This window comes from Lactuca virosa, chromosome 3 (assembly GCF_052849685.1).
Source record: "Lactuca virosa cultivar CGN04683 chromosome 3, Lactuca_virosa_CGN04683_v6, whole genome shotgun sequence".
Lineage (NCBI taxonomy): Eukaryota > Viridiplantae > Streptophyta > Magnoliopsida > Asterales > Asteraceae > Lactuca > Lactuca virosa.
The window spans coordinates 36,857,877-37,002,055 of NC_136428.1; positions in this window are offsets into that span (position 1 = coordinate 36,857,877).

Sequence of the window (144,179 nt, forward strand, 5' to 3'; positions counted from 1 at the left end):
AAAGGGATTCAAGGGTTCAAGAGTTCTTATGGATAACAAGTACCTAGCAAGTGTTTTAAGGCTTTAGATTATGATTCTAACAAGGGTATCCGTCCGTAGATAGAGTGTACGACCGTACACTCTTGATGTTCTTGAGTTTGATGATGTTTCAAGGCTTTGAATCATGGATCTTAACTAGATAATGCATTGTATCAACTAATCCATGGAACGAATACTTACTTAAATGAAGATGAAGGTGAAAAGCTTGATGATAGTTGAGAGAGAATTGACTTTCTCGACTTGGAAGATGAAGAAATGAATGAAAAATGAGGGGATGAGTTATATATATAGGCATGGGTTCACGGCCACCTTGTGTGTACGGCCGTACACCCATGTGTGCGGCCGTACACTCCTCTTGGTGGAGTGTTTGGCTCGAGTGCAACATGTCGAACCCATGTTAACTCATCCCTAAACTCAAAATTGAATGTACTAGGCTTTGAGCACTCAAACAGACCCGAAACAATGCTAAAAGATAGCAGAAATGAGTCTGACACTCGATTGACTGGCTGGACTTACAAGGCAAATTTTTTTGGGTTGGCACATTATCCCCCCGTTAGATGGAATTTCATCCCGAAATTAGCATTCTTAGCAGTACTACTGGTGTTGTGCTCCTCTGATTGGCAAAATATCCACTCGTAGACCAGGGCAACTTTGCCCTAATGTCCATAATAGGATTCATACATGGTCCATCTATCATTACCTCGTGTATACAAGTCGTATATAATTTAAGATTAGTAAGACGGTCGGATGTGCGAATCTACCCCAGGTCCACAACCAGACAAGGAGCAAGAGATAGGGCGGACACACACATACTAAATCTGCATAATCATAATTATATACCACCCTCGCGTATACACTTAATAATGATAGGTGGCCTGTATTCGTCCTTAGCCTCTGTGCTTAAACTTGATCTGTTGAACGAGTGATATTTCAGGAAGGTTTGCTGAGTATACGATGTTAAGGTTTCGGAGGGCAAGGTGCTCCTCACATGAGTACTTCGGGGTTTAGAATACGAGGTAGACGATTCTGAGGTCTGGGTCGGGCTGTCGTTACGAATGACGAGAGTTTCGTTGATTTGACGGTCAAGGCGACAGAAACATATGAACTTAGTATGGTGAGGACCACGCCAATTCATAATGAAAGACGACAACAGACTCTTTACAGAAACAAATATTAGACCGATTTGAAAGAAATATTTGTTATTCGATGGTGTATCCCGAGTGTGTTCGACAATGTACTTTGTGTAAACTTTCTAATGCATTCTGTTTTCTCCTTGATATTATCACTGCCATAAATCATACCGTGATGAGCGAGTACTAATAGTCCAATTGTTTTGATAACTAGTGTCGGTACTTTATGTTTCCATCCTCCTCGGTACCACTATGATCGCCTGGCATATACAAATTATGTATAATTAAGATGAATAAGACAGTCGACTGAGTGACTCTACCCTAAATCCACAACCAGACAAGGAACAGGAATTTAAGGCGGAATCACTCACTCTAAGTCTGTAAAATCTTAGCTATGCACAACCCTGGTGTACATACTAAGCCATCATAGCTATCCTGATCGGATCTTTAGTTCTCTCATGAATGTTGTGACTTATTCATATGTGTGAGTTATTATAATTACTTTTAAATGTTTTCCCCAAGTTTTAATCTCATATAAATATAATTTATATTTTTAAAGTAATTCTATTTAGGATATGTACCAATAATTTCAAAAGCGGGGGTTCCTCGTTGTTCCCTTATGTCTTGTCGTTAGATTCCTCCTTCTCCTCTGTCACCTCCTTCTGTTGGGCAGTCTCTCTTGGCATGTCCCATTTCACCACATGCATGGCATACCTGAATTATACCAGCATCGGTGGTTGAAGTGATGTGATGAGTCGGAGTTCTGCAGAAGCGAACTCCTTCGTCATTTCTCTTCGTTGGACATTCCTACCTGAAATGTCCAAATTTGCCGCACTTGAAACAAACCTGTTTTTCTTGGGAGATTGGCTGTGCCGACGCTTTGCAGAAACGGGCAGTGTGCCCCTTTCTGTTACAATTTCTACAGTGTAACTATCTGCAGGCTCTGTTGTGGTGGTAGGTGCATTTGCCGCACTTTGGGAGTTTTCCAGCATATCGTTTGACGGAGGTTGTAGTGGCAGATGAAGTGTCAGATGTTGTGACTGCTGTTGTGACCGCAGGGGGTAACCACGGGCTCTCGTCTCTTATTAGAACCTTGAAACGACTTTTTCCCCTTTTTATCCCAGCACTTTCGTTTCTTGTTCATAGGTTTGTGGTCTGGGGTGTCCTTGTCAACCGAAACTCGATGGTTCCCTTGATTTATACTGCGGTTAGTATAACCGGCACCGCTTCCGCTTCCGCTGGTGTTATTAGCATTTAAATGTTCCATGAAGGTTGTCACAACAGCTGTGACCGCAGCCTGAAAAGTAGCGGAGTCTATCTGCAGAATTGGTGCCTCGCATGTTGGTTGGTTTCCTCTTTGTGAAGACATGATTCTGTTGCATGGCGAAGAATGATCTCGTGAGTAATGATGGTCATCAATAGATGTATCCCATCAACTTAAATGTATTAAACAATTTCACGCTTTGCTGGACTACTCTCAATGTTTCAATCAACATTTCTGAGATATGTCCATGATAGTAAGTAGAAGTGGGTTTTGTAGGAGTGATATTTGAACTAAGTTATCCTTGTTTCCCAGTGTATCTGGTTCTGAATTTCATGGGGTTCTGAAAAATGATTCATAAAAAGGGTCTATATATAAAATAAACTTTATGAATCATAAGTGGTTATCCTCGAATGAATTTCTGTGAACTGAATATTTGTTACTAGCTGTATGAAAAGTAATAATCTTAACACATAATGTTAGTAGTGTATTCACTAACTCACTAAGTCAATTAAGTTTATTATTTATTAGTGTGACGCATAGGACGTTTTGTTTCTTCGGCTGATCCTTTTCTGAAAACTTCTCATGAACCTGCTCTTGTTCCTCATTGACTCTTCTGTTGACTGCTATGAGAGAGTGGTTACATCTATCTGGGTTTGTCGTGCGAGAATGGAAGTGTCTAAAGAATTCATGAGTTTAAGTGTAACATTATGGGGTGATCCTTTACGGGTCCTCCTATAATTGCGCAATGTATACAAGTTGTATATAATTTTAGATTAAATAGACCTTCGAATAAGTGATCCTACTCCAAAACCACAACCAAACAAGGAACATGTAGTGAAGCATAGATCACAAATTCTAAGTCTATAAATTCTCAATTATATAATAACCTCGGAAGTATACACTCCGGAATCATAAACCTACCAGAAGGGTCTTTTAAGTTCTCACATAAGTTATTTATAGTGCCTAAAATACTCCTATAGTATTTTAATGTATTGAACTTGGTATGTTTTAAACTTGTTGTTGTCTTATAGTATCATAAAATACTCCCATAGTATTTTATCTTTATGTACTGATCTAGAAATCCCTTGAATAGAGTTAGGTAAGTTTTAAGACTATTGCAACACCGCATCACTCACAAACACATGTCCGTCATATCTCAAATGAATATAGTTGATCATGCTATATTGATTCCAGATATGATTACATAAATGTCCAGGTTTGACCGCAGTGTTCAAACCTTAAATACTTCTTGTTCTAGTATGTATATATGTATAAGCAGGTAGGTATACTTTTGTAAGGTATATATATTTTTAAAATATATTTTTATTCAGAGCACTTCGACCCATTGCATTTATAGTTGTATATTTTTTATAGGCTGATATACTTAGTTCACTATAAACAATTCTCTGATACCAATATGTCACACCCCCAAACCGAAACGACGGAAACGTTCGGGGCGGAGGACCTGATGTTTAATATCACGAGACATGCATCATTGTAATCAAAGTAACAAACAACCACCGTATTAATATTAAAGTGTTTACAAAGTAGTGATTCACAAAAGATTGAATCCAAAAGTAAATAACAAAACAAGACATGAGATACTATGCTCCATCTTTTGAATCCTAACACGCGTACCTGTCTACTAGTTACCTGAGAATACAAGTTATTTTAAAAGCGTAGATCAACATTTAAGCTGGTGAGTTCATAAGTATTTTAGTGATGTATTAGTAAGTTGAGAGTTCTTTTAGAAAAGTTCGCCTGTTCATTTAGAAGATCCTATATCTTCTAATATGATGAAAGATAAGTAAAAATGACTCTACAATCCTTTCTATGAATGCTAAATGAATATAAGTTATGTAGAATTCAGATCGAACAAACAATGGATTGTGTGAATCTGCCCTAAGCCCACAACCGAAAAAGGAATAGGGAATGAAGCGGAAGCCACACATCCCATTGTTTGTTAGATCTTTACTGTATATAACCCTGGTGTATTCATTTGGTACTCACGGAATTAACTGTAATAGTTCCTTTATGCTTGAAGAAAACATTCTTTAAGAATAATCCCTTATTTCCTTTAGTAAAAATGATAACCACAATAGTTCCTTCTATAATCACTTAGTTTATACAAGCTATATATAATCTAATATCGAATGGATAGTTAATTGTGTGAATCCGCCCTAAGCCCACAACCAAACAAGGAACAGGAAGTAAAGCGGAAATCACACATCCAAGTACCTATCGGATATTAATTATATATAACCCTGATGTATAAACTAATGTTTTATAGAATTAACCACTTAAGGTCCTTTAAGTTGTACTGGTTTACTAAAATGGATTAAACCTTTTACTGATAAGTTTCTAGTTTAGTTTACTCAATGTTCCATCTGAAAGTATTTTTTTGTAATAGAAAACGGTGTATTGAATTTGTATACCATGACCTGACCTATACCTGGTACTCCTTGTGATTACTTGGTGTATACGGAATATATATAGTTAAGATCAAATAGATAGTAGACTGGGTGCATCTGCTCTAAGACCAAAACCAAACAAGGAACAGGAAATGGAGCGAAAGGCACACGTCCTACTATCTGCTGGACTCGATTAATATATATATATATCCCTGATGTATCAACCGAGGAATCATAAAGTTAGCATTATAGGCCTTCTTCTAACTGAATGTTCATGTTACGAGTAAGTTATGTGGCGTTATTCTAATATTTGGACAACTACTAGAAGTAATGAAATCATGTACTCTTAACGCCTCAGTCGATACTGTTGTGAGTTTTGTATATATTTTTGTGTTTTATTCATTATTGTGGTACTTTGTTGATGTACCCTTTATAAATAACTCTGGTAAGATATATTGTTACCTCATGTTTGCTAACCCTAGTACGTTGTATTTGTACCTTTGTTAGTGCAAACCCGATATGATGTGTTATTACCTCGTGTTTGCTAACCCTGGTACGTTGTATTTGTATCTTTGTTAGTGCAAACCCGGTATGATGTGTTATTTTCTCGTGTTTGCTAACCTTGGTACGTGGTATGCGTACCTTTGTTAGTGCAAACCCGGTATGACGTGTTATTACCTCGTGTTTGCTAACCCTGCTACGTTGTATTTGTACCTTTGTTAGTGCAAACCCGATATGATGTGTTATTAGCTCGGGTTTGCTAACCTTGGTACGTTTTATTTGTACCTTCGTTAGTGCAAACCCGGTATGATGTGTTATTACCATAATTTGTTATAAACAAGGAGTTAGAGATACAATCTCTTCCTAGGATACTAGGAATATATAGTGTAAGTGTGTAATTCATGATTTGTTCTTCTGTTATAGTTATAGTATGTTCCTCCCTGTACTAGTTTATAGTATGCTCCTCCCTGTTCTAGTTATAGTATGCTCCTCCCTGTACTAGTTATAGTATACTCCTCTATGTACTAGTTATAGTATGCTCCTCCCTGTACTAGCTATAGTATGAACTCTCTGTACTAGTTATAGTATGCTCCTCCCTGTACTAGTTATAGTATACTCCTCTCTGTACTAGTTATAGTATGCTCCTCCATGTACTAGCTATAGTATGAACTCTCTGTACTAGTTATAGTATGCTCCTTCCTGTACTAGCTATAGTAAGAACTGAACCGCTAAACTATACCTATTATAGTTTACTAATATGTTTGTTTGAACTGTTACTACCTTGAAATAAAGGCTCATTAATCTACTAAGCTATAATTGTACTTTAAAAACGGAGTTTTATATACCATAAAGTAACATAAGTGTAAAAGAGTTTTTGCAATGATTTGATCACTTATAAACACATAAGCAATTCTTAAAAATTATGTTTATCACAAAACATTTACACAATTATCATTGTGTTCAACTTGTATTTCCCCCCCCCCCCTTAAAAGCATTTAAAACATTTAAAAGATTGATTATAGGGGTATGAACTCACCTTATGTGGGTGATTCAATTGCAGATTTGCGTAAGGATGAGAAGTTCCACGAATGAATTCCCGAGACACAAACGAGTCCTAAATGACATATAATGGTATATATAGGCATATAATTAGTGTTTTACACAACTAACATGCAAGAAAATAACCTTAGGGACTAGGAAACACTTGAACTAAGTGTTACAATTGTTCGATTAGGTGTCTAAGCCCATAATTATTATTGGTATGTATTCGACCCGAGAGTAGCATGGTCCATTTGGGTTGCATATCATCAGGACAATTTGTTAGGATGGACTTTTGAGAGAAGAGGTTATATATGATTTATTAATATATTATAAGTTCTAATATATTAATATGAAGTCATATGTTTTGATTAGTATTGATCATTATTTTGGAATTAATTTCGTGATCAAAAGAGACTAATTAAAACTATGGGGACTAATTATGGTAATTAGTAATATTTATATGTGTTGGGCTTATGAGCCATGTTGGACCAAGTTTATGGATACATAAAGAGTTGGGCCACATGAACCATGGATCATAAGACCCATGGATACGGGTTTGGGTTATACCCATGACTCTTAGAATTCAGCACATATAAATACATATGATATGATCTAAAAACCGCAACCACTAGTGTGTGTGCATGTTCTTGGAGTTCATGAAGGTTTTAGAGTGCATGGAGATTCTCTCTCAAGTCCTACTTTTGTCCTTGATGTGTTGTGACTTCATTTGAGGCTTCCACAATATTGGGGCTAAGTTCTTAAGGCCAAATACATCAAGACTTCCAGCCACACAAAAGGTATGTTACTCTATCTAGTATTTTATGTAGTTTGTATGACAATTGCATGCTAGCTATAGGTTCAATACCTTGGAAACCATTTGCATGTATAATTAGTGAAAACATAGGTCCAAGGTATTTAGGGTTGTATGTGCACCATAGGATGTTGTATTATACCAAAACCCAATAGTGGTATCAGAGCCAAGGCTTGTTTTCATGTTATACTTGCTGAAATGGCTGAAAATCGAAAATTTTGGCTGTCTGGGCACTGGACTCGCCGAGTCCACTGATGGACTCGCCGAGTCCATGAAGAAATTCATCCAACTCGTCGAGTTGGTTCATGCACTCGACGAGTTGGACCCCCTGACAGCATATTTTTGACTTTTAAGGCTGGAATTGGACTAGAAACATTACCCTAAGCCGTTTTTGATCTTATAAACCTGTTTTTATGTGGTAATGTTCATGCTAATCCAATTCAAAAGATAATTGTCAATAGATTCATGTTTTGTATTAGTTTAGTGGTTAGGCTAATTACATGAAAAGTGTTTGACTTGAATTATCTTGTTCTTATTAGTTAGTTTAGATTAATAGAAAAGTTATGTGATAATTTGTTTTCAATCCGAATTAATCTTAAAGTTGTTCATAAAATGTGTTTTTGTAACTTGTCCTCAAGTTATATGAAAAGTCACATTTATGATTTTTAAAACTCATAAGATTTCCATAAGTTAGGAAAAATGAAGAGTCTTATTTTCTTAAATGATTTTAAAGTCTTCCATAACTTGTCCTCAAGTTGTGAAACTTGAAGAGTTTTTCCATTAAACTACTTTTAACTCATAGGTTATGAAAATGAAGAGTCTTTTTCCTTAAATGTTTTTAAAGTCTTCCATAACTTGTCCTCAAGTTATGGAACTTGAAGAGTTTTTATTAAAACTACTTTAAATTTATAAGTTATGGAATTGAAAAAGTTTTTGAATTGTTCTAAACTTTCCCTCAAGTTTTGGAATTTGTAAAGTTTCCCCCCATGAATACTTTAATTCCAAGTTAAGCCCTTAGAGTTTTAAAAGTTAAAATTCAACCCTTATACTATTATAATATTAATAGTTAATAGTTATATATATGTATAAGAACAAAGTCAGTCTTACCGTTAATAGGCCTCATTCACGAATGTTGAATCATGAAAAGTGACCCTCTTAAACTTCAGCTACCGCAGCCACAAACATCCGCGGTCAAGCTCCCATCAGCAGCCTCATCCGAAGTCGTCTAGCCAACCACAGTCTTCTTACTTTACTTAGTTTATCTATCTTTCTGTAATACTCTCTATTGTCCAGTATGCCTTGCATGACTACTCTTAGAGAATGAATCAAATGTAATTCTTTGAGTCTCTATAAATAGAGCTCATTCTCACTTATTCAATACAACTCTGAAGCTATCTTTTCTATCTCTCTATCTAATTACGCATCTCTTCTTACTCTCAAGCTTTACTAGAATATAACTTATTACAATCTCTCTTCGGAGCAAGTCTCTTGTGACTTAATCACTAAGTTTGATCTCACTTATTAACTTGGCTTGAATGCATTCCTCGTTATGAATCAACTTATGTATATACTTGATATAACAATTGTTGTCATTTCCATTTCTTTACTTTTCCGCAACTAACTCTCTAACTATCTAACTCTAACTTATTAATATTATTGTTGTGCTTTTAGATCCTTCGAGATTAATTATTCCGCAATATACTTGTTCTAAATTTTGTTCAAGTGTGTCTCAAAGTTTTTCTCTCAACAATTGGTATCAGAGCCATAGTGGTTGCTTTTTTTGAAAAACGAAACTCTGATTTTCAAAGGGCCTTCTATACCACTGAAGCTCATTTCTTAAAACAAAAAAAAAAACAAGGAAGAATGGCACAATCGTTATCTCTGAATGTCTCCAACAGTGTTGGTGGTTCTAATCGAGCCCCAATATTGGTGGCAAATGAATATCATCATTGGTCTCAGAGAATGGAAAGATACTTAAGGAGACTTGGTAGAGATGTATGGCGATCCGTAGAAGAAGGACCACATATCCCAGTTCTTACACCAGTCCAAACTGACGGCGCTACAACCAGACTAGGAGGAGGTTAACCAGTCATGAACCGTCCCACCAAGGATGATCTAGATAAAATGGAAAATGATGTTGTTTCTTTTTATGAAATCTCTTGTGGAGTTGCTCCTAACAACTTCGATATTATGATAAATTACAAATCAGCAAAAGAGATCTGGGAAGTTCTCAAGAATTTGTATGAAGGCTCAGAACAAGCACAAGATAAGAAGATTACAACCGCACTCAATGAGTTCAACAACTTCAAAGCTCATACTGGCGAAAGTTTGGAAGACTCCTTCAAAAGGTTCAACCTGATAGTCACCAAGTTATCCAATGTGGGTACCATCCGCAGTAACCATGAAACAAATCTTCAGTTTCTTAATGGTTTGGGAAGACATTGGAATACGGCTAAGATGAAAGTCCAAGGCGATAGAAAAATTCATTCTTTGTCTCTCTACAAGCTCTACGGAGAATTGCAAGCACAAGAATCCACCGTACTCAAAGACTGTGCTGACATCGGAGGACCACTTGCTCTCATAGAACAAGCTCCATCCAATGAATCCTACTCTCCCTCGTATGACACTGCACCGCAGTCATACGAAGCTGATTCAGAGTCTGATGATGAAGAAGAATTTCAGAAGGCTATTGATCTGTTTAGCCAACAGTTCAACCGTCTACCACCTCCTTCCTTCCACAAGAATCAATAGTTCAACAAACCTCCATTCAACCGTAACTTCAACCCACAGAATAATCATTCCCGTTACCTCAAAAGTTCTCATCCACCACCGCAATCTCAAAATACTCAACCAAAGGAGGCACCGCAGTCTACTCAAACCACTGACTCCGGTACTCCCTCAGAAGACAAAACTGATGTTGTGATTTGTCACAAATGCAACAAAGAGAATCATTTTGCAAGAGATTGTAAGGCCAATGTAGTAAAAGACAGAATATTCTACCTTAGAATGGCTCAAGATTTGGAAGATAAGGAAAAGGCAAGCGCATACGTTGCTCATGTCAAAAGAGACAACCAAGTTTGGTCATCCGGAGATGAAGAAGAAACCATTAGCAGTATCAAAGGAAAGGGCAAAACTTGCATGCTGGTAACTGCGGATGACGATGGATCTTCAAAGCTGGAAAAGAATTACTGCTAGATGGCAAAGGATGGAACTCTAAGCATCTTCGAACAGGTAAAACTCATGATCCAAACTCTAAACTATAGCATGCATGACTGTCAACCTTTGATAGATGATCTTAATGACACGTTTGCTGCCGTCCTTACAGACTATAACAAAGCCTTAGATGAGAAGAACATTGCGTCCCAAGAAATGTTCCATGTAAGAGGACGACTGGATAACAAAAGACTTAAAATGGCTATGTTAGAAAAGGACTTAGAGTTAGAAAAAGATTCAAGAATGTTGAGTGAAACACAATTAGAGATAGCTTTGAACCAGAGAGATTTAGCGCAGAGTGAAATTGTACGTTTAAATCTTTTAATAGAAAAATTGTTCAATGAAAGTGAAGCTGTTGAAAAATTGGTAAATAATGGAACCGTGGACAATACATACAATTGGGGTTGGTCAAATGGATATCCTACCGCAACGGATTCCTCACCCCGGTTTAACAAAGATCGACTGTATGTCCCTCCTGACCGAGAATTTCATTTCCCAGTCAATGACAAGACTTTTCCCGAAGATATCAGAACACACTTCGGTAGACTTCATGATCTAAGTAATAATTGTGTCATTGAGGAAATTGTGCCTGAGGTTTCGGATCACACAAGTGATCTGACTCCTATCTGTGGCACAATCCATTCAAATTCTCAGACCTCATCCGTAGTTGATGAAGAAATTATCATTGAGGGCCCCGAAGTCTCGAAAGACTTCCCATCTATGCCCTCAGATCGCAGTGTTTCACACTGTAGTCAGAAGTCCCACAAAAGTCCCACTGAAGTCCCAACTCAGACTTACTCTGTGGTAGTCAAATCATCCCTACCGCAGTCCTCATTAAAAGGAACTGTGACTCTTCATCCAATTCATCATGAATTACCCATAGAGAACTTTGAAGTGGGTCAATGCTCTCAAATCCCCGAATCTTCAAGTGCGGATGACTCAAGCCCTCGTTTTCATAAATTTTCAAAGGGTTCCAGGAAACCGCAGTTGAACACCAAAGACTGCGGTTCTCCAAAAAACCTTAGCTAAAAAGGCTTTCAAAGAAGAAATTCGATCCCGAGGCACAAATAGACAAACTTTTTCGAAAAACAAGAAGCATATCAGATTTCCAAAGTCCAAGAGTCCAGACAAATTTGTTTTCTCACACTACTTTTCGAAAAACTCTCCCATCAAAAAAACATAGAAAAGGGAATGTACAGTTTCAACAGTCATTCCTAATTCATCTGACACAACCCAAAAGAGTGTAAAGTCTTTTCGAAACAATGCTTTTCAAGTCTATTCCTCAGATGATCCAAAATGGAAGGGTATCTTACCCACTCCAACACTTTTAAAGTCACATCAAAATTTTAACAAGTGGAAGGGTATTGTACCAAATCCAACAAAAAGGACTCAAAGATCTGCACGTGCTAAACCTTTTTCGAAACAAACTTTTTCAAAACCCAACAACACCAATGTCAGATCTTACCAACCTCGGACCGGTCACAAGCCTACTCCATCGTTTAGACCGCTGACCAAACAAAGAGTCAGAGCAAAAGACAAAATTTCAGCTTGTCAATGTCAGTGCAGATGTCAAAGTCGTTCATATTATGTCAAATCTAGTTCGATTCAGAAACCTCGTAACTTTTCAAAAAATCCAAAAACTCACAAACACCCAGGACTAGGATTAAAAATTGACACAAAACCAGTCCCTACAACCTCGGACCATGCATCATTCAGAAACTCATCTGTTGTCCCAGGCTCCAAACTAGTTTGGATGCCTAAACTAACCGTGTAATTCTCAGGCTTTGTGCAAGGAGGAACAAGAAGAAGAATGGTTAATCGACAATGCATGCTCCTTGCACATGACCGGAAGGTTAGAATACCTTCGGGATTTCAGGCCAATTTGCAACGGTGGAAATGTCACATTCGGCAACAATGCGAATGGGGTCATCCGAGGTTATGGTGTTCTCACTACGGGAAACTTCTCTATTCAAAAGGTTGCTTATGTAGAAAGCCTTAAACATAATCTCATCAGTGTTGGCCAACTATGTAAGGCAGGCCATCGAGTTGAATTTCATGATCAATTTTGCTATGTAATGACAAGTGATAGGAACACATGTTTGATCAAGTCTCGATCCGAAGGTACTATGTATCCTCTGGATGTCTCTCTGATCATAGGCAAACCGAAATTATGCTTCCTATCCAAAGCAGTATCCGAAGTCAGGTGGCTATGGCACCGCAAGCTAGCTCATCTCAACTTCAGATACATCAACAATTTGGTCACGGGAGAACTAGTCAGAGGACTCCCTATTCTCAAATTCAGCAATGATACTCTCTGTCCTGCATGTGAATGTGGAAGGCAATCCAAAGAAAGTCACCCCATGGTGATTGGCTCTTTAATTTCTGAACCACTGGAGCTCTTGCACATTGATCTCTGCGGTCCATCCACCGTAGCCAGTCTCCATCACAAGAAATACATACTGGTTATAGTATATGATTACACACGCTTCACATGGGCTTTCTTTCTTCGACTCAAATCAGAAACACCGCAAATTCTCATCAATTTCATCAAAGAGATAGAACTCCAGATGAAGCTGCTAGTACGACGTATCCGCAGTGATAATGGAACCGAGTTTACTAATCATCTCCTCAACAGTTTCTTGGTTTCCAAGGGCATCACTCACAACTTCTCAGCTCCCTACACACCGCAACAAAATGGGGTAGTAGAGAGAAGGAACCGCACCCTAGTAGAAGCAGCCAGATCCATGCTCAACTTCGCACACCTTCCTCTCTACTTCTGGGCTGAAGCAGTGGCCACCGCATGCTTTGTATAGAACCGAATAATTGTGTGCAAACGTCTCAACAAAAAACCATATGAGGGCCTTAACAACCGCAAGCCAAATGTCCGCTTCTTTCATATCTTTGGGTGTAGATGTTTTGTGATCAATAACATAGATCATCTTAACAAGTTTGCACCAAAGTCTGATGAAGGCATCTTCCTAGGCTATTCTAGTAACAAAGTTGCTTACAGGGTTCTCATTAGACGTACAAGGCTAATCATTGAAAGCTTCGATGTGAAATTTGATGACTATCACATCCGCAACACCCCTCCGTCCACTGAAACCACAGCAATCCTAGAAAGTGATATTCCTGCCTCTTCGGGTCCATTATATCTAGTTGAAGTAAACTATGACGATCTCTTTGACCCTGTTGAAACAACGAAACTATCCGAAGTTCTTGTGTCTCAAGAAGCTCAACAGCAGCACGCAGATGTATCTGGTCCATCACTATCCGAAGTAGCATCTCTCAATACTTCCACCTCGCCAGTTGAGGAGGAAAGATCTACTCCGGATCAAGCAACAACCATCGAGGTTCCAGTACTTGATGTAGTTCAATGTTTCTTCCGACTCGGATGATGCAAACATAGAGAACATCGACACAAGAACAGACTGAAGGATTATCACTCTCCCATCCGCAATCCAAGGGGAACCTTCTCAGGTTCCAGGGGAACTCCCATCAGCAATCCAGGGGGAACCTCTTCCAACTACTCATGAAAATTCCATTCTCCCTCCAACAACCCAAGATGATTCCGCAGGATGTTCTCAAAGACAGGGGGAACTACCATCTCCAGCCGCAGATTCTTCTGATATCGAAGACATTCCCTCTACCGCAGCTGCTGATCATCTGCAACCCCGTCACATATGGACGAAGGACCACCCACCAGGATAAATCATTGGCAACCCATCCGCAGGTATCCAGACTCGATCTTCCAAGGACTTATCTGATCATTGTCAATACGCAACATTTATGTCCTCGGTCGAGCCCCAAACGATCAAAGAAGCATTACTAGAACCTTATTGGATATCCGCAATGCAAGAAGAGCTAGAAGAATTCAAAAGAAACAAAGTGTGGAAGCTCGTCCCGAAGCCGCATGGTCACACCATTGTTGGTACTAGATAGGTATTCAAAAAAAAACTGGATGAATCTGGTGTGGTTGTCAGAAACAAGGCAAGGCTAGTTGCAAAGGGCTATAGTCAACTTGAAGGTATTGACTATGATGAAACGTATGCTCCGGTGGCACGAATGGAAGCCATCCAAATCTTCTTAGCATATGCAGCCCAGAAAAACATCAAGGTACACCAAATGGACGTAAAGAGTGCCTTTCGCAATGGGGAATTAAAAGAAGAGGTTTATCTTCAGCAACCCCCAGGCTTTAAAAGTATCGAATTCCCAGACCACTGCTACAAACTTGAAAAACCAGTCTACGGTCTGAAGCAAGCCCCAAGAGCGTGGTACGAGACTCTCTCTGAATTTCTTGTCTCGTCCGGATACAAGAGAGGAGTGATTGATCCCACTTTATTTCGAAAAGAAAATGGTAATCACCTTATGCTTGAACAAATATATGTGGATGATATCATCTTTGGATCAACTGATCAAGAAATGGTGAATGAATTTGCTAAGCTCATGACCAACAAGTTCCAAATGAGCGTGAATAGAGAGATTAACTTCTTTCTAGGACTTCAAGTGAAACAAGTTCCTCAAGGAATATTCATTCATCAAGAAAAATACACCACAGAACTGTTAAAGAAATATTCTATGGACAACTGTTCTTCGGCTAAGGTCCCCATGGCCTTCAGATATAAGATTTCTGCTGATCCCTCAGGCGAATTTGTGGATCATAAAACTTATAGAGGTATCATAGGCTCTTTGATGTAACTCACCGCAAGCCGACTAGACATTGTTTTTGCAACAGGTGTATGCGCAAGGTATCAGGCTGACCCAAAAGTATCACATATGACCGCAACCAAACAAATACCATGGTACCTGAAAGGAAGCAAGTCTCTTGGACTACGGTACCCTGCAGGCAATAACTTCAGCCTTCAAGCATTCATAGACGCAGATCATGCCGGATGGAGACTAGATCGCAAAAGTACCTCAGGAGGATGTCAATTTCTGGGTGGAAGACTCGTCAGCTGGTCATCAAGGAAACAAAGTTGTGTATCTCTGTCTACCGCAGAAGCTGAATATGTGGCCGCAGCCAGCTGTTGTTCACAAGTACTATGGATAAAGACACAACTTATGGACTACGGATACAGAATGCTGCGGATACCAATTTACTGTGACTCTGAAAGTGCTATAGCGATTTCTCACAATCCTATTCAGCACTCCAAGACCAAGCATATTGAACTACGGTATCACTTCATCAAAGACCACATCCTGAAAGGTAACATTGAACTCATCTTTGTCCATACTCATGAAGAGATTGCTGATGTGTTCACAAAGGCTCTTGACTCTACAAAGCTCAACAGTTTCTTACAAATGTTAGGAATGATGAATCCGGACCCACAATTCTTTTTGAATTAATAGGTACCGCAGACAATCCTTGGTCTCTGTTGCGGTCCTAACTGAAGTTACTTATGATAGATGGTTTTGGTATATCTTGTGTACTGCAGTCTATGTACCGCAACCATATATCATATTTATCCTTCACTGGTCCTTGTTATTTGTTGTTACTAACTTCTTGTACAAGTGTTCTCCTCAGTTCTTCTACTGCAGACATCCATCTGTCCATCCACAATGACAAAGGATCCATCCGCAATAAAGTCTCAATCCGCAAGCACCTTGATAGTTTCTCAACTGTTTCATTAATCTTTGAATCATGGTGTGCTATTTAATGATCCTTCAGTAAATAAGAAAACATTAAATAAAAACATTCTTTGAGAAACTGTCCCATCTCCTTTCTGAATAAACCTTGTGTCAGACCTATTTTAGGAATGATGACATAAAGAACGCTTTTCCATAAATAAATCCTCTTAATCTGTCTCTTCCTATTACCCTAAAACATCTAATCCGGTACAACTTCCCTTTACCCAACTGATTAATCTCACCCTCACCACACGTTCTCCAGACATGGGTCTTAAATCTGACATTTCATTAAATGCAAACCTCTTTCTAGTAAATCTCAAAGTACAGATTTAATCTTTTTTCTTAATCTGTGGCTGAGATTAACCCTCTTAATTCGAAATAAAAAAAACCAAACGTTTTTCCAAAATTCACTCAGGGTTAAATCGTTTCCCGCTCCCATAAGCCACTATAAAACCCCTTTCTTCTTCCCAAAGAAAAGTTTACGCTCTCTGAACTTCAACCTTCATCTTGCACTCTGTTTTTCTTCTCTTACAAAGCTTCGTCAAATCCTTACAATGGTGAAATCAGGTTTATCCAACAAACACTCCAAAGCATCTGGATCAGTGAACCCTACTGGTTCAGACTCTGCCTCAAGACATCCTACGCCTACGATTGCCTCAAGTAATTTCAGAGCCGTGTTCGAAGAACATTCATCCTACAATGCTCCGATCAAGCTAATGATGAAGTTCTTGACCAATCACCCTCTGTTTGGCCCCTTCGATTCATTCACATACGTTGTTCCTCTTTCAACCCTATTCAAGTGTGCCTTCTCAGCGTATCGACCACTCGAGAATCCACAAGAAGTGCATCTTAACCTTGTTAACAATTCTTTGGTCATTCTGTCTAAAGAAAAGTGTCTCACTGCCATTAACCTTCATGTTCATCCCTCAATCAAGATTTTTACGCCATCCATGGCGGACATCACTTCTGCGCTTTACCAGATGGGATATCAAAAGAAAATCAAAGGCATTGGGGAATTCAAGAAAAACCAACTGCCTGCGGTTTGGCAATTCGTTTGCCATTTTGTAATCCGCAGTCTATCTGGCAGAACCGGAGGCACGGATAACATGGGACTCAAACTCCTAGAGTTAGTATGGAGTATCTTCACTGGCCATGATGTCAACTACGGTCAGATACTATGGGACAATTTCTTGCAATACATTCCAAAGGAAAGCCCAAGAGAGAACCCTACCGAACTCACATTTGCAAGGTTCTGGTCTCTATGCATCTCAGACCTCCATGCGGATGCAGGAATTAGCATGGGCAACGACATCAACCTTTTTGTCACCAAGGATCTCAAAAGGTACAATCCCTCATCTGATCAGTCTGTTTTTGGACCCATTAGAAGACTACCAACCCACATTCTCTCCACTCTTGGTCTTGAGACTGCTGATGTCTCAGATCATATTGAGGCTACGGAAGGTATTGCCCCATACCTTCCTACCCCGCCTCTTCAAACCCCATCCGCAATCATTGCCCCTGGAAGTACCGCAGTCCCTTCTTCCACTACTCTCTCCAATCTTTCTCAAATAAGAAATAAATTAGTCTCAATCCATCAAGGCCCCCGCAACCTCTCCAAGAAACAAAGAACCCCAAAGAAAGATGCTCCCAAACCAACCGAACCCTCAAAGAAACGCAAAATCACCCAAACCGCACCCTCAAATGATAGTGATTCTGATGAGGACGCACAACCCATAGCTATTCTTAAAAAGAAGAAAACCAATCCCACTGGCCAAATGCGTAAGCGGACTGATACCTCAGCCTCTCAAAAGGCTCCGGTAGTCCTTGGGGTGGCCGCAGACCCATTCAACACCACAATCGAATACCACTCAGACTCAAAAAGTGAGTCTGTTTCACCGCATCGTGGAGACTCCCCTCCAGTTCAATCCCAAGAGGATAATACTGGTTCTCGCCCTAAGGTCTCCAGGGCTTCCCGACTGCATTTCTTTTCTCCTGAGGAGTTGAACTCCATCCTCTTGAATGTAACCCAAACACTTCAAACACCTTCCCAACCGCAGGGCACTTCTTCCGCCCTTGCCGGAACTGAGTCGAGACCAAACTTGACTACGGGTCAAGGAGACCGAGGAAGCTCAGGAAATCCTACTCTGCTTACATCAGTAACAGGTGGTTTAGGCACGGTGAGCAGCAATGTGTAAGGATCCGTGAACCCGAAGAACACTTCGGTGCGATACCAAGGAATTGAAGACATAAACATAAATGATTCGTGGAGCAAGTATCAACCTTCCAATGAATCCAAAGCCAAGAAGTATGCCGCTTTCCATAGGGCATTCCAAGCAAGAAAAGATCAGCAAATCAAGCAACAGCAGCAAAAGGAACAGGAAATCCAATCTGTGGCTAAGTATTGGGCAGACGCAATTAATAATGCCAATACCGTAGCCACCATACTGAAAGTTCAAGATTGGATGTCTGAGATGGCAGAAACTATCCACAAGGCTCAAGAAGCAACTGCTGATCAAACTCCTTCAAAGCCGCCCCCCATCTCCATCTGGCAAAGATTCTCAAGATGCAGGCACCGAAATCGAAGTCAGCTCTGCTCCCACTTTCGGTTTTGATGATGTTGATCTTCAGGAGGTGAATCAGCCCAGTCCTTCGGATGATGACCTCATGATGTTTGATGAAGAGGAATCAAGTGGTTCTCAACACTCAACCTCTAAGCCTAAGGAGAAAAAGAAAAAGAAGAAAATGGTCGTCTCAAGAAAAGATTTCCTAAGTCTACAATCCAAAGTGGATCAAATACTTGCCGCAGTCAAATTAACTCAACCGCAATCAGAAGATCATCCGGTACCGCTGTCCTTGATCGAAAGGATTGAGCGTTTGGAAACCAGGGAACGTCTGGCTGCTGAAAGAATTTCTCTCAAGGTAGAAATGGGAATTCGGTCCCTTGATAACAATCATCAAGCATATCACATGGAATTCATGGCTGCTGCGGAGCGCCTCATCTCTAAGGTGTCCGCAATCAAGAAAGACTTACAAGCAGCCATTGCGGACCAGTCTAATCAATCTCAAAAGCTGATCGTTGAGACTCACACTACATATGAGTCCACTATCTTAGTCCTTCAAGCTACAATCAACAGACTGCAACGATCTTTATCATCAAACTTCCATGGTCCTGAAATTCTCCAACTAACAAAGGAGATTCATCGGCTACTCTTTAACACCACCATTCCTGACAATCAGCAACTGGCTAATGCTCTAAAAGCCCATTTCCAGGAGGTGTGTGCCAAGGTCGATGGTCTCAAACAATGGCTTGAGGAGGCTCCGGGTCTGAACTCCTCAAGAGGGGGAAGTAAAGAAGACCATCACTCCAATCATTCCAACAACATCTCACACCATCAAAGTCCCCCCATCATTATTGAAAAAGTTCCTTTACCGCAACCATCTCATCAGACTCCACCGCAAAAGGAGATCACTCCTGAGCGACCAGAGACTCCCCCTCACTTTAAGAATCTGGTAGATCACATGTCTTCTCCAAGCTCAAATGACTCCCCTGCAACGCAACAAAAGAAAAAAGACTGGAAATCAGCTAAACTTCCTGAGCTCATATGGAGAGAATGCGGTTTCGACACTGTTATGGATGAATCCTTGATAAACTCTTGGATCAATCCCCACCGTAGACTGCTGGATGACGACTACAAACCATATCTCACCTATGCTGAACCCCCCTCTGATGGCTACTGGGATGTTCCAGTCTCCCCAAATGCTAAATACTTCACAGTATTTGAGCAGTTTGACCGTAGCCTTCCAGACCACAAAAGATTGCCAATGGAATTCGAGAGACTTAACCGATTTTATGCAAAGCATGCGTCTCCCATTGAGAAGATCTGGTCTAACGATAGACCATCAGCAGTCAAGAACTACAAGCCCCGGAAGTTCATGAAGGCTGACTTCATCCAATACACTCTCATAAGAAGGGATCACGACTATGTCCGCACCCAAGCTGACTTCCCCTGCATGAATCCTGAAGAAGTCTTTCTTATAGCAAAGGTGTTCCAGAACAAGTCGGAGAAGCATCCGAAGATGAAGATAGCTCTTGAGAAGGCTAGTACATTCTTGAAGGAAACTGTCTGTGACTTTGCTAAAATCGACGCAGACATCTACCCTACAATTGCCAAAAAGTTTGATCTACCACCACTTGATCCTACACCGATGCCTACCGAAGGTTATCAAGAAAGATCCCTAGGTGCAACCAACTTCCCTGAACTTGGAGTCATCTTCAAAAGGAAAACCGATCAAGTCAAGTACTTAATTTCCATGACCTCCATGAACCGCCTTACAAAGAAGCAACTTGAAATCTGTCGAACCGCAGTAGAAAAATCGAAACATACAACTGCCGAAGTCAAGTTCGAGATTTTAAGGAGAATCACTTGGTTGGAAAATATCAGGAAGTTTTGGTGGATTCTGATCAAGTTTCTTAAACTTGATAGCTGAAGAAAAGTTAAAGAGGTCACTTAAGGGGAAATTGTTGAATCATGAAAAGTGACCCTCTTGAACTTCAGCTACTGCAACCACAAGCATCCGCAGTCAAGCTCCCATCAACAGCCTCATCCGAAGTCGTCTAGCCAACCGCAGTCTTCTTACTTTACTTAGTTTATCTATCTTTCTGTAATACTCTCTATTGTCCAGTATGCCTTGCATGACTACTCTTAGAGAATGAATCAAATGTAATTTTTTGAGTCTATAAATAGAGCTCATTCTCACTAATTCAATACAACTCTGAAGCTATCTTTTCTATCTCTCTATCTGATTACGCATCTCTTTTACTCTCAAACTTTACTAGAATATAACTGATTACAATCTCTCTTCGGAGCAAGTCTCTTGTGACATAATCACTAAGTTTGATCTCACTTATTAACTTGGCTTGAATGCATTCCTCGTTATGAATAAACTTATGTGTATACTTGATATAACAATTGTTGTCATTTCCATTTCTTTACTTTTCCGCAACTAACTCTCTAACTATCTAACTCTAACTTATTAATATTATTGTTGAGCTTTTAGATCATTCGAGATTAACTATTCCGCAATATACTTGTTCTAAAGTTTGTTCAAGTGTGTCTCAAAGTTTTTCTCTCAAACACGAAGCCGGTCTATAATGGGGGTATAAGGTTACTGCCTATAAAATGGCAGTTTAATGGGTGTCCACTCTCACCCACCGCTTCCTTGACTGGTGGAGGGTCGTTAGCCGAACGGGTTTGACATGACTATAATTCTCCCTTCATTAAAAGTATTAATGATAAATACTAAGTAACTAAACACTTATAAATTCCCAATCTTAGTTACTTAGGAAAATGTCAATTTGGTGCTAACCCATGAAATTTACACTTTGTGCCTTACCAAGTCGTTGGTGGAGCGTGTGTGGTTAACCGGCACACTAACATGGACTAGTAAGAGTGGTGAAGGGTAACTTAATGTTTATCATAGATCGGTGGAGCGTGTGTGGTTAACCGTCACATCGATTAGGTGATAATATTAAGGGTACCAAGTGAATTTTCATGGTTATTCACACCTTGTTTTATGATCCTCGGCATCCCAGTCACGAAATTTGAGAGGGCACAATCGAGATTGAAACATGCCATTGAAAAGTTCAATGAATCTCAAAAGATCTAGGAGTTTCAAAACCAAATAAAACCTAATAAATTATTTCGTTTTTCATGGTGGAAATTGATGAATCGTCATTCACCTACCTTCAAATATTTTATAGCTTGGATTACGGCATCCCTCTTCCAAGTTGTAAAATATTGTGTTGGGTCCTAGCCTTAATATTTCATATTGGGTGTTATATTAAGGACTTAAATAAACTAACTTGAATATCTCCCATTTTAGATGTCTGGTTCAGACAACTATGATCTTCCCAAATCTGTTTCCTCCACCTCCTCCAATTATTCTCCCTAACCCACAAGTTCAATGTCACTCAAGCCCTATTGGCAAGCAAAGTCTATGTGTGCTCACATCTTGGAGATAAAGTCACATATTGACAAGTCGGGAGAGTTGGGTGTCAAGGTCTTGAGGAAGTTGATTGTTGACTCGGTTCTTCAATCACTTTCTAAGTCACATAGTGAGTTCCTTTAGAGCTGCTATATGACAGACCATGTCATGACCCTTAATGATCTTACCTATTTGCTTGGTGCTGCTGAATCAGCAATGATTTTGAGCAGTGGTAAAGCAAATTTGATTGGAAGATCGACTTCCCAAACTTCCAAGGACATTGATAATGGTAACATTGGAAATGCAGAAAAGCTTTCTCTTCCCAATGGAAAGGGATCGGCCATAGTCAACACGGTTGACCAAATGGTAAAGAGAAAGGCTAAGTCTGAGATAGTCCCGTGTACCATTCCCAAAGAGTCCATATGTTTCTGTTGCCAAAGGAAGGGGCATTGGTTGCGAAGCTGCCTGAAAGATCATAAGGTTGGTAAAGTTAAAAGTTTTGACTCTACTTCAGGTAAAGTCCACTATCTAACTCTTTTAAGTTCCTATTTGGATATTCTTATTACATGATGTGACTAGATCACATTTTGATGTTTTAAGAATCAAAGTGAAGAGGAAGCTTAAGGGAAGAATTTTGAGCTGTTACTTAAAGAGTTGTGATTGATTGCTTAGGAATACATAACAACATAGTTTTTCACATGCATTTGCATTGTAAGGATAAGTTTTTCCGCAAAGTTTTAAAATAAAAGAAAAGTTTTGATTTTATTTATATTAAAATATCCTTACAGTGGCATTTGTGAGAAATTGTTGTTTATATGTTTCCATTGATAGCAATATTGGAAATTGGATTTGATTCTTTCGACTGTGGTAGTGTCATAATTTACCAAATAAGGAAAGACTCTCATCACCCAAGTTTCAGTTGGGTAGAAACTTGGAATCATGCAATTTGTATGATGAATGAGAATTTTCATCTTTAGAAAATTAAGACTAATTCCTTGTTTACATGTATATGTGAGTCAAGTGAAAGACTAAGGGATCGAGTACACATTCTTGTGCACTTGTCAAGTCCACCACAAAGTTCGATAAGACTATTCGTCATGATTTACTAAGGTTTAGTAAATATGGTTATACTTACAAGTTTAAGTATAATTTTGAAACATTGCAAAAGTTTCAATGTATGGCAGAATGAATGAGAAGAATCAAATAAGGCAGAAAGATAAAAGTTTCTCAATCTAAAAAGATGGGAGAGTACTTTAGTATCATGTTTTGTGATCATCTTAATGATTAAGAAACCATATCACAATTGGTCCTCTAAGGACATCTTAGTGCATTCCTATGGCTAAGGAGAGGAATCATGAATTGTTGAAATGGTTAAATCAAGAAGATGAGTCATACTTCATTCCTAAACAAGTCTTAGAGTCATACTCCAAGATTGTAACTTGAGTGATACATCTTAAAGAACGTTAATTAACACTAGTCAAATGTAAGAGTAAAAGGTGTCCTACTCTTGTACATTTGAAATTGGTAAGTTGTGATGTTTTGGATAAAACAAAGACCAACTAAGGCCAATTGTGTGAAGTGTTTGTCTTGATAAGAATCCGCACTATCCCTTGAATATTTGTTTGTCAAGGAATGGTTCTTGGCAAGAGAGTCTTATATGTCAAGAGGACACTAGGAGTCTAAAAGATCCTGAAAGAGTTTCAAGATCTAATCAAGAATAAAGCCTGTAGTTTATCACTAGCACACGAATTGGGGTTTATAACCTATCGTGTTGACATATTCCTATTTCTGTGCCCATTGCAGTTAAAGTTGGTTTTGCATTGGTTGCATAACAACTTGGAAGCAATGGCAGGCCCTTGTGCTGCCAAGTGGCAAGAAATTAAGATTGCACAAGTTTGGTCCATATGAGTTTGGATATGTTACTAACCTTGTCTTGTGATTATGGTTGACAAATTCACATGGATAGGAACACATACACCATAAAATCTAAGTGTCATAAGGTTTCTCTCCGATTTATGAAAATGATGTTGAGGAAATGATTTCACTAAGTAGATTTTAAGTAGATAGCAATTGTGATATTTGCATTCTCAAAGTCGTTAGTGGAGCGCGTGTGGTTAACCGGCACACTAACATGGACTTGTGAGAAATGGAAAAGGTCTAAACAATTGAGACTATGATTACGGCATCCCTTTTCATAGTTCCGAAATTGTTTAGACACACATGTGTGATATCTAAGGAAAGGTGTATGATTTTGATAAAGTTTTATCAAAGCATCTTGTATCATAAGTCTGAACTTTGGTAAGAAAGTCAATAAAGTATTGATTTCTAGAAGTCCAACTGATTTCTGGATATATGTCAAAGCTAGTGGGAGCATGAGTGTTATGCTAATAATCATCATGTTAGTGGGAGCATGATAATTATGATAAGTGTTGCAAGTTAGCAATGTTAATTATAGAAAACAAAAGTTTCAATTCGTGAAGTTGCAGGGGTTGAAAAGGTTGTTTTGCTATAATTAAGGGAGAGGAAATTATACTTCATTTCAAATTCTAAATAGCTTAGATTGTGAGATTTTGATCGAATTTAGTCATGATTACATTATTTGCGTTCTAAAATTCGATTATGATTACGACATCCCTTTTTATAATATGAATTATGAGAACATGGCAAATATAAATAGAAATATTATAGCAAAAAGACTGGTCTAGTATCATGTCTTTCTGTGAGACATCACGAATTGTGTCTCATATTGCATGTGCTATAATATTCATCCTTTCTAAATTTTCCAAATGCTCAGGGCATTAAGAAGGGAAAAGTCTAGAATTGGATATGACTAAAATGATTAAGCAATTGTCGAGGACAATCTAAGGTTTACCAAAGATTGGTTGCTCGTGGACAGTTGGAAGTATATTGTTAATTTTGGTAGGACCATATTAACATATTCTGAAAAGAGGCAACTCTTGCTCAGAAGTGATAGTCAAAATGGGAATCTGGAAAGATTTCTATAGGTGGAAGTTGTTCTTCAAATCTGTGTAAGATTAGAAAGCTTAATGCAAGAAGGATGTTCAAAGTAATGTACTTTGAATTTGAGACTTCGTTTCCATGGAATTGCTCTCCATTGGAATACTCTGTAATGTCTGTTGGCAAGTCTTTGTGACTTTGTGCATAGTCATTACAAGAGAATCAATGCATATAAGTTTAGAATCTAACAAATTTCGGTAAGTAGCAGGAATTTGGAATTCTTACATTTACAATAAGGATTTGGGATTGTGAAATGAGCATCATTGGAATCATGTTCAATTGGTATATTTCACACAGTAAGGATCATAGACAAACATAGTGTGCATGCTTGGAGCATGACATGACTATTGTTTTGATTCAAGCATAAAGTTGATGATTTGAAACATTATACAATGAATAATGAGTAATCAATATGGTGTTTAAATAAAAGGTGTTTTATTTACTCTCAAAGGTGCTTAGGACCATAGAGTGATTAGTATTATTCTTGTGTTTCACTTTGCATGTTTTGACTTCCAGAATAGCTAGGTTATTCTTTCCGAATTACTAATTTATTCAAATTCTCCACAGTCGGTCATATGTTGGAAGTAGGTATGAATCAAGACTGTCATGAATTAGGTTTGTAGATGTCTAAGGTGTTGGACATAGCAAAAGTTGCTGCAACATTCATTGGTGCTCCTGGAATGAGATTCGAGTATTGGATTGAACCCACGTTCACTTGTATCACTTCATGGATTTTATCTCGAGTGATCGTGAGCCGATAATATCTTATATTCTTCAAACCTAGAGATAAGAGTTCTTAACTATGACTTGGTTATACATTGATTGTACGAAAACGCATTGATAACTCAATGTTATAAAACGTGCCTTTGTGTATGATTCAACAAGTAGTAGAACAAGCATATGAGTCAAAGTTTATCCATTCCTTTTACCCTTGGAGGGATAAAAGCGATATCTGTGGGCCCCTCGATGATTTAGTGATGACAAACGTAAGTGCTCGGTCGGGCCTGGACTGATTTGATTTGTTCAATTAGTCAGTCGTCATAAATCGGAAATCGGGAAACAACAGATGGACAGAGAGAATGATTATAATCCATGTCTCAGTCCATATGATATCTAGAATGGAGGAATATATGATCCCTTATCTAATGGACGCGTCATTGATTTGTTCAGAGTTCGACAACGGCTTTAAGAGCTACGATTGCTAGCCGGGTTTTGGAGTCATACGCAATAATAGTTTTAGACTTATCCAAGTGGGAGACTGTTGGACTAGGTGTCTAAGCCCATAACTATTATTGGTATGTATTCGACCCGAGAGTAGCATGGTCCATTTGGGTTGCATATCATCAGGACAATTTGTTAGGATGGACTTTTGAGAGAAGGGGTTATACATGATTTATTAATATATTATAAGTTCTAATATATTAATATAAAATCATATGTTTTGATTAGTATTGATCAAGAATTATTTTGGAATTAATTTAGTGATCAAAAGAGACTAATTAAAAGTATGGGGACTAATTATGGTAATTAGTTATATTTATATGTGTTGGGCTTATGATCCATGTTGGACCAAGTTTATGTATGGATACATAAAGAGTTGGGCCACATGAACCATGGATCATAAGACCCATGGATATGGGTTTGGGTTATACCCATGACCCTTAGAATTCAGCACATATAAATACATATGTTATGAGCTAAAAACCGCAACCACTAGTGTGTGTGCATGTTCTTGGAGTTCATGAAGGTTTTAGAGTGCATGGAGATTCTCTCTCAAGTCCTACTTTTGTCCTTGATGTGTTCTGACTTCATTTGAGGCTTCCACACTATTGGGGCTAAGTTCTTAAGGCCAAATACATCAAGACTTCCAGCCACACAAAAGGTATGTTACTCTATCTAGTATTTTATGTAGTTTGTATGACAATTGCATGCTAGCTATAGGTTTAATACCTTGGAAACCATTTGCATGTATAATTAGTGAAAACATAGGTCCAAGGTATTTAGGGTTGTATGTGCACCATAGGATGTTGTATTATACCAAAACCCAAAAACAATCACATGCGATTAACTAAAGAGGGTTTATGGTCATGCAAGGGAGTGTACGGCCAAGGGATGTATGGCCATGGAGTGTACGGTCGTACACTGATTGGAAAAAAAATGCTAAAAGGGGTGTTTGATCCATGGGGAAGCTAGTGTGACAATTGCACAACAAGTGGATGAACCAAGCTTTCATTTTGGAAGGACTTGAGGTGTGTACGACCACACCAAGTGTGTACGGTCGTACACACTAAAAAATGGTTGCATTTTTGGGTCTTAATTCAAAGGGATTCAAGGGTTCAAGAGTTCTATGGATAACAAGTACCTAGCAATTGTTTTAAGGCTTTAGATTATGATTCTAACAAGGGTGTACGGTCGTAGCTAGAGTGTACGGCCGTACACGCTTGATGTTCTTGAGTTTGATGATGTTACAAGGCTTTGAATCATGGATATTAACTAGATAATGCATTGTATCAACTAATCCATGGAAGGAATACTTTCTTAAATGAAGATCAAGGTGAAAAGCTTGATGATATTTGAGAGAGAATTGACTTTCTTGACTTGGAAGATGAAGAAATGAATGAAAAATGAGGGGACAGCTTATATATATAGGCATGGGTTCAAGGCCACCTTGTGTGTACGGTCGTACACCCATGTGTGCGGCCGTACACTCCTCTTGGTGGAGTGTTTGGCTCGAGTGCAACATGTAGAACCCAAGTTAACTCATCCCTAAAATCAAAATTTGAATGTACTAGGATTGGAGCACTCAAACAGACCCGAAACAATGCTAAAAGATAGCAGAAATGAGTCTGACTCTCGATTGATTGGCTGGACTTACAAGGCAAAAAAATTTTGGTTGTCACATCTACCACCATCTCTTACATGAAACCTTTCATGTTACCGCAATACAATTCGAAATGAATGTCCATTTAGACTATAACTCAGATTCAACCTAAAAATTCATGTTACTACAAATCTTCTTAAATATGTTCTCTACTATCTACAAGCAACCAGTCCTTGATATCTCTGAAATACCTCAGAATGTCCTTGACAGTTGTCTAGCGATTTAGTTGAGCAAATTTCTGATACAAGCATACGATGCTCAAAACATATGAGACCTCAGAATAAGAACTAGTCATAACATACATGATTGATCTTATATCTAAAGCATGTGGGACTCAACGCATCCTGTCATTTTCAATACTAGAACAAAAACTTGAAGATTCACTCAAGTCCTTGCTATGATGCAAATGAACAATCCCTGTGTTGTAATTTTCCATGTTGAAACCTTTCAACATAATATTCATGTATGTGCTTTAACCGAATGTTATTAAATATTTCGATCTATACTTTTAAATCTGAATACCAAGTATCAATGCCACTTCACCTAATTCCGTCATAGCGAAATAATTCTCAAACTTTTACACTTTGCAGCTTAGGGATATTGCTTACTATGAACATTATTGTTATCAACATGCAATAAATGGAAGATAATGACACTACCACTGGCTTTGACATGTACTCATAACTCATATGGACTTCTAGAAATACAATACTCTTTGACTCTTCTCATGGAAGTACAAATTCCATACTGCGCGATGCTTTTCTTAAATATATGAATAGACTTGACAAGCTTACACACCATGTTTGGATACTTTGTATGTAAAAATGCTTTTAGGACGTGTATGTCACACCCCCAAACCAGAATGGTGGAAACATTCGGGGGCGGATGACTTCACGTAGTATCATAACAGTTGAATATTGTAAAGAAAGTAAACACAACCATCATAAATATAATAAAAACTTACATTGTTGCGTGTAATACATGTTTCAAAAGAATATTACAAATATGATGATTTAAAATGTTTTGATAATAGACGCCTTAGCGTTCCTTCTCCAAAAGCTGATGGTTACCTGTATTACTGATTCCCTGAGAAATACAAGTAGTTTTGAAAAAGTGTCAACAATTAAGTTGGTGAGTTCACAAGAGTTTTGTACTGAAAATTTGTATGTCCTTTAGTAAAAATAACTAAATGTATTTTCCAGAAAATCCAATATTTTCTACATGTAGTCTGAAAAAGTTCCAAAGACTGTTATTGCAATAGTATCTCTCGTGCTCAAATGGTGAAAGTGTATTTAAAATCAAATAATGTATTTACTGAATGCATTTAAAAGTCTGGTAAATCAAACTTATTTTAATACTTCCGTGTGAGTCTTATAACCATGCTATTGACCCAGACTGCCTGTAACAACGTTCTTCAGGCGTTGTAGTGTTATGACGTTTGTCACCCCAGACCTGCCGGTCTAACTGTAGCTAACAGTTTAGGTGCGAGATTGTGAATCCCGTATAGATCTATACACAAGTATCACGCTCTCCCTCCAAGAGATTATGGTTTATAATACAGGACTTGAAATGCGTACTTGTGAGTACGTTGAAGTTGAATATCTCACAACACTTAGTATTAATAGATTTACGAAAAGAAAGTCTATATTTCATGTAGATGAAAATATTTCATTTTCACCATGTTTACGTAAAGATGTAATGAATAACCCGCAAACTATACCCATTATAGTTTTTCCGAAAGTGTGTTCCATTTGGTGATAAAAACTCGATGTAATACTAACTTTGCATGTAAAGTATAATGTTGATATCGAAGTTATTAAAAATGTAGATGTTGTATTTGAATCTGTATAAAGCGATATGTTTTCTCGTATTGCACTTGTATTTCCCCCCCTAAAACATGAAAAGACGTGAAAAAGTAGGGGTATGAACTCACCTGATAGATTGAAGAAAGTGAGGCGAAAACCGGGCAGAACTTTGACAGGAGAAAGCGGATTTCTCGGGATTCTCGGGAATCTCGGGGGCGTAAAGCTTCCTTCGGGGCTTGGGTATGAAAACCGGGGCTTCGGGATATTTATTGCACGCAAAACGGAGTAAAATGCAAGAGAAAGAGAGGAAATGAGCACTTATGCCCGGAACCCTCACATCCCTTTTATAGGGGCTGAAGACCCTCGGTACGCTGGGCGTACGAGGTTACGCGGGGCGTACCCGTGCGTCATGCATGACCGCATCTTCGACTGCCGGACTTCGGACGGGACGGCGTAGAGGCGTAGGGGGGCGACGTGGACGATCCGGAGCCTAGCATCCGAGTACGTTGGGCGTACGAGGCTAAGCTGGGTGTAAATCGTCTCGTTTTGTGCACCTCGAACTTGTAAAATCCGTAACTTTCGCATACGAGCGCCGATTTTGACATTCTTTATATCCACGCGAAGGTGAGAAAATACTCTATAACTTTCATTTAGACTTTGTCATCTAATTTTGAATTTATTTTTTATTATATTTTATTTAATAGGCCGGGACACGATAATTCCGTTAAAAATCCATAACTTCTTTATCCGACATCCGTTTTCGTCTGTCTTTTTACCATTGTACTACTATTGTAGAGACCTTGAACTCTTGTTTAGGTTGCGTCGGCTAAAAATCGCTCGATCTTTATTTCGAGTTTTTAGCTGTCTACCGCTGTTCCGAAACCTAGAAAAATCATAACTTCCTCATACGAAGTCAGATTTGGGCGTTCTTTTTATGTATGCTCATGGTTAACGTAATCTATGACTTTTGTTTAGATACCTAAGGCTAAAAAGCATTTTATTGGAGTTTCACTTTTTACGTTTAGCATTGTTTTACCAGATGTGTCGTGGATTTTTGATTGGTCATAACTCCTTCGTTATAACTCTAATTTGAGTGTTCTTTATGTTTTTGGAAACCTTGGCACGATATCTAATGCTTTATGCATCCCAATTAAGATTTTAGAACACTTCATTTTTTACGCCAATTTCGTTGATTCCAAATAGTTCATTACATTTGACTTTTTGAATGTTACATTGACTTAAAAATATCGGGTTGTTACATCATCCCCCTGTTAGAGGGAATTTCGTCCCAAAATTTAATCTAAGACTGATTTTTGTGGATTTGGAAAAAGATGTGGGTACTTTTGTCTCATCTGATCCTCGTGTTCCCAGGTGTATCCAGGTCCTCGATTGGCGTTCCAGCGGACCTTCACAATGGGTATGCGACTTTGTTTAGTTCTTTTAATTTCCCGATCCATGATCTCTACTGACTCTTCCACGAATTGTAGATTCTCGTTGATTTCAATTTCGTCCAGAGGGATAACGAGGGTCTCATCGGACAAGCACTTCTTTAAGTTTGATATGTGAAAGGTAGGGTGTACGTTAATGAGTTCCTGCGGTAATCAAAGTTTGTATGCAACTGGGCCGATCCTGGAAAGGATCTCGAATGGTCCGATATACCTTGGGCTTAGTTTCCCACGCTTTCCGAAACGTATTAATCCCTTCCAGGGTGAGACTTTTAGTAGTACCCGGTCTCCACTCTGGAATTACAAGGGTTTCCGTCTTTTATCCGTATAACTCTTTTGTCTGTCTCTTGAAGCTTTCAGTCGTTCTCGGATTTGAACAATCTTCTCCGTTGTTTCCCTTATGATTTCTGGTCCAGTGAGAGTGTTGTCGGGTACCTGACCTCTTGCCAGTTGCGTGTCACCCACTTCAGCCCAGCACAGAGTTGACCTGCACTTACGGCCGTAGAGGGCTTCGAATGGGGCAACCTTGATGCTAGTGTGATAGCTATTGTTGTATGAGAACTCGACCAATGGTAAATGGGTGTCCCACGCCTTACCAAAGTCGATCACACAAGCTCTTAGCATATCTTCCAAGGTTTGAATGGTTCTCTCACTTTGGCCGTCGGTCTGTGGGTGGTAGGCGGTACTCATGTCTAGCCTCGTTCCTAGAGATTTCTGTAGTGACTGCCAGAACCTTGAGGTGAATCTACTATCTCGGTCAGAGATAATGGATATTGGCACACCATGCAGTCGTACAATCTCCTTGATGTATGTTCTAGTTAGTTTCTCTAGTTTATCCGTTTCTTTGATTGGTAGGAAGTGCGCGGATTTGGTTAGCCTGTCGACGATCACCCAGATGGTGTCGAGTCCGCTGGTCGTCCTGGGTAACTTGGTTATGAAGTCCATGGTTATCCGCTCCCACTTCCACTCGGGTATTTCCGGTTGTTGCAACAATCCCGAGGGCTTTTGGTATTCCACCTTGACTTTGGCGGAAGTCAAACATTTGCCTACGTAGGTAGCAATTTCGGCTTTCATGTTCGGCCACCAGTACAATTTCTTGAGGTCAAAATACATCTTATCTGAACCGCGATGTATGGAGTATCGTGTCTTATGGGCTTCGTCCATGACAATATTTCTGAATCCGCCAAACTTCGGCATCCAGATCCGATTCATGAAGTAACGAACTCCGTCCTCCTTGACTTCAAAATTTTTATCCATTCCTCTCAAGACTTCACTTGCCACATTTTCGGATTTCAAGGCTTCTATTTGAACTTCCTTGATTTGTGTGGGCAGGTGTGAATAGATAGTCATGGTTAAGGATTTCACTCGGCGGCCCGAGTATTCCTTTCGGCTGAGTGCATCGGCTACTACATTAGCTTTCCCGGGATGATAACGAATTTCACATTCGTAATCGTTTAATAGTTCTACCCACCGTCTTTGTCTCATGTTGAGTTCCTTTTGACTGAGGATGTGTGGAAGGCTTTTGTGGTCGGTAAATATTGTACATTTCGTGCCGTAGAGATAGTGCCTCCAGATCATTAGAGCGAAGACGACCGCTCCTAGTTCGAGATCGTGCGTGGTATAGTTGACTTCGTGCGTCTTGAGTTGTCTCGAGGCGTATGCGATGACCTTCCCTCGTTGCATCAGGACACATCCAAGTCCCTGGTTTGACGCATCACAGTAGACCACGAAGTCTTCTGTTCCTTCTGGCAAAGATAATATAGGTGCACTACATAGGGCTCGTTTTAGTGTTTGGAATGCAACGTCATGTTTTTCTCCCCAGCTGAAGGTTACACCCTTCTGAGTTAGGGTGGTTAGTGGCTTAGCAATCTTTGAGAAGTTTTGTATGAACCTTCGGTAATACCCGGCGAGGCCCAAGAATTGTCGGATTTCCGTTGGAGTCCTTGGAGTTGTCCAGTTCTCAATTGCCTTGATTTTGGAAGGGTCCACGTGTATCCCCTCCTTGCTGACCACGTGACCTAGGAAATCTACTTTCCGAATCCAAAATTCGCACTTTGAGAACTTTGCGTATAGCTTCTCTATCCTTAATGTTTCCAAGACTTGTCGGAGGTGTTGACTATGATCCTCCTTGTTCCGAGAATAGATGAGTATGTCATCTATGAACACAATCACAAATTTATCTAGAAAGGGACGACATACTCGGTTCATCAAGTCCATGAATACCGCCGGTGCATTTGTCAATCCAAAGGGCATCACTACAAACTCGTAGTGACCATAGCGAGTTCGAAATGCCGTTTTGGGAATGTCTCCTTCCAGGACTCGCAGCTGCTAATACCCAGATCTTAAATCGATATTTGAGAAGTAGCTCGCTCCTTGTAGTTGGTCGAACAAATCGTCTATGCGCGGTAAGGGACATCGGTTCTTGATCGTGAGCTTGTTAAGTTCCCGGTAATCGATGCACATGCAGAAAGATCCGTCCTTCTTCTTTACGAACAAGACCGGTGCTCCCCATGGTGAGAAGCTCGGTCTAATGAATCCTTTGCTTAGAAGTTTGTTTAGTTGGCTAGATAACTCCTACATTTCAGCCGGTGCTAGACGGTATGGCGATTTTGCTACTGGGGTAGCTCCGGGAATCAAGTCGATCCTGAACTCGACTTGACGTTCTGGTGGGACTCCTGGAAGATCTTCAAGGAAAATGTCGGGGAAATTACAGACTTCTGGAATGTCTTTAATGTCCTTCACTTCTCGTTTCTTGTCTACCACGTGGGCTAGAAAGGCATGATATTCCTTGCGAAGGTATTTTTGGGCTTTGACGCATGAGATGATTTGTAAATTTGTACTGGGTTTGTCACCATAAATGACAAGAGTTTTGCTGCTTGGCAAATTGAGGCGAACGACCCTTTCGTGACAAAGTATATCGGCATGGTGAAGGCTTAACCCGTCCATACCGATGATGACATCAAAACTTCTTATAGTAATCGGCATAAGGTCGATTTGGAACGTATGTTCATTTAAATTTAACGTACAGCCTATGTACATATCGTTTGTGCTTTCCCTTTTACCGTTTGTCATTTCTAACGTGAATGTTTTATTGAGTACTTGGGGTTTTTGATTAAGTAAGTGTTTGAATTTATGACTCACGAAACTTCTCTCCGCACCACAGTCAAAGAGTATGCATGCATAAATGTCGTTGAGGAGAAACGTACCCGTAACCACCGTGGGATCGGCTATTGCTTCGTTCTGCCCTATTGCCAGCACTCTTCCTACACCGCCAGCATTCTTTGCCTTAGGGCAATCCCTCTTAAAGTGCCCAGTTTCCCCACACCCATAACATGACTGGCTTACTCCGGTACCAGGAACTTGGGTGATTGGGCGCGTTGGTGCCTTACAGAAACGGGCAGTGTGCCCTTTCCTGTCGCAGTTTTTACAGTGCATCTCCCGGCAATTACCGTGGTGATGGTAATTGCATTTGTTGCACTTAGGCAGATTCCCCGCACATTGTTTTGTCGGCGCGGGGGTAGTGGGAACAGCGGTGGGGGTAGTAGCGGCATGGACCGCCACTATTTGTTTCTTTGATGGTTCTTGCGAAGTTTGACCTTTCCTCTTGTTCCAAAACTTCTTCTTGTTGTTGTTGTTGGCATTGCTGTCATTGTTGTTGCTTCCTTTGGTTGGTTCCGGGACGACGGTCGTGATGCTTTGGCAGACACCATGATCAACGAGAGATTGTGCCAGTTCTTTGGCGCTGTCGAACGTCGTGGGTTTGGAAGCTAGCACACTTCCTCGAAGCTGGGGCGATAGCCCCCAGATATACCTTTCCACCTTTTGGCTTTCCAGAATCATCATTCCTGGGCAAAGTATCATCAAATCACTGAACCAATTTGTATAGCTTGTGATGTCCGAGCCTACCATCGTAAGGCCCCAAAGCTCCTGCTCGAGCTTCTGAATCTCGCCCCTTGGGCAATACTCTCGTAGTAGCATCCGTTTCAGGTTCTCCCAACCCATTGAGTTTGCCACCACCAGAGTTAGTGACTTGACATGGCCATTCCACCACGTTAGGGCTCGCTCGGAGAAAGTACAGGCGGCAAATTTTACTTTGCTTTCTTCGGGGCATGAGCATATCTCGAACACAGCTTCCGTTTTCTCTATCCATTGGGATAGAGCCATCACTCCCCCAGTTCCATTAAAGGGGATGGGTTTGCTGTTGGAGAAGTCCTTATAGGTACATTCCCCGGAACGACCATGGTTTTGACCATTAGTGGAGCTATTTATTCCTCATCCTGATCCATTGTTACTCATTTGCGCCATTGCTGCGGTTACGGCAGCTGTTACTGCAGCCTGAAAGGTGGCATCATCCATTGATGGAGGGGGTGGTGGAGGTGGTGCTGGTGCTCCGTTTGTATTGAAACGTCGGGGGTTTCTCCTTGGTGGCATGATTCTGCCACAAGTTAAGAGACGAATTCTTGATAAGTCATTAGAAATGATTATGGAAGGTTTTAGTATTATCAGTTTTAGTTCTGGTTTTCGCATGTAAATGGAAACTTTCAAAAAGGAGTGTATGACCCTTTTAAGAATTTAATGGAATACTCAAGGAAATAATAAATGCGTGTCAATTTCATTGATATTAGTACATGATACAACGATCAGGAAAATTTGACCTTACATAGGTCTAGGGTACATCAATGAAAATAGGAAAATTTGACCGCATTCCGACCCCCGAACTACGTTCTCACAAGTCGTCGGGTTTACATTCTTAAAGGAAAGAGTAGCACCAACACTTATTTGATAGGTATATACATAGCGCCTGAAGTACGCGCTCTACTCTGAGCGGGTGGCACGCTGCGGACCATGGTATGTGGTTGTGGAAACCTTAGCTCGGGCTACTTGACGTTCAGCCTCGATGGCGCGCCTCTCCATTGCGGCTTGGCTCCTACGGAGCTCCCTCAATTCGATTCTAGTAGCAGTGATGTCCCTCTGTAGGGAAAAGGTGTGCTCTATTGTTCGCTCATGCTCTTCGTCCAGACGACGAAGACGTACCGCGGTGACAGCAGCGGTGGCCCCAATGTCCAAGAGTTGGTTGGCATTTGCTCTTGCTTGCTCGCCTTGGTTGGCAATGCGTCGGACCATGACAGGGAGTGCCCTGTCAGCCGAACCCCCGTTGCGGAGGTTATAAAAGCCTCGCGCCATGCCGTAGGGTGGGCGTTGCCCTTGTTCCCTGCTCCAACGCTTCAGATCCACAGCCCAGCGGGGCGCCGGGCCCTGAAAGTTCCTTGGGGGATTTGCTGCTCCTCGGGGAGGATTGTAGATCTCGGGCTCCGAGTCTGTGCTCCCACCATCTCCTTCCTCTTCTGTATCTTCGTCTGGGTCTTCCTCCGGATCCTCTTCAGATTCTTCTTTGGGTTCTTCCTCGGGAATTTCCTCTTCGGAATCCTCTTCGGGGTCGTTCTCAATCCAGCCCCCATTACCCTGGTTAGGGTAGTAGGGACCCCCGGGAATGTGAAAACCTGCCATTTCGTCTGATCGAGAATAGGGGCAAGAGAATTATATATAAAACTCGGGAGTAAGAAGGGTAATTTTCGATAAGGATAAATTTTATTCGACGATTTCTATTTCTAATTAAATACCGAGATTTGCATGATTATAACAGTTCTTTTAGTTTTTACAAAATACTCCTATAGTATTTCAAATTCGTGAGTTTGATTCTAGTGTACTTATACTTTTATATAAAAAAAATGTATATCACTTTAATTTATTAAAAGTATCGTTTATGAAAACGTTCTGTCAGAGGGTTTTTGGTCCCTTTGCATTTATAGTTTGTATATCTTATGTGGTTCGATATACTTAGTTCACTATAAATAATGCTCTGATACCAATCTGTCACACCCCCAAACCAGAATGGCGGAAACATTCGGGGGCGGATGACTTCACGTAGTATCATAACAGTTGAATATTGTAAAGAAAGTAAACACAACCATCATAAATATAATAAAAACTTACATTGTTGCGTGTAATACATGTTTCAAAAGAATATTACAAATATGATGATTTAAAATATTTTGATAATAGACGCCTTAGCGTTCCTTCTCCAAAAGCTGATGGTTACCTGTATTATTGATTCCCTGAGAAATACAAGTAGTTTTGAAAAAGCGTCAACAATTAAGTTGGTGAGTTCACAAGAGTTTTGTACTGAAAATTTGTATGTCCTTTAGTAAAAATAGCTGAATGTATTTTCCAGAAAATCCAATATTTTCTACATGTAGTCTGAAAAAGTTCCAAAGACTGTTATTGCAATAGTATCTCTCGTGCTCAAATGGTGAAAGTGTATTTAAAATCAAATAATGTATTTACTGAATGCATTCAAAAGTCTCGTAAATCAAACTTATTTTAATACTTCCGTGTGAGTCTTATAACCATGCTATTGGCCCAGACTTCCTGTAACAACGTTCTTCAGGCGTTGTAGTGTTATGACTTTTGTCACCGCAGACCTGCCAGTCTAACTGTAGCTAACAGTTTAGGTGCAGGATTGTCAATCCCATATAGATCTATACACAAGTATCACGCTCTCCCTCCAAGAGATTATGGTTTATAATACAGGACTTAAAATGCGTACTTGTGAGTACGTTGAAGTTGAATATCTCACAACACTTAGTATTAATAGATTTACGAAAAGAAAGTGTATATTTCATGTAGATGAAAATATTTCATTTTCACAATGTTTATGTAAAGATGTAATGAATAACCTGCAAACTATACCCATTATAGTTTTTTCCGAAAGTGTGTTCCATTTGGTGATAAAAACTCGATGTAATACTAACTTTGCATGTAAAGTATAATGTTGATATCGAAGTTATTAAAAATGTAGATGTTGTATTTGAATCTGTATAAAACGATATGTATTGCACTTGTATTTCCCCCCCCTAAAACATGAAAAGACGTGAAAAAGTAGGGGTATGAACTCACCTGATAGATTGAACTACTATTCTAGAGACCTTGAACTCTTGTTTATGTTGCGTCGGCTAAAAATCGCTCAATTTTTATTTCGAGTTTTTAGCTGTCTACCGCTGTTCTGAAACCTAGAAAAATCTTCATAACTTCCTCATACGAAGTCAGATTTGGGCATTCTTTTTATGTATGCTCATGGTTAACGTAATCTATGACTTTCATTTAGATACCTAAGGCTAAAAAGCATTTTATTGAAGTTTCACTTTTTACGTTTAGCAGTGTTTTACTAGGTGTGTCGTGGATTTTTGATTGGTCATAACTCCTTCGTTATAACTCTAATTTGAGTGTTCTTTATGTTTTTGGAAACCTTGGCACGATATCTAATGCTTTATGCATCCCAATTAAGATTTTAGAACACTTCATTTTTGACGCCAATTTCGTTGATTCCAAATAGTTCATTACATTTGACTTTTTGAATGTTACATTGACTTAAAAATATCGGGTTGTTACAGTGTCAAACATCCTTCGGAAGTTTGATGTTAAGGAAAGTCTTTTAAACATCCACTTTACCATATCTTTAAATCAAAGAAGGGAACAATGGTAACAAATAACCAAATAGACCTTTTCTCAGCTACTGGTGAGAATGTTTCCTCATCATCAAATTCTTGAGTCCGAACGAAACCATTTTTCCACTATACTAGATTTGAATCTGTGTACGCTCCTATCCATGTTACTCTACATACTAAAGATCTAATTGCAACCCACTATCACAAGATTAGGCTTCGGATCAACCAATTTCAAACTTGATTATCTTTCATGGATTGAATTTCGCTATCCTTAAACCCTTCTCATTGCCAGCCTTAGGGCCTACCATTGCTTCCTGCTAGCTATTAGCTTGTCCAAATTTATCAGCGTTTTATCATGAATCAACGTGTCATCTTCCGTAGTTTGATGAAATTCATAAAATTCGGCAGGTTCACTAACTCTACTAGATCTGCGAAGAGGTAAAGTAATTTCATTTGATTCAACTACTATTTTAATCTCAAGTTGAGAGCTAGTGCCAACTATAGGTTCATTGTCGGTCATATCTCAAATTTCTCTAAGGTCAAGATGACACCCACTGAATTCTTGATATATATATATATATATATATATATATATATACATATATATATCTGTGTGTGTGTGTGTGTGTGTTCTTTCTCTCAAGGAACACTCCCTTTGATCTATACAAGCACCACATTCGCATGGGTCTTTAAAACAAATATCAAAAGTCTTTAGTAAATACCCGAAAATGTGTGACAACCCGAAATTTCTATTATGTACAACATTTCAATTCAATAGAAATCAGAACAGTTTCTGCTAACTTTCAAGCTTTTTGGAATAAGTTCGAGTCTTTTTAAGTTAGTACTTCAGGAGATACCAGGAGAGAGGATGCCCTAGGGTTTATTGTGCAACAATAAAGTCCCAAAGCTCCAAGAGTTTGGAGTTTACAGCCTAAACAAAGGTGTTTACGGCCGTAAACCCTAAATTGGGGGTATATATATGACACTTAGTCATTATTTACCATTTTTCACAAATTCAAGATCCAAACTCAATTCTCTCTCAAGTATCATCCAACAATTCTTCAAGATATTCAACTTGTAAGTATTTCTAGCCCTATTAAGTTGATATATTGCTTAATCTAGTGATTTAACACACTTCCATCCGTGAAATCATTCCAAAAGGTTAGATCTTCAAGTTTCACCAAGAACACCAAGAACATACTAGTGTTCTTGGACTTTTAGCACCTTTTCAAGCCTCTATCTTGTAAGTACTTCTATCCTAGAGTATAATAAGGCTTGTTACACTTCTATACATCAAGAAAACACCAAGGAAACCAAGGATCAAAGGTGTTTAAGGTCCACGAACACCTTGGACCGTAAACCCTAAAAAGGGTGCCAAAGTGTGCTCTAGTCCCTTCTAAGCCTTGGAAACTTGCATAGATCCCTTCCCTAATGAGTTAAGTACATGAAAACATCAAAAGACCATAAACCATTTGGGTTTACGGCTGTAAACCCAAAAGGCAAATGGTCCAATGACCGTAAACTCCATTTAGGAGTGAAATGGTGCCCTAATCACTTCCAAAGGCTTATACTTCAAGTGTAAATGCTTCTAAGGACTTGTAGAGCTTCAAAACAACTCATGGTCAAAGAAGCATGAGTTTACGGCCGTAAACTCAAAGAGTTATGGTCACAAAACGGTAAACTCATATAAAGGGTTCCCTTGAACCCTAAACTCAATAGCAATGTCCTACAACATTTAGATGCAATCCTTAGCACTTATAACCCTTATATAAGGTGTTTTTCATGCCCTAGGATGTATTAACTTTGTTAATTAGTTGTTTAAAGACTAATTGGATACATATATGTGTTATTATATGTTAACTAGGATCATTGTGTGTGTACAAGTCTTCACTTGACACCTAGCAATCCTATATCATCAGTTCATCCAAACCACTCACTACAGGTGAGTTCATACCCCTAATTAACCTTTTAAATGTTTAAATGCTTTTAGGGGAGGGGATACAAGTTGAATTATTATAGTTATTATATCAATCACATGTGATTAATAACTACCAAACAAGTGGATTTCTTACTTTTCAAACTGTGTTACCAAACTGTTTTACAAACTCCTTTTCATGTCAAATACTTTTACTTAAACTCTTTTAAACTTATATTCTGTTAAATGTGTATCAATATAGATATAGTTATATAAGTAGGATTGAAAGGACTTAGGACTGATAGCTCACCTTACTTCCTGTTCCTTGTTTGGTTGTGGACTTAGGGTATGAGGGTTATCTGTCCGAAGGTCGTTTGAATCCTAGTTATATATTATGTATATGTATATAGATACAAAGGTTCCTTCTTTCATTCAGCTCCATACCTTTGGGTAGCAAGGGTATACATACATGTTCATACATTACTAGTAAGCTACTATAGGAGTAGTTTAGGAAGATACTAATACTATTACTAGAACAATGAAACATACAAAGAGTCAGTTCATACATGAAACAATACCATACAGAGAAAGAGATAAGAAACAATACCATACAGAGAAAGAGATAACAAACAATACCATACAGAGAAAGAGATAACAAACAATACCATACAGAGAAAGAGATAACAAACAATACCATACAGAGAGAACATACAGGCTAGACAGAGGTAAAACATACAATACAGCTAGGACGTTCATTACATATACATTATTACAGTTATGTGAGCCACCTAACGGGGCATGGAACTACCTGCCATGACCGTTTTTGTATCCCGAATCTCCTTAAATGGGGAGCGTATGAGTTTGTGTATAGATCTATACTGGATTGACTATCCTACACCTTGCTGCTCGCTACAGTGGGACTTGCAAGTCTACGGGTGCCAAACGTCATTTCTTACGACGTCTTACATCGTCGTTTTTCTATTGAGTCGGTAGCAGGATACAGGCCGATCACATGGTACTTTAAATAACAATTGGTTTAAAGTAGTTAGTCAGCAGTAGTTACCTAATACAACACTACAGTACTATATCATTTTCCCATTACATTTACTTTGTGATATTCCCACAATAAAAAATAATGTAAAAACTATATTTTTGGTTAATGATAGTCGGATTTGGGAAAATACACACTCTCACAAGAGACACACACACATATACTAGATGCCTTGGTAGAAGGCTACCTTTAGTAGGAAACATAGGGTTTTCTAGGAGAGTTCAAACAATTACAAACTTTTACAAACATATACAATTACAACTTACAAAACACTTTCATACAACTACAGACACTAATATACTTATGATCTCACCAGCTTTAAAGCTGATAAACTCTTTCAAAATAACTTGTATTCTCAGGTCGCCAGTAGACAGGTACCGGAGCCAGGTTTTTGCGAAGATGGAGCTCGTTCAAGACTCATATTTATTTTGATGTATATTATTTTTGGTATCTATATAACTTGACAGAACACACTTGTATGAAATTATATTATTAATGCAATGGATGATGTTGTTGCTTGTTTACTACTTTGCATTGTTGTGATACTGTACATGACGTCCTCCACCCCCGAACGTTTTCGTCGTTCCGGTTTTGGGGTGTGACAGATTGGTATCAGAGCATTGTTTATAGTGAATCGAGTGTATCAACCCATAAAAGATATACGAAATATAAACACAAGCGGGATTAAAATACTCTGACAAAGAGTTTATACTTTTAAATAATAAAATATTTAACCAAGTATACATACTTGCATTCATACTAAAATCAGTGTCACTAGGACATAACAAAAGTATTACGATTGTTGGACAGCACAAATAGACTTAGAGACATATGGTCAACCCTGGGAAGATGTAGCCTGATCAACTACATTATCCGAGGAGTGATTAGCATGTGCCTAAGTGTGGTTGTGAGGTTGCAACAAGTCTAAAAACTTACCAACACTACTACAACGAGAACAGTAGAACAGAACATAAACTTAAAATACTATAGGAGTATTTTGTGTTACTATTAATTACTTACCTGAGAACTAAAGGTCTTTATTAAGTATGTCAATAGTTGCGGAGTGGATACGCTAAGGTTATATGTGTCTAGGATATCATAGACTTAGAATCTGTGATCTTTGCTTTACTTACTGTTCCTTGTTTGGTTGTGGGCTTAGAGTTAGGATCACTTATTCGAAGGTCGATCCTGTCTAGGTTACCTATGACTTGTATGCACTACGCAAATGTTGGAGTAACTGATAAAGATCATCTTATAATTATCTAGTTAGTTCGTCTATTAATTATTTCCTTATCCCTTTTCTCGCGTAGATATAATGGCTGGATTCCATTTTCCCGGAGACCCGTACTATCCTAACAACGGCAATGCTGGATGGCTTGGAGAAGAGCCAGAAGATGATCACCCAATCCCTTTGGATGATCACGAAGCTGAAGGCTTTTCTGATGGTTCTGACTCGGAGCCAGAAGTCAACAACCAACCCCCAGCTGTCCAAAGCCCAAACCCTCGTCCAGCATTTCAAGGACCCACACCTCTGTGGGCCACAAACTTGAATAGGTGGAGTCAGGAACAGGGGCATCCCATGCCCTACCATGGAGACCGAAGCTTCTACAACCTCACTGAAGGAGGTTCAGGTGACAGGGTCCTACCCATAATGGTCCGTAGGATTGCTCGGAACACTGAGCAAGGTCGAGCAGCTATTGACCGAGTAGTGGAGGTTGACGCCAACTCTGGCGTTAACACTGTCCGCATTCGCCAACTAGAGTCTGCTCATGAAAGGACTCAGGTCCGCAATGCAGTTCTATAGAGGGAACTTGCTGAAACCCAAGCTAAAGTCAGGGAACTTCGAGCTCAGCAACCAAGATCTGATAGGCGCGTGAGAGAAATAGAACGCCTTCTGTCGGATTCAAGAACTCACTCTAGTAGTTCTCGTCGCCGATAGAGTCTTATCGACTTCTCTTTTGGATATAACCTAGTTTGTGTAAAAACTCTAGTCTAATTTCCTATCTTTGTAAATCTTAGACCCGTTAGGTCTTGATTTGGTAGTAGTCTGTCAAAATTTTCCATCTTGGTTGATGTAAGACCTACTTCTAGGTCATTTTTTTCCCGAACTCATTACATCTGTAATCCCAGTATAATTGACAGATATCTAATATTATGGAAATCAATATCCAATTGCTATCATCTGTTAGTATTAGATCTTCATTCAATCATACTATTCAATCGTGCTATTCACTTGTGTTGTTGGGCTATGGAGAGTTAGTCCATGAGTCATTCTTATCTACTTCCTATTGAATTCTTATCAATATCTTCGTCTTTCTAAACTTATAGTTCAAAGATGCCCCCACGTAAATCAACAAGACGCGATCCTCCCGCACCGACACCACCTGCTCCTCAATTCGATACAGCAGCTCTAAATGCTGTTGTAGCTGCGGCTGTGGCTACAGCCATGGCTCAATATCATTCCTCAGGTTCCATTGGAGGAGGAACCCCTGTCTTATCTACTCATGGTGAAATCCCGGTGCGCTTGAGAGAGTGCTCCTATAAGGACTTCACCAACTGCAAGCCCAAGTCTTTCAGAGGGACTGGCGGAGTCATTGCCCTCTCCCAATGGTTCGAGAAAGCCGAATCGGTTTTCGAGATCTGCTCCTGCCCAGAAGGGAGCAAGGTCAAGTTCGCTGCTTGCACCTTCGAAGGCAAAGCCCTGACGTGGTGGAATAGCCATGTCAAGTCACTATCTCTAATAGTGGCTAATGCTATGGGATGGGAAACTCTGAGAGATCTAATGATTGAAGAGTACTGCCTGAGGGGCGAGATCCAGAAGCTGGAAGAAGAACTGTGGAGCCTAACCATGAAGGGCTCCGATGTAGTTTCTTATACCACCAGGTTCTGTGAACTGGTGGCCCTCTGTCCCAACATGGTTCATACTGAGGGAAAGAAAATAGAGAGATATATATGGGGGCTGATGCCACCATACCAGGGAAATGTTTTGGCATCACACCCCACTACATTTGATAGTGCCAAGCGATTGGCACATCGGCTCGTAGACCATGGGGTTCGTACCCCGGCCGCAACAACAACCCTGGCCATCTCAGAACCCGCCAGAACCGCTGATTCCAAGCGGAAGTTTTGGGATGACAAGAAAAAGAAGAAGGCTGCCAAAAAGCAGCAGATCGTGGCAGTACATGCTGCAATAGCACCTGCCGTTGCTGCTCCAGTAAGGCAATACGCCGGAAGTTTGCCCAATTGCAACAAGTGCAACTTCCACCATACAGGAGCCTGCCGGGAAATGCAGTGCTCGAACTGCAACAGGAAGGGGCACACCGCCCGTTTCTATAAAGCTCCGGCGAGACCACTCAACCAAGTCCCCGGCGCTGGTGTGGGACAGGCTTGCTACAATTGTGGCGATATGGGCCACTACAAGAGGGACTGCCCAAAGGAAGGGAATTCTGGTAGAGTTGGAAGAGTTCTGGCCATAGGCCACGAGGTAGCGGTTGCCGACCCCATAGTGGTCACTGGTACGTTTCTCATCGATAACTCATATGCATGTATACTATTTGATAGTGGAGCGGAGAGGAGCTTCGTGAACCAAGGATTTGCTCATTTACTTAAGCAAAAATCACGAGCACTCAAAGAACCGTTCACTGTAGAAATGGCTAATGGAAAGACAGAGAGCACTAACAGTATATTCATAGGGTGTACCCTAACTTTAGATAGCCATTCATTTTCGATCGATCTCATGCCGGTATTTATTAAAAGTTCTGACGTCATCATCGGCATGGATTGGTTGAGTCTTCATCGTGCCGACATCATGTGTTATGAAAAGGCTGTCCGCCTTAATCTGTCGTCTGGCAAAACTCTAGTAGTATATGGCGACGAACCCGGCACGAACCTCCGTATCATCTCGAGCATTCAAGCTCAGAAATTCTTGCGAAAGGAATGTCGTGCATTCCTTGCTCATGTGGTCGATGTGAGCCAAGAAACGAAAGACATTCAGAACATTCCAGTGGTACGCGACTTTCCCGACATCTTTCCAGAAGAACTCCCAGGATTACCTCCGCAACGACAAATCGAGTTCAGAATCGACTTAGTTCCAGGGGCTACCCCCGTAGCCAAATCGCCTAATCGTCTAGCACCTACAGAGATGCAAGAACTGTCCTGTCAACTTAACGAACTGCTCAACAAGGGCTTTATAAGACCAAGCTTCTCACCCTGGGGAGCTCCAGTCTTGTTTGTCAAGAAGAAAGACGGATCGTTTCGTATGTGCATCGACTACAGGGAGCTCAACAAACTGACCGTTAAAAATCGTTATCCCTTGCCTCGTATCGACGATTTATTTGACCAACTTCAAGGGGCGAATTTCTTTTCAAAAATCGACTTAAGATCCGGATATCACCAACTACGAGTGCTAGGGGAGGATGTTCCAAAGACAGCCTTCCGAACTCGTTATGGGCACTACGAATTCGTAGTGATTCCGTTAGGATTAACAAACGTGCCCGCAATATTCATGGATTTAATGAATAGGGTGTGTCGTCCTTACTTGGATCAGTTCGTCATCGTCTTCATCGATGACATACTTATCTACTCTCGTAGTAAGGAGGAACATAGTCAACATCTGCGACAAGTCTTAGAAACTCTACGTTCGGAGAAGCTCTATGCGAAGTTCTCGAAATGCGAATTTTGGATCCGACGAGTCGAATTCTTAGGGCACGTGGTTAGCGAAGAGGGAATACACGTGGACCCTTCCAAAATTAAAGCCATTGAGGGCTGGTCAGCACCGATGACGCCTACAGAAATTCGTCAATTTCTAGGTCTCGCTGGCTACTACCGCAGGTTCATTCAGAACTTCTCCCGCATAGCGAAACCTCTTACAACACTAACCCAGAAAGGTGTGGCCTTTGACTGGGAAGAGAAGTAGGAGAGAGCATTCCAAACGCTCAAGTGAGCCTTGTGCACCGCACCAATACTATCCCTCCCCGAAGGGATAGAAGACTTCGTCGTCTATTGCGATGCCTCAAATCAAGGACTCGGATGTGTTCTGATGCAGCGAGGTAAGGTCATTGCCTATGCCTCGAGACAGCTGAAGACACACGAGGTCAACTACACTACCCACGATCTGGAACTAGGAGCAATTGTGTTTGCTCTGAAGATCTGCAGACACTACCTGTATGGTACAAAAAGCACAATCTTTACAGATCACAAAATCCTACAACATATATTCGACCAGAAGGAGCTCAACATGAGACAACGACAGTAGGTCAAGCTACTCGGTGATTACGAATGCGAAATTCGTTATCATCCGGGTAAAGCCAATGTAGTAGCTGACGCCCTAAGTCGGAAAGAATATTCCGGTCGTAGAGTCAAGTCATTGACTATGACTATCTATTCACACTTGTCCACACAAATTAAGGAGGCTCTGCTCGACGCTTTGAAACCTGAAATGTGGCATGTGAATCCCTGAGAGGAATGGATAAGAACTTGGAGGTTAAGGGTAGCGGAGCTTATTATCTCATGGATCGGATCTGGACCCCGAAACTTGGTGGTTTCAGAGACTTGGTCATGAACGAGGCGCACAACACTCGTTATTCCGTGCACCCAAGTTCAGATAAGATGTATCTGGATCTTAAAAAGTTATACTGGTGGCCTAACATGAAAGCAGAGGTTGCTACCTTCGTAAGTAGATGCCTTACTTGCGCTAAGGTCAAGGTCGAATACCAGAAACCCTCCGGTCTACTACAACAACCAGAGATACCGGAATAGAAGTGGGAGCGGATCACTATGGATTTCATAACCAAGTTGCCCAAGACAACGGGTGGACTTGATACCATATGGGTCATCGTCGACAGATTGACCAAGTCCGCACACTTCCTGGCTATCAAAGAAACAGACAAGATGGAGAAGCTTACAAGAACTTACATTAGGGAGATTGTACGACTGCATGGTGTTCCGATATCCGTTATCTCGGACAGAGATAGTAGATTCACTTCGAGGTTCTGGGAATCGTTACAAAGTTCCCTAAGAACTAGGCTGGACATGAGTACAGCGTACCATCTGCAGATAGACGGGAAAAGTAAGAGGATTATCCAAACCTTGGAAGATATGCTGCGAGCCTGTGTGATCCACTTTGGGAAAGCATGGGATACTCATTTACCCCTTGTCGAATTTTCCTACAACAACAGTTATCACACAAGCATAAAGGCTGCTCCATTCGAGGCCCTCTATGGCCGCAAGTGCAGATCCCCTCTGTGCTGGGCTGAGGTGGGTGATACCCAGTTAGCTAAAGGACGAGTTCCTGAAAGCACTCTCACAGTTCCGGAGATCATTGGGGAAACGACAGAGAAGATCGTTCAAATTCGTGAACGATTGAAAGCCTCTAGAGACCGACAGAAAAGCTACGCTGATAAATGAAGGAAACCGTTGGAATTCCAGGTGGGCGACCGTGTTCTATTGAAGGTCTCACCCTGGAAGAGCTTGATACGCTTCGGAAAGCGTGGAAAGCTAAATCCAAGGTACATAGGGCCTTTTGAGATTCTCGCAAGAATCGGCCCTGTAGCTTACAAACTTAACTTACCGCGCGAGCTCAGTAACGTATATTCTACTTTCCATGTCTCGAACTTGAAAAAGTGTGTGTCCGACGAGACTCTTGTAATTCCACTCGATGAGATCGAGATCAACGAGAGCCTCAACTTCGTGGAAGAACCAATAGAGATCATGGACCGGGAGGTCAAGCAAACGAAGCAAAGCCGTATCCCGATAGTGAAGGTTCGCTGGAACGCCAAGCGAGGACCTGAATTCACTTTGGAGCGAGAGGATCAGATGAAACTGAAATATCCTCTTCTTTTTACTTAGTTATTTGTAACTACTTATTTGCTTAAACTCTAATTTCGGGACGAAATTCATTCTAAGGGGGGGATGATGTGACAACCCGAAATTTCTATTCTGTACAACATTTCAATTCAATAGAAGTCAGAATAGTTTCTGCTAACTTTCAAGCTTTTTGGAATAAGTTCGAGTCTTTTTAAGTTAGTACTTCAGGAGATACCAGGAGAGAGGATGCTCTAGGATTTATTGTGCAACAATAAGGTCCCAAAGCTGCAAGAGTTTGGAGTTTACGGCCTAAACAAAGGTGTTTACGGCCGTAAACCCTAAATTGGGGGTATATATATGACACTTAGTCATTATTTACCATTTTTCACAAATTCAAGATCCAAACTCAATTCTCTCTCAAGTATCATCCAACAATTCTTCAAGATCTTCAACTTGCAAGTGTTTCTAGCCCTATTAACTGATATATTGCTTAATCTAGTGATTTAACACACTTCCATCCATGAAATCATTCCAAAAGGTTAGATCTTCAAGTTTCACCAAGAACACACACTAGTGTTCTTGGACTTTTAGCACCTTTTCAAGCCTCTATCTTGTAAGTACTTCTATCCTAGAGTATAATAACGCTTGTTACACTTCTATACATCAAGAAAACACCAAGGAATCCAAGGATCAAAGGTGTTTACGGTCCAAGAACACCTTGGACCGTAAACCCTAAAAAGGGTGCCAAAGTGTGCTCTAGTCCCTTCTAAGCCTTGGAAACTGGCATAGATCCCTTCCCTAATGAGTTAAGTACATGAAAACATCAAAATACCATAAACCATTTGGGTTTACGGCTGTAAACCCAAAAGGCAAATGGTCCAAGGACCGTAAACTCCATTTAGGAGTGAAATGGTGCCCTAATCACTTCCATAGGCTTATACTTCAAGTGAAAATGCTTCTAAGGACTTGTAGAGCTTCAAAACAACTCATGGTCAAAGAAGCATGAGTTTACGGCCGTAAACTCATGGGTTTACGACCGTAACTCAAAGAGTTATGGTCACAAAACCGTAAACTCATATAAAGGGTTCCCTTGAACCCTAAACTCAATAGCAATGTCCTACAACATTTAGATGCAATCCTTAGCACTTATAACCCTTATATAAGGTGTTTTTCATGCCCTAGGATGTCTTAACTTTGTTAATTAGTTGTTTAAAGACTAATTGGATACATATATGTGTTATTATATGTTAACTAGGATCATTGTTTGTGTACAAGTCTTCACTTGACACCTAGCAATCCTATATCATCAGTTCATCCAAACCACTCACTACAGGTGAGCTCATACCCCTAATTAACCTTTTAAATGTTTAAATGCTTTTAGGGGGGAGGGGGATACAAGTTGAACTATTATAGTTATTATATCAATCACATGTGATTAATAACTACCAAACAAGTGGATTTCTTACTTTTCAAACTGTGTTACCAAACTGTTTTACAAACTCCTTTTCATGTCAAATACTTTTACTTAAACTCTTTTAAACTTATATTCTGTTAAATGTGTATCAATATAGATATAGTTATATAAGTAGGATTGAAAGGACTTAGGACTGATAGCTCACCTTACTTCCTGTTCCTTGTTTGGTTGTGGACTTAGGGTATGAGGGTTATCTGTCCGAAGGTCATTTGAATCCTAGTTATATATTATGTATATGTATATAGATACAAAGGTTCCTTCTTTCATTCAGCTCCATACCTTTGGGTAGCAAGGGTATACATACATGTTAATACATTACTAGTAAGCTACTATAGGAGTAGTTTAGGAAGATACTAATACTATTACTAGAACAATGAAACATACAAAGAGTCAATTCATACATGAAACAATACCATACAGAGAAAGAGATAACAAACAATACCATACAGAGAAAGAGATAACAAACAATACCATACAGAGAAAGAGATAACAAACAATACCATACAGAGAGAACATACAGGCTAGACAGATGTAGAACATACAATACAGCTAGCACATTCATTACATATACATTATTACAGTTATGTGAGCCACCTAACGGGGCATGGCACTACCTGCCATGACCGTTTTTGTATCCAGAATCTCCTTAAATGGGGAGCGTATGAGTTTGTGTATAGATCTATAATGGATTGACTATCCTACACCTTGCTGCTCGCTACAGTGGGACTTGCAAGTGTACGGGTGCCAAACGTCATTTCTTACGACGTCTTACATCGTCGTTTTTCTATTGAGTTGGTAGCAGGATACAGGCCGATGACATGGTACTTTGAATAACAATTGGTTTAAAGTAGTTAGTACAACAGTAGTTACCTAATACAACACTACAGTACTATATCATTTTCCCATTACATTTACTTTGTGATATTCACACAATAAACAATAATGTAAAAACTATATTTTTGGTTAATGATAGTCGGATTTGGGAAAATACACACTCTCACAAGAGACACACACACAGATACTAGATGCCTTGGTAGAAGGCTACTTTTAGTAGGAAACATAGGGTTTTCTAGGAGAGTTCAAACAATTACAAACTTTTACAAACTTATACAATTACAACTTACAAAACACTTTCATACAACTACATACACTAATATACTTATGATCTCACCAGCTTTAAAGCTGATAAACTCTTTCAAAATAACTTGTATTCTCAGGTCGCCAGTAGATAGGTACCGGGGCCAGGTTTTTGCGAAGATGGAGCTCGTTCAAGACTCATCTTTATTTTGATGTATATTATTTTTGGTGTCTATATAACTTAACAGAACACACTTGTATGAAATTATATTATTAATGCAATGGATGATGTTGTTGCTTGTTTACTACTTTGCATTGTTGTGATACTGTACATGACGTCCTCCACCCCCGAACGTTTCCGCTGTTCCGGTTTTGGGGTGTGACAAAATGTAACACTTATCATATCTCGATTCAAGTTGGTTATTTGTTTCTCGTCTAAAAAAAGTCCTCACAAAACCAGACCTAAATGTGGGGAAACTTTCCAAGCCCATATTTCATGAGGTGTCTGCAAACCTACTTAGTCGGTTGCAAGGTTCAAAACATGCTCTACTATTTCAAGTGTATACTCCCCAAAAAGGTAATTGTTTGCGACTTACGTCTCATCTTAGACTGAAGCATATAACATATGATTCTCCTTTTTAGCAACACCATTACTTTATGGTGTCCTTGGATCAGTCATCGAGACATGTGACTTTCTTCCATTATGAAATGAAATTTGAAATTCATGTTTATACAATGCATAAAATGAAATTAGGTTTCTAGATATTCCACCATCTTCATAAACTAGATTGTCACCTTTCCATTATGAAATGAAATTTGAAATTCATGTTTATACAATGCATAAAATTAAATTAGGTTTCTAGATATTCCAAAGAGTAATAGTAAATAACTCTATTTATATCAACTCCATTACAAAGAACAAGCTAGAAATCCTCAATCATCGAGACATGTGACTTTCTTCCATTCCAATGATTAGGTTAAGCTCTTGATGCTTAAAACTTCTTTCTTTTCTCTACATCCTTCAATGTCGTCCAAGTACGGTTACCACATCACGTATCAGTGATCCATGAAATAGAAGTATTTGGAGTTTGATTATTCAAGTACTTAATGTAAAGTTAAACATTTGATTTTACTATGATCCGTGTCATTGCATTAATTGCAACTTGCCTCTTTTGAATCATGGTTGTGTACAATAAAAGACACACCAAATCTATTCCCTTACAATGGGAAGTTTCGACCGAAACCATTTCTTTCGATTTAGGACTCAAATGTTTCCTCTTCTTTCCGCTAACATTCAGAATGACAATAACTATAATTGGATAAGAAATTTAATCCTTTTTCGGTATCCACAGTTTGGAGAAGGTTTATGAATCCCATTAATGTTTTCCCCATACTATTCATATGATAAATCAAGTTGAAATTATCATAAGAACTAGTCAGAGATCCAAGCACAAGATCTAAAGCAAGGCTCTTGTCAAGGGCAACATTGAGATTCTCGTGTTTATCTATGTAACTCTCATTGAGCTTATACAAAAAATTATATCCTTTAGCTTGCATGCAGTTAGGAACTTTTGACGATTTTCAAATAACTCTTGCCTTGCCTTTTGGTGAAAAATTTCACTCAATTGCTAATTCATTTCAGATGTTCACATGTTCACAAATGATCATTTTGGAACATGTAGGAAATAGATACAATGATTCAAGAGACATTATTTGACTAATGTACATGTTTGTGGGGACAAGAATTTCTTCAAAGTTGATGCATTATTGATTTGAGGGATATGCTTATTGAGTACATCTTTCCCATTTTTTCAACAGAGGAAGATTCCACATAAAATGAGTTATTCTCGATGGAGAACATAAAGAAGATAGAATTGGAAAATGTTTTAAGAAGTGGGAGAGGATATTCATCTGACCTAAGAGAGAAAGTTTAAAGAAGTCAATTCAATCCTTAATTATTATCCCAATTTTAAATTAATAGTAGGATGTCGTAATCACAACACAAATCTATTTTAGGTAGGTAAATTACTTTACAAATTTCAATTCACAATGAAACTCCTAGATCTCTTGAGATTCATTGAACTATCAATAGCATTTTAATATCAGATTATGCTCTTACATTTGTGACTGGGATGCCGAGGATCACAAGCAAGATATGAATAACCATGCAAACCCACATGATACCCTCGTTGTCATTTATGATCTCACATTGATGTGTCGGTTAACTATACACACTCCATTAACAATCATAAACTCGAGTTGTTCCATCATTTCTACTTTGTAGCCCCAAATTAGTATGCATATTAACGACGCCCGCTTCGCTAATGACTCATAAAGAACTGGCGTTCATTTTCATGGATTAGAATACAAGTTCAAATTTTTCCTAAGTATCTACAGTGGGATTTTGTTGTGTTCAAGTACTTTATGTTATACTTTTAATGTGATTAATATCCCTTCAGAACCCTTTTGGCTAATAGAAATCCACCACACGAAGAAATGGTGGGTTAAAAGGACAGTCATTCAATGGTCATTTTATAGGCCATTTCCTTATATCTCTCTTATAGTGTCGTTTCATAAATACGACATACTATTGATTCGACTGACTTATTTTTTACATATAATATTATATACTCTTGTAAATATATGTAAGGGTGTATTTTAAAACCTTTTAAGAATACAAGGTTTAAATTTAATTATCGTAATTAACCTTTAATTAAATATGTTAAATCTTTTTAGAATTAAACAATTATCTTAATTGAATAATATTAATTCAACAACCCTAATTTTCGAATTCAAATAAGACTAATCACCTAGTTTAATTGTTCAGATTTTAAGTAATTAAACAACCAAAATTAACTAGAAATTATCCTATAATTCAATATAGCAAGCAAAACCTGGAACCCTTGTTGCAAAGCAAGGCGCACTATGTCAGACAGTAGACGCGCCACGCCTATGATTCTGCAGGTTTTCTGGTTTCTTCAGTTATTTGTATTTCAGTTTCGTATATGCACATATAATAGAAATACCTTGGCTCAGATAACACTAATGGGGTTTCTAGGTTACATTCACAAATATTTCCATAACGAAATTCACATAAAACCTATTTATGGGCACATGAAACCTAGAGATCTATGGCCTTTTCTCATTATAACAATATACTTATGAAACAATCAAACTAACTAGGTATAATCGAAAATCACATGGAATGGAAACATACCTTTGAGTGTATTCAAATCTTCCTTGGAAAGCTAGCCCCAAAACTATGTTCGCTTGTAATGGTTCACAACCAATACCTAAGAAACCCTAGGAACGAATTAGGAGAGAGGAAAATAAGAGGAATTTTGAATTTAGCTAATGAGGTTCCATATTTATATCTGCTAGAAACCCTTATTTGAATAATAAAATAATAATATTTTAAACTTATTTAAATCAATTTCCTTATCAGCAATAGGAGGCTTCCAGAAACCCTAAAAGACCTCCTTAAAATCGTCCATAGCATGGAGGGTTCTAGAATGCCTTATTTGCTTAGTAATTAAACAATTGCAGTTAAAACCTTGTACCCTCAATTAATTCTAATTAATCCAAAATTAATTTCCAATTAATTCTGATTAATTTTAAATTAATATTTAACCATTATTAATTTATAAATCACATAATAAACTTAATAAATGATTTCCTCACTCTCCTAAAATCATTCCAATTATTCCTAGATATTGAGGGCAACCCATAAAGTACTTCACTTTTATTCTTCAAGATTATACCAATTTATTTAAGACCTTAAACACCAAATCCAACATTTTCTTCCTACTTCTCTACGACGCTTCTTACTCCCTTTCTAACTGTCCCTTATTACATATAAGGTCAAATATTTACTTTTTCGCTAACAGTTACTCATAAGTAAGCTATTACATACATACACATATCTATATAACTTCACAGGTCTATCTTTCTTCACCATAGAAGTTACACATCCTATTCTTTCTCTCTGGTTGGCACACCACAAAAAGTGTCCTCTTACTCTGCATACTCTACATCTTACTACCTCAAAAATCTTGACATGTCTTCTCATGTTCCTTATATATTAACACATCAAGATTGCACATTCTTTCTAACTTCCTCTTAAGTGTCAATCTAGTTGCACCCATTTATCTTTATCTACACATCTATCTCTTTTCTCTTCTAAACTTCATCTAATCAATACTATCACCATCTCATCAAACAACTTAGTGCAAGTTGTACCCAACATATCTCGTATACTTTCCATATCACAATAGACTTCTTTTTCTTCATTGTTATTTTCTCTCAAGCAATGTCAATCTACTCTTATACTCATAAGTACACTTCTTTGACTCTTTGACCTGAGGGTCTTTCTAAGATAGTCTATCTCTATTTTTATTTTCTTTCTTTGGGTATGCCAACCCTCTTTACTCTTTCTACTCTTTCTGTCCCCTTTCTTTCAACTCTTCTTCCACATTTCTATCTCTTTATCTTTTTGTCCCTCTATCTGTCCCCATTCTCTTTAAGTCTTCATTAACTTCCTCTCTAGGGACACATACTCTATCTATTGTCCATCTACTAGGACATATCATCTATAGCACATCTTTCTTTCATGATAACCACTATATCATTCTTTTCTACATACTCTTGGCATCTCTTTGACTAGAGAGCCCATTCTTGTGTCATTTTACAAAATGAAATTTCTTTCTTTGTTCTCAACATATTAGACCCAAACCCTCTTCTGTGGTTAATCTACTAAACTTATAATCTTGAGTTCTTTATCTACACATATCTACAACTGTGTACTTCATATTATAGCAATGTTTATTACAAAACCAACTCATAATCTCTTTCCCTCTTTCGTCATCCATAGTTTAAGTCAGGAATAGACATACCAAACCTAATTCACTTAAATTATGGTTCTGATACCAATTATAACAATCCAGATTTTCTAACATTCATCTATAAGGATATATTACAGTTTTCTAACGGATGTGGAATTGTATAAAAACTAAAAGACTTTACATCTTTGGTTTAATCATGGGTTTACAATAAAATCTATCAATACCGTGGTCCATCCTTCTGTATAACTTTCTAACCTAGTGTTTGTCTCTCTTTTGCAGCATGTACTCCAGATTGCCCATTAGAGAAGGTTATCATCGATTGACTACAACATACCTGATGATATCACGTAGAAATATAGTTGTTATTCACTAAGTCGTGAATCTTACATTGTTGTGATGATTATTTTGCAGGCAAATTATTATGGGGCCCAAATCGGATTCTGTACTTCAGGCCAGTACGATCCTATGATAGTTTCTTGTATTCCAGAGTGCCAGTGTACACAAAAGTTATTTGAAAAAGAAAATTTAATGATAAATGTATTTTTGGAGTGTACTTCGTATAAAAAAAATTGGGTGTTAAAAGTTAGAATCAGAGTCGTTGTTTAAGTGAATTAGGTTCTTATAGTAGATTCCTAAACTTAAACCATAGAGTAGAGATGTTAGTTGATTTGATCTGATAAATGTGATTTAGTCCAATTATTAGATATTTAGGGAATTCTAATATATATATATATATATATATATATATATATATATATATATATATATATATATATATATATATATATAATGTTGTGGATCATTCTAGAGAAAGTTGTGGTGTATGATGTGGAATCCATGTGATGGGGAGAACAATTTGAGAGATACGACGCGGCTATATAAACTAATAGCAATCTACTTTCTAACCATAACGTAGATAGAGAGTATTCGCAACTCTATCATAAACTAGGATGGTACAGATGAAATGCGGAGAACGCGTCACGGTAAGAGTAACATCGTGGTGTGGTTAAGACTGCGACATTGTTAGGGTAAGACCATGGTATTGTTACGAAGAGCGAATAAATAAAGGTAACATGCCTAGAGTGACCGCGTCGTGTGGTTACGAAGAGCGAATAAATAAAGGTAACATATATTATTTATGACGATTTAGAGAGTAACGAGATAAGATGGACCGTGGCTTAATCGAATAAGTACCACGGCGCGGTACTTATTGGAAAATGAGTCAGAGTGTTATATTGCAGATGTAAATTGAGTGACATCAAGAGAAGAATTGTGAAGAGTATACCGAGTACAAGAGTATGAATAGGAGTGATGATACCACTTCTAAGATGAAACAATGTGCAAAATTATATTGATTTTGTATACATGATTATACAAAATGAGAGGTGGTTGGAGTAAAATGGAGAAAAAGAGAGATATATATATAGAGTGAGAGAGATATTGAATGAGTTATGATAGAGAGAAAGAAAGATCTACACACACACACATATATATATATATATATATATATATATATATATATATATATATATATATATATATATATATATATATATATATATATATAATGAGAACTTTTGATTGAGATCTTGAGATTTACATAATAGATCCATAAGGGGTGATTGGATCTCACTGTGTAAAAGATCAATATAAATGAGAATCTTGGTTGAGATCATCAGACTTACATGTTTGATCTATGAGAGATGATTAGATCGTTCCAAATAGACAATAATGAGACTTACATGTTTAGGCCCATGAGAGGTGATTGGGTATACTCATGTAGACAATATTTTTGTGATTAAGTCTCCGAGAGGTGACGAGGCTTAATCACGTGGTTAGGTCTCCGAGAAATAACTAGGCTTAATCACGTGGTTAGGTCTCCAGGAGATGACGAGGCCTAATCACATGAGATTCTCTCCATGATGATTATTATGAGATACATGGATAAGTTTCTGAGAGGTGATAAGGCCTAATCCTAATATGAGATCTATTAAGATTGATCTGAGCAATTGATGCAAGTGATTGATCATAGTGATTGATCTAAGTGATTGATCCAAGTGATTAATTTGAGTGATTGATATTGATCTGAATGATCTGAGTGATTGACTTGAGTAGTTAATCTAAGTGATTCATGGATATCTTAGAAGATTAACCACATTGTGAGTATCACATATATTACTATGATTGAGATTGATTTGAGTGATTCGTAAACTCAAAAAAGGAGACAACTCTTTGTTTTTAAATAAGTGTAGAAAAAGGGTATGGAGAATAACCAGTTAAAATGATTGATTAATGACTCAAGTATTGTGTAAAGATTGAGAAGTGTGTGAACTTATTGAGAAACGAGTGATAATATTCAGGAATAAGATTATGATTCATGCAAAAATACGATTATGAGTTTTTAGAGAAAACTGAGAGAGAGATTTGAGGTGATGTAAATTGATATGAGAGGAGTATGTAAAATAAAACATGAAGTTTCTTTAAATTGATCATTTTTTAATCAGCAAAAATACAGTTGAATAAAGTTGTATATCTTCATAAGATTATTCTGTGGATATAAAGATTGTTGAAAACAAAGTTCGTATGAGAAAATTATGGTCGTTTGAAGTTGAGATAGAAGTATGTCGCTATTTCGAGAAAGTCATCAAAAGTCAAAGTCAAACAATCAACTCTTAGGTCACCACGACATGGTGGTAGACTCACCACGGCACGGTAGTCAGGCGATTCATTGAGACATGTGGTGGAAGAGTGCGATACATGATGAAATCAGGGAACACATTGTCACCACGGCACGACGCGCATACTGCCACGACGCGGCACGTCCGGACTATAAATATGTGTGTTTTGTATCGTTCAAAAGATTTTGGCATGCCCGATCAAAGGTGCTGCTCAAGAAGCATTCTCAGGAGATTAAAGAAGCATTCTCTGGAGATTATAATGCTGGAGTTATATCGTTGTACAAGAGATACAGGTTCGAGTTACTAATTTGTTGAGGTATCTTTTACATGTTATTGTGTAATTATATTACGTGATAAATGTCAAGATTTGTTGGACCCAAGTATATGTTACTGGAATTCATGATATGGTGTTGTTATGAACCCGTTGGGAGGATTAGTGACTAAATATTACGATTAAAAATCAAGTTTAAATAACTAGAGTTATAAACCCTAATATTCTAGAATTTCCCATCATGAGAGATTTAGTTGACGGCTTACGTGTTAAGCTTATTATGATTATATTTTAAGTTTTAAATACTTTGGTGACAAGAGGTCACAAGGATTAGTTAATAGTAAGTTATGATAGGTTATGAGGAACTTGTTATTTTTTGAATATGTGTTACTATGTAACAAGCTTATAGGCAAATAAGGATTGAAATCGAAGCTGGAATTAGTCTGCTGACTAACCAAGTGAGTAGCACTACTCTAACATCCGCTGCTATGATATCTATGATATCAAATATGTGAAATTTATGGTAATATAAATAATTGAATATTATATATATATATATATATATATATATATATATATATATATATATATATATATATATATAGAGAGAGAGAGAGAGAGAGATTATAATTCAGATATAGAGCATAACTGCAATTAATTATTATTGCGAGATAGATTATTATTGAAACTAGATCATTGCTGCGAGATAAATCATTACAGAGAGAGTGATCATAATTGAGAAATGGATCATATTGAGAGAGATAGAGAGAGAGAGAGAGAGAGAGAGAGGGATTATTATTAAGAGATAGATCATTAATGATAAATTGATTATTACTAAATAATTGATTAATACTAGATCTTATAATAGGATATGAGAACACCACTAATTGATGTATATACATGTGATAAATCTGATTTATGTTATTGTAGCTGTTATTAACTAAGCCACGAGGCTTATGTTTTTGTGATGATTATTTTTCAAGTAGATTATATTGGAACCTAAAAGTGAACCCCTAGCAATCTCTAACCTTTTGTTGTTCCGAAGTCAGTCTTGTTCTGAAGTGGTATATCGTCAGGAGTCACTATGTGATCCAAAGTGAAGATGGTGTCCGGAGTGGAGAATATGTTCAAGTGTTGATGGTGTATATGTCCGAATCAGTCTATTTGTCTTTACATTTATTATTCTTGTCTTTTGGTTTGATGTAACAGTTCATAGGAATCAGTTTATCTTGTTAAAGGGATAATCAGAGTGTCAGATGTAACTCTTTTCTCCAGTCATATGTATGTGTTTAAGTTTGTACGGTGTACTCCTTCTCCTATTTAAGGAGTGTTTAATGACAAGAATAGTAGACGGATTGTTCCACCAAACATAGATATTTTTCACATTTACTTCACTTACACCACTCTCTCAAATCATTCCTTCAAATATTCCTTGTGTTCCTTTATTGTCTTTACTTTGATTACACCCATCTCTCACATTTAATACTTGAAGTATGTTGAGAATATTACGCTATAGATCGATAGATTCTAAGCAGAAAAGCAATATCAATCAAGTAAAGCACACAGGAATGGATCAAATGATGTCGAATGATTAATAACTCACACCTCAGAAGAGCTCGATGAAGAACTTCGACTATAGAGGTGTGTTAGGGTTACAATGCAAAGTAATTAATGAGAACGATATTCTTAAAGCTATACATGCATGTAATATATATGCTAACCCTAATGATTATCCACGGTTGGACAGGCCTAAACCGGGTAAACTAAATGGACTAATGACTGAGCCCAAAGACGCAACACTTAGACCCAACAATCTCCCCCTTTGCATCAATTGAGGCGAGAGACTACTTCGGCTGAGTAACTTTGATCTTCTTTACGACCTTGAACAGCCTAGGAATGATGGCAAGAAGAGTTTGCCGAAACAAAATATACCATCGAAGCATATCAGTAAACAACTTCTTATCGGCTTCACTGCTCTGATTACACCTATGAATAAACTCCAAGATATTCTCCAAACATGCGGTGGAGAATAGGTGTTTGTGAATCAGAGCGAACATGCATTTTTGACCTTCGCCCCTCATGAACATGGCAGTGTGAAACTTGGGCTCAATCTTCCCCTTAACCATCGCATTTACATCGTCTTCCCTTCCAATCGCCTTCACAATGGTTCGCTTATGAATAGCAGCAGCGATCTCCTGATCTATCTTCGTGACTTCATGAATATAGCTTACAAGCATTCGCTTGATGTGATCGATAATAGGCTGATACTCCTGTGGATTGGTCAACAAAATGTTATTCAAAAGTATCCAATCATGAGGATTCATGTTTGGCAGGTCAGCAAGGGAAATCATATGAACCGAGCTATCAGAGCCTCGGGTCACTTTGAATTTGATATTGATGAATTTCCCTGCTGAAGTTGGTTTCAACACCTTGACCGTTGTGATTTTCTGATTACTCCAGGTCAGGTATTGTGGCTGAGCAAACTGTAGTTAATATTCGAGCAAATCCCGATCGACCTTCAGGTCTAGGGAAGGAATGCCAGTCGTCGACTCAAAACAGTGGAAGATGAACGCCTTTCGGGTGATAGGCATGTGAAACTGTGAGTCCTTGGAGTTCTCAAGCCCGAATGAGGAAACCGGTTCGAGCCAATGAGTGCTCGGTGCATCGATTACCTCTCTTAGAAGCGATTCCATAGTCCATTCAGGAAACATGGACTTCTTTTGCTCTATCAATTCGTTCGCTTTCAACTCCTTTTCATGAAGTTCCTTTTCTCTCTACAGCCTCTCCTGAATCTCTTGATCAGTGGGCTTGACTTTCAGATTTTCAGTTTTTGAAGCATTCCCTTCTGTATCATCATCGTCATCGTCATTTTCATCCACATCATCGTCTCCAATTTTCTTCTTTTTCTTGTCCTTCATACTGCCCGAAGCTTCATTATCCTTCGGCTTAGTAGTGACTTTCGGTTTGGGAGATGCATGAGGTTGGGCCCTTGCCTTGAGTAACTTTATCTCCCCCTTGTTTTGGAGGGACACCAGACTTCGGAACACCTTCAATCCTTCTCAACAAATCTAAAGCAGGTCTCAACTTTTCATCCAAGTGGTGTCGGATGGAGATGGTAAGAATGGAGTCATGGGCTTCCAGGAGATGGAGGAGAATAGAGTGGACATCACCAACCGGACTCTTAATTATTTCTCACTCGGTTTTTAAGTCTGCAATCTCCTGGTTGGCTATCTTGAGCTTGAGATTCTGAATTTTAAGCTGTGAAGTCCGCTTATCCAGCTCATCCATAATTTTGTTTTCAACAGCAAGCTCAGCTTCAAGTTGATTCAGACGAGCAGCAACTGAAGTGTGAAGCTCTTTGTTAGTAGCCTCAATTGCTTTCCGAGCTTCCTCAAGATGTGTCTTTTCGGCTGCCAGTGAACGTGTAAGATGATCAACCGAAGTGTTCACTGTTTCAGGATTCTTCTTGGCAGCAGCTTGAAGAGAATCTAGAAATATCTGGGCCTCAGAAATTAGTTTTTCGACATTTGCGGTCGCCTGCTTGCAATCTTTGGTGGACTCTTCAACTGCAAGTGAAGCTTTCTGGCAGGTTGAGGTTGAGGCTTCAATTGCTTTAGCAGCGCTGGATATGGACGTCTCATGTTCTTTGACAACAGATGAGAACAGGGCTTTGAGTGCTGCCTCTGAATATGCACTGGCAGAAGATGAAGAGAGCAAGCGATCAAGTTTGTCATTCATTTCCTTGAGATGCTTTTTGGACACAGGAGCGTCATCATCGTCATCGCTCTGTACTCTATACGGACTGAAATAAGTGGACTCAAATTCCATGTCTTCACCGCCAAGATCAGGATCAGAGTCATGTGATCGAGGTGGGGATAAAGGTGCTGAGGTAACAGGAGGATCAGAACCTAATGGACTTGCTCCCGTATCAGATACGTTGACATGAACAGGAGGTTCGGTTGGATGAGTGGTGGTAGTAGTGACTGTAGTGAATAGTGGGGTTGGAATTGGGATAGAGGTTGCAGTTGTAGAGGAGACAGGTGGAGGACAGGGAGCGATAATAATAGGAACCAAATGTGGAGGAGGGGAGTTTCGGTTGCTATCATCAGTGGGTGAGGGTGGAGGCGAATTACCTCTAAGTGGACTCTCGGTCTCAGTAGCTTCGTCGTCATTTGACTCAGGGTCAGGCTGGACATCTGAAGGAACATACTCAGAGGCACTAGTGGATGGGGAAGGAGACTTTGGTCTGCGAGCTTGCTTCTTTGTCTTGCGTTTCTTTGGAGCAGTTAGCTCTGGTTGCTCTAGCTTGCGTTTCTTGGGGGTCGAAACTTTGGAGGATTGACCGACCTTTTCCCCTTTGTTATCTGGCTTCTTTCCTCGTTTTGTTGGCTTGTCTGTAACGTCCAACGAGCTTTGCATCTCGGGAGTGAGTTAGCGTGGACCTAAAGGAGTCAACTTCCTATAATCAGCCATGATTTTACTTTCACTGGAGACACATCGGCTCATTGACTCAGGAATTGAATCGATGTATATGAACTTCGTTGGGTCAGTCACAATATTTTGACCGTGTGAAAAGTCGCAATAGAAGACCTCAGAGCCCCTTCCATGACAGGAATCTGAAAAGTCTGAATAGCTCTGTTAGTGATCAAAGTACAAAAACGACCACAGGAAATTTTAGAATGTTTGGTTGAGGAGTTGAGACTCTGCACCAGTTGTGCCCAGAGAAGTGATCCGTAATCCAAACTGATCCCGTTATAGAGACCATAGAGAATGGTCAGGAAACCCTTACTTGCCCCATCTGACCCTGCAACACGTTCTGCTAATCCCTTGTAAAGAAGGGTAAGAAGACCATTCCACTAAGGTGGCAGACATGACTTCTTGAACTTCGTCACCATCGTCAGAACGTCTGTGTACCCCATGTCGTAGAGCATCGAAAACAACGGGGTCGTAGTGATAAAATCCGGTGAGATGACAGAGGCATTTGCAGCAAGCCCTAGCAACGAACAAAACCGGGCCTTGGAAACAGAGGTCTTTTGATTAGAGATATCAAAGAAGATCCGTTCCTTGCGTTTGTCATATGAAGCAGTGAAATACACCTGGGATAGAAGAGACATGGGAACTAATTCGACCTGTATGAGTGCAATCACCAATGGAGAATACTTGAGGCATTCGACAACATGAAGCATGTACGAATCGTAAAGAAAAGGATCCAGTTGGATGATGAGGTTCTGATTGGGTTTAATCGTGAGCAAAGACGATGTGACAGTTTCATCTTGGAAAGAGGATGATTCCGCCATTGTTGTAGTAAAGAAGAAGAAGATAAACAGTAACAAAATCGCCGATTTGTTCTTGAGAAAGAGAGAAGATCTGGTAAAGTAGCCCAAGAGGTGTGAGAAAACCTTTTATACCGTCACTAAGAGAGAGAAAAATCTGTTTGTGATGATGATTCGATCTCTGAAACGTCGCCAGAAAAAGCGGGATTTGACAGCCTAGTTACGTCAGCCGTCGTGAAATTACGTGCCGTTTCAAATTCACGCGCCTTTTTCAACCTTATGTCCTGTTCAAATTTTGAATCGTTTCATCTTCATGCTGACTCACCCTGATTTGATTTTTATTATTAAAATAAATCGTGACGCATCCTTGCTCCTTTATGTTAAAGAACCTTCGCTCCATATTAGAGTGAACAATCATTGCAGGTAGAGTCGAAAGCATAAATCTGGAAAAGTGTCATTAGTATCACAAACAAGTATTTAGAAAATCATAAAGATCTTCGTGCTAGAGTGTGTCAATGAAAAGGAAATAAAGCAAAATATTTGTGGGATTTAAGTGATGTCTATTTAGACACGAAACAGTTGATCCCGGGCACGAATCTCTTCCGTCAAAGTCAAGAGAGACTAAGAGGTGTCTGTGTGGTTTCCCGTGAATTACGATCAAATGCTTGTAAAGAAACATTGAAAGACATCTTTTCAATTATAGGCTTTAGTGGGCAGTTTCCTTCAACCGAACATCGATACTTAAAAAAAGACCGAAAGTTGGAAGAAGTACTTGTGAGACCGATGTGGCTTGTTGAACAAGTAGGTTTGATAAATTATTTAGTGACTGGATGTATTTTAGAAATCTCAAAACAAAAATAAACTGGATCTTAGAGGAAGAAACGTCCTGTTGTTAGACAATTTCATTAAGATCACGCAAAAAATAAAAATAGATTTCATGAGGTGACAAGTAATAACTTGAACATTAGAGCGTTCACCGTCAATTCATTCAAGGTGTTGGATTTTGGGTTTCACTTAACTCGTGGTAAACGAAACTAAGATCATCAATGCAGAAATTGAGTAACCATAAACCTCAATGATAATTTCTGAGAGTCTCAAGGGTTACGATTGCGAAACGAAACCTAATGCAGAAATGTGAGGTGGTTAAGGAAACGAAAGTACCTCTGCTATATAAGAGTGACAAAGCAGAAAACTCTTAACTCGCTTTGAGGAGAGTTAGGTAGCTCATGACTTGAGTGATTTTAGCAGCCTGCTTTGGAAGAAACGAATGGTGTATTTCGAATCATTAAGGCTTCACTCAGAGTCTTGGAGGCTTCGGTCTACATGCAGCAGCATGCTTCTAGGGACTCTTAGCTAGTACATAGATAAGAATGTTATACCTGCCCCATTCTCATCGTGTTTCGCATCTGTGAACATGAATTGATGTTTAGAATAGAGATATAAGACATAAAAACACATAGAAATATTTTTTTTAAGTTTTTGGATTTTCTGAACAATAATAAAAACAGAAAAGAAAAGATTTTTGGATTTTCTGAAAAATAATAATAAAAGCAGAAAAGAAAATATTTTTGGATTTTTTTTTTGGATTGTCTGAAAAAGAATAAAAACAGAAAAGATACTAAATATAAACATTCGAAAGAATAAGAAAGCTTTACAAGATTATACAACCGAAACTATACCTTAGAAAAGATGAAGCGAAATAGACCGAGCGTTCGGTTCATTTCGGTTCCTGAAAAATTCTAGAGCCGAAATAGACCGAGCGATCGGTTCATTTCGGTTCCAAGAAAAATTCAAGAGCCGAAATAGACCGAGCGTTCGGTTTATTTCGGTTCCAAAAAAAATTAAGAGCCGAAATAGACCGAGCGTTCGGTTCATTTCTGTTCCCAAAAATTTAAGAGCCGAAATAGACCGAGCATTCGGTTCATTTTGGTTCCTAAAAATTTAAAAACCGAAATAGACCGAGCGTTCGGTTTATTTCGGTTCCACGAAAATTCAGGAGCCGAAATAGACCGAGCATTCTCTCTATTTCGCTTATTCAATTTTAGTGAAAAGAAAGGGGTTTCGGTGCTGACTCAGCTTCCATCACTCCCAAGCCTTCGAGTATCTTGTTAAAGCTTGCTTCTGGTAAGGCCTTGGTGAAGATATCAGCCAGTTGATCTGAGGACCGAACGAAGTGAATTTCAACATTTCCATCTTCAACGTGATCCTTGATGAAGTGATATCTCAGTGCGATATGCTTTGTCTTGGAGTGTTGCACTGGATTGTGACATATTCGAATTGCACTTTCAGAGTCACAGTAGAGAGGGATTTTCTTCAAGCTTAAGCCATAATCTCTTAGTTGGCTTTGTATCCATATAACCTGTGATGTACAGGACGTTGCAGCAATGTACTCAGCTTCGGCTGTAGAGAGGGACACGCAAGTTTGTTTCTTTGACTGCCAACTGACAAGTTTGCCATCAAGGAACTGGCACCCGCCGGTTGTGCTTTTTCGATCCAATCCACATCCACCAAGATCAGTGCCAGAGAAAGCTTGAACAAAGAAGCCGGATTTTGCAGGATACCAAAGACCAATAGACGAGGTTCGCTTCAAATACCGGAAGATATTTTTCACTGCAATCATATGAGGTTCTCTTGGATTTGCTTGAAACCTGGCATAATAACAGACAGAAAACATTATGTCTGGCCTACTAGCCGTTAGATACATTAGTGACCCTATCATTTGACGATAAAGAGTCATATCAACAGCCGGTTTCTCAAGAGATGGAGTCAACTTCGTGCCAAATGCCATTGGAACCTTTACTTTAGAATCTCCCGTCATGCCGAACTTCGTTAACAACGTCTTTGTGTACGCTTCCTGATTGATGAAGATCCCTTCTGGTCCCTGTCTTATATTTAATCCAAGGAAAAAGTTAATCGGACCCATTGCGCTCATTTCAAAATTGGTCTCCATCAACTTCCTAAATACAGCTGTTAAGCTAGGATTCGTGGAGCGGAAGATGATGTCATCGACGTAAATTTGAACAATCATTAAGTGTTCGCCTTCTTTCTTGCGAAAGAAGGTTGGGTCGACCGAACCTTGCTTGAATTTTGACATTTTGAGAAAACGAGTTAGAGTTTCATACCAGGCTCTCGGTGCTTGCTTTAATCCATAGACCGCTTTATCCAAAATGTAGCAATGATCAGGATACTTCTCGTTCACAAATCCAGGTGGTTGCTCAACGTATGCCAATAAAATCTCTTAATAGTCTTCAAAGATCAGCATGTACTCTTCAAACAGATTGGAAATGGGAACCGAGACGTGACCTGATTCTGGAAAGATTTCCTCCATTGGACTTTCAGTTGTTCGTATTTTCTTCTCGTAATTGTCATCAAAAGTAACATAATAGGTTTATTCAATCTTCTTTGAGCGTTTATTCAGAACCCTATATGCTTTTGAAGTGAGTGAATAACCAAGAAAGATCCCTTCGTCTGCCTTGACATCAAATTTGTTTCGGTTCGCTTTGGAATTCAAAATAAAGCATCGTGAACCGAACACGTGGAAAAACTTCACATTGGGCTTACGATTATTCAAAATCTCGTACGTAGTGATGGAGAATCGCTTGTTTAGGAAGGATCGGTTCTGAGTGTAACATACAGCAGCAATTGCATCAACCCAGAAGTATAGTGGAAGAGAAGCGAAGCTTAGCATGGTTCGGGCCGCTTCACATAAAGAACGGTTTCGCCTTTCAACGATCCCATTCTGCTGTGGAGTATAGGAAGCAGAGAAGTTGTGAGTTACTCCCTTTTCAGCTAGAAAATCTTCAAAGTCTTTATTCTTGAACTCAAGACCATTATCGCTTCTTATGTTTCGTACCGCCTTACGTAGCTGCACTTCCACTTGCTTGATAAAAACCTTCAGCTTGGGAGTCGCCTCTAATTTCTGTTTAAGAAAGAAAGCCCAGGTGAAGCGAGAAAAATCATCCACAATTACAAGTATAAACTTACTACCACCGAAGCTTTCGATAGTCGAGGGGCTACATAAGTCGATGTGCAGTAGTTCGAGAGGTTCGATGATTTTTGTATTGATTGGAGAAGGGTGACTCTTTTTGCTTTGCTTGCCCATCTCGCATGCTGCGCACATGTGTTCTTTGTCAAATTTAAGAACAGGAAGTCCACGCACGTTATCACCGAGCACCAGTTTATTAATATCTTTGAAGTTCAGGTGCGATAGTCTACGGTGCCACAACCAGCTTTCATCTGCGTTCGACTTCAACAGCAAGCATATTGCAGGCTTTCCTTTTATCGGGTTGAGATTTAGAGGATACATTTCCCCTTTTCTCTCAGATTTCAACAGAACTTTCTTCGTTTTCTTTTCAATTATCTCTGAGCCCTCATCATCAAACGAGACTTTCAAACAGGTTCCCACAACTAGTTAAGAAACATTGATGAGGTTGTGCTGCAATTCTTCCACGTAGTCCTCTTTTTGTATTGAGAATTCTCCATTGGTGATCATTCCATACCCTTTGATCGTGTCGTAAGAGTTGTTTCCGTATTTTACACATCTACCATCCTTAAAGGACCGAAACTCCCTAAGCTCTTCCCTCCTCCCAATCATGTGACGAGAGCAGCCACTGCCAATATACCATTCTTCGTCAAACTGCTTGTCACTGATAACATGCAAAAATTAAGCAGATTTAGGAACCCAAAGTTTCTTGGGCCCTTGTGAGACTTTTACGGAATAGGGAATTGCTACCGAAAGATCAACCATATATGTTCTTTTTATTAAAGTGGTTTCATCTTTTCCTTTGATGGTGTAAACTTTGATTTTATTTTTATCTTGCTTTAACCGGTGTGTGTTATTGTTAGTTGGTTTCACATCAGAGGTTTCCTTCGCAGAGTTGGGCTTTGGTTGAGAGTGAGGACGATGGGATTTGGGACCGAAACTTGACTTTCGGTTCTGAGCTCTTGCCTTGGGACCGAAACTGGACCTTCTGTTCTTGGTGTAGTAAGAGTTGGCACCAAAACTTGTCTTTTGGTTCTCGTGACCACAAGTATTAGGACCGAAACAGGTCGTTCGGTTCGCCTGACTGTACGACTAACGGTTAATGACTTGTGCTTCCTTTTTCATCTTGAGATTAGAAGCTTTTTCAGAGCGAACATAAGTGGGGTTTTGGGATTTCCAAAACTCCTTTCTTTCATTGAGATTCTTCATGTATCTTTTGTTCCTCTGTCGTTTCTGTTCAGCAAGTTGCTCTTCAGTCAAGTGAATGTTGGCCTTTGGTTTCGTTTTCTTTTTAAGAGCTTTTGTTGTTGTTGATGAATCGTTGGTAGCTTTTAGTGGTTCATCTGGTATTTTTTTTGTACCACTTGTGCTGGGTTTATCAAAGCTTGAGGGCTTGTTGAGGGGTTCGGGTATGTATCGTCCCTTAACTCTCCATGAGGTTTGCTCTAATAGACCAACAGTTTCGTCTGCATTATCAATGGGAGTAGACCAGAAGTAGTCATCACAACCTTCAGCATTATCTTTGCCAACCAAGGATGTCAATTCCACCGTTTGTTTCTTAGTTACTCCAGTGACTGATTACACTTGCTTTGGAGTAGTTTGCACCTTCTGATAAACAACGACTTTTTCTTTGAGTTTCTTGGATTTGTCCTTTGACATCCGAGCGTATTCAACCGAATTTTCAGATATTAGTGGTTTTGCTGCTTCGGGTTCGCTCTTAAGAAATTTTGAACAGTCGACCTCATCTTCTTCAGAGATTTCACTTATCTGACTCTCCTCATCAAATTCAGAAGTGGTTTCCAAATTTATTTTATTTTCTGAACTCAATTTGGCGTTGGATGAGTCAAACTTCTGTATAGTTTCGGTCTTTATTTTTAATTTATCGTTTTCGTCCAGTAAATTGTTAAGCATGCACTTATGTTCTTTGGACTCAATGAATTATTCAATTTCGTTCAGTCCGTATTTATAGGATATTGATATCTCATCTGAAGACATAATAGATTCACATTCAGCAATGACTTCGTCTTCCTTAAATTCAAGGAAGGCCAAAATCATTTTATGAATCTTTTTACCTATCTCACAATCTAGATGTAACTGAGTGATGTTAGTATATAAGTGTTTAGCAATCAAACAGAAAACATTTCTTTGTTTTAAAAACTTCAAATTGTCTCGTTGCACATAAATAAGTTCATCCCTAGCCCTACTTAACTCTAACTCCTTCTGCTGAATCCACATCCTTCTCTCCTCACTCTTGGAAGACTCCCTGCTGAGTCGGTCAGTTAGGTTAGAATTAGCTAGGCGAGTTTTCATAAGACTGCCACTTAAATTAGAAAACTTGAATTTTAATTCATTTAAGTCTTTTTCATAGTTTGTTATTGGTACTTTATGAGATTCTAGGATAGTTTGTACCTTCTTGATCAACTGATCGCAATCGTTGATCTTTTCACTCATGGGCTTGGCAGCGAAACATTTGTCTTCCATGATCTTCACTTCGTCATGCTTACTTTCGGTTGTAACCATTAAGCTGATGGGTTTTGAGCATTCTAACACTTCCTAAGTGTACATGCAACCCTAATAACCTTGGATCTATGTTTGTCTAATAATCATGCAAAGTTGAATTCCAAGGTTATATTCCTATCTAGCATACATGGGGAACATTTTTAACTTGAATGAAAGATAGAATAACTTACCTTGTTGTTGATTATGATCCTTGAAACCTTGTGAGCCTAGCACCCCAAGTGTGATGCCTCAAATGCTTCACACAACACCAAATGCTTTTGGAATGACTTTAGAGAGAATACACACTTCTAAAATCGGCCTAGCCCTCTTGTTTCTTATGCGTGTCCAATTTTGGTGGAGAATGGGTTTCTTATATAGTGTTGACACATCTTGGGTTACACCATGTAAACCCTAATGTGTCATGACTCTTCATTTTCATGACCCATGGGTTTGTAACTCCCGTGGAGCATCCTATGGGTGGAACCCAACTTGATAATCCATGGAGCCTCTTAGCCCACTATATAAGATATGGAAGATTTACATAATCTACCCATATATTTAATTAGTTATCTTTTGATCACTTAATTAATTCTAAATTAATTCTTGATCAAACTAATTAAATAATATTATTAATATATTAGAACTTATAATATATTAATAAACCATAAGTGTTATTTCTCTCATTTTAGTTTATCCAATTGCATGGTGCCACGCAACCCAAATGGACCATGCCGGGTCGGGTCAAGTACATACCAGAAATAGTTATGGACTTAGACACCTTATCCAACAGTCTCCCACTTGGATAAGTCCAATAACTATAACTGCAATACTTCAGGAACCGATCGGAAATCGTAGCTCTTTCAAGGTCTCTCGGAACTGAGAAGATGATGATACGCCATTTAAGATAAGTGATCATATAATCCTCTGTTCTAGATATCAGCCGGACAAATACATGGAACAATGAACTTAATTGAACACATCAACTTAGTTCTGACCGGGCCCGGTACATAGGTCAAAACAAAATCATCGAGGGGCCCAGATATCAGCTTCTAATCCAAGAAGGAACAGATAAACTTCGACTCATATGTTTGTTCTACTACTCATTGAATTATACACAAGAGCACGTTTTATAACATCGAGTTACCAATGCGTTTTCGTACAATCAATGCATAACCAACTCATAAGTAACAAATCATATATCTAGGTTTGAAGACTTATATGATATTACCGTCTCACGATCACTCGAGATAAATTCCATGAAGTGATTCCAATGAGCGTGGGTTGAGTCCAATGCTCAGAACTTATGAGCACTCATGAGTGTTGTAGCCATGTCCAACAACTTAGACCTCTGCAACCAATCATGACAGTCTTGATTCATACCTACTTCCGACATATGACCGACTGTGGAGGTTCGAATAATATGATATACCAAACATAATTATTCTGGAAGTCAAAACATGCAAAAGAAATATAGTAAACGATCGACAAGAGATAACAACACTTTACTCATAAATAAAACACCTTTTATTCATCATCTAATGTCAATTACACTTTACAAATTTCAAGGTTATCTAACTACTAAATCTAATATCATCCTTCAGCCCTATGCTCCGAGCATGCTGGAGATGCTTAACCCGAGTCAGTCCCTTCGTGAGGGGATCTGCTGGATTCTCATCCGATGATACCCTCTTCGCCACGAGGAGTCCTTCTTCTATTCGATGTCTGATGAAATGGTATTTTCTGTCGATGTGTCTGGATCTCCCGTGATCCCTTGGTTCCTTGGCTAAGGCAACTGCACTTTCACTATCACAGAAAATTTCCATTGGCTCTTTAATAGCTGGTACAACTCCAAGGTCTCCAATGAAGTTCTTCAGCCATATCGCCTCCTTTGCTGCCTCGCTAGCTGCTATATACTCTGATTCGCAAGTTGAATCAACCACTGTCTCTTGCTTGGAACACTTCCAAGAAATTGCTCCTCCATTTAAGGTAAAGACCCAGCCTGACTGAGAACGTAAATTATCCCTATCAGTCTGAAAGCTAGCATCACTATACCCTACAACTCTCAAGTCTTCACTCCCACCGAGGGTAAGGACCCAGTCCTTAGTCCTCCGTAGGTACTTGAGGGTATTCTTTACCGCAGTCTAGTGTGCCTTGCCAGGGTTCCCCTGATACCTGCTAACCATGCTCAAAGCAAAGGCTACATCAGGTCGAGTACACGTCATAGCATACATGATCGATCCTACAGCCGAAGCATAAGGTATTCGACTCATTTCTGCTATCTCAGCCTTAGTACTAGGGCTTTGTGTCTTACTCAATCTGGCATTACTCTGGATGGGTAACTCTCCTTTCTTGGAGTCCTGCATGTCGAATCTCTTCAACACCTTATCCAAGTAAGTACTCTGACTAAGTCCAATTAGTCTTTTACTCCGGTCTCTCAAGATCCTTATCCCTAGAATATAGGCAGCTTCTCCTAGGTCCTTCATAGAGAAACACTTCCCAAGTCAGGACTTAACTTCCTGCAGAGTTGGGATGTCATTTCCTATGAGTAGTATGTCATCCACATACAATACCAAAAAGCTAACTATACTCCCACTAGCCTTGACATATACACACGATTCATCTTCAATCCTAGAAAAGCCAAATTCCTTGACTTTCTCATCAAAGCAAAGATTCCATCTGCGAGGTGCTTGCTTTAACCCATAAATGGATTTCTCAAGCTTACGCACTCTATTAAGGTACTCTGTGTTGACAAAACCCTCTGGCTGACTCATGTAAACATCCTCAGCCAACTTTCCATTAAGGAAAGCGGTTTTGAATTTGCCATATTTCATAGTCATGAAATGCGGCTATGGCTAACAGAACCGTAATAGACTTAATCTTGGCCACTGAAGAAAAGGTCTCATCGTAATCAACTCCCGGAGTTTGTGAGAAACCCTTTGCAACCAGTCGTGCCTTATAAGTGTGTACATTACCATCCATGTCGGTCTTCTTCTTGAAGATCCATTTGCACCCTACAGTCTTACGACCTGGTACATTCTCAACCAAGTTCCAAACTTGATTGTCATACATGGACTGTGGCTCGCTGTCCATTGCCTCTTTCCACTTGGCTGACTCAGGGCCTGCCATGGCTTCCGCGTAACTGTTAGGTTCATCCAGACCTATCAGTGTCTCATCACTGATAAGTGTATCACCTTCCGTAGTAATATGGAATCCATAGTAATGCTCAGGTGCATTCCTAACCCTTGTGGAATGCCTCAGAGGTACAGACTTGTCAATTGGCTCAACAAAAGTTTCCTCCTCAAGTTGAGTGCTAGGGTTTGAAGTTCCTTCACCACTTGACTCTTGAATTTCTTCAAGGTCAACTTGCCTCCCACTGTCTCCTTGGCTTATGAACTCTCTCTCTCTCTCTCTCTCGAAAGAAAGCCCTCCTAGCTACAAAGACCACATTCTCACTAGGTCTGTAGAAGAGGTAACCAAAGGAGTTCTGTGGGTAGCCGATGAAAATACACCTCTCACTTCGAGGTTCGAGCTTATCATGAGTCTCGCGTCTCACGAAAGCCTCGCAACCCCAAATCTTAATGTGGTCTAGTTTGGGTACTTTACCAGTCCACATCTCATGAGGAGTTTTGGCAACTTTCTTTGTGGGAACTAGATTAAGGATATGGGCGGCAGTCTCTAAGGCATACCCACAAAATGAGATTGGTAGCGAAGCTCGACTCATCATGGAACAAACCATATCCAACAAGGTTCGATTACGCCTCTCAGCTACACCATTCAACTGCGGTGTCCTGGGAGGTGTCAATTGTGAGACAATCCCACATTCCCTAAGATAGTTGAGGAACTCTGAACTAAGATACTCACCACCTCGATCGGATCGAAGCATCTTAATGTTCCTGCCCAATTGATTCTCGATTTCCTGTTTAAACTCTTTAAACCTCTCAAAAGTCTCTGACTTATGCTTGATTAAGTAGACATATCCATATCTACTGTAATCATCAGTAAAATTCAAATAATAACGATTTGCATCCCTGGTGGCATGTTTGAAGGGCCCACATACATCCGTGTGTATAAGATCCAACAAACCTTCACCCCTCTCACAAGAACCTGTGAAGGGTGACTTTGTCATTTTTCCAAGTAAACATGATTCGCAACTATCATCTGACTTTAGGTCCAATGACTCCAATACTCCATCCTTTTGGAGTTGGCCTATGCGTTTCTTGCTTATATGTCCAAGACGACAATGCCATAATGATGCTTTATCCAAGTTATTATCATTAACAGAATCAATACACAATACATTATTTCCTAAGTTATCAACCACAGATACAGTTTCATACACACCATCACAAGGTAATGCTTTAAAATAAAGAGCATTATTAAATAAAGCATTAATCGAACCAACTTCATTATCAAATGAAAAGGTGAAACCTTGTTTATACAATGCATGAAAGGAAATAATATTTCTTGCCATTTCTGGCGAATAACAACATTTATTCAAATCTAAACTAAACCCACTACTTAGCGATAAAGTATAAACTCCAATCTTGGTGACAGGTAAAGCTTTCCTATTCCCCATGATTAAGTTTATTCTTCCATGCTCCACATTCTCACTTCTTCTTAGTCCCTGCAAATCAGAACATATATGAATACCACAACCGGTATAAAGGACCCAAGAGTTAGAATGGGGTGAGTTATTAGATAAGATAGTGTAAATACCTGCATGGTTGGGTTTAACTTTCCCATCCTTCACATCTTGCTGGTACTTTGGGCAGTTCCGCTTCCAATGTGACTTTTCATGGCAATAGAAGCATTCAGCCTCTTTAGGGTCAGAAGAAGGAGTGACAAAACCTTTCTTGGTTCCACTTGAAGAAGAGCCATCAAGGGTCCTAGCCTTGGTACCCTTCGAAGAGCTCTTCCTCTTCTTCCCTCTACCTTTCCCGATTGCCAAAACCGGGGCGGAGTTTGGAGTAGGAGTGTTAACAACCGACTTACCCTTAAGACCTGTTTCTGCGGTCTTGAGGAGTCCCTGAAGTTTGCTGAGTGTGACCTCTTCCTTATTCATGTGATATGTCATGCGGAATTGATCATAGCACGATGGTAAGGAGTGCAAAATGATATCTATTGCAAGCTCCTCAGGGAAGTTCACATTAAGCTTCAGCAACCGATCCACATACCTTTGTATTTTCTGCATGTGGCTCGTGACGGATTCCCCGTCCTTCATCATGGTTGTTATGATAGAGCATATGATTTCATACCTCTCTTGTCGTGCACTTTGATGGTATCTTTCCATCAGATCTTGGTGCATTTCAAAAGGGTAGAAGTCCTCATAGGACTTTTGGAGTTCCGCTGTCATGGTGGCCAACATGATGCATGCCACTTTTGTAGCATCTCTTTCATGTGCCCGGAAGTCAGCGATCTCATGGGGAGTTGCAGTGGTCTCATCAATCTCCTTAAGCTCCTTGTCAAGGACATATTCTTTGTCCTCGTAGCGGGTAATCATCCTGATGTTTCTGATCCATTCATTGAAGTTGGATCCATCAAAAGTGACTTTCCCACACAAGTTCATAAGGGTAAAGGAGCCATTAGGATTAGAGCCAGAAGCAGCATTGTTTGAAGACATCTGAAAGAAGAGAACAAGATTAGTTTAGATATTAAGAGAGTCCTTAATAAAACACCCAAATGTAATATTAAGGTTAGGATCCAATCACAATATATTATAACTTAGAAGAGGTATGTCGTAATCCAAGCTATAACATATTTGAAAGGTAGGTGAATGACGATTCACCAATTTCCACCATGAAAAACGAAATATAAATATTAGGTTTTTAATTGGTTCTTAGAAATTCCTAGATTCTTTTGAGATTCAATGAACTTTTCAAAGGCATGTTTCAATCTCGAATGTGCCCTCCAAGTTTTGTGACTGGGATACCGAGGATCACAAAACGAGGTGTGAAGTAACCATGCAAATCACTTGGTACCCTCAAGGTTTATCACTCAATCGATGTGCCGGTAAACCACACACGCTCCACCGATGCTATGGTAAACCTTAAGTCACCCTTTACATACCTTGTTAAGTCCAAGTTAGTGTGCCGGTTAACCACACACGCTCCACCAACGACTTAAACAAAGTGTAAAGTGTAATTTCATGGATTAGCATCTTATTCACATTTTCCTAAAGTAACTAAGATTGGGAATTTAATAAAAGCATTTAGTTACTTTATAATATTCATCATACTTTTAATGAGAATTTATAAGTCCTTGTCTTACCCGTTCGACTAACGACCCTCCACCGATCAAGGAAGCGGTGGGTGAGAGTGGACACCCGTTAAGTTGCCATTTTATAGGCAACAACCTTATACCCCCCTTATAGACCGGCTTCGTGAATGAGGCGTACTAGCGGTAAGACGACTTGACGTTATACATATATATATATTAGTAACTTATAATATTATAAAGTATAATGGTTGAATTTTAACTTTTAAAATTCTAAGGGTTGGAACTAAAGTTTTAATCAAGACTTTACATGTTCCAAAACTTGAGGGCAAGTTTTGTAAACTTCCAAAACTTTTCATTTCTTATAACTTATGAATTAATTGAGTAATAAAAATGAAGACTCTTCATTTTTGTAACTCTTGTGTTCTTTTAATGGCTTTAATAAAAGTGAGACTTTTGGTTTTCCATAACTTGAGGACAAGTTATGGACTCCATTAAAACACATTATGATCATGAATTAAACTACCATGAAGGTTACAAACAATTCCTATGATCATCTAATCTTCATAAATTGAAGAACATGAATATGAACACTTTCAAGAATCAAAAATTACACTTAAAAAAAAACTTGTAATTTAACGATTTTTTTTTTCAAGCTGATTACACACAAAAAAAAAAACAAACAAACCTAGGCTCTGATACCACTGATGGGTTTTGAGCATTCTAACACTTCCTAAGTGTACATGCAACCCTAATAACCTTGGATCTATGTTTGTCTAATAATCATGCAAAGTTGAATTCCAAGGTTATATTCCTATCTAGCATACATGGGGAACATTTTTAACTTGAATGAAAGATAGAATAACTTACCTTGTTGTTGATTATGATCCTTGAAAACTTGTGAGCCTAGCACCCCAAGTCTGATGCCTCAAATGCTTCACACAACACCAAATGCTTTTGGAATGACTTTAGAGAGAATACACACTTCTAAAATCGGCCTAGCCCTCTTGTTTCTTATGCGTGTCCAATTTTGGTGGAGAATGGGTTTCTTATATAGTGTTGACACATCTTGGGTTACACCATGTAAACCCTAATGTGTCATGACTCTTCATTTCCATGACCCATGGGTTTGTAACTCCCATGGAGCATCCTATAGGTGGAACCCAACTTGATAATCCATGGAGCCTCTTAGCCCACTATATAAGATACGGAAGATTTACATAATCTACCCATATATTTAATTAGTTATCTTTTGATCACTTAATTAATTCTAAATTAATTCTTGATCAAACTAATTAAATAATATTATTAATATATTAGAACTTATAATATATTAATAAACCATAAGTGTTATTTCTCTTATTTTAGTTTATCCAATTGCATGGTGCCATGCAACCCAAATGGACCATGCCGGGTCGGGTCAAGTACATACCAGAAATAGTTATGGACTTAGACACCTTATCCAACATAAGCATCTCCCAGCCGACTCAACAACTCCTTCTCTCGCCACATATGCTCTTCCATGCGAAGGTCTTCGTACCTCTTCATCCTTAGAATCTGTAGACCAGACTTCCACTCCACCGAACTCATCATCAATAACGTTTTCCTTCACAATCAAAGCATTCATAGAAACGTTAGTAGATTTATTTTTCTTTATCTCCTCGAGCTTTCTCGTGTAGTAAGCTTCGTCATCTTCATCATCCTTCTTCTCAGCTATCTTCCTTAGCATGTAATCCTTGGCAAAGTGGTTCTTGCCATGACAGTAGTTGCAATCGTACCCAGAGTATCCTACAAGCTTACTCTCCTTCTTTTAATCGTCCTTTTGAGTGGTGTTCTTCGGTTCTTCTTTCACCTTTTCAAAACTGTAGCTTCCCTGCCAGCTTCGGTTCTTGTTGATTGGGAACTTTCTGCGAGCAAACTTCTTTGGGTTTGTGACCATCATAGCATATTCTTCGTTGGATAGATTACACTCTGACATATCAGATTCCTCCTCTTCGTTTGCTACATTCTTGTTAGAAACGAGGGCCAGTGAACCCACACCCGAAACTACCTTCGCTTCCTTTGTCACCACGCTTTCATAAGATTTGAGAATACCCATCAGTTTCGCCAGTGAATATGATTTAAATTGCTCATGAGCCTTCACAGTCGAAACCACTGCCATCCATTCGGGCCTTAATCCATTCATGAAGGTAACCTTTTGTTCAATCACCTTCCTTTCAATGCCATGCTTCATCATCTTACTGAGCAGATGGTTGAAGCGCTCGAATGTCTGAACAAGCTTCTCTTCAGGTTTTTGTTCGAAAGCACCGAACTCAGAGAGAAAAAAGGCTTGGATCGAGTGCTCTAGATCTTCATCGGTTGAATATAATTCTTTCAACCTATCCCATATTTCTTTAGCTATTGTGCATGAACTCACCAGACGAAAAGTATCGGATTGCAATGCGAATCGAATCATCCTCATGGCTTTAACGTTGCATAACACCTTATCTTTTTCGTCTTGAGGCATCTTATCTACGTCCGCCAAGAGTTGGTTATATTTTTTTTGAGTGTTGACTGTTCTGTTTGTTCCAGAGTGAACAAACGGACCCAATGTTATTGCTTCCCAGATTAAGTAGTCATTGTCTTCAGATCCTACTACATAGTCTTCGAAGTGACGCGCCCACACTTCATAATCTTGAGTATAGAGAATGGGAATCCTTGTAGTTGATCCTATGTTGTTGGAGATGTTGATCGGATTGATTTGTGAGTCATCGTGAGACATGATGAACTTTTTCTGTTAGAATCAGACTTGTAAAGTTGAACTTAGGGTTTTATAAAACACAAGAGATGTCGTCGACAAGAAGAGGACAGCTTCTATATATTGATAAAAGCGGAAACCCTAAAGGATTCTTCAAACATAAGAGATGCGTATGTATTACACAGTCTCCTGCTATGATACCAATTGTTGAGAATATTACGCTATAGATCGATAGATTCTAAGCTGAAAAACAATATCAATCAAGTAAAGAACACATGAATGGATCAAATGATGTCGAATGATTAATATCTCACACCTCAGAAGAGCTCGATGAAGAACTTCGACTGTAGATGTGTGTTAGGGTTACAATGCAAAGTAATTAACGAGAACGATATTCTTAAAGCTATACATGCATGCAATATATATATGCTAACCCTAATGATTATCCATGGTTGGACAGACCCAAACTGGGTAAACTAAATGGACTAATGACTGAGCCCAAAGATGCAACACTTAGACCCAACAAAGTACTTTGTTGATCTTCCTCTTCAAGTCCTAAGTGGTCTTGCCAAACTTGACTAGAACTATTAATCAGAAGCAAACATTGATCTTAAGCATTAATTCAAGGTTTGAGTTTTCAAGCCTTGTCCCTGGACAATCAGATCCTTGTTCTCAAAATTGGTATCAGAGCTTGAGTGGTTGTCCTTTGAATCCATAAGTACAGATTATAGTTGATTCGAGATTACCTTGGTATTTAGATCATTTTTGTTTTTAGGATAAAAGTTCTTCTATATAACACTTTTGATCAAGATATCTTAACTTCAATGGCGGCTTCTAATTTTCAACAAATGTACTCAATGCAAATAGCAAATAGCATAGGTTGCCCTACACGTGCCCCACTGCTAGTTTTTGAAGAGTATGATCACTGGAAAGTCAGAATGGAAAGATTTTTACTTGGAAAAGAAAAAGGTGAATCTATCTGGAGATCCGTTAAAGAAGGTCCCCATGTTCCAGTTCGAACCATTGTTGGAGATGCTGCTGCAACTCTCTTGGGACAGGATCAACAATGACAAGCACCTCTCAGTACTGATGATCTTGAAAAGCTGCATGCAGATCAAGTTGCCTTTTAAGAAATGGTGTTTGGTGTTCCACCCCCTCTTTTTGAGTACATCAAACTGTGCAAGTACGCAAAAGAGATTTGGGACACACTTCAAGATTCGTTCGCAGGGTCAGAGAACATGAAGGATAAGCGTCTAACCTCGGTTATCAATGAGTTCGACACTTTCACTAAAACACCTGGTGAATCTATTTCCTCAACCTCAAACAGATACCAAATCTTCGTCAACAACATGACAGCTCATGGGATAGTCTGAACCACACTTGATTACAACCTCAAGTTCATTAACAACCTCGGAAAGGGATGGGGAAATGTGAAATCATGTCTTCAGAGCAATGGATCTCTGAAAAAGCTAAATCTCTACCAACTTTAAAATGAGCTTCAAGGTCATGAATCAAATGTTGCACAAACCCTACGTGAACTCTCTGGAGGCCCTCTAGCTCTATTCAGTTGATACAATCCAAAAACTCTGAACCTTGTTGTTTCGGACCCTCTCTCTGCTGTTGTTCCTTATATTCCTCCAGTTCAACCCTCACCTCCAATCATACCTGCTCCTACCACTAACAACTATCAATTAGTTGGTGACCTTAATCCTAAAGATATGGACTCCGAACTCCATTTTCAACAAGGGTTTGCCCTGCTTTCCATGAAATACAACCATCCTTTTAACAAGCCATATAACAATCGTTTTCAGGCTCCTCACCAAAATAACCCTCAACCATTTAACAAACCTTCAGAAAAGCCACCATCCTACAAGCCTAACCTTTCTACTCCAAATAACACCTCAGAATCATTTTAGACTCCGAAGTCAGAAAAACCCAAGATTGTATGTCACAAATGTGGCCATGCAAATCACTTTGCTAAAGATTGCTTAGTCGAAGTCCCACAAAAACCCAAGATCAAGGACTCTTCTTACTATGCACGTCGAGCTCAAGAAATGGCATAAAGTGAAAAGGCTTTTGTTTCCACTGTATTTTGGGATGTAGAATGGTATTGGTCGTGTGGAGATGATGATGACGCAGCCACTGGCAGAAACATGGGTCTTATGGCTCGACAAGAGATAGAATGTGTTGAAGGCTACTGGTCGTCTGGGTCAGAAAGAGATGATGAAGATGTTGAACCAAACTACTGCTACATGGCTACCAACGATCCACATGGCAGAAGCATCGTTCAATAGGTAAAACTTATGATTACTGATAATAATTTTGACTTATCTCTTTGTGAACCATATCTAACCTAGATCCAATCAGATATGAACATCATTTACAAAGCCTATGAGTCAGCCATAGAAGCCAGTGAGAAGAAGGAAAGTGAATTAAGTCGTCTTAGATTACGTTTTGAGGATAAGAAGTTGAAAATAGAGTCTTTAGAACGAGAGCTTGTAATGTCACAAGATGAATGTATCATTCTTAAAGACAAATGTGAAATCACTTATTCTGAAAGAAATGTTTTAATTTCTGACAACAACCATCTCAATGCTAAAATAAATGCTTTTCATCATTCCATAGACATTCTTGAAGCAAATAAATGGATGACACACAATTTTCGTCACCCTTGGTCAATAGCACCTGCTCTCGGAAGCGAGTTTCTGAAACCTATTGCTCGTCCCTTGAAGGAGTTACAAAACCTAACTTTTATGGGATACTTTCCGAACATCAAACCTTCGGACACCCCTGTCTCGCCTTTTTCACCCCTTCCTGAGACTTCTGACCAATTTTCATCATTAATTCCTGAGTTTCAGCCTATAGTTGTCAAGTGTCCCGATTCCATGTATTTTCCGCCTCTGACAAACCTGGACCTGAATCGGACCTCGGAACCTAACTCTAGTATTCTGAAACCTGTCATTCAAAATCTAAACCACAGCCCTCCTAACAACTGTGTTGTTGAGGAAATTTTTCCGGAGACAACTGGACCTGAATTTTCTTAATGTGTTTGGGCATCTTTAGATAGTGACGTTGATGATTCAATTTCATGTGACTCGGAACCCCAAGTGATTTCCAAAACAAATCTTGTTCCAATTAAGACTGTGTTCAACAACCCTTCTGCAGGACAGACCTCTGAATCTTCACTTCACTCCAAAAGAAAACCCATGTTGAATAGGAAAGATATTTTTGATCCTAAGGTAGAAGCGCTGGATGCTCACAAAAAGGAAGTTAAATCGAGAAAAAATTCTAGATTCCTTGAGAACTCCAAAAAGAGTGTATCTCGGACTGACAACCCATCAACCAAGTGTCACAAATCCTTCGCACCCACTAATATTGTCAAAAGGCCTTCCAATCCTCCCACTCTAGTAGAACATAAGAAAGTGGCCAGTCCTACTCCTAGAAAGACCATTGTAAACACTAAATATGTCCGAACCAACTCCCCTCGAACCATTTCATCTATTTTCATAGCCAAAGCTGATGGTACAATTTTGAAATCTCAACAGTTTTCAACACCAAATGTACCATCAACCAAAAAACAAGTTGTTAAGAAAACAGTCTCTCAAAAATCTTCACAACAAAATCTTGTTTGGAAAGTAAAAAATCACAATGATGGAACTGCAACTCTGAGAGACACAGTGGTTTCCACTAGTCCGAAAGTTGAATGTCCGATAAAAGTTGTTCCGAATCCTCGTGTCATTGAGAATCACTATTGGATAGATGAAAGAACCATGGCCTTCTGTTTGTTTCCTAAGGAATCTCGGACAAGAAAAAATATGGTATATTGATAGTGCTTGCTCCATGCACATGACGGGGAAAAAGGATTTTTTGTGAGATCTCAAACTTTCACCGAATGCTGGCTATGTGACGTATTGCAACAACTCCAACTCTCAGATCCGAGGTTATGGCATCCTTACAAATGGCAAATTCTCCATTTCAAACGTGGCATATGTAGCTGGCTTGAAGCATAATTTGATAAGTGTGGCTCAACTCACTAATGTGAATCGACGAGTTGAACTCTGCAAGAAACACAACTATGTCATGTCCGAAGACCGGATGGAATGTTTAATCATGTCAAATCGTAACAAGAACATGTATCCTCTCGACATCAACATTATCATTGTCAAGCCCCAACTCTGGTTACTCTGAAAGGCCATTCTTGATGTCAGTTGGTTATGGCATAGGAGGCTTGCTCATCTGAACTTTAGATCTATGAATGATCTTGTTTCCGATGAGATGGTAAGAGGTCTGCCACTCCTCAAGTTCGAAAATGATCATTTATGTGTTGCATGTGAGTGTGGAAAGCAATCAAAGAACGGTCATCCCGTCATCAATGAAAAAGCAATCTCGGAACTGTTAGAACTTCTACACATTGATCTGTGTGGACCTCAACAGTAGAAAGTTTGCATCATAAAAAATACATTCTTGTGATTGTGGATGACTTTACTAGGTTCACATGGGTCTTCTTGCTACAACTCAGGTCAGAAACAGCCTCCGAACTCATCAACTTTATCAAAGGAATTAAAGTTCTCATCAAACTCCCAGTACGGAGAATCTGAAGTGACAATGGTTAGGAATTCACAAATTCCACCATTGAGAACTTCCTCACTATGAAGGGCATTGGCCATAATTTTATACTCCATACACTCCTCAACAAAACGGTGTAGTCGAACGTTGTAATCGAACACTTGTTGAAGTTGCTCGATCCATGCACAACTTTGCAAATCTTCCACTCTATCTTTGGGCTGAAGTTGTTTCTACTGCATGCTTTACTCAGAATAGAAGTATCATCAAAAGACGCCTCAATAAGACACCGTATGAAACCATGAACGGTAGGAAGCCAAGTTTCTCTTTTCTTCATCTTTTTGACTGTAGATTCTTCATCAAAATCAATCGTGATCAGCTTACCAAGTTCCAACCCAAAGCTGATGAAGCCATCTTTCTTGGATACTCTGCTAAATCAAAGGCTTATCGAGTTCTTAATCGGCGAACTCATGTTCTGGAAGAAAGCTTTGACATTACCTTTGATGACAATTTCGTTCGGAGTTTTGGCCCAACCCATGTTACAAATCACATCATGGAGTCTGATGCTCCAGCACCAGGATGTCTGAACCAGCAAACAATCTATGAAGTTGACTTTGAAACATTGTTCGGACCCTCAGAAACAGATCTTGATTCAGAATCTCAAACAAGAAAAAACTCATCAACCGAAGCTCCCGTCTCCCAAAATGTTTCCGCTCCGACACCCAGTTTTACTCCATTTGATTCCGAAATGTTTCAACCTTCTCAGGTTGAGGGGAGAATGGTCAACCTTCCATTGAATCAAATATGGATGGATTCCAAGATCCAGCTGCTGAATTCAACTCTAATCCTATTAACAACGATGTTGATGCAAATTTCTTTGATTTCACTCCTGACGACGATGTTAACCTATCCGATTCAGAAGTTTAGGGGGAGCATCATCCACAAGTTCAAACTATTCAGGGGGAGCAACTCAACCCCATTATTGATATTGGATCATTTGTTGCACAAGAGCTTCCGAGACTACATGTTTGGACTAAGGATCATCTTCCAAACCAAGTTATTGGAAATCCAAACGCTGGTGTTCAAACTCGCTCTGCCACAAGTATTCCAAATGAATGTCACTTCTCGGCATTTATCTCAATATTTGAACCCAAATCCATCAAAGAAGCACTAGAACATGCTGATTGGATTACAGCCATGAAAGAAGAATTGGCAGAATTCGATAGAAATGATGTATGGACGCTTGTCCCTCCTTATCAGAATCATCCCATTGTTGGTACTAGATGGGTGTTTCAGAAAAAACTAGACGATGTCGGTGTCATTATTCAGAATAAATCATGATTGGTGGCTAAAGGATTCACACAGATTAAAGGGCTTGACTACGATGAGACCTTTGCTCCTGTTGCCCGTCTTGAAGCTATCAGAATCATTCTTGCTTATGCTGCTCACAAAGGCTTTAAGGTTTACCAGATGGATGTCAAAAGTGCTTTTTCTAAATTGTGAACTTGATACTGAAGTGTATCTTCAACAGCCTCCCGGTTTTGTCAATCCCTCATATCCGAAGTACGTCTATAAACTCTAGAAAGTTGTTTATGGTTGAACCCAAATCCATCAAAGAAGCACTAGAACATGCTGATTGGATTACAGCCATGCAAGAAGAATTGGCAGAATTCGATAGAAATGATGTATGGACTCTTGTCCCTCCTTCTCAGAATCATCCCATTGTTGGTACTAGATGGGTGTTTCCGAACAAACTAGATGATGTCGGTGTCATTATTCGGAATAAATCATGATTGGTGGCTAAAGGATTCACACAGATTGAAGGGCTTGACTACGATGAGACCTTTGCTCCTGTTGCCCGTCTTGAAGCTATCAGAATCATTCTTGCTTATGCTGCTCACAAAGGCTTTAAGGTTTACCAGATGGATATCAAAAGTGCTTTTTCTAAATGGTGAACTTGATACTGAAGTGTATCCTCAACATCATCCTGGTTTTGTCAATCCCTCATATCCGAAGTACGTCTATAAACTCCGGAAAGCTGTTTATGGCCTTAAGCAAGCTCCTCGCGCCTGGTACGAGACCCTCACTGATTTTCTCAAGCTTTCAGGTTTTCAAAGAGGTATTCTCGATCCTACTTTGTTCCGAAGGTCAAACGGAAAACATCTCATGCTTGTCCAAATTTATGTTGATGACATCATTTTCGAATCCATCGATTCATCAATGGTTGTTGACTTTGCTAAGTTAATGGTCAGTAGATTTCAAATGAGTATGAATCGCGAACTAAGCTTCTTCCTAGGTCTCCAAGTCAAATAGACCAATAGAGGAATTTTCATTCACCACGAGAAGTACATTTCGGAACATCTCAAAAAGTAATCAATGGACACTGTTCCTTAGCCAAGGTACCTATGGGTTTCAGACAAAAAATATTTTCGGACCCATCCGGTGTGGCAGTTGATGAAAATAAGTACATGGGAATGATTGGATCACTACTCTACCTCACAACAAGTCGTCCTGACATCATGTTTTCAACATTTTTGTATGCTAGATTTCAAGTCAATCCAAAGATGTCTCATCTATTGGTTGTTAAGCAAATTCCAATACCTCAAAGGTATAAAGAATCTAGGAATCTGGTACCCAACAAATGAGAGTTTCCTCCTTCAAGCATATTCCAATTCAAACTATGGCGGTCTTCAATTGGACATAAAAAGCACATCTGGTGGCTATTAATATTTAGGTGGTCGATTGGTCAGTTGGTCATCTAAGAAACAGAATTGCATTGCACTTTCAACAGCAGAAGCGGAATACATTGCTGCTGCTAGTTTCACATCTCAAGTTCTCTGGATGAAATCTAAGCTATTAGAATATGGTTACCGGTTTCAACAAATTCCAATCTATTGTGATTCTCAAAGTGCCATTGCAATTTCGCACAATCCAATTTAACACTCTATGATGAAGCACATCGACATACAGTACCCTTTCATTAAAGATAATGTTTTAAATGGTAACATCGAACTTATTTTTGTTCCATCTGACGATGAAATTGCTGATGTCTTTACTGAGGCATTAGACGAAACCAAATTCAATGGTTTTCTATACAAAATGGGTATGATGATGCATGATCCTCAGTTCTTTCAAGAGGCTTGCACTCTCTGATGGCAACATCATAAAGAGAATTAGTTCTGGAGTCAAATCATTTTTCATCTCAGAACTATTACCTCTCGGAACAAATAGGATCATTTTATGTATCTTTTTGTCTAACCACCTCTTGTAGTCACAAGTTATGCAGCTCACCTTGTCTCATGAAGTCCATAACCAATATAGTTACATTGGTATAAATTTTCACCTCGGAACTTACTTCATAATTCTCATCCCAAAATTCAAGTCCGGAACGATATTTGAATTCTAAATCCTTGTCCTACATCGAAGTCTTTGACTCCGGAACATTTCAAAATTTCACTCTGGAAGTTTTTCAAAATTTCACTCCGCAAGTTTTTCAATTCATCAAATTTTTGCTTCGGAATCTTCAAAAATCACTCAGGATCTCTTTTGACTCAAATGCTTCATTCCGGAACATATCTCGGAACTTTTTCATGTTCCGAGATCATTCAACTTCATCCCGGACCATCTCAATGTTCCAGAAATCATGTCAAATATTCAACCCAGACATTCATTTGTCAAAAACCCATTTTCATCCCGGAACCTTATGGCGTCGGAGTCAATTCTTGTGTAAGAAGTTAAAAGGTTTTTGTCATTATGTGATTCCAAACGTTTTCCTCATAACACAAACGGTTACTTTTTGGTTAATGATGTTTATCTCTTTCTCCTAGAAAAGCGCAAATTTCTGCAGACGTTTACAAAACCAAACATCATGTCATAAGCGACAGTTTCCATTATTCACGTTAAATCAAGGTTACTTTAAGCTGTTGCAGGTCAATTGACTCTCGCTTTTGGCATAACATTAAATGCGATCCGTTTCCATATATAGGTTTAATCATTGCTTTTCGACTCGACCCATTGATTTCCTGAACCTTTAAAAGCCAATTGAAACTCCTTTTACCCGTTACGCTCTCAAAACTCTCATCTTCTTCTTCTCTCTCAAGTTCAAGTGTTTTTCAAAGCTCTCAACCTGCAACAATGGCATCCACCAAACCGCTCCCAAAACTACCAAACCTGCACATAAAAAGAAATCATCGAAGGGTTCTTCATCGTCTATGTCATCAGAACCCTTTCTTAGGGACATTACCCAACTATTCTCTCTAGATCCAAACGATTATGACGAATCAATCCGTGTTAGGATCGAGTTCATCGCAAATCATCTTATCTTTGTTCCTCGTACCAAAATACCAGACCCACCAATTCCTCTCTGTCTACTTCATGCTGCTTTCGAACAAAAAAGATTGACAACGATGTTCTTGAAACCAAGATAATTGGAGACAGAATCGTGCGTGTTCACAAATCGAGATTCTTGAAGGCGATCGGTGTTAAAGAAAACCCAGAAAAGTTCAAGGTTTAATAACCAACGGCTGAAGAGTTTCAGTCGTTTCTAAATCATATTGGGTACAATGAAGAGGACAAGGCCAAGAAGTTCAAGAAGTCGGCTGTATCACGGTTATGGACTATTCTTATGCACTTCATCGTTAGAGGACTATCGGGCAAACATGGCGGAACTGAATCACTCAGCAAAGATTGGTTGTACGTTGTTTATAGCATCTTCTCTGGAAAGACCAATGTATTTGATATCACTGAAGTTTTATGGCAAGACTTTCAGAAGTTTGCCATTAACCGCAAGCCACATGAGATCTCAAGCACTGGATTTTGGGCTCTTACCCTCCAACAACTGTACAAAGAACTCAATGAGCACATTCCTATCAGTACCATTCCGGAAGAGGTACTTCTTACGTTTAAAACTATCAAATCTTATCGCCTGCCGGACCAAAAGTCTTTCAGACCTATCAGGCGTTTACCGGAACATATGCTAGCCCTAATTCTGTCCGAGTCCATTTATTTGAAACAACACTTAGAGACTTCGATTGTGTATAGCCCTACACAATCTACCCATGTATCTATTGAGCCCATCTCAGACAAGGCCAAGGCAGTCCCATCCGGAGGCAAGAAAAAGAAGTCCGCCAAGAGGAAATCCTCTCCCTCCAAGCCCAAAGCCAAAAAGAGAACCAAATTCAGTTCCTCCTCTCAACAGGAATGAGACAAAGACATTTCGGCTGACTCTGGCCATCCTTCTACCCCTCCTACCCACTCTTCCGAAGTACCCTTCGGAGCTTCAATATCACACGCACACACATAGGGTGTCTGCACATAATCCACCCTCACCTTCCCAACAAGGTGATGTCGGTGTTGACCAAAGTTCCTTGCCCCTGGAACAAACCCACGAGTCACTTTTGATATCCCACTTTCGTCTACACAAGCACGGTCCGAAACCCCTGTTCCGCACCCCAAGCATTCCGAGGCTGGAGTTGTCCCTCCATCCTTAGGTGCCACAACTGGTCCGATACCCGGTAAGGGTACAGGACGGCCAGGAGTTAATGATCCGTTGTGGGAAGATTATGTTGACATGGCTCAAACAAGACATCTGAAGCTCACCAAATCTCAGGTTGAAGAAACCCTCATATCCATGAGTAATAGGGCCATTCAGAGCAACCTGCCCTTCGTTGCCCCTACTGATGAAATCACCGATCTGGAGTTTGCTTCCGGAGAAACTACAAAGACTCATATTCATGATTCCATGCACTCCGATCCCAATGAAGAACTCTCCGACGAAGTCATGTTTGATGATGAAGGAGACTCACTCGCTGCTCCCAAGCTGTTCTCCTCATATCCATTTCCTTCAAAGCCTTCCTCATCTAGGCTGGATTTGGACTTCGGACTCTCTTCATCCTCTTCAGATCCGGTTGATGAAGAAATTCATATAGAGGATCAAGTCCAAGTCAATCCTGAAGATGAAATGGAATCCACCCCCAAACAAGATACTGCAGCTACAACAACCAAGCCTAGACCTGCCTCGGAACCTCTAGTGAATATAGCAGATGATAAGCATGCATCTCGGACCTCCACTTCGGACACATGAGCATCTGCAGGCAATTATGTTGATCCTTTTGCCCTTCTGGAACTCCAAGACAACATCTCTGACACCATAAAGAAAGTTAATGCTATAGAAGCTTTTGTGGCCGGACTTAATACTAGAATCGATGTTAAAGTTTCCGGAGTGGATTCCAAGCTTGATGCAATCCTTAACTCATTGTCCGAAACCAACAAGTTCGGACCCAATGTTTCTGAAAGAGAAGCTCGGCTTGATCAACTCATCTCTCTAAGGCTCAAGCACCCTATTCAGGAAGTGGAACAAAGATATGATGCTTCTGTCGATCATTACCTCGACAAAATCACCAAGATGTTGAAAGTTCATGACGATATGCTCAATGCTTCAAACGAACTCATCAAGCAAACTCACATTCATCATGAGAAGCAGATCCAATGTTTAGAAGAGGAGATCTGGAAGAATGATGAGATGAATCTCATCATGCAACAGGTTCTAATCAAGTTACTCAGGGCATGTTGGAACATCGTGGATGTTCCGAACCATAAATTCAATGAAATGCTCTCCATTCTCTCCCAGCTTTTTGATCATCTCAAAGCTCAGGCTCCCACTGTTGAAGCTTATGATGCCCTTACTCTCCAGCTCAACACCATTTTTCAAAAGGTGTTTGACAAGTTTTCGGATCTGAAGGAGTCTGCTATGCTTGCATCGGTTGTCAGGCCTTCCGTTGCAATAGGGGGAGAAGGACCCAGTTCAAGAACTCATCCATGGAAACCTGTCTCGCAGTTCATACTCCGAGATGAATCTGATGACTATCTACAAATCCTTTCAGGTTCTCCTGGTGATGATGATGATGATAATAATGATGATGATGATGATAGTGATGACGAAGATGTGTTTGTGAAGAACAAAGTGTTAGGACTTCAAGCTCCAAGGAATTTTCCTGGTAAAGTGCTAACGAAGGAAGAACAAAGAATTTGGTCAGCAGTCTTGTGGCCATCTACTCTAGCTGATGTTCTTCATAGAAGCATTGAAGAGGCTAAGGCAAAACGTAAAATAACTGATGATGCTTTTCGAGCCACTACTTCAATGTTGCCTCCGATTCCTCCTCCAAAAATTGCTCCCATTAATGAAGGTTCTCCACTCCAGAAGCCAGATGATATTCCAGAAGATCCTCTTCCTTCCTCCCATCCGAAGATTGTAATTGATGAAAATACGAAACACATCCTCTCCAATCTCCGAAAACAGAAAGACAAGGGCAAAAAGCACATTTCGCAATTCTCCTACCCCACTCATCACTTGACTGAAAGAAGTGGCTGGTCCCAAGAAGAGATCAATCAAGCTCTTGAAAACAGCATCCAGATCCAATCCTTCAAGGATGATAACCCTCATCCGATGCTAGGGATCTCTCTTTTCTACAAAGATGGAATCTTGAAAGACATTGACATAGTGCCCTTTATGTACTATGATCTTTGGAATTAAGATTCAGACCATAGCGACTTGCCTCTCTCTCCTTTCAGCAAGTCCTACACTAAGTTCGCTCCTCTCCATCCGAAAGATGATCTTCAAATGATTATCCGGACTGAACGTGAAAGATTGAAGACCTTTTATTCCAAGAACACACTTCCTATGAAAGAAGTATTGTCTCGGAAAAGGATCACCAAAATTTCCGGATTTGGAAGGAAGATACTCACCAAATTTGAACTCAACTGTGTGTTGTTACGGTACCACATCTTCCGAAACAAACCCATTCAGAAAATCATTATTGACGCCGACTTCCCTGCAATCAACCCAAATGACATTCTGACGATTGTTGCATACTTCTGAAGCATTCAATCTGATGATCTTAGCATGGGATCTTACCACGCTGCTTTGAGCTTCCTCAAAGATTATGTTGCTGAATTCTACCGATGCGACTTTAAGCTGGCCCATTTGTTCAGAACTGAGAAATACTTGGCCAAAATCGACTTGAAGCGTCCTGAAGCTGAAATATTGGCAGAAGGACCCATCGATGAACCAGTGCTAGGTTTTGTGTATCTCGAAAGGAAAACAAATCAGAAGGACTTCTTCCGAGTCCTAGACAAACACCTGGTTCCCACCAAGGCCCTTCAGAATTTCATAAGTCGAGCATCAAAGTCTGAAGCACCGGTGCATGTAAAGACTAAGTTGATAAGTCAGCTGCAATGGTACATCGGAGTCAGAGAATGGTTGTACAGGGCATACTTGTTCATCAAGGAAGATTCGAGCAAAGCTGACTAGATTGCTAAGTTCACTTAGGGGGAGATTGTTGGAACCTGAAAGTGAACCTCTAGCAATCTCTATCCTTTTGTTGTTCCAAAGTCAGTCTTGTTCCGAAGTGGTATATGGTCAGGAGTCACTATATGGTCCGAAGTGAAGATGGTGTCCGGAGTGGAGAATATGTTCAAGTTTTGATGGTGTATATTTCTGAATCTGTCTATCTGTCTTTACATTTATTGTTCTTGTCTTTTAGTTTGATGTAACAGTTCATAGGACTCGGTTTATTTTGTCAAAGGGATAATCAGAGTGTCAGATGTAACTCTTTTGTCCAGTCCTATGTATGTTTTAAGTTTGTACAGTGTACTCCTTGTCATATTCAAGGAATGTTTAATAACAAGAATACTAGATGGATTGTTCCACCAAAGATAGATATTTTTCACATTTACTTCGCTTTCACCTTTCTCTCAAATCATTCCTTCGAATATTCCTTGTGTTCATTTATTGTCTTTACTTTGATTACACTCATTCTCTCATATTTAGTACTTGAAGTACTTTATTGATCTTCACCTTCAAGTCTTGACTGGTCTTACCAGACTGGACTCAAACTATTAATCAGAAGCAGACATTGATCTTAAGCATTAACTCAAGGTTTGAGTTTTCAAGCCTTGTTCCTGCACAATCAAATCCTTGTTCTCACAGATTATTGTGGTGCCCGACTCGGATCATGTACTTGAATCGAATACGATGCCTAGTGATAACTTCTTGTATTCCAAATTGCCAGTGTTGTAACGTCCCATTTTTACCATAAAAATTTTCGATTTTTAATATAAATTAAACATCAGTTATAATAAAAACCAAGTCGATAAAACCCAAATGTATCAAATAAATTCATCTTAGATCAGAGTATCAAACATGTGAAATCATAAAATCTTCAAGTTGGAGTGTACAGCCAAGCGTCTGCCTTCCCGCGATCATCTGAAGTGCCTTCCCGCGATCATCTGAAGTAGCTGAAACACATTTAATCCACAACTGTAAGCACGAAGCTTAGTGACTTTCCAAAAATATCACATACAACACATCATAATAGACAAAAATGGGTTCTCACCAACCCTGGGGATTATCAGCAATCCCAATGGGATAACAGAACGCCATATGGATTAACAACGTACCTCACGAGTTATCAGTAACCGTGCGGACTACCAGCAGTCCCATGGACTCACATCATTCTAGGAGTTATCAACAACTCGGTTACACATATAACATCAATCGACTAATAAGACCCAGTGGGTCAGCATGTATACACTACCACACAGGTAAATATACTGAGAAGACTCACCTCAAAGATATCAGCTAAACACAACTTTCACACAGTGAATACTGATCCTACAAGGCACCTAACATCAATAAAGAGTACCCTCTCTGTCAACACCCTAAAACACGTAAATTGACCAAAAGTCAAACATGGTCAAAGTCAATGTTCAAACTCAACCTCAGTAGGTCTCGATGATGTGGCCACTCATAGGCCACATCGTGGGTGCTCCACGACAAAACAGTCAGCAACCCCTCATCCGCCACATCGTGGCTGCCAGGACGCCACGTCGTGGGAATTAGGCTTCCACAACTTAATGTATTCAACTCTCAATCCATTAATCCACTTTTTCCAACTTTCCAGAAGGCTTCCTAAGGTTAAATGCATCATAAAGATTCTTACTTTTCAACCATGCATGTTCAATGCAACTCTAGGCCTCCAACTTAGGTCAAAATGGAGAAATAACACCACAATCTCATGCATTAAGCTCAATATGCCAACAAACTCCAGATTTAAGACATATGTATAGTAAGGGACCTCAATAACCCATAAAGTTGATAACCTTATGGGATCCACGCACTCCTCTGAACAAAAAAATGGATACAAGTGGGTAGAAACCTAGATCTAGCATGCTTTCTTTAACCTTCACTCAAACACCAAGATGAGCACTTCTTTATTTAACCTTCACAAGGATGGCTTCACACACTCAAAACAAACATATGGAAGCTAGGGTTCAGATGGGATAAGATCTTAGAGGGTGGAGGCTACCATGAGGCAACCCTAGGAGTTAGTGCCCTTAAATAGGGCACCAATCCCGAAATAAGGGTTTTATCCCAAAATGGTTGCCACGTCGTGGAAACATACTGCCAAGTTATAGCATCGCACAAAAACACATTTCTTCTCAGCTAATGCCACGTTGTGGCTCACCCATCGCCACATCGTGGCAATACAAAATTTCCAAAATATTAAATAGATGAGTTATCTAGAAGAATACATCCTAATTGGATGTTACAATTGTCCCCCACTTGAATTATATTTCTCCCTCGAAATCCTCTATAGTAAACAAATCAGGGTAGTAGGTACGCATCTCCTCCTCGGGTCCCAACGTCCATTCGAAACCCTTCGGTGCCGCCACTGCACCTTCACCAAACCCACCATATTTTTGTGCAAGGCCTTCTTCTTCCTATCAAGAATCGCCACTGGGCGCTTAACATAATTCAGGCGATCATCAACCTAAATATCATCCAGTAGAACTATAGTTATTTCATCAGTCACACACTTCCATAGTTGACAAACATGGAAGGTGCTATGAATCTTACTGAGCTCATCCAATAAATCCAGTTGGTATGATACCTTTCCCACCCTAACCACATCCCGGAAAGGACCAATAAACATGGGGCCCCGCTTGCCTCACTTCCTAAATCGGATAACGGCCTTGAAAGGAGACAGCTTCAGAAGTATCATATCCCCGACCTGGAACTCCAACTCCGATCGTTGTTGGTCGGTGTTATTCTTCTGTCGGCTCTAGGTTGTCTGTAATATCTGTTTGACCTGTTGTACGAGCTCTGTCAACTTGAGAATTATCTCCATGCTCCCCATGACTCTCTGTCCAACCTCTCCCCAAAAAATTAGGGCCCGACACTTCCTATCATAGAGAAGCTCGAAAGGAGGCATACTAATGCTGGCATGATGGCTGTTATGTGACAACCCGAAATTTACTCCGTCACTGTAACCCGTTTCCGTTAATAAAAGTGAGTTCTATTAAAATTTTCCGTTAACTTTTATTTATTAAAATAATTCATTTTGAGTTATTAAAATAATATATATTTAATGACGGAATAAAAGCATCTAAGTCGGGTTACGGTTAGTTTACCGGGTAAAAACATTTAGCTCCGTTTAAACGACAGTGTATGGTGGGTCCCCACTAGGCAGCCATATATAAAGGAGGAGTGTCCACCTTTAGAGTCTTTTCCCCACCTTGGAGCTTTCTCTCTCTACCTTCTCTCTCTAAAATCGAGTTTGGCCAAGGATCACCACTTTCAAGCCTCAAAAATCGAAGGTAAACCCCCCTAACTTGATTTTCTAGCTTGGTATTCATGTTATTTCGAGTTGGATCATCCAAATATCCCAACATGCATGTGTTTACGGTTTGGGGAGCCTCCCAAAACCGTAAACTCCTATGTGAGGGTTTTGAAGCCCCAAAACACTTCCAAACCTTCTCTAATGCTTAGATATAGCTTAGATACTTGCATGCATGGACTAAGGAACCCAAGATCATGACTTTTTGGCCATAAACTTGAGTTTACGGTTCTTGAACATTCAAGAACCGTAAACCCAAAACCGTAAACACCTCAAATGGTGTTTTGATGCCCCTAAACCCTTCCTTAGCTTGTTTGATGAACTAGAAACTAGTGTAGATGAGCTTAGGACCCTAAAACATGAAATGGTTGAAGTGGTCTAGGGTTTACGGCCGTAAACCCTAGAGTTTACGACCGTAAACTCCCAAGGAGTGGTCCAAGGACCGTAAACTCCAAGGGAGTACCCAATTGAACCCTAATCACTTCCCAAGCCCTTGAATTGATCCTAGGAACCTTCCTTGTGATGCATGAGACCTTTAGACACACAAACTCACCATTTCCATGAGTTTACGGCCGTAAACTCATGGGGGAAATGGTCTCCCAACCGTAAACACACTTAAGTGTGGCCAAGTGAAGTGTAAACTCCATAATGAGGCCATACACTCCTTAGATGCAACCTTTAGCACTCCTAACACTTGAAACAAAGTGTTTTCATACATTAAAGTGCCTTTACTCACTTAATTAGTGATTACACAACTAATTAGATACTTTATACATCACTACATGTTACATAGGATCCGTGTGTGTGTTCAAGTCCTCACTTGACACCTAGCATCCTACCCGGCGTTTCCATCCACTTCACTCACTACAGGTGAGTTCATACCCCTAAATGAACCTTTTTAAATGTTTTTAACTGTTTTATGGGGGGGGGGAATACAAGTTGAACCAAATAAGTTATAGTAACAATCGCATGTGAATTATAACTTGCAACCAAAAGGATTTTCTACACTATTAACTGTTTTTACCACCAAAAAGGGATTTTCTATATTTTCAACTATATTGCCAATTAAACTGTTTTCAAATGCTTACCAAATTCATTTTCGTGTTAAATCACTATAAAACTATTTTCCAAAATTCATTTAAACTAATTTTTATTCTCAAACCATATCTACACCAATATATTTATATAAGTAAGACTTGAAGGACCTAGGACTAATAGCTCACCTTATTTCCTGTTCTTGTTTGATTGTGGGCTTAGGGTATTTTGTTATTAGTCCGACTCTCGTTGAATTCTTAGTTATATATCTTATATATTTGTGTCAGATATAAAAGTTTTCATATCAGTTCAATGCCTTTGAATATCAAGGACATACAACCAACATTTCTATTTAACTATAATAGGTATAGTTAAGGATTACTACTCAGTGCTGCTATTACCATGACAACTACCAGAGTCAGTTCAGTTGTGAGTCAATATATGCTATGTACTATACAAGAGAACACTATATACTATACAAGGAGAACATTACTTACTATACAAAGAGAACACTATATGCTATACAAAGAGAACAATACATACTATACAAGAGAACTTACTAAAATAGAATGTGGCATACTATTTCTCGATACGACACATCTTTGTGCTATCACCGCGTAACCAGAGTCTCCTGGAGGGAGAGCGGGCATTATGTGTATAGATCTATACGGGACAGACACTCCCACATCCCGACTGCTAGCTACAGTCCGAGCCGTCTAGGCCCAGGGGTGACAAAATGTCACATCACTACATATGACTCGGAGGGTCAAAGGGATTCGATCGTCAATCAGCATGGTTACGTACGAGTTCACATTCAAACCTTTAATTAATACTTTAAGAATTAAAGGCAACAGACTCCCTGAGGAGTATTGTACATTTAATACTACCTGGAGCCTGCATTTCATTACATATGGCCGACAGTGATACTGTTGGGGTAAAACATTTTTCTCATTACTATACAAGAATAAAGTCTAAAACTATATTTTCAAACTAATAACTACTGGGAAAACTAGTACATTATCAAAGGAACAAACAAACCATCGGGTCTTGGTGAAGACTACTTTTTCTGGAAAACATAGGGTTTTCTAGGGCTCATACTATTTTCGAACACCGAAACTTTCTTTTACAATGTATAATTGTGAATATTTTATACAGGAAATGACACTAAATACTTATGAACTCACCATCTTTATGCTGATAAACGTTTTCAAAATAACTTGTATTCTCAGGTCATCAGTAGACAGGTACGGATGCAGCTTTTGAGAAGACGGAGCACACATAAGACTCCACTTTATTTTGATTGTATTTTTGGTGTCTAACATTTGTACTGAACACGTTTGTATTACAATTATTATCTTAATGCAATGGATGTTGTTGCTTGTCTTTACTATTATGCTTTGTTATGATACTGTACATGACGTCCTCCACCCCAGAACGTATTCCGCCGTTCTCGGTTTTGGGGTGTGACTGATTGGTATCAGAGCACTGTTTATAATGAATCAAGTATATCAACCCATAAAAGATATACAAACTATAAACACATCGGGACTAAAACACTCTGAACAAGAATATATACTTTTAAATAATAAAATATTTAACTAAGTATATATATACATTCATTCATACAAAGGGTCAGTATCATACTAGAACAGAACAAAAGTATTAAGATTGTTGAACAGCACAGTTAGGCTTAGAGACATATGGCCAAAACTAGGCGGATGTAGCCTGATCAACTACATTTTCCTAGGAGTGGCTAGCATGTGCCTAAGAATGGTTGTGGTGTTGCAACAAGTCTAAAACTTACCAATACTGCTACAAGAACATCAGAACAAGAATACTATAGGAGTATTATGCATTCTAGTTACAACATATGTGAGAACTAAAAGGGTCGTTACTAGTAGGTCAATAGTTGCTAAGTGGATACACCACGGTTACATGTGACTAAGGCGTTATAGACTTAGAATATGTGACCTTTGCTTCATTTCCTGTCCTTGTTTGATTGTGGGCTTGGAGTTAGGGTCACTTATTCGAAGGTCTATTATGCTTCGATTACATGTAATTGGTATGCACTATGCAAATATTGGGTCGACTAATAACGATCATCTTATAAGTATCATATATTAGCGCGCCTATCAATTTTCTTCCCCATTCTCGCGTAAATGGCATAACCGCATCCCGAGCGGAAGTCATGGAACTCCGAGCACGTCAGAGGACGCACGAGCGACATCTTCAGGGAGTTGTGCGCCAACTGGCTGATCTTAGGGTTTGCCCCAAAGGATCCCCGTCGCCAGTAAAAGATGCCAACTCATCCCTCTCTTTTGATTAAGGAATAGCCTTCTTTCTATAGTCAATAGAGTACATGCCTGTAAACATTCCTAACTTTGGAAGTACTCGAGCTAGACTACTAAACTGCCAACATTTTCCCTGATGGTTTGATGTAAGACCTACTGCTAGGTCATTTTCTTTCTCGAACTCATTATACATCAGTAATACCAGTACTATTGGCAGTATCTAATCGATGGGGAAGTTGTACTTTTGGGTGTCCCTAACCTAGCAGTACATGTCCCTTTGTTTGTTAGACTATAGAGAGTTAGTCCAAGAAACACTCTTATCATGTTTACAAATCGATTCTTACTATTGTCATCGTTTTCGTAACCTTTTAGTACAGGATGCCGCCTCGCAAGCGTCCAACTAGGAGAACTCCCGCAACTCAAGCTCCACCACCATCACCTACACCGCCGGTTCCTCCGCAGTTCGACCCGGTGTTGTTCCAAACAGCTGTGACTGCAGCCGTGACCGCCGCTCTGGCGCAAGTCAATTCTGGTGGTGCCAGTGGAGGTGGACTGGGCACTAACTCTAGCCAGGGTGAAACCCACCCCCGTGCTCGGGAATGCACCTACAAAGATTTCATCAGTTGCAAGCCTACCTACTTCAACGGGACCGGGGGAATCCTTGCCCTAACCCAATGGTTCGAAAGAACCGAAGCAGTATTCGAAATGTGCTCCTGCCCCGAAGGGAGCAAGATAAAGTTTGCTACTTGTACCCTTACCCAAAGGGCCCTAACATGGTGGAATGGCCATGTCAAAGCCCTCTCCCTGGTAGCAGCTAATGCCATGGGTTGGGATACACTGAAAGACCTAATGATGACAGAGTACTGCCCAAAGGGAGAAATTCAGATATTGGAGGAGGTACTCTAGAGTCTCAAAATGCAGGGTTCCGATATAGTAGCTTACACAACCCGGTACTGCGAGCTGGTAGCCCTATGCCCTAACATGATCCCCTCGGAAGCCAAGAAGATTGAGCGATACATCGGGGGCCTAGTGCCTCCGTATCGTGGGAACGTTCTATCATCAAGACCAACGACCTTCGAAAGTGCCAAGGAGTTGGCCCAAATGCTTATCGATCATGAAGTTCCCCGTGCTCCATCAACAACCACAACCATCACTACTGCTCCAACTCACGCCTCCGAAAACAAGAGAAAACGGGGAGATCGAAAGAAGGGGAAATCAGTCAAATCCTCTTCCAGTAACCAGCAAATAGTGGTTGTCCATGCTGCCACTACTCCTACTGCCCCTGTGCCAACCAAAACATATGCGGGGAATCTACCCAAGTGCGATAAGTGCGCCTTCCATCATAACGGCCCATGCCGTGAAATGCACTGCACCAATTGCGACCGGAAGGGCCACACCATCCGGTTCTACAGAGCACTTCCCAAACCTATTTCCCAAATTCCTAGTTCGGGAGCGAGCCAGGCCTGTTATGGCTATGGCGAAGTCGGACATTTCAAAAGAAATTGTCCAAAGGCTGGCAACGCGGGAGGAGCAGGTAGACTACTTGCTATTGGCCATAATGAGGCTGTAGCAGACCCCACCGTAGTCACGGGTACGTTCCTTCTCGATAACTATTATGCTTGTATTCTATTCGATAGTGGGGCAGAAAGAAGTTTCGTAAATCAAAACTTTAAACACTTACTCAAACAATCACCGCAATCACTGAAAGAAACCTTCGTCGTAGAAATGGCTAACGACAAGACGGAAAGTTCTAACGAAATCTACATACGTTGTACCCTCACGCTAGATAATCATTCGTTTCCTATCGATCTCATACCAGTAGCGATCAAGAGCTTTGATGTCATCATAGGCATGGACTGGTTGAGTCTCCACCGTACCGACATCCTGTGTTTCGACAAAGCCATCCGTTTAAAACTGCCCAACAATGAAACATTGATGATCTACGGAGACAAACCCAGTACGAGCCTTCGCATCATCTCGAGCATTCAAGCCCAGAAATACTTGCGCAAGGAATATCGCGCATTCCTTGCACACGTTGTCGACACGAGCTGGAAAACGAAAGAACTCAAAGATTTCCCCGTCGTGTGCGACTTCCCTGACATCTTTCCAGAGGAACTGCCAGGCCTACCTCCCAAACGTCAAGTCGAGTTCAGAATCGATTTAATTCCAGGAGCTACCCCCGTAGCTAAATCGCCCTATCGTCTAGCGCCTGCTGAGATGCAAGAACTATCCGGCCAACTTAACGAACTGCTCAGCAAGGGCTTTATAAGACCAAGCTTCTCACCCTGGGGAGCACCAGTCTTGTTCGTAAAGAAGAAAGACGGATCGTTCCGCATGTGCATCGACTACAGAGAACTCAACAAGCTGACAATCAAGAACCGTTATCCCCTTCCTCGTATAAACGATTTAGTTGATCAACTGCAAGGGGCGAGTTACTTTTCAAAAATTGATCTAAGGTCCGGGTATCACCAGCTGCGAGTGCTCGAGGAGGATGTTCCGAAGACAGCCTTCCGGACTCGTTACGGGCACTACGAGTTCGTAGTGATGCCGTTCGGACTGACCAATGCGCCCGCAGTCTTCATGGACTTGATGAATAGAGTATGTCGTCCTTACTTGGATCAGTTCGTCATCGTCTTCATTGATGATATACTTATCTACTCTAGAAGTGAGGAAGAGCATAGCGATCATCTGCGACAGGTCCTGGAAACTCTACGATCGGAGAAGCTTTACGCAAAGTTCTCAAAGTGCAAATTTTGGATCCGAAGAGTCGAATTCTTAGGACACGTGGTTAGCAGAGAAGGAATCCACGTGGACCCATCCAAGATTAAAGCCATTGAGGACTGGTCAGCACCGAAGACGCCTACATAAATTCGCCAATTTCTAGGCCTCGCTGGCTACTACCGAGGATTCATTCAGAATTTCTCTCGGATTGCGAAGCCTCTTACGGCATTGACCCAGAAAGGCGTGGCCTTTGACTGGGAAGAAAAACAAGAGAAGGCATTCTGAACCCTGAAGCGAGCCTTGTGCACCGCGCCGATACTGTCCCTCCCCGAAGGGACAGAAGACTTCGTAGTATATTGCGATGCATCCAATCAGGGGCTCGGCTGTGTTCTGATGCAACGAGGTAAGGTCATCGCCTACGCCTCAAGACAGCTGAAGACACACGAAGTCAACTACACCACGCATGACCTCGAGCTAGGAGCGGTCGTGTTCGCCCTGAAGATATGGAGACACTATCTGTATGGTACAAAGAGCACCATCTATACCGACGACAAAAGCCTCCAGCACATCTTCAACCAGAAGGAGCTCAACATGAGACAACGACGGTGGGTCGAGCTACTCAATGACTACGAATGTGAAATTCGTTACCACCCGGGTAAAGCCAATGTAGTAGCAGACGCCCTAAGTCGGAAGGAATATTCTGGGCGAAGAGTCAAGTCCCTAACCATGACTATCCATTCGCACCTACCCGCACAAATTAAGGGAGCACAGCTTGAAGCTTTGAAACCGGAAAATGTGGCGGGAGAGTCCCTGCGAGGAATGGATAAGAATCTGGTAGTCAAGGATGACGGAGCTTACTACCTCATGGACCGGATCTGGACACCGCGACACGGTGGCTTCAGAGACTTGGTCATGAAAGAAGGGCACAACACTCGATATTCCATTCACCCAGGTTCAGATAAGATGTACCTGGATCTCAAGAAATCGTACTGGTGGCCTAACATGAAAGCGGAAATCGCTACCTTCATGAATAAGTACCTTACTTGCGCTAAGGTCAAGGTCGAATACCAGAAACCCTCGGGTCTTCTCCAACAGCCAGAGATACCTGAATGGAAGTGGGAGAGAATTACTATGGATTTCATTACCAAATTGCCCAAATCTCCGAGTGGGTACGACACCATTTGGGTAATTGTCGACCGGCTAACCAAATCCGCCTACTTCCTTCCTATCAAGGAAAATTTCAAAATGCAGAGACTTACGCGAATTTACATCCAAGAGGTAGTCCGACTGCACGGTGTCCCTGTGTCCATTATTTCCGATCGGGATAGCAGGTTCACCTCGAGGTTCTGGCAGTCACTACAGAAGGCTCTCGGAACTAAGGTGGATATGAGCACAGCATACCATCCTCAAACCGATGGACAAAGTGAGAGAACTATTCAAACCTTGGAGGATATGCTGCGAGCCTGTGTAATCGACTTTGGTAAGGCGTGGGATACCCACTTACCCCTAGTCGAGTTTTCCTACAACAGTTATCACACAAGCATCAAAGCTGCCCCATTCGAAGCCCTATACGGCCGGAAGTGCAGATCCCCTCTGTGCTGGGCCGAGGTAGGCGACACTCAATTAGCTAAGGGACGAGTTCCTGACAGCACTCTCACCGGTCCAGAAATCATCCGCGAAACCACCGAAAAGATCGTACAAATCCGAGCACGACTTAAAGCCTCAAGAAACCGACAGAAAAGCTACGCAGACAAACGGAGGAAACCCTTGGAATTCCAGGTGGGAGACCGAGTCCTTTTGAAAGTCTCACCCTGGAAAGGCTTGATACGCTTCGGAAAGCGCAGAAAGCTGAATCCAAGATACATAGTGCCTTTTGAGATTCTCGCTAGAATCGGCCCCGTAGCTTACAAACTCAATCTAGCCCGCGAACTTAGTAATGTGCATCCTACCTTCCACGTCTCGAACTTGAAAAAGTGCCTATCCGATGAGACTCTCATAATTCCACTCGATGAAATCGAGATCAATGAGAGCCTCAAGTTCGTGGAAGAACCTGTGGAGATCATGGACCGTGAGGTCAAACGAACGAAGCAAAGCCGCATCCCGATTGTGAAGGTTCGTTGGAACGCCAAACGAGGACCAGAGTTCACTTGGGAGCGCGAGGATCAAATGAAACTTAACTATCCTCATCTCTTTGCTTAGTTGTGTTGTAATAACGTAACTACTTGAATTCTGAATTTCGGGACGAAATTCCCTCTAACGGGGGGATGATGTGACAACCTGAAATTTACTCCGTCACTGTAACCCGTTTCCGTTAATAAAAGTGAGTTCTATTAAAATTTTTCGTTAACTTTTATTTATTAAAATAATTCATTTTGAGTTATTAAAATAATATATATTTAATGACGGAATAAAAGCATCTAAGTCGGGTTACGGTTAGTTTACCGGGTAAAAACATTTAGCTCCGTTTAAACGACAGTGTATGGTGGGTCCCCACTAGGCAGCCATATATAAAGGAGGAGTGTCCACCTTTAGAGTCTTTTCCCCACCTTGGAGCTTTCTCTCTCTACCTTCTCTCTCTAAAATCGAGTTTGGCCAAGGATCACCACTTTCAAGCCTCAAAAATCGAAGGTAAACCCCCCTAACTTGATTTTCTAGCTTGGTATTCATGCTATTTCGAGTTGGATCATCCAAATACCCCAACATGCATGTGTTTACAGTTTGGGGAGCCTCCCAAAACCGTAAACTCCTATGTGAGGGTTTTGAAGCCCCAAAACACTTCCAAACCTTCTCTAGTGCTTAGATATAACTTAGATACTTGCATGCATGGACTAAGGAACCCAAGATCATGACTTTTTGGCCATAAACTTGGGTTTACGGTTCTTGAACATGAACCCAAGATCATGACTTTTTGGCCATAAACTTGAGTTTACGGTTCTTGAACATTCAAGAACCGTAAACCCAAAACCGTAAACACCTCAAATGGTGTTTTGATGCCCCTAAACCCTTAGCTTGTTTGATGAACTAGAAACTAGTGTAGATGAGCTTAGGACCCTAAAACATGAAATGGTTGAAGTGGTCTAGGGTTTACGGCCGTAAACCCTAGAGTTTACGACCGTAAACTCCCAAGGAGTGGTCCAAGGACCGTAAACTCCAAGGGAGTACCCAATTGAACCCTAATCACTTCCCAAGCCCTTGAATTGATCCTAGGAACCTTCCTTGTGATGCATGACACCTTTAGACACACAAACTCACCATTTCCATGATTTTACGGCCGTAAACTCATGGGGGAAATGGTCTCCCAACCGTAAACACACTTAAGTGTGGCCAAGTGAAGTGTAAACTCCATAGTGAGGCCATACACTCCTTAGATGCAACCTTTAGCACTCCTAACACTTGAAACAAAATGTTTTCATACATTAAAGTGCCTTTACTCACTTAATTAGTGATTACACAACTAATTAGATACTTTATACATCACTACATGTTACATAGGATCCGTGTGTGTGTTCAAGTCCTCACTTGACACCTAGCATCCTACCCGGCGTTTCCATCCACTTCACTCACTACAAGTGAGTTCATACCCCTAAATGAACCTTTTTAAATGTTTTTAACTGTTTTATAGGGGGGGAATACAAGTTGAACCAAATAAGTTATAGTAACAATCGCATGTGAATTATAACTTGCAACCAAAAGGATTTTCTACACTATTAACTGTTTTTACCACCAAAAAGGGATTTTCTATATTTTCAACTATATTGCCAATTAAACTGTTTTCAAATGCTTACCAAATTCATTTTCGTGTTAAATCACTATAAAACTATTTTCCAAAATTCGTTTAAACTAATTTTTATTCTCAAACCATATCTACACCAATATATTTATATAAGTAAGACTTGAAGGACTTAGGACTAATAGCTCACCTTATTTCCTGTTCTTGTTTGATTGTGGGCTTAGGGTATTTTGTTATTAGTCCGACTCTCGTTGAATTCTTAGTTATATATCTTATATATTTGTGTCAGATATAAAAGTTTTCATATCAGTTCAATGCCTTTGAATATCAAGGACATACAACCAACATTTGTATTTAACTATAATATGTATAGTTAAGGATTACTACTCAGTGCTGCTATTGCCATGACAACTACCAGAGTCAGTTCAGTTGTGAGTCAATATATGCTATGTACTATACAAGAGAACACTATATACTATACAAGGAGAACATTACATACTATACAAAGAGAACACTATATGCTATACAAAGAGAACAATACATACTATACAAGAGAACTTACTAAAATAGAATGTGGCATACTATTTCTCGATACGACACATCTTTGTGCTATCACCGCGTAACCAGAGTCTCCTGGAGGGAGAGCGGGCATTATGTGTATAGATCTATACGGGACAGACACTCCCACATCCCGACTGCTAGCTACAGTCCGAGCCGTCTAGGCCCAGGGGTGACAAAATGTCACATCACTACATATGACTCGGAGGGTCAAAGGGATTCGATCGTCAATCAGCATGGTTACGTACGAGTTCACATTCAAACCTTTAATTAATACTTTAAGAATTAAAGGCAACAGACTCCCTGAGGAGTATTGTACATTTAATACTACCTGGAGCCTGCATTTCATTACATATGGCCGACAGTGATACTGTTGGGGTAAAACATTTTTCTCATTACTATACAAGAATAAAGTCTAAAACTATATTTTCAAACTAATAACTACTGGGAAAACTAGTACATTTTCAAAGGAACAAACAAACCATCGGGTCTTGGTGAAGACTACTTTCTCTGGAAAACATAGGGTTTTCTAGGGCTCATACTATTTTCGAACACCGAAACTTTCTTTTACAATGTATAATTGTGAATATTTTATACAGGAAATGACACTAAATACTTATAAACTCACCAGCTTTATGCTGATAAACGTTTTCAAAATAACTTGTATTCTCAGGTCATCAGTAGACAGGTACAGATGCAGCTTTTGAGAAGACGGAGCACACATAAGACTCCACTTTATTTTGATTGTATTTTTGGTGTCTAACATTTGTACTGAACACGTTTGTATTACAATTATTATCTTAATGCAATGGATGTTGTTGCTTGTCTTTACTATTATGCTTTGTTATGATACTGTACATGACGTCCTCCACCCCAGAACGTATTCCGCCGTTCTCGGTTTTGGGGTGTGACATGTTATTATATTAAAACTCTGCCAAGGGAAGGTAGGAGTCCCAACTCCCACCGAAGTCAATGATTCAAGCTGTCAACATATCCTCGAGCGTCTGAATGGCCCACTCACTCTGTATGTCCGCATGTGGATGATAGACGGTGCTAAAATGTACCTGGGTACACAACTCCTCATGGAACTTCTTCCAAACTCTGGAAGTGAAACGAACATCCTGGTATGAAACAATAGAAGTAGGCACAACATGACCAGCAACCACCTCTCGAATATACATGTCGACCAATTTCTCGGCCTAACAACTTTGCCGAATAGCCAGAAAGTGAGAACTCTTGGTCAAACGATCAACAATCACCCAGATATCATCAAATCCCTCCATGGTCTTCGGTAATTTCGTGATGAAATCTATGGTGATTTTCACCCATTCCACAATGGGACTTCCAGCAACTGCAATTTTTCATGAGGGCACTGATATTTGGCCTTGACCTTTTCGCAGGTCAAGCATCGCTCTACAAACCAGGCTATATCTATCTTCATACATAGATAGCAGTAGTTATGCCTCAGATCATGATACATCTTCGTTGCACCGAGGTGAATAGCAAATTTTGATTTATGTGCATCATCCATCAAAATATGTCGGGACTCACCAGAATAAGGCACCTAAATCGTGGCATGCAATGTCAGTTACCCCTACTATCAATATCAAAAGCTAACACCAGACCAACCACTCGCTCACTCTTCCGATTCTCCTCCTTGATGGCCTCCGAGTACGCATCCCTAGTCATCTCCAATACCAGAGTCACAACTGTCATCCTCAAACATAGATCCTGAATCCGAGTACTAACTGCCCTATGGCTCACAACATCGACCACCATGTTGGCCTTACCAGGGTGGTACAACAACTCGCGGTCTTAATCTTTCAGCACATCAAGCCATCTCCATTGTTTCATATTTAAATTGGGATGATTCATTAGATACATCCGACTCTTATGGTACGTGTACATAGTATACCAGACACCGTAAAGGTAATGATGCCAAATCTTGATGGTGAAAACCACAACCCCTAACTCAAGATTGTGAGTAGGATAATTTGCCTCATGAGGATTCAGCTGCCTCGAAGCGTAAACGATCACGTGCCCCCTCTACATCAAAAGTGCACCCCTACCTAGTATTGATGAGTCACAGTACCCCACAAAATCCTCAACTCACTCACGGAGGGTAAGTACCAACGCCTCACAAAGCTTCTGTCGTAGAGTCTCGAATACTGCCTGTTGCTCAGGCCCCTAACAGAAAGAGAAGTCGTTCCTCGTCAACCTTGTGAGAGGAACTGCAATCTTGGAGAAGTCACAAATGAATCTCCTATAGTAACCTACCAACCCAAGGAAAATCCAAATCTTAGATGAAGTCTTCGAAACTTCCAACCGCATAACCGCTTCAATTTTGGCCGGGTCGACCAAAATACCGTTCTGGTTGACGAGGTGCCCCAGGAACTGGACCTCGCACAACTACAACTAACACTTGGAGGACAACCTCTCCGCCCTAAGAACTACAAGAATCTCACGAAGGTGCTCCTCATGTTGATCCTTGATCTTAGAATAGACCAAGATATCATTGATAAAAGCGATCACTGATTGATCAAACACAGGCATGCACACCCCATTCATGATATCTATGAACATTTTCGGTGAATTGGTGAGCCCAAAAGGCATCACTAAGAACTCATAATGCCTCATCTGATGGTAGCCTGACCTCAAGTCAATCTTGGAAAACCAAGATTCTCCCAACAACTGATCAAAAAAATCATCAATTCTCATCAATGGGTAATGCTTCTTCACCGCCAACTTGTTAAACTCCTGGTAATCAATGCACATCCGATGTGAACCATCCTTCTTCATGAAAAAAGGATTTGTGCTTCCCACGGGGAACTGGTCAATCGAATGAATTCCTTGCCTAACAGCTCGTGGATTTGAGAGGATAACTCCTGCATCTCAGGTGGCGCAAGGCGATATGGCTCCATGGCAATTAGGGCAACACCAGGGATCAAATCGATCCTAAACTCCACTTACCTCTTGGGAGGCACACCAGAAAAATACTCAGGGAAAACATCGGGAAACTGTCTCAAAATCGGAACATCAGAAACTGACGGCTTCCCCTCTACCTGTGTATCGACCACATACACGAGATACCTCATGCATATATGCTGAAGACAATGCCTCGCCATTGCAGCAGAAAAGAAAGCAGACCCAACTCTAGTACTCTCACCATAAATAGGCAACACTCCCTCACTTGGGTCACGAACTTTCACCAACTATCTCCGTAGTCAATCAATGCTCCGAACCAGCTTAACCAGTCCATACCCACAAGCACACATACATCCCCCATCGCAATAGGGATAAGATCAATCAGAAATCCTTCACAGAAAATAGCCAACACACAATCCCGGAATATATCAGAAGCCAAAATCATGCGATCATTAGGTATATAGACCCTCAAGGGTTGATCCAAGGCCTCACGTGTAATATGGAAGTCTTTGCAAAAGGATGGCGACACAAAAGACCGACTCGCACCTAAGTCAAACAACACTACAGCACGTACACAATTTATAAGGAAAGTACCTAACAGGAGCATACCATAATTGTATACATAAAATAAGTCAACATAAATGTTAATAAACACATAATGAAAATGACATACAGTGCCGCCAGGCCTCCTCTGCAGTCAACTAAAGAGCTTGACATCGGGCTTTCAAAGCCTCAAACTTCCCCTGGAGACCATCGATAATGCGCAGGGTCGTAGGAGCTGGAGTTTGAACTCTTCTCGATGCAAGTAGTGGACACTCGGACTTTACATGGCTCGTTTGCTTGAAACTAAAAGAGACTCGTAAACCCTTCGGGCAATCCTTCATAAAGTGCACCTCCTTGCCACACAAGAACCATACCATCCCTGCCCGACAGGGGACCTCATGAACCTTACTGCACTTGCTACAAGTGCGACTCCTTTTACCTCTTGGTCTCGAATCATCGGGTTTGAACCACTTAGTCGTCGTCTACAAATGGACTGGCCTCCTATCTCTCCTATATGTCTCCACGTCAGTCTCTCTCACCTGCATCTCCACCTCAATCTCCCTCCTCCTAGCATTAGACTGCAGCTCAGCCAATGTACGGTACTGGGAGTTCATCATGAAATCTCTGATATCCCTCCTAAGCATGCTAAAATATTGAGTCATTCGCGCCTGCTCCGAGGATGCGTACCCAGGTCAGAACAGGGCTCTCTCGTGGAACATCCTGGTGATCTCAGTCATCGACTCTTTCGCATGTCCTGTGCGACAGGTATTCCTAGGCCAACCGCTCCCCCTCCACCAAAGGAACCTACTCATCACGAAACATCTCAACAAATCGCTCCCATTTCAATGTGGCCCCCTCCACAAGTAAGTAACCAATAGTCACAAACTTCCACCAGTCCTTCGCTCCCAAGCGAAGTAGGTTCAGCGCAAAGCGAACCTTCAGAACATTCGGACACGAGAAGGTGTAAAAGTATCCTTCAACATCATAAATCCACCACATGGCCGCAATCAGGTCCTTGAACCCATCGAACTCCCAAGGCCTCGTGTTGGTGAACTCCTGGTACTACGTCGAATCACCCCTATGCGGTCTCACGGCGACAACGGTTGTGGTGGCTGCGACAACAACAACCTCAGTAACGGCAACATAACACTCATTAAACAACTCGATCATCACAGTCGTGATAGAGCCAAACACCTCTGGGATAGTCTCCTTGACCACTGTGGCCACCTCTACGGCAATTATCCTATGGATCTCATCATCACTGATACCCGGTCTCTCCGGATAGCTAGATCCTGAACCTTGGGTAACCATAATACTTAAAATACATAATAAAATAATGTCAAAACCAGGCTAAAGCATACACATACACTACACACACCCGCAGTAGTTCTTCAGTACACTCGATATTCTTTCTAAATCGCATACAAATCATGTGCTTTGGGCCCATACTACCTTCAACAAATATATGTAGTTGACTCAGACTTTATCTCAAGGTCCTAAGTAAGAAAATCAATCCGCACTCGGTTCAGTAACACACGAACACCTATGTGCTCAAAGGAGCCACATCTAAACTCCCAGGTACTCATCCTAGGTTCCTCCTTAGCCACAACACCGCTCTGTAAGAAGTGTCCGATAATCTCATCAATGGCTCTACGTATACCACTCGTACATAACCCAGAGTCGATAGACGGTCGAATAAATGATTCCACCCCAAATCCTAATTATGTACAACCATATATTATACACAAAGCAATTAGCAATATTAGTTTCAACCCTAATAAAGAGTTCACAAGTAAGCTTCATGGCTACAAGGCATTACAAAATTAAACAACTCTATCCTACAATTCCTGAGGGATCCTTAGCCTATCAACTAGCATGGATTTCTATCAGATCAAATAACAACAACTCTAATATAGCATACGACACAAATATGGATATTTTTGGAGATCACTTCCACGAGATCCGACAGATTGTACACATCGCTTCCTCCTTTATTTTTCTTTGAATATATTCTTTTATAAAAAGGCTTTCGTAAAACTCAAAGCCTTAGTTTGAGGCTGGAATCCCGCGAATGTTCATCCAAATCCCTCAAACCATGGCTCTGATACCAACTTATAACGTCCTATTTTTACCATAAACGTTCTCGCTTTTTAATATAAATAAAACATCATTTGTTATAAAAACCAATTTGATTAAACCCAAGTGTATCAAATACAATAATCTCAAATCAGAGTATCAAACACGTGGAATCATAAAATCTACCTTTGCCTTCCCGCAATCATCTAAAGTACGTAAAACACGTTTAATCCATAACTTTTAGCACGAAGCTTAGCGAGTTTCCCAAAATATCACATACAACACAACATAAGTAACAACTATGGGTTCTCAACAACCCTGGGGATTATCAATAATCCGAATGGGCTAACAGCATGCCATGTGGATTAATAGCTCACCTCACGGATTATCAGCAACCTTGGGCACTTCCAGCAGTCCCATGGACTTACATCAGTTGAGGAGATATCAGCAACATGGTTTCACATATAACAACAATCAACAAATAAGACCTAGTTGGTCAGCAGGTATACACTACCACACAGGTAAATATAGTGAGAAGACTCACCTTACATATAACAACTCTCACACAGCAAAGTCCGATCTTACAAATCAGCTGACAACAACAGAGGGTACTCTCTCAATCTATAACCTAAAACCCTTAAATTGACCAAAAGTCAACCATGGTCAAAGTCAATAGTCAAAGTCAACCTCAAAAGGTCTCCATGTCATGGCCACTCATATGCCATATCGTGGGTGCTACACGATAAATAGCCGGCAACCGTTAATCCAATCCTTCCAACTTTCTAGACGGCTTCCTTGGAGCCAGAATGCCACATCGTGGGAACTGGGCTTCAACAACTTAATGTATTTAGCTCTCAATCCGTTAATCCACTCCTTCCAACTTTCTTGAAGGCTTCCTAAGCTCTAATGCATCATAAAGATGGATTCTTTTCAGCCATGCATGTCCAATGCAACTCTAGGGCTCTAACTTAGGTCAAAATAGGGAAATAACACCACAATCTCGTGCATTAAACTCAATATACAAACAAACTCCAGATATGAGTCATATGTATACTAAGGGACCACAATAACCCATACAATTGCTAAATTTATGGGATCCATGCACTCCTCTCACCCCAAACATGGAGACAAGTGATTAGAAACCTAGATCTAGCATGCTTTAATCAGAAAGGCATAAACTTTATACCTCTAAAAGGGCAAAAATGAAGTGAAGATGCAAGATCTATGCTAGAACCAAGCACTCAAACACCAATATGAGCTCCTTCTTTCTTCAACCTTCACAACGATGGCTTCACACACTCAACGCACACATATGGAGGCTATGGTTTGGATGAGATAAGATCTAAGAGGGCGGAGCCTGCCAAAGGAGGAAAACCTAGGAGTTAGTGCCCTTAAATAGGGCACCAATTCCAAAATTTGAGTTTTTGCCCAAAAAGGCTGCTACGTCAAGGAAACATAATGCCATGTTGTGGCATCACACAAAAACATGTTTCTTCTCAACTAATTCCACGTCGTAGCTCACCCAATGCCACATCTTCGCCATACAAAATTTATGTAATATTAAATGAATAACTTATCAAAAAGAATACCTGCAAACTAGATGTTATAAGTGTACACCAAAATTATTTAAAAAAATTAAATGAGAAATGTACTTTTGGGGTGTGTACTTCGTATAAAAAATGTGGGCACCAGAGTCGTATTTCAAGTAAATTAGGTTCATATAGTAGATTCCTAAACTTAAACCAATGTGTAAATATGTTAACTGATTTGATATGATAAATGTGCGTTAGACAAATTATTAGAGATTTAGGGAATTATGATATATGTATATATATATATATATATATATATATATATATATATATATATATATATATATATATATATATATTAATTTCCCATAAATAATTTTGTGGAGCATCGAGGAGAAAGTTGCGGTGTATGAAGTGGAATCCATGTGATGTGGAGAAGCTTAAAAATTGTTGCGAAACCGCGGCACGATGATTTGAGAGACAAGATGGTGTTGGACCCCTCGTGAACCTTACTGCTCTAGCTATAAGTGCAGCCCTTCTGGTCTCCGGATCGAGAATCAGCAGGTTTGAATCGCTTAGTTGTAGGATGTGTGTGAATTGAGGTCTGCCTCTTCTCCTTCCTCTGTGTCTCTATTTCTATCTCCCTCCTCCGGGCATACGATTGCAGCTCTACAACGGTCCGATACTGGGTGGTCAACACGAACTCCCTAGTCTCAGTCTTAACTATACTCAAGTATATATACATCTACACCTTCTACGAAGTTGCATACTCGGGACAAAATAGGGCCCTCTTGGTGAATATCTTGGTGATCTTGATCATCGTCTCTATCGTCGGCTTGAGCTATAGCTACTCCTCAGCCAACCACTCTCTCCACAAGTGGGACATACTGTAACAACCCAACAACAGTGATAAAATTTTTCATTTTAAAATCAATAGTTTCAAACATCAAGTTGTTTCAAAACATCTATAATTTACAATATCAAAATTATCAAAGTAATATGTCACACCACCAAACCGGAATGGCAGAAACGTTCGGGGGCGGAGGACGTCGTGTAAGTATCACAACACATGCATTATAGTAATCAAAGTATAGCCAACCATTGCATTAATAAATATAAGTTTTACATAAGTATTTTAAACATTTCAAATTCAAACATCAAAGTAGATACAGAAGACGATAGGAGTCGCAGTACGGTACTAGGCAGTCTTCTCAAAAGCTTCGGGGGTGTACCTGTCTACTAGAGCCCTGAGAATACAAGTAAGTTTTGAAAGAGTATCAGCATAAAGCTGGTGAGTTCATAATCATTTTGTTTTGGAAAGACGGTTCTCGGTTCTTTTGAAAAGTGTGATATCAATAAAATGCCATATTTTCTTATGAAAAGCATGATTAAACCCATTTCTTATATGACTTCTTTGTTCATACTAGCCACACATAAACCAATATCGAATAGACAGTCAATTGTGTGGATCTGCCCTAAACCTACATCCAAACAAGGAACAGGGAATGAGGCGGAAACCACACATTTCACAGTCTATCGGGTATTATTCATACGTAACCCGGATGCATAAACTAAGGAGTTATGGAAGGAATATGAATATTCGTTAGTTGAACAATAAACTATATGTTTATAAAATACCGATGTTTACCCTGGAAAATCCTACATTTCCCCTAAGTGTTAGTTATTGAATTACCCGTTCTAAATCGGAAAGTACAAGTATCTACCATACTTATATTGTTTAAGCATTGTTCCTTTTGAAAACCCTGGCTATTTACAGTGATGTATATCAGTCTTATTGCATAAGTAAGACAAGTTGAAAACGTGGTGATCTGAATCTTGAAGGTGTTGTTAATACCCTTCTGGGATCACTTAGTTATTAACTCTAAAGTTCGTTTGTTCGATCTATTATTACGTAAATACATCGTTGTTATCTACTTGCGAGCTTTATCACCATACATTAACTTGATATGGTACGAATCGGGCACCAATATCCTGTATGATTTTGTCACCCGTAGGCCTGCCGGTCCTACTGTAGCTAGCAGCAAGGTGCAGGATAGTCAGTCCCGTATAGATCTATACACAAAAATCACGCTCTCCTTCGAGGAGACTCTGGTTCATAAGGGGTAGTCCTCCACTTAGTTAAGTTTGTAAGCGCCCAAGGACGTGTCTCCAATTAGATTAACGTCTTTACAAATAATAATACAGGAAAACCCTTTTTGTTATTAACATGAATCCTTATAAAATAATATCTTTTGTTTCATGGTTCATAAGTTCATTTCCTTAGTTTTGAAAACTGCTTTTGCAAGGTTTGTATCCTAACACGTTTTGTAAAACTGATTTCTATATTCGATGTATATTAATAATGGAAATATATTAAACAAAATAATATATTTTGACACAAGATTGTGTGTGCTTTTACTTGTATTCCCCCCTGAAAACATTAAAAACTCGGAAAACGTAGGGGTATGAACTCATCTTGAGTGAGTGGTTTGTATGAAAGATCGATAAGAGATGCTGAGTGTCAAGTGAAGCCTCGAACACAATTGGATCCTATTTAACACATATATGATTCAAATTAGGGTATTTTATGACTAGACATGATAGGAAACCACCCTAAGGACTTGGAAACACTTGAACTACGTGTTAAAACCATATGTGATTGAGTGGGGGAGGTGTACGGCAACCCTAAGGGTGTTTGTGGCCATGGGTGTGCGTCCCATGAGTGTAAGGCCGTACACTCATGATGAGATGTGCTTTTTAGGTGTTTCCACGGTTCTAACTAGCATCCAAGAAGTGTTCTAGGTCCCATGCTTAGTTGTAATGCAAGTTTGAGGCCAATAAAGATCATCAAATTGGGTTTACGGCCCTATGGGGTGTGTACGGCCGTACAAAGGGGTGTGCGGCCATACACCCTTCATGTTCATGTCAGGTTTGTCGAGTTTAAGGGGTGTAACAAGGCTAGGATCGTGTCTAACTAGATGGTAGGGCTAAAATCTCACTTTGGAGAGCCTTTAAGGTGTGTACGGCCAACCTTATGAAGGTGTGCGGCCGTACTCCTTCAAAGGATGAAGAACATGTTGAATCTTGAAGGATCAAGGCTTAGATCAAGAGGTCTTTCAAGTATAACAAGCTAAAGGATGGAATACTTACGTTTTTGAAGCCTTGGAGGGTTCACGGTTGAGTAAGCTTGAGAGAAAAGGGAGTAGTGTGCAGCAAAGGGAAGAAAGGAATGAAGGAAAGGAGGTTTACCCATATATATAGGGGTGGGTGACCCACCACCTTGGGTGTGCGGCCGTACACCCATGTGTACGGCCATACACTCCTCCTAAAGGAGTGTATGGCCCGATTTGCTACTCTACGACTTTGATAACCCATCCCTAATCTCAACCTTGGTTGTACTCATCCTTAGAACACTTAGACGAACCCTTAAACAGTGCTAAAAGATAACAGAAACGAGTCTAACATCGATTGAATTGAATAGTTGAACAAGATAGAAGTTCCGGGTTGTGACATAATAATATCCCAAAAGTGCGGAAATTATGAAGGTAGGATGTTGTGTTATCACGCCAGGCTCTTCCCCTTAGGACCAGAAGTACCTTAAACCATTAACAAAAACTGTAAGCATGAAGCTTAATGAGTTCATCAAAGTACCACATACCAAACATACAAATACGGGTGTTACCCTAGGGTATATTCCAACCCTAACATGCCATATTGGGCCCCGCCCTGGGGTATATTTCAACCCGATATACAATAATGGGCCCCGCCGTGGGGTGTATTTCAACACGATAATAAGATAATGGGTCCCGCCCTGGGGTGTATTTCAACCCGATCAAATAATAGTGGGCCCTTCCCTTGGGTGTAGTTCAACCCGATCACATAAACAAATATATATATATATATATATATATATATATATATATATATATATATATATATATATATATATATATATATATATATATATATATATATATATATATATATATATATATATATATATGTGTGTGTATCACATAGCAGCTAGCATTCTACATAGCCAAATAATGGGCCGACATTGGTGCCATCCACCCATAGATACAGTGAGGAAACTCACCTCACAGACCGATGAGAAAACTGAAATAGCACGCTTCTCCGAAATCAACTCTGCCAGTCACCTTCAAAATACAGTAACCAAATCTCTTAATACATGTCAAAATTCCCAAAATACCCCTAAGTCAAACCTTGGTCAAAGTCAACCGGATCAACTTGGTGAGTATGCTGGTCGCACTCAACATGTACGCAAGACGTACTGCTTGCTTAACTAAACATCAAAGTATTGACCACGTACGTGTGGCGTACCCTATGGTATGCCCAACGTATGCGTTTTCCTCCAACTCAACCCATTAAGTGCTTAATCCTTAAGCCCTTTCATCCAAAATCCAGATCTAGAGCCTTAAAAGTAATGTTAACCATAAAGTTTCCAACTTTATGGTTTTTTGTGGCTATTAAGATCTTAACATCAAAACCCTAGCTTCTTGACCCATTAAGATAACCTAAATCATGCATGGAAAGAAACTAATGTCCAATATTACATTTTTATGGTTCCTAATAACTCCATAATGGATAAAGTTTCCAACTTTATCCATTAGAATGGTCCAAATAAGCAAGCTCTAGTCTTTAAGTCTCAAAGGGACCAAAAGTGCATCTTTTTCAACTTAATCCATTAAGTCCAAGTCTCCAACCTTTAGATCTGAATCAATATGATTTTTAGATGGATAAAGTTTCCAACTGTATCTATAACAAGGTCACAAAATTTCAAGATCTAAAATTTATACACGAAAGTGACCAAAACTCATAACACCCAAAACTAGCTAGATCTAACAAATACATCATCAAGATTCAAGATTTATGCCTCTAGAAGAAAGATCAAGGTTAAAAAAGTCTGGATCTACAAGCTCTAATGCAACCAATTCTTCTCCAAAGAGCTCCTTCTTCTCCAAGATTCACCAATAACAATCCACAACATTCAAGAACACCTTCTTTTGCTCAAAAGGATCAAACTAGGGTTAGTGTATTCAAGGGAGGGTGTTGGAGAGGTGGGGGTTGAGAATGGAATGGGTTTGGGGAAGTTAAGGGGCTTAAATAGGTCTCAAACCACGAAAATAGGGTTTGGGTATTGATCTCATACGTCCATAGTACTCCTGGTACGCCCAGCGTACCAGGGATGCCCTAGTACGCCGAGCGTACTAGACTAAGTCTAAAACCTTCCTAAGTTCTAACGGTCAAAACTTCTTCATTCCAAATCAATTTTCGACGATATTTATATGCACAGAAATGTATTGAGGAGCTCTACAACCCTATCTAATTACGTTTGACTTAAAAAACATCAAACTAAAATCCTTAATTCATAAAATAAGTCTAAAACACCACTTTTCCCATTTTACCCTTTGACTCCAAAGTACAAACCGAACTCTTGGATCATATAATCTACGTTACCCACATCCAAATGGGTCTAAACCTCTCTTTCAGAAAGCCCGAAGCCTTATGATACTTGATCTTCGGGTCATGAACCCAAATTATGAAACGACTCGAAATAGGGTGTTACAACTCTCCCCCATTTAAGTTAGATTTTGTCATCAAAATCACTCCTTGCTACTTTCCAGGTAATCATACGATCCGACCATATCTTCTAGATGTCTGATAATAGTCGACCCTAACATATGATGGCCTTCCGATAATCGAACCCATCCTTAGCATAACTCACATATTGATGACGAACGAATCCTTTCTCCCACTGACCTTAACCAATACAGGACATCCATCACTACTCAGCTCAAAACTAGGAATCCAAAACCTTATTTGACTTCCCGACATACAAAACCGTTCTGAATCACAACCAATATGGATCCACTTCGCAATCTAATCGAACGAAATCCTTATGACCCTAAATTATCTTGCTGACCAACATTTTCATTTTCGATCTATCAAAGATCTTTTGAGATCCGAGAAGATCTACCATTTATGTGAAGTGTCGGATTTCCTACCGGTCGCTAAAATCGACGTCCTTTCAAACGACTACACCATGAGACTCCATCCAAGAGTCTGTTTGGACAAGCTAGCCTAACCTACTTGTATATTAGGCTTTAACAATCCTTCTGTTCCAACCAGGGATATCATAACCAACCATCACACCGATGCAACGTAACTTACTTTGCTCTAAATAAATGCTACTCGACCATCTGTAACCTTACATCACGATCGGCCCCGTACGGACCACAACCTTCCTTGATTCCACGAATGGAATGGCCTCCCCATAGTCTCACTACCCATCCTGCCATGTTCTAATCCCACCTAGCGAAAACTACGAGTCAAATCGTAGATTCACCACACTCTCATAGCTGCTCATGGATGAGGTGAATGCTACGGGTCGCCCCACAGTCTTACAACACCTTTATCGCTATTTGCTAACATAGTGAATGCTACGGCCACCCCACAGTCTTAAACACTTCTATCACTACCTGCTAACCTAGTGAATGCTACAACTACCCCACAGTCTTACAACACCTTTATCTGATGAAGTCACCGAGGACTTATAAGCCTCATTCCAACCAAATAAATCATGGGTCGAAGCCTCACTCGTCTATACCCCAATCAGGTATTTGGGTCATGCTTTGAGTCCCAAAGCATTAACCAGATAAGAACAGGTAGAGAGGCTCTATCTTAACCCTCAAACTGAACCTATTCACATACCCTCCATGCGCCACGACTGATGTGCAAGGTAACTAGAAATTCCATTCATTGTGTGATCCCTTAGTCCAAGCATTTCTCCCCCACTTGGATTCAGCTACGCTCTTCCAACCACAAATTTAACAAATTTCCAATATGTCTTGCAACCTTACTACTCGAAGTTATCGACCACCTAAGCTCACAAGTACTAGACAATCCTATCGAACACACACCTGCCAAAATTGAATGAATAGTCCTCAAAATCTCAATGAGCTCAATATTCCCGAGCACTTTCCACTGAATCCACTATAAGTCCTCGGTGACTTCATCGGATGACGAAGAACAAAATCTCAACTATCGAAACGGGTACCTGTACCATTTGTATTTTGCTATGTTTCCTTTTAGCCCCTTAATGTAAAACCTATATCATTTTAGTCCCTAGCTTGTACGTGGGGCGTACTCTGAGTACGCTTAGCGTACTAGCTCATTTCCAGATCGCCGGTTCGCCTACGTACGCGGGGCGTACGGTGGAGTACGCATGACCTACGTGGTGCAGGGGAAATCCCTAATTTTTAGGGTTTGCACCCTATTTAAACATTTTATAACACGTTTAGACATTCTATTGATCAACCTCCATCATCCTATGACCTAATATCGAAACCCTAAGTGTCTTTGGTGAGATTTGAGCTTGAAAGTGAGTTTGTTGGTGGTGTTATTTATGTATTTTGAGTCTTTGAGCTAAAGGTGAGTTTATGGTCAACTCTAGAAGCCATGGATGTTAGATCTTACCTCAATTAAGGTCCATTTTCCATAAAAATGCAAATTTTATGTAAGATATTGGTCAATGCAAGTGTAAAGGGTCTTATCAAGCTTCTTTTTGAGTGGTGGACCCCATTTAGTCATGCATGGGTGTAAAGTTGTCAACTTTACGTATTAAGTGGCCATTTAGAACCAGATCTGAGAGTTTAGCACGTTGGCTTAACCAATTAAGTACTTAATGGGATGGGTTGGTAATCTGGGGAGTACGTGATGGGTATTATGAAAACATATATGATCCTACTAGCATAACAATTATACTCCCACCAGCTTTGACATGTATCCAGAAATCAACTGGACTTCCAGAAATCAATGCTTTTGACTTTCTTACTAAAATTCAGATTTCTGATACGTGATGCTTTGATAAGTCTTTGACTAGACTTCTCAAGCTTATACACATTCATTAGATAGCATATGTGTGTGTGTGTCCAAACCCCTTCCATAACTTATAACCATATGTCCTGAAGGTTCAAATAGTTCCTTGCCATTTCTCACAATTCGAACTATGAAAAGGGATGTCGTAATCACATTGTGAATTTGAGAATGCAATTTTCACAACCACTAACCATAATGATATTAATCAAATCTTTAAAATCTACTGGATAAAGTGTTTCCTCATAATCATTTTCATGAATTAGAGAGAAACATTTTGCCACCTAGATTTTAATGACGTACATGTTCGCATCCATGTGAATCTTTCATTTCGAACCTACAATTACAAGATAAGGTTTAGGATAATACTAAATTCAAATTTAGCTTCCCTTTCGTTCACTGAACTTGCTTATTCTTAATTTCTTGCGTTTTGGTAGCCCAAGGGCCTACCAGTGCTTCCATGTCGTCAAGCAACTCACCCATATGGATCAATGCACTTTCATTGACCAACATGTTTTGCCTTTTGCAGTTAAATGAGAACCATTGAACTCATAAGCATTGCCACCCTAATCGGAAGGTGCACAAAAACAAGAATGTGTCAACTTAACACGATAGGTTATAAACCTCAGGTCGTGTGCTAGTGATAACTAAAAGGGTTTATTCTTGATTGACTTTTGAAACTCTTCAAGATCATTAAGACTCCCACTGACTTCTTGACATATAAGTTTCTCTCTCAAGGAACATTCCTTCACGAGCAACAACAAATATTCAAAGGTTGGTGTGGATTCTTGACAAGAAACACTTCATGGAACTGCCAATTCCAAATGTTCTAGCGTAAGAAAACATTATTACTCAATATTTCGTGAGGTGTTACAAACCTACTCAGTATGAAATAAGTTTCAAGATACGATTTGTAGTAACTAGAGCATGGCTATAAAACTTGATTGGAAATGAAGTATGACCCATCTCTCGATTGAACCATTTCAACAATATCTGATTCCTCTTCTTAGCCAAACAACTTCACTAAGATGTTCTTCGAGGATCAATTGAGACATCGTTCCATAATCATTAAGATGATCACAAAACACGATACAAAAGTACTCTCCTTTCCCTTCAAATTGGAGAAACCTCTATCTTTCTGCCTAACAGATTCTTTATATTCTTTCTCCTACTCTTTGAAACTTTTCAAAGCCTCAAAATTATGCTTAATCTTATAAACACAACCATGTTTAGTAAATCATGACGAATAAAGTTATCATCCTTTGTGGTGGATCTGAATAGTTCATATCAACATGTACTCGATCCACTAGTCTTTCACATTGACTCACATAAACATATGATCAATTAATTAGTCATAATCTTCTAACGATCAAGATTCTCATACATCACACAATTCGAATTGTATGACTCCAAGTTTCTCTCCAATTGAAACTTGGGTGATGAGAATTCTTTATCACTTAGTCCATTATAACATTTACCACAAGTGAAATAGTAAGAACCAAATCCATAATTAATATTGCTAACAATAGAAATGTAACCAACACTTTCATAAATGTCATTGTAAGTAAATTTAAAGTAATCAAACTAGATAAATCAAATTTTCACTTTTATTAATAATAAACGAAAAATTGGAACTTGTCCTTACAATGAAAATTAAAACTATGTTTCTAGACATTTCCTAAGAAATCTATTAAATTCATCATAACTCCTAAGCAGTAGCTTCCAAAATCTAATCATCGAACCATGCAATCGAAATCTATTTCCCACGATCAGATTCAACTCACTCTTCTGAAGCTTCCTTCTTTCTCTTAGATCCTCAAAAAACATCAAAATGTGATCATCACATCTTGTATTAAGAATCTATGGATAGGAACTAATCAAAATAATGGAGTTATATAATGGATATACCTGAAGTAGAGTCATACAACTTAACTTTACCATCTCTAAGATCTTTCAAGTAGTCTGGGAAGCTTCGCAACCAATGTCCCTTCAATTGGCAATAGAAACATATGGACTCTTTTGGGTCAGCACATGGAACTGCCTCAGAACAGTTTGACCTTGGTCGATCCCTTACCATTGGGAAGAGTAATCTTTTCTGGACTATCGTTGTTAAAGTCCATGGAAATTTTGGATTCAGATCCTTCAAACACTTTTGCTTTATGTATGCTCTTAAGCATTTATGCTTCAACAATAATCAACATATGTGTCATATGAATTAGGGTCACGTTGTGGTCGCTCATATAAAATTTCTCAATGAACTGAATATATGACTCAGGAAGCGAGACTAAAACCAAGTCAATGGCTAGCTCCTTTGGAAGAACGACAACCAACATATCCAATCTATCAACGTACGATTTCATTTCCAGAACATGCGTACACACATACTTTCCATCTTGATGTTTACATGCCAACAGGGCTTGAGTAATCTCGTATTTTTCAAATTAAAGAAAACATGACTTATGGAGAGACACTTGAGGAGGAGGAGGAGGAAGAGTTGAGGAAGCACGATATCTATTTCCACCATTGCTCGAAGAAGGAAACATACTTTCACATTGACGAGAATTTGAAAGATCATCTTCAGAAGGAGGAAAACCATTGTTGTCTTGACTTGACATCTATAATAGGAGAAAAGAGAATTTAAGTTAGTTGATATTCAATCCTAAATTATTAACCCATAAATATTAAATTAAGGCTAGGATCCATATTTTTTATTCGAACTTTGAAGAGGGATGTCGTAATCAAATTCAGATCTATTTTAGGTAGGTAAAGCTTTTACCAATTTCAATCTTATGAAACTCCTAGATCTTTCGAGATTCATTGAATCTAATCAATGGCATGTTTAATCTTGACTATGCTCTCACTTTTGTGACTGGGATGCCGAGGATCACAAACGAGATGTGAATAACCATGAAAGTTAGCTTGGCACTCTCGATGTCATTTATCATCTCATTTTAATGTGCCAGTTAACCACACACGCTCCATTAATCAATGATAATTTTCGAGACACCCATTACCACCCTTTAGTAGTCCCCTATTGGTGTGTCGGTTAATCACACACACTCCACTAACGACTAATAAGGTGTAATGTGCAATTTCATGGATTAGCGTACAAATTCACATTATTCCTAAAGTAACTAAGAGTGGGATTTTAAAAAATAGTTTAGTTACAGTTATTAATGAGAATTAATTGTCCTATCGAACCCGTTCATCTAACGACCCTCCACCATACAAGAGAGCGGTGGTTAAGAATGGATAACCAATGTCGGTCATTTTATAGGCCGTTTCCTTAAAGTCCCTTTATAGTATGATGTAACATCCTATTTCGGATCGTCTCAGATTAGGGTTTGTGGGCTGCAACCCGGGCATGAGGAAGTCTCGGGGTTGCGACGAGTTGCTGGAAGCGTAGAGCATCTCAACACCTTTTCGAGGATATGAGATTCAATGTAAAAGGAGTTATATCGAGGAAGCAATGGAAGTTTGAAGTTATGGCATGATAAGTCCTTTAATTGAAAAATATGGCAGCGGAGTACGCTGGGCGTACGTGTGTGTACGCTTAGCATACTCATGTGCTTGATTTTTAAGCGGAGCCACCTAGTACGCTGGGCGTACTAGGCACAGAGTGGAAACCCTAATTTTGGATGTGTACCTATCTAAAGAATGAGACGACCTCATTCCTGGACACCATCCTCAGTCAATAAACCCTCTGAAACCCTAATCCTTCATTCATGGAGCCTGTGAGTGCATTTGAGAGCCTTAAGTCATATTGGTGTGTTCTTGGAGTAAAGATGTTGCTTTGGAGAAGAAGGAGTGAGAAGTCCAGGCCTTGGATCTGAGCACATCTGAGTTGGAAGCTTCATATAGAGGTATAAAGCTTCAAGCTTTCTCACTCTTTTGTTTTAAGCATCATATTAGAGTATTTTTAGGGTTTTTGTCCCAAAAGGTGGAGACTTTATGAGATATTGAGCTCTAGAGACTATGATCAACCCCTTTGAGTGTATTTAGTGGTGTTATGTCATAAAAATCCAATCTTGGATGTTGGAATCAAGCCATGCATGAGATATGAGCTTTTTGAGATAAGGGAGTGAGCGTTTTGGGTGTTTCTGACCTTTTCAGCCATGCAAAGGCTTAAACTCACCAACTTCATGGAGTAAGTGCCATTAGGGAGTTCAGATCTGGGATTTAAGGTAATGTCTTAACTGTTTAAGACCAAATGAGTAGAAAGAATGAATCCGGGGAGTACGCTGAGCGTAATTCATGTACGCCCCGTGTACTGCCCCAGTGTCCCCGGTGGCCAATAAGGATTCGTGAGTACGCTGAGCGTACCAAGAGAGGTACGCTCCGCGTAACCTCACTGTGGACTTTTGGGCTAAGTCTGATTTTGGGCCTTGAGTGTTGGTCCTGGAGTTTGGGCTTGTTGCAATAGAGTCTTGGACCAAAGTATTATATATATATATATATATATATATATATATATATATATATATATATATATATATATATATGTGTGTGTGTGTGTGTGTGTGTGTGTGTGCTTTGGGCCCTTGAGTTGGGCATTCCATTTATTATTGGGCCTTGGTGGGCTTAATGGGTTTTAGGTCATTGATGGGCTGGTTAGTGGACCTCCTTTAGACCTAATGAGTGAGAGTTTGGACTTAGTTCCTAATTGGGATAATTGTGGGTTTGGCACAGAGTTAGTGGCTGGTGCGTAGCAGCAATGTTTATAGGGGTTGTTCATCATCCGAGGTGAGTCTTCTCACTATACTTTACCATGAGTGGTATCTATGTGTGACCGTAGGGTCTTATGTGTTTATATTGAGTACTGTGATATCCTGCATTATGTCTATGTGATTTTTGCTATGTATTATTCTGAGTTTACTGAGTTAGGACCGGAGGGTCCACCCGAGTTGTGGGACCGGAGGGTCCACCCGAGTTGTGGGACCGGAGGGTCCCACTGAGACACATTGACCGGAGGGTCTTATTGGGTTATAGCCTCGAGTGGCTAATGAGTTGTGTGTGGTATTTTTGGAACTCACTAAGTTTCGTTCTTACCTTGTTATGTGATATGTGTTTCAGGTTTTTCTTATGATCACGGGAAGGCACCGGCTTGATTGTACATACCAGAGAAAGAGTTATGTTTTGAGGATCCTGGAGTCTTAATTAAACAATTATGGAGTTGCGATTTGTGAATTAAATAAATGAGATTTTTGTGAAATGTGTTATGAGAATTTTGTGATTTAAATGAAAATTTTGTTTGAAAATTTACGGTGTTACAAGTTGGTATCAGAGCCTTGGTTTGAGGGATTCGGATGCACATTCGGGTATACCTGGACTCAAACTGAGGATTTGAGAAAAATTTTCAAAAGAAATGATTTTTCTAAAACGAGCAAGAGTTTATAAGAGAAAAACAAGAAGGAGCAGTGTGTACAATCAGCCAGAGCCCGAACGGTGATTTCCCAAAATACCCTTACTTATTTGTGTTATGAGTTATTATTAAGATATTAGTGATGCATGCTAGAAGATAGGCTAGGTATTTCATATCTTAAGGCTAGAGTTGCCTGATTTGTGATGCCTTAGCGTAGGAATTTTGCTATATGTGATGTGCTTTGAGTATGTGCGGAGTTAGAGTATCCAGCAGGAATCTTTTAGATAGAGAGAGCTTTGAGTAGAGGAGTAATCTAGGAGAGATACCTAGATGAGCAGTGGAGGAGGCTACTGAGAGAGTAGTTAGATACCCGCATGGGGTAGAGTTACTTGAGTTCGGTGACACCTTTTGAGTGTGAGTAAAGCAAATATAGTTGTAACCTAGAGTGGTTTTACGTGTTGATTGGGGATTATTCGATGCCCTAATGTTGCTTCCTTTGTGCTTTGTGGAACTCTTGATGATGGGAGTCAGCTACCGAGTGAATATGACGATATTCAGGAGGTAGGCGGCTGGCATCACGAGGAGTTCTTCAGCAGCTGATGGCGGAGAAGTGTGAGAATCTAGGAAGAGCCTAGGAAGTGACTTGAGTGAGATGAATACGCTGATAGAGGAGGGTATTCACTAGAGGGAAAACATGTGTAGCGGGATTGGTGATCGAGAAGGTTGAGCAACTACTTAGGAAATCTGGGACGATCTGTGTGGAAAGTATGTGTAGATGTGGCAGGTAGTATGGGCCCGTACTCCTGAAAGCAGAGGACCCATACTCGAAACAGGGAGAATTCCAGAGGTTCTAAGTAGCAGATTAAGAAGAGAGATAACATGGTTCGAGTACCATGATTCGTTGCAGATTGATAGGAGATAACATGGTCACATGGTTCGAGTACAATGATTCGTAGCAGATCGAGAGATGATCACATGGTTCGAGTACAATGATTTGTAGCGGTTAGTGTTTCTGGTTTACCAGTTATCCCGTTATGATTGATCAAACTGAGATCAAATGTGATAGAGTGTGGGGCTAGAGGGCCATGCCGAGCGAGTTTTAATGGAGCATACTTGGAGAGGGAATTGAGTTAGTTTTTAGAGCTTTTCATTGGTGAGATGCCAGTTGGAGTCGCAAGACACAGGGATGAGTAGAAATGAGACTTTATAGAGAATTGCGGCCTAAGTTGAGCAATCAGCCGATAGTTGAGATGTCATTTTCTGTGACAAGAGTTGCGCTGTTCCCGTTTCCTGGGAGAAGCAAAACGAGATATTGAGCTTCCGGTTTTAGAGTTGGAGGTAAACCCCGAGAGGTAGCATAGGGTTGCAACCTTTTCACAAGAGTATTTGGGCAGTATGTTTGCTGCGAGGTATTCCTAATACCACGAGAGAGCTATTTGTAGAGACTAAGATGAGGACAAAGAGATGCCTTAGTCGAGTCAGGCATGCTTTTAGCAGCGGTTTCAACTGATCAAGAGGAGTATACTGGGGCGGTGGCCCTCGTTTTCTACGTTGTGTATCGATTGTGAGAATAAGGTATCTTGCTTCCATGCTAATTTATGCGATGGGAGGTTGGTCTAGGAATCAGAGACGATGTGCGTGATAGTGCATTATTTCCAGATGGAGAGTCAGGACTAATTCAGAACAATTGGGGTATTTGGCGGTGTGTCCGTCCGAGGCTTCGAGATGACTAGAGGCAGTCACGTCGAGGGGATTCTAATATTTTTGTTTGAGTTACGGGATATTTGGAGTTGCTTGGTTTCCATTGGGAAGATCATTGATGTGATTACGTGGTACGTTCCAAGAGTCAAGTGTGATGCACCTGGTGAAACAGTCTATGGAGTGGATTGTTGGTATGCCAATTGGTGATGGTTCGAACCCTGAGTGGGGGAGAACTGGGTATTCTATTGAGAAGATCAGCGATCCGTTCAAGTACGATTAGAAAACTGGTTATGGAGATCTGTGGTGTGGACACATGAGACCTTGGTTATTGGTGGATGAGGCGAGGTGCAAGGTGAGATGATGTATGTGTATGTGTTGGGTTTTGAGCAAACTAACACTCCTAAGGTGTTCATGCAACCCTAGAAACCTTGGATCTATGTTTGTCTAAAATACATGCAAAATAATTTTCCAAGGTTCATAACCTATCTAGCATACAAGGGGTACTTTTAAACATAAAAGATACTAGAAGAATTACATACCTTTGTTAGTGAGTTGATTCCTTGGGAGTTTGAGAGCCAATCACCAATAATGTGAATGCCTCAAATGGAAATCACAAATCACCACAAACTTGGAAAACTTATGAGAGAGCACTCTAATACTCTAGAAATCGGCCACACCTTATGCACACACACATAGTGTCTTTTCAAGCACTATAAGCCTCTTTATATAGTGTAGATGATTAGGGTTATGAACCATGCAAACCCTAATAACCCATGTCTTTTCCTATTCCAAGGATCCATGGGTTAAAAGCTCCATAGATCATCTATGGACTCCCATTCAAGTTTAGCTCATTTCCTTATGAGTGTTAGCCCACACTATATAAGTACAATAGCCCATTATTTAATTAGTCACCTTATGATCACTAAATTAATTCATAATTAATTTAAGATCAATACTAATTAAATAATACAATTTCATATTAATATATTATAACTTATCATATATTAGTAGGCCGCGAATATACTCTTCTCATAATGTTATCCATATAAATAGTTCGGGTGAAGTGCAACCCAAATGGACCATGCCGGGTCGGGTCAAGTATATACCAAATAAGTTATGGACTTAGACACCTTATCCAACAGTCTCCCACTTGGATAAGTCTGATAACTGTATTTGCCTATATAGCTTCAGGAACCAACCGACAATCGTAGCTCTCGAAAACTCTGTTGAACTATGAAGCGCCATTTTAGATAAGTGATCACATAATCCTCTGCTCTCATGATATCAGCCGGACAAATACATGGAACAATGTCTTACTTATAGTCCAGTAGTTTGTTTCCCGATTTCCGATTTGTTTGACAAAGAACTTAATCGAACACATCAATTTAGTTCTGACCAGGCTCGGTACATAGGTCAAAACAAAATCATCGAGGGGCCCAGATATCGCTTCTATTTCTAGAAGGAACAGATAAACTTCGACTCATATGCTTGTTCTACTACTTATTGAATTGCACACAAAGGCACGTTTTATAACATCAAGTTACTGATGCGTTAACGTGCAATCAATGCACAACCAACTCATAGGTAACAACTCATATCTCTAGGTTTGAAGACTTATATGATATTACCGTCTCACGATCACTCGAGATAAATTCCATGAAGTGATACAAGTGAGCGTGGGTTTATTCCAATACTCATAACTTATGAGTACTCATGAATGTTGTAGCAACCATTGCTATGGCTAAACACCTTTAGTCATCTACAATCCCAATTCATGACAGTCTTGATTCATACCTACTTCCGACATATGACCGACTGTGGAGAGTTTGAATAAACTTATTATTCTGGAAGTCAAAACATGCAAAGCTGAAACAATAGTGAATAATTGACAATGATAGCAACACCTTACTCATAAATAAATCACAACTTTTATTCATCATCAAACGTCGATTACATTTTACAAGTTTCAATAATAACTATCTAATCTGTAAAACTAATATCGTCCCTCAGCCTGATGCGTCTCGCATGCTGCAAATGCTTCACCATCGTCAGTCCCTTCGTTAGGGGATCCGCAGGGTTCTCATCTGACGATACCCTCTTTGCCACGAGGAGTCCCTCTTCTATCTTGTGACTTATGAAGTGATATTTTCTGTCAATGTGTCGGGATCTGCCATGATCTCTTGGTTCCTTGGCTAAGGCAACCGCACTATTGCTGTCACAGAAAATCTCCATAGGCTCCTTAATAGCTGGTACAACTCCAAGGTCTCCGATGAAGTTCCTCATCCATATCGCCTCCTTTGCCGCTTCACTCGCTGCTATGTACTCTGATTCACAAGTGGAATCAGCTACAGTCTCCTGTTTGAAACTCTTCCAAGTGATTGCCCCTCCATTTAAGGTAAAGACCCAGCCCGACTGAGAGCGGAAGTTATCCCTATCAGTCTGAAAGCTAGCATCACTATACCCTACTACTCTCAAGTCATCACTCCCACCAAGGGTAAGGATCCAATCCTTAGTCCTCCGCAGGTACTTGAGAATATTCTTTACCGTAGTCCAATGAGCCTTGCCAGGGTTCCCCTGATATCTGCTGACCATGCTCAAAGCGAAGGCCACATCAGGACGGGTACAAGTCATAGCATACATGATCGAGCCAACAGCGGAAGCATAAGGTAATCGACTCATCTCAGCTATCTCATCTTCTGTACTCGGGCTCTGAGCCTTGCTCAGTTTGGCATTGCTTTGGATCGGTAATTCTCCTTTCTTGGAATTCTGCATGTTGAACCTTTTCAACACCTTATCCAAGTAGATACTCTAACTAAGTCCAATTAGTCTTTTACTCCTTTCTCTTAATATCCTTATCCCTAGGATATAGGCAGCTTCTCCAAGGTCCTTCATAGCAAAGCACTTCCCAAGCCAGGACTTAACCTCCTGCAAGGTTGGGATGTCATTTCCTATGAGTAGTATGTCATCCATATACAGTACCAAAAAGCTAACTATACTCCCACTAGCTCTGACATACACGCAAGACTCATCTTCACTTCTTGAGAAACCAAACTCTTTGACCTTCTCATCGAAACAAAGATTCCAACTTCGAGATACTTGTTTCAATCCATAAATGGATTTCTCAAGCTTGCACACTCTATTGGGGTACTCTACACTGACAAAACCCTCTGGCTGATTCATGTAAACATCCTCAGCCAACTTTCCGTTAAGGAAAGCGGTTTTGACATCCATTTGCCATATTTCATAATCATGAAATGCAGCAATCGCTAGCATAACCCTAATAGACTTAATCTTTGCTACTGGTGAAAAGGTTTCATCATAATCAATACCCTGAGTCTGAGTAAAACCCTTCGTAACCAGTCGAGCCTTATAAGTGTGCACCTTCCCATCCATGTCGGTCTTCTTCTTGAAGATCCATTTGCACCCGACTGTCTTACGGCCTGGTACATTGTCAACCAAGTTCCAAACTTGATTGTCATACATGGACTGTATCTTGCTGTCCATAGCCTCCTTCCATTTAGCTGACTCTGGGCCTACCATGGCTTCCTTAACACTGTTAGGTTCATCTAGATTTACCAGTGTACTGTCACTGATAAATGTATCACCTTCCGCAGTAATATGAAATCCATAATAAAACTCAGGTGTGTTCCTAACCCTTGTGGAACGCCTCGGAAGTATAGACTCGTCAGCTGGATCAACAGGAATTTCCTCCTCAGGTTGATTGCTAGTGTCTGAGGTTCCTTCACCAATTGAGTCTTGAATTTCTTCAAGGTCAATTTGCCTCCCACTGTCTCCTTGGTTTATAAATTCTCTCTCTCGAAGGACCCCTCTCCTAGCCACAAAGACCACATTCTCACTGGGTCTGTAGACGAGGTAACCAAAGGATTTTTGTGGGTAGCTGATGAAAATACACCTTTCACTTAGAGGTTCGAGCTTGTCATGAGTCTCGCGCCTCACGAAAGCCTCGCAACCCCAAATCTTGATATGGTCCAAATTGGGAACTTTCCCAGTCCCCATTTCATGAGGTGTTTTGGCAACCTTCTGTGTAGGGACTAGATTAAGGATGTGGGCGGCAGTCTGTAAGGCATTCCCCCAAAAAGAGATTGGTAGCGAAGCTCGACTCATCATAGAGTGAACCATGTCCAACAAAGTTCTATTACGCCTCTCAGCTACACCATTCAGCTGTGGTGTCCTGGGAGGTGTCAATTGTGAGACAATCCCACACTCCTTGAGATAGTCGAGGAACTCAGTACTAAGATACTCACCACCTCGATCGGATCGAAGCATCTTAATGTTCCTGCCCAATTGATTTTCTACTTCCTGTTTAAACTCTTTAAACCTTTCAAAAGTTTCTGACTTATGTTTGATTAAGTAGACATAACCATATCTACTAAAATCATCAATAAAAGTCACATAATAGCGATTAGCATCCCTTGTGGCGGTTTTGAATGGTCCACATACATCAGTATGTATAAGGTCCAACAAACCCTCACCCCTTGCACAAGTACCAGTGAAGGGTGATTTTGTCATTTTTCCAAGTAGACATGACTCACAACTATCATCTGACTTGAGGTCGAACGACTCCAAGACTCCATCCTTTTGGAGCTGGCCTATACGTCTCTTGCTTACATGTCCAAGACGACAATGCCACAAAGATGCTTTATCCAAGCTAGTAGAAGAATCAATACATAATACATTATTTCCTAAATTATCTACAACCGATACAGCTTCATACACACCATCACAAGGTAATGCTTTAAAATAAAGAACATTATTAAAGAAAGCATTAATACTACCAACTTCATTATCAAAAGAAAAGGTAAAACCTTGTTTGTACAAAGCATGAAAGGAAATAATATTCTTCGCCATTTCAGACGAGTACACACATTTATTCAAATCTAACTTTAACCCACTATCTATCAACAAAGTATAAACTCCAATCTTGGCAACAGGTGTAACCTTCTTATTCCCCATGATTAAGTTTATCTTTCCGTGCTCCACATCGTCACTTCTTCTTAGGACCTGCAAGTAACAACAGATGTGAATACCATAACCTGTATCAAGAACCCAAGAATTAGAATATGGTGACTTATTAGACAATATAGTGTAAATACCTGCATGGGATGGTTTCACTTTCCCATCCTTGACATCCTGCAAGTACTTTGGGCAGTTTCGCTTCCAGTGCCCCTTATTTTGACAGTAGAAGCATTCAGCATCCTTAGGGATGGCAGAAGGAGTGATAGAACCACCTTTGGTTCCAGATGAGGAGCCTTCAAGGGACTTTCCCTTGGTACCCTTCGAAGGGTGCTTCCTCTTCTTCCCTTTTCCTTGCCCGATAGCCAAAACAGGGGTAGTAGTAGGAGTAGGAGTAGCAACCGACTTACTCTTAAGACCACTTTCGGCAGTCTTCAGAAGTCCTTGAAGCTTACTGAGTGTGACTTCCTCCTTGTTCATGTGGTATGTCATACGAAATTGATCATAACACGAGGGCAAGGAGTGCAAAATGATATCAATTGCCAACTCCTCAGGGAAGTTCACATTCAGTTTCATTAGACGGTCCACATACCTTTGCATTTTCTGCATGTGGCTCGTGATTGGTTCGCTATCCTTTATACGGGTAGTGATCATGGAGGAGATTATTTCATACCGCTCTTGACGAGCACTCTGATGGTACCTTTCCATCAGATCCTGATGCATCTCAAAAGGGTAATAGTCCTCATAGGACTTTTGGAGTTCAGCTGTCACGGTGGCCATCATGATGCATTCCACCTTGGTGGCATCTCTTTCATGTGCCTGATACTCAGCGACCTCCTTAGGAGTAGCAGTGGACTCATTAAGCTCCTTGAGCTCCTTATCGAGGACATATTCCTTGTCCTCGTAACGAGTGACCATCCTGATGTTCCGGATCCAATCCATGAAGTTGGAACCATCAAAGATGACCCTCTCACAAAGGTTCATGAAGGAAAAGGAGCCAGTAGGGTTAGAGCCCGAAGCATTGTTGTTGGAAGACATCTGAAAAGAAGAAAACAAGTTTAGATTAGATATATCGAATCCTTAATAATACACCCAAATGTAATATTAAGGCTAGGATCCAACACAATATATTATAACTTAGAAGAGGGATGCTGTAATCTAAGCTATAACATATTTGAAGGTAGGTGAATGACGATTCACCAATTTCCACCATGAAAACGAAATGAATTATTAGGTTTAATTGGTTTTGAAATTCCTAGATTCTTTTTAGATTCATTGAACTTTTCAATGGCATGTTTCAATCTCGATTGTGCCCTTCAAGTTTTGTGACTGGGATGCCGAGGATCACAAAACAAGGTGTGAATAACCATGCAAATTCACTTGGTACCCTTAATATTATCACCTAATCAATGTGTCGGTTAACCACACACGCTCCACCGATCTATGATAAACATTAAGTCACCCTTCGTGATCCTTACTAGTCCAAGTTAGTGTGCCGGTTAACCACACACGCTCCACCAATGATTTGGTAAGGTACAAAGTGTGAATTTCATGGGTTAGCACCATAATCACATTTTCCTAAAGTAACTAAGATTGGGAATTTATTAAAGGTTTAGTTACTTTATAATATTCATTATACTTTTAATAAGAATTTAAAGTCATTGTCCTACCCGTTCGGCTAACGACCCTCCACCGATCAAGGAAGCGGTGGGTGAGAATGGACACCCATTAAGTTTCCATTTTATAGGCAACAACCTTATACCCCCCTTATAGACCGGTTTCGTGAATGAGGCCTACTAACGGTAAAACGACTTAATCTTATACATATATATAATAATTAACCATCAATGTTATAAATAGTATAAGGGTTGAATTTTAACTGTTAAAACTCTAAGGGTTTGGAATTAAAGTATATTAAAGTGTGTGTAACTTTACAAATTCCAAAACTTGAGGACAAGTTTTGAAACTATTCAAAACTTTTCATTTCATAACTTATGAATTAAAGGTTCATAAAATGAAGACTCTTCATTTTCATTTAACTTATGTGTTGTAAGTGTGCATAAATGAAAGTGACCTTTGGAAATCCATAACTTGAGGACAAATTATGGACTCCATTAAAACACATAAATGATCAAGAATTATCAATAAACAATTTAGCAAATAATTCCTATGATCTAACAATAATTCATAAGAACATGAACATCATATCAAAAATTCCAAGAACATATGAACACATAAAATCATGCAATTTTGATATAAGCCATTGTAAATGGATTACCATAAACATTACACCATCTAAAACAAGTTTTAAAACACCAAAACAGTTTAGGGTAATGTTTCTAGTCCATTTCCAGCAGCAAAAGTTGAAAATCTGATGTCAGATCATTCTACTCGTCGAGTGCACGAACCTACTCGACGAGTAGGATGAATTTTCACTTGGACTCGTCGAGTCCCCCCATGGACTCGGTGAGTCCATTGTTCAGACAACAAACAATTTCGATTTTTAACATAATTTTGCATCAAGTATCAACAAACAAGCCTAGGCTCTGATACCACTGTTGGGTTTTGAGCAAACTAACACTCCTAAGGTGTTCATGCAACCCTAGAAACCTTGGATCTATGTTTGTCTAAAATACATGCAAAATAATTTTCCAAGGTTCATAACCTATCTAGCATACAAGGGGTACTTTTAAACATAAAAGATACTAGAAGAATTACATACCTTTGTTAGTGAGTTGATTCCTTGGGAGTTTGAGAGCCAAGCACCAATAATGTGAATGCCTCAAATGGAAATCACAAATCACCACAAACTTGGAAAACTTATGAGAGAGCACTCTAATACTCTAGAAATCGGCCACACCTTATGCACACACACATAGTGTCTTTTCAAGCACTATAAGCCTCTTTATATAGTGTAGATGATTAGGGTTATGAACCATGCAAACCCTAATAACCCATGTCTTTTCCTATTCCAAGGATCCATAGGTTAAAAGCTCCATGGATCATCCATGGACTCCCATTCAAGCTTAGCCCATTTCCTTATGAGTGTTAGCCCACACTATATAAGTATAATAGCCCATTATTTAATTAGTCACCTTATGATCACTAAATTAATTCATAATTAATTTAAGATCAATACTAATTAAATAATACAATTTCATATTAATATATTATAACTTATAATATATTAGTAGGCCGCAAATATACTCTTCTCATAATGTTATCCATATAAATAGTTCGGGTGAAGTGCAACCCAAATGGACCATACCGGGTCGGGTCAAGTATATACCAAATAAGTTATGGACTTAGACACCTTATCCAACAGTATGTGCTTAAGAAAGGATGAGTGAATCCACGACAGGTGGTCGTTGGTCAGAGAATTTATTGTGGCCAGGGATTTTTCGGGTTTCCAAATGTTGAGTTCGAGGCAGTTGGGTCGCTCAATTCAGGGTGCAATTGCGGAGATTTGTGGGTATCAGTATAGATTGTGATCTATACTCCAGGAGGGGCAGCAGTTGATTTGTCAACCAATTTCATAGTCAATATGAGTAGTTTCGTATGGGTGGTGATCAGTAGAGGATGGAGCTTCGGATTTTTGTCAACGTGTTTTCAGTCGTTGACGATTCCTCCGTGTTTCAATTTATGAGATGGGAGTATTTCGAGGTTTCGAGTTGTGTGAGTGGAAGATCAGTGGTTGAGGCAAGACATCATGAGATGCTCTGATGGTGTACCGAGGTACCCGTGTATTATGTCTTAATTTATGGTAATATTGAGACTCGAGTTGTGAGATGGCGAGTGGAGTACCAAGTGACTTTTGTTCCATTGGGAACCACTCAGTTAATTGTCGTCGGAGTGGGACTGTATCTGTGATGAGAAAAGTGCCTTGCCTACGAGAACTTACATCAGGAGTGGTGGTGCATAAACTGGGTGGGTGTGTGCACTTATATATGTTGGGTTGTGGAGCATGAGTTAGTGAACTCAGTGTAGTAATGACTTGATGATGAGATTATGAGGTGATAAGAGAGCGAGTGGATCCGACTGGAGGTAATCACTTAGGATTCTCGGGGAAAAAAAACCATGGAGTGAGCCCATGGAAAGTCAGTGAGTAAGAGAATGTTGTAAGACTAAGGGGAGCCGTAGCATCCATGAGTCAGTGAGAGAAAGGGTATTGTGTGACTGCAGAGAGCCGCAACATACTTGAGTCAGAGAAAGGGTATCATGATACTGCGGGGAGCCGTGGTATTCACTAGTCAGCGATAGAGTGTCGTGATACTACAGGGGGCAGTAGTATTCACTGGTTAAAGAGAGAGTGTTGTGATACTGCGGGGAGCTGTAGTATTCTTGAGTCAGTGAGAGAGTGTCGCAAGACTACGGGGGAGACCGTAGCACTCAGTAGTCGATAAGGGTGAATACTGTCCCGCCGGGAGCTGTAGTATTCTCTAGTCCGAGTATGACGCAGAGGAGTTCTTAGGCTTGGGAAGCCTTACCACTTGTGTCTTCGGGAACTTGATTGTCGAACCAGGGGCGAGTCTGGGGTCTCCGTGTCAGTCGATAATTGTTATATCCCGGTTTGAGAAGGGATTATCGTAATTGGAAGGAATTAGAGAGATGGTGTGTGCATAAATTCGCGAATCTTGGGTCATGAGTTGAATATCAGATTGGAATTGAGTGGTTCCATATCTGCTGTTGAATCAGACTCTCGAGCTTGAGTCTGGATTCGTTCGTATGTTGAGTAGGAGAGATGAGGCTTCGGATTCGTAGATGGGTTCATTTTGAGAGGTATTGTTCTCCATCAGATGTCTTAGACCAGAGTGAGTCAGTTTCGTCGGTATGGGAAGAACCGCGAGACGCATGGAATCAGTGGTTGGTGGACGACAGAGGTCGAAGGTGAGATGATTTCAGGTGAGTTGTAGTATTCGCTTAAGGTAAAGCGAACTTCGTGACTTGTGTGTCGCGATGAGCCGAGATAGATAGTGTGAGAAGGAAGTCGGTAAGACGTTCTTGATATGCAATGAGTAACCTTTGGAGGTTCATCTATTGGGTCGGGAGCTGACCTGGTGCTCAGTGTTGAAGGGGATATTTGAGAGGGAGCTGGGGCTTATGTCTATAGAGGTCATAGGATACTTCCAGGCGAGCATGATCTTTTTCTTGTGTTGGATGTCATAGTTTTTAAGTTCATCCTTTCCGATGAGTTCTTGTTGAGTTGAAAAACTCTTAGATCGATTAGGTCTTCAACAGATTAAACAATAAAATCAAACGAACACAGAAAACACAATATAGAATCAAATAATTCTTAATGATTCAAACGTAGTCATGCCTCAGCAGAGCTCGACCAAGAACTTCCACTGTAGAGGCGAGCTAGGGTTTTGTAGTACAAATCGGAATAATAATTATCAAAGCGCTAAATACTAAGGCTACATGCATGCACCTTAAATACTAAACCCTAAACAAAATAATCACAGTTGGACAGGCCCAAACTGGATAGAAAAACTGGGCTAAGGACCGAGCCCATGACGCAACACTATTTAACCCAACAATCTCCCCCTTTGCATCAAATGAGGCGAGAGATTATTTTTGTAGAGTAGCCTTCACTGTCTTCACAACTTTGAACAGCCGAGGAATAATAGCAAGAAGTGTTTGCCGAAACTGAATATACCATCGTACCATGTCAGTAAACAACTTCTTGTCAGCTGCAGAGTTCTGATTGCACCTGTGAATGATCTCCAAAATATGCTCCAAGCAAGCAGTTGAGAAAAGGTGCTTATCACAAAGAGCAAAAAGACATTTGTGATTTTCACCCCTAATAAACATCACTGTATGAAATTTGGGGTCGATTTTACCCTTGACCATTACGTTCACATTGCCAGTCCTGCCAGATGGTTTGATCGTTGGTCTCTTGTGAATGGCAGATGCGATTTCTTGATCCATCTTCGCTACTTCATGAATGTAGCAAACAAGCATTCGCTTGATATGGTCTATAATCGGCTGATACTCCTGAGGATTGGACAACAAAATGTTGTTGAGGAGTATCCAGTCGTGAGGGTTAAGGTTCGGTAGATCAGCCAGGGACAAATTATGAACCGAGCCTTCAGAGCCTCGAGTCACTTTAAATTTGACGTTGACAAATTTCCCGGCTAAATAAGGCTTCAGTACCTTGACCGTAGTAATTTTTCGTGAGCTCCAGGTCAAGTACTGAGTTTGAGCGAATTCCAGATAAAACTCCAACAGATCCCGATCTACCTTCGGGTCCGGAGAGGGAATAACACCAGTGGAGTTGAAGCAATGAAAGATAAATGCCTTTCGAGTTATTGGCATATCAAATTGAGCATCCTTCGAGTTTTCAAGGCCGAACGACATAACAGGTTCGAGCCAAAGAGTACTCGGTTCATCTATAGCTTCTCTCTGGAGTGATTCAATAGTCCATTCTGGAAAAATGGACTTCTTTTTCTCCAAGAGCTCCTTTTCTTTTAGCTTCTTCTCGAGCTCAACTGATTCCCTCTCAATATTTTTCTCAAGCTCCTTATCAGTGGGCTTGGCTTTCTGAAAGGGCTTAGAGGGATTTTCACCCAAGATGTCTTCGAAATCATCATCATCATCTTCATCATCTTCTCCAATCTTCTTCTTCTTTTTATCCCTTTTGCTGGCCGAAGCTACATTAACCTTCGGTGCAGCTGTTGATTTGGGTTTGGGAGGAGGTTGAGTATTATCACTGCCAGTTTGAGTAACCTTTTCCTTTGCTTTATCTCCCCCTTGTTTCGGCTGGACAGAAGTCACCGAAACACCCTCTATCCGACTAAGGATATCCAACGCAGGTCTGAGGTTTTTCAGCTAAATGGCGTCTGATGGATATAGTCAGAATAGAGTCATGGGCATCAAGAAGATGTAACAAAATGGAATGAACGTTACCCACGGAGCTTCTAATTACCTCTCTTTCAGACTTTAAATCATTAAGCTCAGTTGTGGCAGAACGAAGCTTAAGATTTTGAATTTTGAGCTGAGAAGTACGTTTGTCAAGCTCATCCATAATGCGATTTTCAACAGCCAGTTCGGCTTCCAGCTGAGTCAGACGCTCCTTCAGATTATCATGAAGATTTTCATTGGCAGCTTCAATGACCTGTCGAGCGACTTCAAGATTAGTCCTTTCGGTTTCAAGAGAACGCTGGAGATTTTCAACCGAAGCAGTCACTGTCTGAGAGTTCTTTTGAGCAGCAGCTTGCAATGAATCGAGGAATAACTGAGCCTCAGAAATTAGTTTTTCGACTTTTGCGGTCGCATCTTTGCATTCTTTTGTTGAGGCCTCAACAGCAAGCGAGGCCTTCCGACATTGGGAAGTGGAGGCATCAATGGCCTTAGCTGCGGCGGAGAGAGATGCATCATGCTCTTTGACAATAGAAGAAAATAATGCCTTGAGAGCAGTTTCGGAGTAAGCACCAGTGGAGGAGGAAGAAAGTAGCTGATCAAGCTTATCAGTAACAACCTTGAGATGGCGCTTGGTAACTGGAGCATCGTCATCATCATCACTTTGAACACGGTAGGGACTAAAGTAAGTGGAATCAAACTCCAAGTCCTCACCTCCAAGAACAGTGTTGGTTTCAGTGGAGTGGGTAGGAGATGGTGGTGTGGTGGTAACTGGAGGTCCGGTAGTGACTCGGGGTTCGGGTGCTGAAGAACGAGCCCCCATATCAGATACGTTGGTTCGAACTCCAGAAGTGGTGGTAGTAGTAGCCTCAGTGAAGATGGGTGCAGAAATAGGAATGGTAGAGGATGGTTGAGATGTAATGATAGGAAAAATAGGAGGGATAGAGACAGGAACAGAGACTGGTGGAGGAGAAGGTGATTGGGACCGAACAGGTACCTCTGGTGTAGGCAAGCGAGGCGGTGTGTCACCACGAACCTTCATACTCAGAATCAGAATCACTTGAGGATTGAAGAATTAGCCGGCGAGCAGGTTTCTTTCCTTTCTTCGGCTTAGGTTGAGCCGGTGCTGCCTTTTCTGACTTTCGCTTCCTAGGGGTTTGAACTTTTGAGACTTGGCCCCCCTTATCTCCCTTTTTGACTTCTGGCTTTTTGCCTCGTTTGGCAGGTTTGTCTGCGTCTTCGATTGATTTCACCATGTCTGCAGTGAGTTCCCTTGGACCAGAGGAGGGAAGCTTCTTGTATTCCTGAATAAGCTTGCTGGAAGGAGGCACGAAAGCAAACATCGACTCAGGAATGGAGCCAACAAAAAGAAACTTTGAGGGATGTGTAACAATAATGTTTGTAGTATGAAACGTAGCAATGGAAGAAAGCATTGAGTCTGCCATGATAGGAACATGGAAACGATCTATTGCCCACTGAGTGATAATAGTCCAGAACCGAGCACAAGAAATCTCGGATAGTTGAAGCCATAAAACCATTCCATAATCCAAATTGAGACTGTGATAAACACCATAAAGCAGATTCATGAAAGACTTGCTCACACCGTCAGATCCAGCACTTCATTCAGAAAGCCCTTTGAAGAGTAGAGTAAAGAGATCATTCCATTGAGGAGGAAGGCAGGACTTTTTGAACCTTGTCATAGTGGTTAGGATTTCAGTATACCCCATGTTGTAGAACATTGAGAAGAGCTGAGCTGTGGTAATGGAATCGGGATTAACCATGGAGTCTTCATATGCAAGCCCTAGAAGAGAACAGAAACGATTCCTGGAGATTGAGGCCTTCGGATTAAGAATATCGAAGAAGATTTTGTCCGCTCCCTTGTCATACGTTGCAGAGGAGTAGATTTGAGAGAGACAAGACATCGGAAAGACTTCGACTGTGGTTAGGGCTTTAATGAGTGGGGAATATTTCAGGCATTCCACCACTTGATACATGTAGGTATCGTAAAGAAAAGGGGAGAGATCAATCAGTAAATTCTGATTGGGCTTGATGGCAAGAAGAGTGGAGCGTGCAGTTGTTTCTTGAACTGAGGATGACTCTGCCATTGATGAAGCTTGTTGAGGAAGAAGATGAACAGTGAGAAATTGATCGCCTGCTTTTGCTCTAATGAATAGAAGTGTGATAAGGAACAATCGCACTGAAAGTAGCCCTTATATACGATCTTGGAGAGAGAAAAATCATAAGTGATGATTGCTGAAATCTTGGAAACAACTGCTGAAAAGGCGTGATTTTGACAGCTTGCAACCCCGATAAAGTAGAGATGACGCATGCTGACCAATTCAAATTCTGGCGCCTTCGAAACTTATCCATAATTCAAATTGTCAAGCGTTTAGACTTCCTGCTGAGTCATCGGATGAGTCTTCAATAAAATGCAATTACCATAATAATTCAAAGACGTTACACCAAATCATCGCTTTTAATTTTGAAACTGTCTGCATTAACTTGTTAAGAACTGAACAAGACCTCTTTGAGAATATAAAATGTGTGTGCATAAGGGTGTAAATGAGAAAGAAATAAAGCAAAGTCTTTGTGGGAAGTTGTGATGTCTATTAAGACATAAAGCGATTGATCCCGGGCATGAATCTCTTCCTTCAAAGTCAAGAGAGACTTCAAAGTGCTTGTGTGGCTTCCCGTTGAATAACGATCAAGTACTTGTTAAGAAGCATTGAAAGGCATCTTTTTAATTAAGGCTATAAAGGGTGGCTTTCGCTTCAATTCATGATTTCGATACTTGATATAAGACCGAAACAGAATGAAATACTTGTGAGGCCAATGTGGCCGGTTAAACAAGTAGGTAGGAAACATATTCAGTGACTTGTTGAAAAAGATAACAGAAAATCTCAAAAAAAAAGAAAAACTGGATCCTTTTAGAAGAAAGAGTCTTGGTGAAAAACAATTTCATAAAGATCGCACAATAAGGAAATGGAGATTTCATAAGGTGACAAATAATAGGTAGAACGTTGAAGTGTTCACCGTCAATTCATTATGGGAGTTGGATTTTGGGTTTCACTTAATTCGAGGTGGACGAAAGTAAGATCATCAACACAGAGATTTTGTAACCATAAACCTCAGTGTTTATTGTTGAGAGTCTCAAGGGTTACCAGATAGGAAACGAACCGTGATGGAGAAAAATAAGGTGGTTAAGAGAACCGAATGTGCCTCTGCCATAAAGGATTGACATAGCCGAAAAAACTCTTAACTCAATGTGAGAAGAGTAAGGCAGCTCATGATTAGAGTAAATTTGACAGCCTGATTGGGGAGACAAGATTTGTATAGATCAAGTCATTAAGGCTTTACTCAAAATCGATCGAGGCTTTGGTCAACATACATCAGCATGCTTCTAGGGACACTTAGCTAGTACATAGATTAAGATTGATACCTGCCCCAGCTCCATCAGGGAGAGAAAGTAGTGTACAGAAAGAAAACAGAGCAAATTTTGGAAGTGATAAATTTTTTTTTTGTATTTTAGGAAATTTTCTGAAAAAGAATTAAAAACAGAAATAAAAATATTTTTGGATTTTATGAAATTTTCTGAAAAAGAAGTAAAAACATAAATAAAAATATTTTTGGATTTTAGAAAAATAGAAAAGAAATACGTAAAGAAAAACGTAAAGAAAGTCCTAAGAAAATAGTAAACAAACTATACAACCGAAACCATACGACAGAAATTACAGGCGAAGCGAGACCGGTGAAACCGAACCCGAAATGGACCGAGCGTTCGGTTCATTTCGGTTCCCAGAAGAACCGAACCCGAAATGGACCGAGCGTTCGCTCTATTTCGCTTCTAACTTTTATTGAAACACAGGAGATTTCGGTACGGATTCAGCTTCCATCATTCCTAGGCCATGCAATATTTTATTAAAACTTGCTTCAAGCAAGGCCTTAGTGAAGATGTCAGCTAGTTGATCAGTGGCTCTTACAAAATGAATTTCAACATTACCGTCTTCCACATGATCTTTGATAAAATGATACCTCAGTGCTATGTGTTTCGTCTTTGAGTGTTGCACTGGGTTGTGACAAATCCTAATTGCACTTTCGGAATCGCAATATAGTGGGATTTTCTTCATATTCAGGCCGAAGTCACGAAGTTGACTTTGTATCCAGATGACCTGAGATGTGCAAGATGCTGCGGTAATGTATTCTGCTTCGGAAGTGGAGAGAGAAACACATGTTTGTTTCTTAGATTGCCA